Consider the following 144,179-nt stretch of genomic DNA (forward strand, 5'->3'; position numbering starts at 1 on the left):
AAGATCCCCTGGAGAAAGAAAGGCTGCCCACTCCAGTATTCTGGCCTGGAGAATTCCACAGATTGTATAGTCCATGGGTATAAAGAGTCAGACACAACTGAGTGACTTTCACTATTTGAATACACTATTTGAATAATAAGTGGAATCATATAATATTTGATCTTACGTGACTGACTTACAGTCACATCTGGTTGTAGTGCTGACCTATAGCAGAGTTTTTCCAAATGTGGTGAGAATAAAAAACTCAAGAGGAAGTGCTCTGGCTTGAACAACAATCATATAGGGCCTATGCCTGTGTTCACCTTTGTGATTTTCCTTTACATGACAAACACTTCTTTACAACCCCATACCAGCCAGTATGTGCACAAAAAGATAAAATGAGATAGACAGCCTGATTCTTCCAAGGATGCCAGCAAATGGAAATGAATAATAAAACCCAGGAATCTTACTGTCAATAAATATCTGAGAAATGCAGCACAAATAGAATAGTGCCCATCAACTGATGAACAGATAATTAAAATGTCCTACATAAACATAAAATAAGATAGATACCACAAAAGGGATGAATCTTGATCCTTGTACATGCTATAAGAGGGATGAACCTTGAAAATATTATAAGTGAAATAAGTCACCACAAAAGATCATATATATTATGTAAAATATCCAGAATAGGCAACTCAATGGAAATAGACATTTGCTTAGTGGTTATTACCCAGGGATGGGGAACAGAGGATACTTGAGAGATAAAATTGGGGCTAAAGGACATAACTACAGGGGTTAACAGTCAGCCGCCTGTTACTCTGGCTAAGCCACGAGCCAACATAGTCACATGGGAACCCTCAGCTAGTCCTTGCACTATTCCCAAGGTAAAAGGAGAATTTACTCCATAATTCTGAATAGCTTGCTTAAATTCCTTCAGTATTCTGAAGGGAATCTGTTTGTGTACAGCCTCATATACCCCATTAGGATTATTAGGATCTGTCCCTGGAACTATCCGTTCATGATTTGTCACTGGAAATGCCATAATAATAGCATCCAAGTCACCCTCCTGTCGAGTCCGACTAATACCTTTCTGGAGGGGTGACAGAACTTCTGCCTGTTGTAAGGAAGGAAAAGCTTAAGTCTCTCCAGCATTTAGCCAGGAGAGGGAGGAAGAGGAGGCAAAGGGAATTTTTCCTCCCCAAACAAAGGTGCAGAAGGAACTGTAGGGTTGTAAAAGGGTTGTAAAAGCTCCAATAGCCTGCCCTTACTTATTTTTGTTCCCCTGCTTTTAAAAGCTACCCTAAGAGGCATATGGGATTCCCTCAATGCAGGAGACCCCAGTTCGATTCCTGGGTTGGAAAGATCCCCTGGAGAAGGGATAGCTTATCCACTCCCGTATTCTTGGACTTCCCTTGTGGCTCAGCTGGTAGAGAATCCGCCTGCAATGTGGGACATGGGTACAATCCCCGGGTTTGGAAGATCTCCTGGAGAAGGGAAAGGCTCCAGTGTTCTGGCCTAGATAAGTCCATGGACTATACAGTCCACGGAGTCGCAAAGAGTCAGATACCACTGAGCAACTTCACTTTGTTTCTTTCTAGGAGGCATATATACAGCTAATATTTCAGTCTAGAAATCAAGTAAGATTCAGTTCAGTTCAGTTCAGTCATTCAGTCATGTCTGACTCTTTGCAACCCCATGGACTGCAGCATGCCAGGCTTCCCTATCCTTCAGCAACTCTCGGAGCTTACTCAAACTTATATCCATCAAGTCAGTGATGCCATCCAATCGTCTCATCCCATCGACCCCTTCTCCGCCTGCCTTCAATCTTTCTCTGTATATTTTGGGCTCCCCAGTATATTCTGAGATTTTTGTGTATGTCTGGCCGATATTCTTCCAAGGTTTGTGCAACAAAAACAAAAAGGGGGATCAGTTCAGTTCAGTCACTCAGTTGTGTCCGACTCTTTGTGACCCCATGAACCACTGCACGCCAGGCCTCCCTGTCCATCACCAACTCGCAGAGTCCACCCATGTCCATTGAGTCAGTGATGCTATCCAACCATCTCATCCTCTGTCGTCCCCTTCTCCTCCTGTCCTCAATCTTTCCCAGCATCAGGGTCTTTTCCAGTGAGTCAGCTCTTCACATCAGGTGGCCAAAGGATTGGAATTTCAGCTTCAATACCAGTCCTTCCAGTGAACACCCAGGACTGATCTTTAGGATGGGCTGGTTAGATCTCCCTGCTATCCAAGGGACTCTCAAGAGTATTCTCCAACACCACAGTTCAAAAGCATCAATTCTTCGGTGCTCAGCTTTCTTCATAGTCCAACTCCCACATCCATACGTGACCACTGGAAAAACCATAGCCTTGACCAGATGGACATTTGTTGACAAAGTAATGTCTCTGCTTTTTCATATGCTGTCTAGGTTGGTCATAACTTTTCTACCAAGGAGTAAGTGTCTTTTAATTTCATAGCTGCAATCACCATTTGCAGTGATTTTGGAGCCCCCCAAAATAAAGTCAGCCACTGTTTCCAGTGTTTTTCCCATCTATTTGCCATGAAGTGATGGGACCAGATGTCATGATCTTAGTTTTCTGAATGTTGAGCTTTAAGCCAACTTTTGCACTCTCCTCTTTCACTTTCATCAAGAGGCTCTTTAGTTCTTCTTTGCTTTCTGCCATAAGTGAGGTGTCATCTGCATCTCTGAGGTTATTGATAATCTCCTGGCAGTCTTGATTCCAGCTTGTGCTTCCCCCAGCCCAGCATTTCTCATGATATACTCTGCATATAAGTTAAATAAGCAGGGTGACAGTATTCAGCCTTGACATACTCCTTTTCCTATCTGGAACCAGTCTGTTGTTCCATGTCCAGTTCTAACTGTTGCTTCCTGACCTGCATACAGGTTTCTCAAAAGGCAGGTCTGGTGGTCTGGTATTCCCATCTCTTTCAGAATTTTCCACAGTTTGTTGTGATCCACCCAGTCAAAGGCTTTGGCATAGTCAATAAAGCAGAAATAGATGTTTTTCTGGAACTCTTGCTTTTTCGATGATCCAATGGATGTTGGCAGTTTGATCTTTGGTTCCTCTGGCTTTTCTAAAACCAGCTTGAACATCTGGAAGTTGACAGTTCACGTATTGTTGAAGCCTGGCTTGGAGAATTTTGAGCATTACTTTACTAGCATGTGAGATGAGTGCATTTGTGAGGTAGTTTGAGCATTCTTTGGGATTGCCTTTCTTAGGGATTGGAATGAAAACTACCTTTTCCAGTCCTGTGGTCACTGCTGAGTTTTCCAAATTTGCTGGCATATTGAGTGCAGCTCTTTCACAGCATCATCTTTCAGGATTTGACATAGCTCAACTGGAATTCCATCACCTCCACTAGCTTTGTTCATAGTGATACTTCCTAGAGCCCACTTGACTTCACATTCCAGGATGTCTGGCTCTAGGTGAGTGATCACACCATCTATGTTATCTGGGTCATGAAGATCTTTTTTGTACATTTCTTCTGTGTATTCTTGCCACCTCTTCTTAATATCTTCTGCTTCTGTTAGGTCCCTACCATTCCTGTCCTTTATTGAGTCCATCTTTGCATGAAATGTTCCCTTGGTATCTCTAATTTTCTTGAAGTGATCTCTAGTCTTTCCCATTCTGTTGTTTTCCTCTATTTCTTTGCATTGATTGCTTAGGAAGGCTTTCTCATCTCTCCTTGCTATTCTTATGCAGGGTTTAATAGCTGCCTGTTGCTCTGGCTAAGCCATGAGAAATCACTATAAGAAAATAATAAAAGTAAAATATAGCAATACAGCATAATCCAAATAAAAGTACATTGGGCTGATTAGTTCGGGTTGTCATGCCGTGCTAAGCTGAGGAAAAACATAGTGTGGACCTTGGAAAACCAGGTCAGAGCAAGTTCAGAACACTGCTTGTTCACACACTAAGATGTTTTCCCAAGGCATATGCTGGTCTGTGACCTCCAGCTAAGTGATAGCCCTTGTCCAAGAAAATAGCAAAGATAGTTTAAAGTAATCAATAAAATGGAAGATATGACCAGGAACAAAGGAGGCTGACTTCATTGTAACACAACAGATACTTTCTGCTTACCAAGACGCTAAATAAAAGTATTGTGGCTCCGAGGAAGAGGGCGCTTGACCTAAGAGGTCTTGAGTCCCCTAGTCCCATCTTTAAAACTTTAATTCTGTCTCTAGTTTATTTTTCCCAAACTGTGAATCAACCACTTTCGATCCCTACCTTCTATGCTGGCTACAACATGTGACATTTTTTTTGGAGTGATAAAATCTTCTAAAATTGCTGAAGTAATCATTGCACAACTAATAAATATTCATTCTATGCTCTAAATGGATAAGTTGCATAATATGTAAACTGTATCTCTAAAAGCTGTTACCAAAATCCTCTGCAGATTTCTGGTTCTTATTTCTAGAATCTCTGAAAAACAAACAAACAAACAAAAAAAACCCAGTAGGTTTGACATTGTAGCAATAGAAATCATCACATTTATAAAGGGGAAAATTGATTAAAAAAAAATGGGCAGATCTTCAGTAACTTATAGGAGAATTTTTAAAAGCAAACAAATAGATAATTGCTGTTTCAAATGCAGAAGAGAGAAAAAAATGAAGAAATAATGATTTAAAACATCAAATTAGACAAAATATATAAATAGACACAATATACAGACTCAAGAAATTGAAAAACTTCCCCACAGGCTAAATTCTAAGAAAACAATGCTCAGACACATCATAATCAAATTATATATATAAAAAAAGCCTGCCTCCTGAGAAACGTGTGTACAAGTCAGAAAGCAACAGCTAAAACTGGACATGAAACAATGGACTGGTTCCAAAATTGGTAAAGGAGTACATCAAGGCTATATATTGTCACCCTGCTTATTTAACTTCTATGCAGACTACATCATGTGAAATGCTGAGCTGGATGAATCACAGGCTGGAATCAAGATTGCCAGGAGAAATATCACCAACCTCACATACGTAGATGTTACTAGTCTAATGGCAGAAAGCAAAGACGAACAAAAGAGCCTCTTGATGAAGGTGAAAGAGGAGTGTGAAAAAGCTAGCTTAAAACTCAACAGTCCAAAAACTAAGATCATGGCATCTAATCCCATCACTTCATGGTAAATAGACAGGAAAAATGGAAACTGCTGCTGCTGCTAAGTCTTTTCAGTCGTGTCCAACTCTGTGCAACCCCATAGACGGCAGCCCACCTGGCTCCCCTGTCCCTGGGATTCTCCAAGCAAGAACACTGAATTGGGTTACCATTGCCTTCTCCAATGCATGAAAGTGAAAAGTGAAAGTGAAGTCGCTCAGTTGTGTCTGACTCTTAGCGACCCCATGGACTGCAGCCTACCAGGCTCCTCCATCCATGGGATTTTCCAGAGAGGAGTACTGGAGTGGAGTGCCATTGCCTTCTCCAAAATGGAAACAGTGGCAGGTTTTATTTTCTTGGGCTCAAACATCACAGTGGATGGTAATTGTAGCCATGAAGTTAGAAAAAATTTGCTCCTTGGAAGAAAAACTATGATAATCCTAGGCAGCATATTAAAAAGCAGAGACATCACTTTGCCAACAAAGATCCATATAGTCCAAGTTGTGGTTTTTCCAGTAGTCATGTATGGATATGAGAGTTGGACAAGAAAGAAGGCTGAGCACTGAAGAACTGATGCTTTCAAACTGTGTTGCTGGAGAAGACTCTTGAGAGTCCCTTAGACAGTAAGAAGATCAAACCAGTCAATCCTAAAGGAAATCAACTCTAAATATTCATTGGAAGAGCTGATACTGAAGCTGAAATTCCAATACTTTGGCCACCTGATGCAAAGAGCTGGCTTATTGGAAAAGACCCTGATTCTGGAAAGTTTGAGGACAGGAGGAAGAGGGGGTGACAGGATGAGATGGTTGGATGGCATTACCTACTCAATGGTCATGAGTTTGAGCAAACTCTGAGAGATGATGAAGGACAGAGAAGCCTGGTGTGCTGTAGTTCATGGGGTCACAAAGAGTTGGACACAACTTAGTGACTAAACAACAACAAAAATAAATTAAAAAAAAATGGAAATAGCTAGATTTAAAAAATGGCATTTTAGGTATAGGAGTCCAAATTACCAAATTATGGGAAACAATTTGTTTATGTATTTGCTTATCCATTAGAGTGGATACTTTTCAATTTGGGGATTGAGTCTTCAATTTCTCTGGAATTTCAGAAGGTAACACAAAGCCCAGCACAGGGTAAAAGAGTACATATGCTTATTTGAAGTATCCTGAGTAGTTTTCAAGATTTACCTAGCATTGCCACAATAATATAGCACTTTAAACAATAAGTATTATTTATAGAGAATCAATGTGATCAACTTTCTTTGTCCATGACCTATTTTAACCCTCTTAATTGTCATGCAAAGTGTCATTTGCATTTTATCAAGCTCCAGACCTGGAAAGTGTTCTAGTGCATACAATAATCAGTTAAGCAAAAATCTGTTTGCACACCTGTCTGACCCATGCTCATGTTCCAAGTGTGAAATCATTTTCTGCACCTAGCTGCCTTTCAAGTTCTTAATTTACTAACATTCTTGGATGGAGTTTAAGAAAAATGCACTCTTTTAGCATACCTTGGTTTAAGGTAACTCCTGTCAGTAATGTTTCAACAAACTTGAAATATATCTTGAAAATTGATGTGTTCTATTTAAAGCAGTTTTGATTTTGAAGTTTTAATGGTCCCAACAATGGGAGGATAAAGATCTATTGTTGGCTCTCCTGCCATATCACACCTAAGGCCAATAAGACAATTTTCTCTGAAGCATTGGAGCTCTCTGGATTTGTAAAGGAATCAAAAAAGAAAGTGAGAAAGTAGAATTGACAGCTACAGATAAGGTGCACATAACCTCTTTGAGACTGAGAGTTGTTCCCAAAATGCTTTGTTAATGAAAGTGACTGTTTTTTTAATTTTTTTAATTATATGTTTTTTCTTCATCTTTACTTGCAGGTGTCTCAAGAAGTTGATCAGTTCAATTGTGAATACCATATGCATCTTCATTCTCTAGATTTGGCATCAATTTCTTGGAAGCTGCTCATGTATCATTGATAAAAACAGCCTATTATATTCAGTGTGTGCCACTTTATAAGCAAAGGGTCTCAGGACTCTTTCTGCCCCAAAAAAGAGGTATGCCAAAACAGGCAAAGCATTCTAGGAGAAAGGCACATGGGAGCAAGAAGTTAGGACTCCATAAACCAGTTTGGATAGTACTGTTTTTAACTCTGAGATTTAAAAGGGCATGTTGATTTCATATTTTGTGGGGGAGGGCGGATTTGGAAAAAAAATATTGAAATTGGTTTTAGAAATACAACTAATCCACAGAAAAAGATAACTTTCACATTCCTATAATAGAATATTCTGATGCTGTCTATGTGGTGAGTTTACAGGCTTTACGAATAGCTAATAATTATCAGATGTAGAAAGCGATCTCGCCTTTTTCCTTGAAAGGAATGGCTATAACATACAATGTTTGCATTTTCTTGCCCATAAAATTTTATTCATAACGACATCTATTACAGAGGGTTGTAAGGTTAAGCAAGTTGGAAAATCTAAATGCTAGTTTAATTATCTGCTCAAAATACATAATACATGAAATAACATCAAGAAACCAATAACTTAATAAAATTCTTAAGATAGTAACAGTTATGAAAGGGCAAATGTCTCTAAAAAAAAGTCAGAAAACCAAATTGCACATTGTACAAAAGTCTCTCCAGATTGAATATCAGTCATTTTAATCCGGTGTCTTAAATTTCTCTAAACGCACACTTCAAATCTTCATTTGGGATAAAATTTAATATACACCAAAAATGCATTTTGTATTTTTCCCTTTTCAAATATTAAATTTATCTAAACTGAATATTTGAAGATATATAAAACAGCAAACTTCTTTCTCTTCTTTTGTACAATATTGATGGCAATTCACTCCATTAGAGAAGCATGAGAATTTCTTAAAAGTTAACAAATTGCATGTAGGTGACATTCGCACCTTTGCTACAGAATCTAAAGAATTTGTCTTGCAGTTTTGGGCAGTAGCTTTCATGTAAAATTCCTCAGTAATTGATACTTAGGACCTAGAAGTTTCCATATTCCTAAGGGCTTGACCTTCTCTTTATAAGTAAATATTTCTAAGTTTTAAATATTGGTTTGAATTTGCTGTTTGAATTTCTAAGGCCCAGTGTTATTCTCCCCCTACTATTTTGGGTGCTTTAACCAAAACATATCATTTTCTCTACCCTTGAGTTTTCCAATCCCTTGTGTCCTTCCCCAGTCTTAGCAACCTGGAAAATTTGGATTCCATCTGGGATTACATTCTCCACTATAACCCATTGTACTTAATACTACCTTCTTAATGGCAAAAAGTACTGTTTTTCATATTGTGTTTTATATGATTTTCTATGGACTATTAATGAAAAGAAGGGACCACATTTAAATTTTAAAAATATATGTATTTTTTCAATCATCCAAACCCTTCCATATATTAGGAACTCATGACAAAGATAGCTAATAACCTATAAAACATTCCTTTCTATTTAGCAGACTCCCAAGTTTTATCTTGGTCTATTAGTGCTAGAAATGAATGCTACATTTCCAATTTCTGTTAAACCTAGATGTGGTCCAGAAACCTTAAGTGTTGGGAAGGAATTCCAGGAAGGTTTTTTCAGAGAATCTGACTCAAATCAGAGGGACATTTTTACCAATCTCTTCTTTTCTTTTCTCTTTTTCCTTTATTAGACTGGAAATTCAGATGTGATACCAGAGATTCAGCAGCCATCTTGACCCTTAGAATGGATGCCTCATGGTAAGATGGTGAAGTAGGCTGTTAGATGAAAGAGACAGACTCAAGAGACTGCAAAGCTAAGGTAGGAGCCCAAAGAGGGCTATATTTGTTTTTTTAACATGAGAAATTGAATCTTTGAGTGATTAAACCATTTTTTTTTAATATTCTGTCACTCAGTCAAATGCAATCTAACAGAGCTAAATTTAAAAAAAAAGAAAAATGTTAAATGCAACATTCTTTATGTGTGCAAGATAAAGGAAAAAGGCATTTTGAAAGCAATAGCATTTAATTAAGTACATAATCTTCACCTGTTTGTTTGAAATGATAACAGAAAATTAACAAATCATCCATGAAAGTATTAACATGGTGGCCTTGTAATACATGTGTTTGTAATACATGTGTTGTCCTTTGACAGTGTTGATTCTGAATTTTTGGAAATGATCTCTTTTGGTTTTTAGAACACTTTCATCACCAGCAACAATGTACAATTGTATGACGTTTTCTTAGTGTTCCTCTTTGAATCCTGTTTCTTCATACCCCTTCAAATGCTACATAGTTCCTTAGGGTTTTCTCAATTTTTATACTGTTCCTGGCTGAGCTCCTCAACTGATAGAACATCAACTATTGATTTTATGGGTTTAAGGGTCAAGACCCAAGCCTGTATGTCTAATGAGCATCCTTTAGGAATTTCAAAATCACCACTGGTACAAAGATCTCACTTATTTCTACTTTCATTCTCTATCCCAGCCTCCTCAATCTGCTTCTTCTATAATATTCCTGAGCTTGATAATTTGTACCACTGTCCTTAACCTAAACTGGTATCTTAATCTCCAGTTTTTTCTTTCCCAATTATGACTAATCAATCATTAATTGCTACTTTGGAAATGAAGGCTGAATTCTTTACTTCCTCTCTATCTAATAGGCTTTTGAATTAGATTATTCATCCTGAAACAGCCTCATTACCAACTTCCTGCCACTTGTTTCTCCTTCTCATACCTCATTCTCCACTTATAGCTCATAGAACTACTGTCAATTATCTTTTAAAAGGCAAACAGATAAATTCTAAATATGCTCATGTTTACTGGCTGCTTATTGCCTACAAGCCAGTGTTCAGATTCTTTGTCTTGTCAGGGAAAGTCCATCATGAATTTTCTTCAGCAATAGATTATATGTCCCAGCCTAACTGAATTTCCTAAAATGCACTATGTCCTTTCACACTTTCTGGAACATTCTCCTGCCTCTGCCTAAAGGTTCTTTTTTTTTTTTTTCCTCCCTCTTCTTTGTCTGTTGTGCTCATTTTCATAATTCTAACTTCATATTAAAGGTTGTTTTCCCTACGGTGTCTTAATCAACTCTATGTTGTTGCTTATGTTGTTATCTGTGGGGCTCTAAACTCTAGGGCACCATTTAGAAATCTGTGGCATGTAGTTTATGAACTATGAATTTATGAATTTGTTTTCCATACTAAACTTGAGGTTTTAAGGATGTGGGCATTTTTGAAATATTATTTCTCATGTTTTCCTGAAATTTAAAAAAAACTGTGACCAACATATTAATTTAAAAAATAGAAAACTCTCTTTTTTCTACATGAGGAATAAAACAGAAATGTAGTCAGTCTTTAGATTTATAAGACAAGTCCTCAGCAATGGTGCAGAAGAATGTAAATTGTTCCTTAAAATAGATTTTAGAAGATTTTTGCTGGCCAACTCTTAACACATAAAGGACACATATTCATGAAGATGTGCTATAACTTTAGAGTGGACCTGCATTATCCATAGTCTTTATTAAAACAAAATTCATTCAGGTTATCTCAGTTTAATGCTTGCATGGCTAAGCCCACTGCTCTTAAAACAAATATGTCAGAGAAGATTGTACCTGTGGGTCAAATTTCTATGATTAACATGACATTTCACTGCCCGTGAAATTTAACTGGGTCTTTTTATCTTAGTTTCAAAGTTTGAAGAGGCTGATCTGTGAGTTTTACTTTTGTCTGCATTGATTGTATTGCTCCTGAAAAGATTACATTTTTAGCTTTGAAGTCTAGATCTTGATTTAGCCAAAGAAGAGGATGAGAGAAACTGCTTCAGTTGAGTTTTCATTTACAGAACAACCTGACCTGATTTTTGAAGCTGAGTGAGTGGAAAGGAAGTAATTTTCAATTCCTGTTAATACCATTTGGATAACCAGAGCACTATCTCCTTAAAAACTGAACCAATGAAACTTTCCAAAATTCTAGTAGCAATCATCCACAGTTACGTTTTCTATCATACCAAGTATCAGAGATAGCTTATAAGAAATCAATCAATAAATAAAAGCCAGACCATTAGTAAATCCTTATGCCCCTTCCTCAAATCATTCAGCTCCTCTGTAAAATATAATGATTTCCTCAACAACAATCCCTGCTATTTCCTCTCTAAGGAAAGTTTGCAACATCAAAATGAAATCAAGTAAGAAATCAAAATGGGCTGTAATGTTCTAGCAGATATGAAGTTAAACTTCTTCCTCAGCCTGATAATATGACTTCTTTCAAGGAAACACCAATTTTGCAAGTAGATAACTTAGGCCTGTAAAAGTAGCATTTATAACACAAGAATTGTCTCTGTTTCTCTTTTCATGAAAGATGCTACTATGAATCAACCCCCATACTCTACTAGCTGAGAAGCAGGACAAACATTTTCCTTAACAGTGATTTAAAATATTTTTATCGTGTAGTTCTTTCCCATAAATTGAAATATTGAAGATAAAATATTAATAGTAAATAAATAATGCTGATAAATATAATACATGACTTGCATTGTTCAGCTCCTATTACAGTGCTCAGTTATGAAAATATATCTTAATAAAATTTCATTTGTAGTCCCATAATAGTGTGTATAATGAATGCCAAAGCTATCTTGAGTTGTATGTTTTAAGAATCAACATTTTGGAAGCACATGTAGAGTTTTAATTTAGGAATCATGCTTATATATACAAGCATATAAGTGATAACCTTCAGCAAATGCCAAGAAATAGCAAAATATACATGATTATAATATCTTAATTTTATATTTTTTATTAATATAAATTTATACTTCTTGCCACTTTTAAGTATTTGTCCATGGAATTACATTTTGACTTATATCAATAGTGTGAGTCTTCTTAAGGAATAAAGCCTTACAAATTGATAGACAGAATAGATGAATGGATGATGGTCAGATTATATATAAAAATAGAACTCTAACCCATTAGCTTTAGCAGCCAGACCACAAAGCCAAATTATTATCTGCAGCAACCAGCCCAAGAAGACAGGCAGTAACCCCTGAAGCAGGTGGTCCCAAATGGCCAGGACTTGATGAATAACTGACAGTTTCCCTAATTTATGCTTCTACATCCAATGTAAGACCAACTGGAAAAAATCATATATACTCCCCTAAACAATTCCATGTATGATGTTCCAATTTTAGTTAGCTTTCCTTCAGCTTCTCATGCCAAAAACTTCCAATCAGGGCATGCCTAAATCCATCTCTCTTATTTTATCTACCATAAATCTTTCTGACTCCTCTGTCTTCCTTTGAGTCTCTGTCAAATGCAAGTAATGGTGTCTGACTTTCTTTCTATAGCAAGGTCATTTAGGTCATATTCATTTATTTGCATAAAATCATTGAAGTCTCATTTCCCACTTTACCAGTGTTAATAACAACTGTAATAAATTAATTGGTTATAATTTTCATAAATGATTTTAGTACTGTCTGTCTTTATAGTTTTGTATCATGTAGATATATTTGTGAGTATTATTTACTATGGCTTGGTATTTTTAAAAAATTCATTATAATGTAATTATTCTTCTTAATTTTTTCAATCTTTATTATATCTTACAAACTCTCCATATTAGTAAATGTAGCTGATTTAAACTAAATGTCTAGTGGACATTTAGATTTTTCCATTTTTTAAAATATTGTTAGTAATGCTTTGATGAATCATCTTGTAACATTTCTTCTTTTTTACATTTCTCATATAAGGGTTGATATCTAAGGTTATCTCCATAATGTTTAAAAATTACATATACATACAATGCCCCCAAATAAATGCAATCTTGACTTTTCTTTATTTTTTTGCTCTTTAGTCACTAAATCTAGGACATGTTTTTTCCAATGGTAGTATAGTTTCTAAAAACAAAACTAGAAAATGAACAAACGTGGCCCAGTACCTGTGCTAGTGCAGATGCCTACAGCAAGCTTCAGTCTTAAAAAAACAAAACACTTAAATATGCTTGACACATAACTGGCTGGTTGTCATCACCCTGCTTGGTTGCCATATCTCTTTTTTCTTAAGAGCTTTTCAGTTGTCAGGAGGCACTGATTTTCATCCAGTTTCAATACAGCTTCAACTCAATAAGGTAAAGGTTGGGAAAGATTACATCCATGCAAACAGGTTAAAAGATCACAGCATGTACTGCTCAAAACAAAGCAGTCCACAAGATTCCTGGGGACTTTGTAGGTCTTTGTATCTGGTTTTCCTTTGAGACAATAATACTGATACATGAAAAACTCTCTGTATCCCATTTTATCTAGTGAATATGAGCTTGCTTATAACAGAACTTATTTGTGATATTTTATCCAGTGAAAGATTTTAAAGGCTCCTACTCAGTCACACTTTAGTCCAGGATGACCAGGGTGATATACTGTAGAGAGCATTTTGGTTAAACATCATCCATATTTGCTAGAGAAGATGAGGGAGGGAAAAGTGGTAAAAAAGGGCCTGAAACTGTTTAAAATTCCCTTTATGGAAATACTGAAAATTAAATTAGCAAGCTTAGAAGCAAAGTTTCAGTCTCATTAAATGTAAAAATCTAGTTAATTTTTCTGCATTAGAAATATAAATCATATACTGCTGTAGTAATATTGATTAAAATAGCATTTTGGTTCTACCTTTTGCATATTTACACAGATATTTCTATCTAAACAGAAAGTAACATTTTTGGTTTTTGCATGCTTTTGCATGCAAAAACCAAAAATGTTACTTTAATCAATATTACTAAGGTATATAACATACATCAATATTTGTTTTAAGCAGAGAGTTTAGGCAAAAGTGTACATTACAGAATATTTTTATCACCCCGGAGAGTTTTCCTGTGTCCTTTGCTATCCCTCAAAGCCCACTTCATACTCTGCTCCCCCGCCAGTGGCCTCCCGTTGTTGTTCAGTCACTCAGTCGTGCCCAATTCTTTGTGACCCCATGGACTGCAGCACGCCAGGCTTCCCTGACCTTCACCATCTCCCGGAGCTTGCTCAAACTCACGTCCATTGGTCAGTGATGCCATCCAACCATCTCATCCTGTTACCCGCTTCTCTATCTGCAATTGCTAATTTGCTTTGTATCACCACAAATTAATTTCTCCAGTTCTGGTCTAACACACAAATGAAACTTTACAATATAGGCTCCACTGCATCTAGCGTCTATGAGTGTATTTTAGCAAATCAAACATGTTGTGCTTTTACAGTAGCTTGTTTCTTTTGGCTGCTGAGTTGTGTACTATTATATGGATATACCAGAAATTCTTTATAAAATTATTAGTCTGTGGACATTGAGTTGTTTCCAGTTTTGGGGTCAATATAAATAAAGGTGCTATGCTTAAGTATAAGAATTTCCATGAACATAGTTTTAATCTATTTTATTATCTTGAGTAAATACCCATGCGTTGAATTACTATGTAATGTGGTAATTGTATACTCAATTCTATGTGACACTGTCTGTTTTCTAAAGTAGTTGCACCATTTTATATTTTAAACAGCAGTGATGCAAATTCCAGTTGCTTCACAACATTCTTGACACTAGGTGATTTTAGTCTTTTTAATTTTAGCCAATATAGTAGGTGTTAGAGACTTTAACTCCCATTGCCCTAATTGTAATTGTGTTGAACATCTTTTCATGTACTTATTGACTTATATATCTCTTTTTGGAAGTATCTATCCAAAAATATTGATTAATTTACATATAGTAAAACGTAATTGCTTTGCTATAGTGTTCAATGAATTTTGACAAAGGCATACAGTTGTGTAATCAATACTAGAATCAATATGTAGAACAATTGAATCACTGTAAAAATACCCTCATTATATCCCTTGATTGTACTTTTGACCTATTTTAATTGGGTTGCTTCTTTCCAATTTCTGAGTGGTAGAAGATAAAGCATATATATATAAGCACATATGTGTGTGTGTGTATATATATATATATATATATTCAAACATACTGAAATAAATATTATTAATTCCTGGATTTTAATTTTTAATATTAGCATTATTAAGCAGAAATTAAAATTTTGATATTCAGTTTAACATTACTTTATCCTTTACAGTTTTCACCCTATTTAACAAATTAACCTGATTTTGCAAAAATAATATCCTGTGTTTTCTTTTTTTTTTCCCATTTATTTTTATTAGTTGGAGGCTAATTACTTTACAATATTGTAGTGGTTTTTGTCATACATTGACATGAATCAGCCATGGATTTACATGTGTTCCCCATCCCGTTCCCCCCTCCCACCTCCCTCTCCACCCGATCCCTCTGGGTCTTCCCAGTGCACCAGGCCCGAGCACTTGTCTCATGCATCCAACCTGGGCTGGTGATCTGTTTCACTATAGATAATATACATGTTTCGATGCTGTTCTCTCAAAACATCACACCCTCGCCTTCTCCCACAGAGTCCAAAAGTCTGTTCTGTACATCTGTGTCTCTTTTTCTGTTTTGCATATAAGGGTTATCGTTACCATCTTTCTAAATTCCATATATATGTGTTAGTATACTGTATCCTGTGTTTTCTAATAGAAGTTTTACAGCTTTAATTTAGTATACTCTTATATGATTTAAAATTTCTATGGGGAAGGGATCTACAAGAGATAATTTTGTTTTTTTTTTTTTAATTTCAAGTGAATATACAATTTGCATATCCATCTGAAATAAAGTTATATTTTTATTTGATATTTGTATTCAAATGGGCATATAAATATTGCCTTACTCCCAGTCACAGAGAGAAAACTTTCAGTGTTTTATCATTAAGTGCATATGTGTGTACTTGGCTGTGTCTGACTCTCAGTGGCCCCATGGACTGCAGCCACTAAGTGCCCTGTGCATAGAATTTTCCAGGCCAGAATACTGAAGTGGGTTGCCATTTCCTGCTTCATTATCATTAAGTAGATGTTCACTGTTTTTTTCTTGGTAGATGCCACTTGTTTTTCTAGTTTTCTGAGACTTTTTATCATAAATAACTTTATAATTTTGATAAATACTTTCTCCCCATCAATCAAAATTATCCTATGTTTTTTTTTATTACATATTCTGTTAATGTGTTAAATTGATTTGATTTTCTAATGTCAAGCTGACCTTTCATTGCTAAGATTAGTTCCACATGGTTGGGTTCAATTTGCTATTATTTTGCTAAGGATATTTTAATCTATATTTATGAATAAGTTAGTTTATAATTTTCTTTTCTTTAGTATCTTTGTCTGCTTTTGACATTTGAGTAATGCTGGCCTATTAAAATTAGAAAGTGTTCTCTCCACTTTTATTCTGAAAAATTTTTTGGTAGGATTAGTATTATCTTTTCTGAAAATGTTTAGCAGAAATTTCTAGTTAAGCTATGAGTTTGTAGTTAACTTTATGCCAAGGTCTTTCATTGTAACTCAATATCTTTAATATATTTATAGGCCATTAATATTTACATATATTCTTGAGTAAGTTTTAGTAATGGAGTCTTTCCAGAAATTTTTCTATTTTTTATAGGTTGTCAAATTTCAGTGAATTAGAACAAATATGTTAAATGAAAATTCTTTATATGTTTGGGTTTAAATATATCACCTTGGGTTTAAATATATATTCCTTGTTCCCAGTGTTCTTTGTTACTTATATTTTGTTTTCCTTGTTTCTTTTGACTGTTTTTTAATATTTTACATTATCATGAAATTGTTTTTAATATTCTCTGAATATTCTCTTGTTATCCTCATAATTTATGATGATGTTCTGACTTTAATCTTGATATGGTCATTTGGATCTTCTCTATTTTATTTTTCTTAGACTAGATAGATATATATCATGTTATTGATCTTATTAAAAACAGCTTTTAGTTTCATTGTTTTTTCTCTTTTGTCTACTATTTTAATGATTTCCATTTTAGTGTTATTATTTAATTTCTTCTACTAACTAACATTTTATTTGTTTTTCCTTTTCTAGTTTCACATGGAAGATACTTAGATGAAAGATTTAGACCTTTATGGTTCCCAATATAAATATTCTGAATTATAAATTTCCCTCTAATTAGTGTGTTACTTTCATCTTACAATTTTGATATTTTGTGTTTCAGTATTGTCCAATTCAGCATATTTTTTGGTATCCCTAATGATTTCTACTTTGATCCCTGGGCTTTCTTACAAGTGCTTATTCTGTCTCCAAATGTTTGAAGATTTTCCAGGTATTTTTTTGTTATAAATTATAATTTGATTCTATTTTGGTCTGACTTTGAGATTTGTTCCATGAACTAGTCTATGATATTTCCTGTGAATGTTACATGTTCATCTGAAAGAAATGCATATACTGCTTGAATAAATATGTTTGAATTTTCACATTATCCTTTGTATGAAATAGAATGATATTAGTTAAAAGATGCTGTGATAAAATTTTAGTTACAGCCTTTTGTAACTCTTCCATTTTTTGTACTACTACTATTATACCTTCTACTTCTACACATGGTATAAAACACATTATATTGTTCTTATTTTCACTTTAAACAGTTAGTCATATTTTAAGGCAAATAAAGATAAACTTGTCTTCTGTTTCTTATGTATTTACCTTTTCCATTTACCATTTCTTATGTATTTAGAATTTCTCATTCATATATAGGATCAGTTTTCATCTGCTATCATTTTATTTCGACTAGAAGAGCTCCTTTTAACATTTCTTGTAGTACAAGTCTGCTGGAGAAATTTTTTCTTTATTTTTCCCTTCAAAAGACCAATGAATCCTTTAGAGATTTGTTGAGTTTGTGTGGTATAGTTTTATCATTTAAAAATATTGTTCCATTGACTTTTGACTTATTTTGTTCCTAAGAAGTTTGCAATTATTATGTTTTTCTCTGTAAGGAATGTATCTTTAATTCCTCTCCCTATTTTTTCTCTTTATCATCAATTTTTATTCATTTGATCTGTTCTTTTTTCCTTTAACATTTTGGTCATTTTACTAGTGTCACGCGAGTGTATGTTCCTCGGTTCTTTGTCTCGTCACAACAAAAATTTGGAGTGACGGACATTAAAGCCCCTTGGCGGGTCACAGCTCTCAGAGGACAGACCGTGTTATAGCTCTCAGGTCTCGAATGGACCGTGTTATAGCTCTTAAATAAATCCGTGTTACAGCTCAGTGTTACAGGTCTATTTATTTAGATAATAGCAGGAAAATCCATCTTTGAGGCGTGAGGGCACGTCGATCCAGAGACGCGAAGAGAAGATCACCCCATCGCGCAGGGGAGAGAAAGGGAGCAAAAATGGGAGAAGAGGGCTTTGGCTCCTCTTTTTATATGTTTCCCTGTCCCTGGGCCTACCTTATGTAAATTGGGCCGGCCAGGAGTGTTGTTGGTCTTACCTGAGGTTCTCACTCCGTTCCTCGGACCTTCCTTTGTTCTATTTTCCCGGGCTTTCCCTTCTAGGTCTTTTAGCCACCGCCATTTTGGACTCTTTTTCCCTATTCTAACTACCTAACACTAGCATAATATGGTGATGTTATTATAACAATAGAATAAAAGTCTTCCTCCCATTAAAAAAAAACAAAAACTTCACAACATTATAGCATGACCTTGAATTCCTCAAAGAAAATGAATCTCCTTTTATCCTTTCTTAGAATTATCTACTACAGTGGCCATTTCACCAAGAATGAGAGAGTCAAGCCAGAAAATAGCTTTTTATTTTGGGGGATTTTATTTCTTTAACTATTCACAATTTGACTCTAATTAATGGCAATCACCAGGTGGATAACCTGTGTTTTTCACTGATTTCAAATGTATTCAGATCTCTGAAAATGCAAGAGATTTTCACTTTTAGGTTGGAAAAGAGAATTAACACTATTATTGCAATTTATGTATTTCAAAATGCTTAGCGAATTTTAAAGCCTCTGTTTATACAACACCAAATATAGGTAGTGTGATTTGAAAGGCCCCCGAAAAGCCACCTAAATGACAGTTTTAATAGTAGTAGCGTGTCACCTATATTGGATGTTATGACTCCCATATTTCTTATTCATGGTTCTTATTCATTATACATAATACCTGACATGTGCAATATGTATCTGCCCTCATTACTTTGGTTTAAATAAGTGGAAAACTGTTTCCTTCACAGTAAAACAGAGAAGAAATGCTGCCTTATCTATTAATGAATCATTCATTCTTAAGCAGTCCTTTGGGTTAAAAAAAAATTGGTGTCAACTAGTTGAAAACTGCCTAGATTGTCTTAGACTGAGAGGGAATTACATAGAATGAGAAAAGAATGCTAATTCAGAAAGAAGAATGTGAAAAATGTTGTATTTATTACTTTCCTTTTGCTGCTGCAACTCACAGTAGCTTAAAGCAACACCAATTTATTATCTTACAATTTTGGAGGTCAGAAGTCTGAAGGCTGAAGTCAGCATGTCAGCTGGTTGCTTCTGGAGGCTTTGAGAAGAGAATCTGATTTTTCCCTATTTCTAGCTTCTGGAGGATTCTGCATTCTCAGGTTCATAACCTCCTTCTGGCATCACACCAGTCTCTTGTGCGATCATCATATTTCCTATATCTCTTCTATAGTTAAATCTCCCTCTTCAATACTTTTATAAGGACATTGGTAGTTGTATTGAAGGCCCATCAGATAAGCAAGCTAAACTTCTGCAAAATCTTTAATTTAATCCTATCTGCAAAATCTCAATTGCCATGAAAATAAGATTCACAAGCTTTAAATTTTAGAACTTGGATAACTTTGGAGACCAATATTCAGTCTACCACAGTGTAGTTCTATCTTTGTCTAAATTGGGTAGGATTTTTCTCCCATAAAAAATTATTTATATAACATGACCTGAGATTATTTAGTAGTTAAAATAAGTCTAATCCCCAAAACACTTTTTAAAAATTTGTGCTATCTACAAAGAATAGTTAAGTCATGCTTTTTATAAAATTTGATCTTAACTTACCAAGTGGAACTGGCATGTTACCGACATGTCTCTTCTTGATACCTGATTAGCTGTCCTATTTTTCAGTGACCTTTCAAATTTAAACTAATCATGTTGGCCACCCTACTCCAGCATGATTTCATCCAACCGTAATTAGTTAATTACGTCTGCGAAGACCCTATTTCCAAATAAGATCACATTCTGAGGTAATGAGGGTTAGCACTTAATATACATATATGAAAGAAAGTGAAAGTGAAAGTTGCTCAGTCATGTCCAACTCTGCAACCCTATGAACTATACGGTTCATGGAATTCTCCAGACCAGAATGCTGGAGTGGATAGCCATTTCTTTCTCCAGGGGATCTTCCCGACCTGAGGGATTGAACTCAGGTCTCCCTCATTTTGGGCAGATTCTTTACCAGCTGAGCTGCCAGTGAAGACCTATATACATTACATTATTTTGGAGGGCACGTAATTCAATTGATAGCAGACTGTGAGGTGGAAAACCACTGACTTACACCAGAGTCTGTCTTTCATAAATGAAAGAATAGAGCCCAAGAAGGCTTGAGGAACTAATGAAGATCACCAGTGAATGATATAGCTCTAGCTGATTTAATAAATCAAGGCTCCTAATTCCCACCCCAGAGGTCTTTCTGAATTATTTGAATTGATTCTGTTTTGGATAATTAGGGTTAGGTCTGACATTTCCTGTCTGATTTCAGTTGGAGTGTACCCTGGATATGCATGTTTTAAACAAGCCTGAATTTAACATTATCTGACAAGACTCTCAGCCCAAGAGAATGCTTGTGAAATTGCTTCATAAAAGGAATCTTGGCAGCTCATCCCATCTCGATTGTAATTCCAAAGAAATTGCCCATCAATTTTATATATGTCCTTATTTGTGCCAAACAACTTTATCATGTCAGACACAGCAACAATGATTAATTTACTTATATTGCACTCAATAAGCCATCAGGGTAGTATCTCACCTTTTTTTTTTTCTCATCTACAGTATTTCTGGAGAGTGCCTACCTCACTAAAATTTTCCCAGGTTTAATAAAAATGTCTATTATAACAATAATTTAGCAGCTTAAAAGCAGCATTCTGAGAGTTATCAGAAACTTTGGCATAAAATTCAGAAAATAAGGATTTAAAATAATTTTTGTGTTACTGCATATTAATTTGAAATTTCAAGTAAGTGGCATCAACATTATTTAGATTCTTCCATCATCCTATGGCAGTCAGAAGGGCAACAGATTTATTTATATAAAGTTTATGTTGGTTTGTAATTTACACTGTTCAGTATGAAGCTAGTTTTTTACAGAACAACTGGGATTGTGTTGCCTGGAGCTACTACATACTTTTCATAGAAACAACATAAGCCTAAGCAAAATTAAAAAGCTTCAATTGGTGTTGAGGCCAAAATTTACCTTTTGACCCTCAATGTAGTTCTCTCCCCATACAGTGTTCATCACAAAGGAAACTGGAAACACGGAGAGTAGACAATACCTTGTGCTCAGTGTCATTGAGACCAAAGGATGCAGTGGGATTCATTCTCATTTAAGTATTTATTTATTCCTCTACAGTAACCAGATTTTTCTTGCCAAACTGTAAAATTAGATTTGATTCCTATCCCAAGTCAAATACTGGGGAATGTGAATCCTGGTAAAGCTGTATAACTCTTCATCATTACATTTAGGATGATCTTTAGGATAACCCATCTGAATCTACTTATACCAGTCATTGCAGAAACTCTGCATTGAATAAATATGCTTTCAGGTTTCTGTAGGATGTTGACTGTGTGCGGGTACTCAGTTGTGTCCAACTGTGTGATTCTATGGACTATAGCCTGCCAGGCCCCTCAGACCATGGGATTTTATAGGTAAGAACACTGGTGAGGTTGCTATTTCTTTCTCCAGGGGGTCTTCCTGACCCAGGGATTAAACCTGTATCTCCTATGTCTCCTGCATAGCAGGTGGATTCTTTACCACATAAGCCATCAGACTATTCATTTTTAAAAATGTAAATATTGCAGAGTAATAGTCTTCAAGTCCCAGTTTAAGAATAAGAATCTTTTAAAAAAGTTGATTACAAATGTTTTCTTAATATGTTGAACTCTGAAGTGTTGAAAATAATTAAATATTCAAAATCAAATTTTGATGAGGTTTAGTGATATTTTTAATATAGAAAATTGGCTTTTCTTGCAAATTGTTTGTAGTATTTTATGCTTAAGAATAATAATTTAACAAATAGCTGTTTTAATCAGAGAAGATAGAGAACTGGAGGAGAACAAAATTTGCCACCCCAAAATGTCTCTTGCATGCAGATTATTTTAAGCTGAAAACAATCAGACCCCAGAGAAAGACTCAAGGCAACACTTTGACGGTCCCTCTATCTGCCTAAAAGAACACAGACAAAAGACAGGGATGATCACTATCAGTTCAAGTTCAGTGGCTCAGTCATGTCCAACTCTTTTTGGCCCCATGGGCTGCAGCATGCCAGGCTTCCCTGTCCATCACCAACTCCCAGAGCTTGCTCACACTCATTTCCATCAAATCAGTGATGTCATCCAACCATCTTATCCTCTATTGTCTCCTTCTCCTCCTGCCTTCAATCTTTCCCAGCATCAGGGTCTTTTCAAATGAGTCAGTTCTTCACATCAGGTGGCCAAACTATTGGAGTTTCAGCTTCACCATCAGTCCTTCCAATGAATATTCAGGATTGATTTCCTTTAGGATGGGCTGGTTGGATCTCCTTGCACTCCAAGGGACTCTCCAATACCACAGTTCAAAAGCATCAATTCTTCGGTGATCAACTTTCCTTATGGTCCAACTTTCACATTCATACATGACTACTGGAAAAACCACAACTTTGACTAGATGAACCTTTGTTGGCAAAGTAATGTCTCTGCTTTTTAATATGCTGTCTAGCTTGTTCATAACTTTTCTTCCAAGGAGTGAGCGTCTTTTAATTTCATGGCTGCAGTCACCATCTGCAGTGATTTTGGAGCACCCAAAAATAAAGTCTGTTACTGTTTCCCCTTCTATGTGCCATGAAGTGATGGGACCAGATGCTATGATCTTAGTTTTTTGAATGTTGAGTTTTAATCCAACTTTTTTCTGGTGATCACCGTAGATAGCCCTAATATGAACTAGGTGTGTAGATAAGGATGAAACCAGCAAAGTCTCTTTGCTACAATTCATCTCTGTGCCCCATTGTCTCTGCATGGTCCAGCAAACATTTGTTTACCGCAGAGTTGCTTTTCCATCTTCATATGGCTTTCCTTTTTCCCCTTTGTAATCTTAAACCATTACCCCCAACATCTTTTGCCTTTAGCCAAAGATGGTTTTATGGTGATGGCTTCAGCCATTTTGGCAAGTTATCAGTTCCTCTGCGTCTCTCCCATGTAAACATATTATTAAACATCTGTTTGATTTTTTACTGTTAAGCTGTCTCATGTCATTTTAATTCTTAGATCACCAGAAGAACCTGAGAGGGTGGAGGAAATTTCCTTCCTCCTTGACAAAATGTTTCAACACAAATACCCTCAAGTCAACTATCATGAAAATAAATAGCATTTATTTAAAATAGTGTCTTGAATTTCTGAAATGTCTGAGATTATGAGAAAGATAACTTTTTTCATACCTAAACCACATCCTTTTCTCATTTTTTTTGTCAACAAGTAGAATTTTTCTTTTTCTCTTTTCTTCTTTTTTAAACTATCATAGAACAAGTAAGTGTGAATTTCAAGCTGAAAACTCTGCTTGCCAATAGAGAGCATTTGCAAAATATAACACAGTTGTTCATTTCCCTCTGAAAGACTTTGACTACCCTATGTTCTTTGGGAAATCTTTTTCTTACTGTTGCCCCTAAATGGGAAATAGCTAAGAAACCAGTAGAATTATTTCCCAAGGAAGTTCCTTTATATGGATAGCCTGTAGAAACTATAAAGCAAAGAATATCGCCCACCATTCCGTTCTACAAGAATTAAGTAATTAGTCCCTATAGTTATTGACCTCTAACACACCCTGAAAGGAATTCAAGACCAAGATAAGAATGAGGCTCTGGGAAAACAGGTATTACTCTCCCATAGATAGCTAGAAACATTTCAGGAGAAAATGTTTATGAACCTGGATTCTTCTGTCTTTCCAAACTCAGAACAGTAGTAAAATCACTGACTGAGATATCTCTTCCTTCTGATTAGCAGTAACCTACCAAGATGTGAGCTTGATTGTACATGCCCCTTTACTGGTCTCCTCACCCTGCAAACACACTGTTTTTTCGAGCAGCTCCCCTGTCTCCTGGACTACAGTCCTCAGCAAGTCCCTAGGGAAAAAATGGAAACTCACGGCTCTCACTTTGTGGGTATATTTTTCAGTCGACAGAGCAAAAGGGTGAATGCTGTATACAAGTTAAATGTGATTGAGTAGTATTCCCCAGATATTTTCTGAAAGATTTGAAACTGTGAAGAGACATAAAATCTGTTCAGAATCAGTTTCTTAAGAATATTTGGGAGTTAAATTTCCTTCCCAAACTCATTAATTTAAAATTTCCCCTGATTATTTTTGAGAAATGCAACTACTACACTGGAAAAGCAGAATAGATTTGTGGAGTGGGAAAACAGAGAATTTACTTTAAAAAAGTGTCTTGAGTATAACCTTGACTGAGTGAAGTCATATGAAAGGAGTTAACTCCTTAAGAACTGTCTAGTTGGTTTGTCTCTACAAACTCTGTGATAGAATCCAAGTTGCTTTTAGCCTAGATATTTGAACTGCCTCATTAATGTCTCATTAGACATTAAAAGGTCAGAATAAATGATCCCTTTATAATCATCTATCCCATCTGACCCCTGCTTCCAGTCTAGAAGTCATAGATCCATTCTCAATGCCATCATTGCAATAAGCATTTTGAGAGGTCACACTAGAATTGTTAAAAATATTCAATTTTCTCTCAGGAAAGTGTAGCTTATTTTTTTAAAAATAGCAAGGTGTGTTTAATTTTTTCTTCCCCAGTGTTATTTCAGGAAGCCTTATATTTTAGGAAATGTTTATATTCATTTCTTAAAAGTCCCTGCTACTTCTTCCAATATTAATGTAGATATGCTTGTTGGAGAGGATAGAGGTTTATTGACCTTGCTCTTATCACCTAAAACTCAGTCATATAAATGTGGCATTTGGCAAGGAGGACATAGAGTACACACAGGAACTGACAAGAAAATGAGAGAAAATAGGATTTAAAAAGAAGAAAACTTGTTCCTTCAAAACGAAATTCCCTTGAGGGTGTCGGAGCTGTATCAGATTGAGCAGTTGATTTCCTAAAAGCTATATTTTTGGTTTCATCTTAGCGTGGAGAAGAATACAGTCAAAAGTGGGTGTTATCCTATACAACTAGTGTACCGACTGATATTCTTTTGAGTGTAAGTATCAAAACCCACGTGAAATGATTAAAACTCATTTAGGGTTTCCCTGTTGATTCAGATGTTAAAGCATCTACCTGCAGTGCAGGAGACCCAAGTTGGGAAGATCCCCTGGAGAAGGGAATAGCTACCCACTCCAGTATTCTTGCCTGGAGAATGCCATGGACAGAGGAGCCCAGTGGGCTATAACCCATGGAATCGCAAAGATTTGGACATGACTGAGCTACTAACACACATGCAGAGAAATTTATTTAAACTTACAGAAAATGTCTCATTGAACCAAAACATAGAGATAAACCTAAGATTTATTTTACTTTAAATTTTTTTTTTTTTACTTAACAGTACATCCTGGAAGTCAGTCCATGTTAGATCAAGCGGATCCTTCTAGTTATTTTAATGACTGCATAAGTCTCAGCTGTGTGATACGCATTACAGTGTTTGTACCCAGTTTCCAGTGAGTGGGTATTGGTATTTTTCCAATATTTGTTTTTACATATAATGTCATCACACATACCTTGTGAACACATATTTTATAGTGTGGAGTATATATTTAGGATGAATTCAGAGCAGGAAAAGATAAGTTTGTTCTGATTGCTGTTTTGCCTAAAGTTTTCACTTTCATCTCAGGTTCAAAGAATCTGTTAACAAAATAAGCCACTCACTATTTACAAATAAATAATACAAATATTTATTAGATAATTATCGAGCTTACTTTCATTATACTAACTTTCAAAGAAGAGAAATAGAGCAGAGGATACATCACCAAATTGGGTTTTGACCAACATTCAGATTTAATCAGCACTGGGAAGTCCCGTGTCACAGTACATCTGGCGTCCCAGTTGGGAAAAAAGGTCCCAGGAAGTGTGTCCTCTGCATGGGTAAGACCTCAAAGATTGCAGTTCGGGCTTCCTGCTTATAATCCCAGGACACAAACTGATTTCATCATCAATCTGTGACCAAACTGCAGCTCTGGTTTCATGCTAATGCTTTTGATTTTGTCATGTAAAACTCTGAATGTTACTAAGCCTGGGGTTTGGTTGCCCAGGCCCCCTCTAGGGGCACCACATCTCAAGATTCCTCCTCCATCTTATCTAAGGTGCTGCGAGTTTTGCACTCACAGCAGGCAATTACTCACTGTCAACTCACCATCAAGGTAGTGTCTAGGTAGGTTAGAAGCAAGGTCAGAGGTCTACTCTGCTTGGTCTCTGAAGCCTAAACAGGACTATTTATTTAATTTCTCTAACAATTGTCAAGTCCCTTTCTTAAGTATAGTCCAATTTTGTACTTCCACGGGAATAAATTAGACTACTGCTTTCTTCATAGCCTTGTCAACAGAGTGGGTTGTTTAGCTTTACATATTTGACTAATTTCAAGAGAAATTTTTTTCTGCACATTTTATTATGAACAAAATTCTTCTCACATGTTATGATGGTAAATCTTATTTGGTGAACTGTCTTAACTATTTTGGGTGTCTGAGAGCCTACTTTTGTATAATAATTTTGGATTTCAGTCAGTGTTTATTTTTTTAAAAGCTCATTTTATGTTAGGTAAGTGATTATGCTAGCCTATTTTTCAAGTGGTATTTGTTGAAAATATTTTCCTTTCAATTTTTCCTTTTTTCTTATTACAAAAAGTTTTTTTTTTAAGTGGCTAAATTATCCATCTTCTCTTTTATGTCTTCTAAATTTTAACAAAATATTAAAATCACTTCCCTACCCAGGTTATAAATTAATATTGCTTTTGTTTTACATTTAAATGCATTTCTATACCTATGCCTATATCTATATCTATCTACACTGTGGTAAGAACACAACCTGAGGCATCCCATCCTAACAAAACTTTGAGTGTAATATACAGTGTTTTAAAGCATAGGTAGAATATTGTACATCACATCACTAGAGCTCACTCATCTTGCTTAACTGAAACTTTATGATTTATGGGAATAATCTTTGATGAGTAAATTTCCATTTCTGTCTCTCCCTAGCACATGGCAACCAGTCTTCCACTCTTTGACTCAATGAATTTGACTATTTTAGATAGTCCATATAAGTGGAATTATGCTTTACATTTGTATCACACCATTTGAAAATTGTTTATTACTAACAAGTTAATCGGAGAAGGCAATGGCATCCCACTCCAGTACTCTTGCCTGGAAAATCACATGGACGGAGGAGCCTGGTGGGCTGCAGTCCACGGGGTTGCTACCAGTTGGACATGACTGAGCGACTTCACTTTCACTTTTCACTTTCACGCATTGGAGAAGGAAATGGCAAACCACTCCAGTGTTCTTGCCTGGAGAATCCCAGGGATGGGGGAGCCTGGCGGGCTGCTGTCTATGGGGTTGCACAGAGTCAGACATGACTGAAGTGACTTAGCAGCAGCAGCTACAGCAACAAGTTAATAATTTAAGTTCAACTCCACTGGGCAATTCTTCTGGCCTTGTCTAGGAATACTGATGCATCTGCACCCAACTCCCTGTCCCTTGCAGGACATTTGGTCTTAGCTAAAAGACTAGAGATCTCTTTAAGAAAATTAGAGAATCAAGGGAAAATTTCATTCAAAGATGGTCACAATAAGGGACAGAAATGGTACAGACCTAACAGAAGCAGAGGGTATTGAGAAGAGGTGGCAAGAATATACAGAAAAACTATACAAAAAGAGATCTTCATGACCCAGACAACCATGATGCTGTAATCAAATCACTCACCTAGAGCCAGACATCCTGGAGTGTTAAGTCAAATGGGCCCTGGGAAACATCATTACGAACAAAGCTAGTAGAGGTAATGGAATTCCAGTTGAGCTATTTCAAATCCTAAAAGATAATGCTGTGAAAGTGCTGCAATCAATATGCCAGCAAATTTGGAAAACTCAGCAGTGGCTACAGGACTGCTACAGGCATTGACAAAGAAAGGCAATGCCAAATAATGTTCAAATTACCACACAATTGCACTCATCTCACATGCTAGCAAAGTAATGCTGAAAATTTTCCAAGCTAGACTTCAATAGTATGTGAAATGAGAAATTCCAGATGCTTAAGCTGGAGTTAGAAAAGGCAGAGGAACCAGAGATCAAATTGCTGACATCCGTTGGATCATAGAAAAAACAAGAAAATTGCAGAAAAACATCTACTTCTGCCTCATTGACTACACTAAAGACTTTGACTGTGTGGATCACAACAAACTGGAAAATTCTGAAAGAGATGGGAATACCAGACCACCTGACCTACCTTCTGATAAATCTGTATACCAGTCAGGAAGCTACAATATTGTAAAGTAATTAGCCTCCAACTAATAAAAATAAATGAAAAAAATAAATAAAGCAGAAAAAAAAAAGCAACAGTTAGAACTGGAAATGGAACAACAGACTGGTTCCAAATTGGGAAAGGAGTACGTCAAGGCTGTATATTGTCACCCGGCTCATTTAACTTCTTTGCAGACTACATCATGTGGAATGATGAATGTGGATGAAACCCTAGATAGAATCAAGATTACTGGGAGAAATATCAATAACCTCAGATATGCAGATGAGAGCACTCTTATGGCAAAAGTGAAGAGGAACTTAAGAGCCTCTTGATGAAAGTGAAAGAGGAGAGTGAAAAAGTTGGCTTAAAACTCAACATTCAAAAAACTAAGATCGTGGCATCTGGTTCCATCCCTTCATGGTAAATAGATGGGGAAATAGTGAAAAAAGTGAGAGCCTTTATTTTCTTGGGCTCCAAAATCACTGCAGATGGTTACTGTAGCCATGTAATCAAAAGAATCTTGCTCCTTGGAAGAAAAGCTATGACCAACATAGCATATTAAAAAGCAGAGACATTACTTTGCTGGGTCCGTCTAGTCAAAGCTATGGTTTTTCCAGTAGTCATGTATGGATGTGAGAGTTGGACCATAAAGAAAGTTGATTAAAATAGGACTGATTGCCATGGTGGGAGTATATATACTATGATAATCAACCCCTGATATAAATGAAGGCTGCCCCCCATCAAGGTAGTTTACCATACATTTTTATATCCTTCTAGATATTTATCTGCACAAGCATGTGCATACCAAAACTGTATCATAAATATACATCCTATCTTGCAACCTGCTGATTTTAGTCAATTATTTCCACCATTTCATTTAAATAAAATTTCAGATCATCAGCCATATTAAACATTTTTAATTGACATAAAATATCTCTATAACTGCTTATACCTAAAAACCATATGCTGTGTGAAAATTTTTGAAATCCTCCTGAAAAAGTTTTTGCTTATGATTTTTAAGATGTCAGACTCTAGAACAATACTACACTCTATACTAGTGCAGCAATATTTGGTTCATTGTTCTCTTCCAGACATTTTGAACTCCTGACTTAGGTTTAGTTTTTTTGTTTTTTTCTAATCTGAGAGAATATTGAATAGTGGTTAATGCCTGAGGATCTTGAAGCTAGAGTACAGTTCTGACATTCTCGAGCTGTGTGATGTTAGATGAGTTATATAATCCTGCTATTTCTCCTACAGTTACTTAATGTGTAAACTGGAAATGATAAATACCATCACTAATTGATCATAAAATGCACATTTTTTTCTCTCTCTTAGGTCTGTTATACCTCACAATCAGTGTAGTACCTTATTCATCAGCTTACTTTTCTTTTTTAGTGGCACATAGAAATGGTATATCTTAGGTCTTATAATCAATGTTACAGTGGTATCTTAGATTAAATAAGTTATAAAGTTACATACTTTCTAGAGTGTGTTATGTTTAAATAGAGAAAGAGAAAGAGAGGATGATGAGCTTAGACCATTGATTAGCTTTAAGTATTTTTGTTATTGATAATATTGCTGTGGGGATAAATGAGAGCTTTTAATAGAAATTTTCTCGTCTTCAATCTGTCATTAAGTTCTATTAAAAACAATTAACATTTTAAAAGAATTATTAAATCCAAATTTAATTTTTTGGAGAGAGATATACTATTCTCTTTTGAGTCATAAGGTGAACTGCTTTTAAAAATTAAATAGTTCTGTGGATTTCTAAAAGTTGTAGGAAAATGTTAGCAAAGACAAAACTCTTAGGAAAAAGAATACTTCTGAAGGTATTCTTACAATATCACTGAGGGATTCAGGCTCTAATTAGTATCACTAATGAAGATTTAAAGTGTAAACTGGACACTTAATGAAGGTGATAACTATATTTAGCTATAGGATATTTATAGCATTTGAAATGAAGTATGATTTTTAAATTTCAATACTGAGTCAATAATAAAATATCTTTCTGGCCATAACTTTAAGGATGGTTTATTAATCTTGAAAAACTCAATAACGATAAAATTATTTTTTCTAAATTGTAAAAAATATGTTGAGAATTGCAAGTTTGGTGAGCTAAAATAGTCAACCAATCTTTGGAAACTCATGAGACAGTATATAGAAAGTTAAGCTAGATCATTTTCTAGATTTTAAAATAAATGTGAATTTGATTTACAATCTGAAAAGAAGTTGATGCATTTTTTCCATTTAGACCATTATATGCCTATCTTGAAAATTATGGCTAACCCCACAGCAATCAGAGAAGAAAAGGAAATAGAAGGAATCCAGATTGGAAAAGAAGAAGTAAAACTGTATCATTGATTTTAAGACCTAATATACCATTTCTATGTGCCACTAAAAAAGAAAAAAAAAAAGCTGATGAATAAGCTACTATATTTTTTAAATTATTTTTTTAAATCGGAGACTAATTACTTTACAATATTTTAGTGGTTTTTGCCATACATCAACATGAATCAGCCATGGGTGCACATGTGTTCCCCATCCAGAACCCCCTTCCTCCTCCCTCCCTATCCCATCCCCCAGTGTCATCCCAGTGCACCAGCCCTGAGCACCCTGCCTCATGCATCAAACCTGGACCGGTGATCTGCTTCACATATGATAATATACATGCTTCAACGCTACCCTCTCAAATCATCCCACCCTCGCCTTCTCCCACAGAGTTCAAAAGACTGTGTTTTACATCTGTGTCTTTTTTGCTGTCTCGCATATAGGGTCACCATTACCATCTTTCTAAATTCCATATATATGCATTAATATACTGTATTGGGGTTTTTCTTTCTGACTTACTTCACTCTGTATAATAGGCTCCAGTTTCATCCACCTCATTAGAACTGATTCAAATGTGTTCTTTTTAATAGCTGAGTAATATTCCATTGTGTATATGCACAACTTTCTTATCCATTCATCTGCTGATGGACGTCTAGGTGGCTTTCATGCCCTATCTATTGTAAGCAGTGCTGTGATAAACATTGGGGTACATGTGTCTCTTTCAATTCTGGTTTCCTTGGTGTGTATGCCCAGCAGTGGGATTGCTGGGTCGTATGACAGTTCTATTCCCAGTTTTATAAGGAATCTCCACACTGCTCTCCATAGTAGCTGTATTAGTTTGCATTCCCACCAACAGTGCAAGAGGGTTCCCCTTTTTCCCCACCCTCTCCAGCATTTAATTTTTGTAGACTTTTTGATTCAATTATTCTGACCAGTGTGAGATGGTACCTCATTGTGGTTTTGATTTGCATTTCTCTGATAATGAGTGATGTTGAGCATGTTTTCATGTGTTTGTTAGCCATCTGTATGTCTTCTTTGGAGAAAAGTTCTTTGGCCCATTTGTTGATTGGGTCCTTTATTTTTCTGGAATTGAGCTGCAGGAGCTGCTTATATATTTTTGAGATTAATTCTTTGTCAGTTGCTTCGTTTGCTATTATTTTCTCCCATTCTGAAGGCAGTCTTTTCACCTTGCTTATAGTTTCCTTCATAGTACAAGAGCTTTTAAGTTTAATTAGTTCTCATTTGTTTATTTTTGCTTTTATTTCCATTATTCTGGGAGGTGGGTCATAGAGGATCCTGCTCTGATTTACATCAGAGAGTGTTTTGCCTATGTTTTCCTCTAGGAGTTTTATAGTTTCTGGTCTTACATTTAGATCTTTAATCCATTTTGAGTTGTGTTTTGTGTATGGTGTTAGAAAGTGTTCTAGCTTCATTCTTTTACAGGTGGTTGACCAGTTTTCCCAGCACCACTTGTTAAAGAGGTTGTGTTTTCTCCATTGTATATTCTTGCATCCTTTGTGAAAGATAAGGCATCTATAGGTACGTGGATTTATCTCTGGGCTTTCTATTCTGTTCCATTGATCTGTATTTCTGTCTTTGTGCCAGTACCATACTGTCTTGATGACTGTAGCTTTGTAGTATAGTCTGAAGTCTGGCAGGTTGATTCCTCCAGTTCCATTCTTCTTTCTCAAGATTGCTTTGGCTATTCGAGGTTTTCTGTATTTCCATACAAATTGTGAAATTATTTGTTCTAGTCTCTGAAAAATACTGTTGGTAGCTTGATATGGATTGTATTGAATCTATAGATTCCTTTGGGTGGTATACTCATTTTCAGTATATTGATTCTTCCAATCCATGAACATGGTATATTTCTCCATCTATTTGTGTCACCTTTGATTTCTTTCATCAGTGTTTTATAGTTGTCTATATATAGGTCTTTTGTTTCTTTAAGTAGATTTATTCCTAAATAACTTATTCTTTTTGTTGCAATGGTGAATGGAATTGTTTCCTTAATTTCTCGTTTTGTTTTCTCATTGTTAGTGTATAGGAATGCAAGGGATTTCTGTGTATTATTTGTATATCCTGCAACTTTACTATATTAATTGATTAGCTCTAGTATTTTCCTGGTGGCGTCTTTAAGGTTTTCTATGTAGAGGACTATGTCATCTGCAAATAGAGAGAGTTTTACTTCTTCTTTTCCAATCTGGATTCCTTTTATTTCTTTTTCTTCTCTGGTTGCTGTGGCTAAAACTTCCAAATCTATGTTGACTATAGTGGTGAGAGTGGGCCCCCTTGTCTTGTTCCTGACTTTAAGGGAAATGCTTTCAATTTTTCACAATTGAGGATAATGTTTGCTGTGGGTTTATCATATACGGCTTTTATTATGTTGAGGTATGTTCCTTCTATTCCTGCTTTTGGATGTTTTTTTTTATTATAAATGGATATTGAATTTTGTCAAAGGCTTTCTCTGCATCTATTGAGATAATCATATGGTTTTTATCTTTCAATTTGTTAAACTGGTGTATCACATTGACTGATTTGAGGATATTAAAGAATCCTTGCATCCGTGGAATAAAGCCCACTTGGTCATGATGTATGATCTTTTTAATACGTTGTTGGATTCTGTTTGCTAGACTTTTGTTAAGAAATTTTGGATCTATGTTCATCAGTGATATTTGCCTGTAGTTTTCTTTCTTTCTTTCTTTCTTTTTTTTTTTTTTTGTGGCATCTTTGTCTGGTTTTGGTATTAGGGTGATGGTGGCTTCATGGAATGAGTTTCGAAGTTTACCTTCCTCTGCAATTTTCTGAAAGATTTTGAGTAGGATAGGTATTAGCTCTTCTCTAAATTTTTGGTAGAATTCAGCTGTGAAGCTATCTTGTCCTGGACTTTTGTTTGCTGGAAGAATTCTGATTACAGTTTTGATTTCCATGCTTTTGATGGGTCTGTTAAGATTTTCTGCTTCTTCCTGGTTCAGTTTTGGAAAGTTATACTTTTCTAAAAATTTTTCCATTTCTTCCAAGTTGTCCATTTTATTGGCATATAGCTGCTGGTAGTAGTCTCTTATGATCCTTTGTTTTCTGTGTTGACTGTTGTGATTTCTCCATTTTCATTTCTAATTTTGTTGATTTGATTTTTCTCCTTTTTATTCTTGATGAGTCTGGCTAATGGTTTGTCTATTTTATTTATCTTCTCAAAGAACCAGCTTTTAGCTTTGTTGATTTTTGCTATGATCTTCTTTGTCTCTTTTTCAGTTATTTCTGCCCTAATTTTTATGATTTCTTTCCTTCTACTAACCCTGAGGTTCTTCATGTCTTCCTGTCTTCTATTTGCTTTAAATGTAGAGTTAGGTTATTTATTTGACGTTTCTCTTGTTTCTTGAGGTAAGCTTGTATTGCTATGAACCTTCCCCTTAGCACCACTTTTACTAAGTCCCATAGGTTTGGGGTTGTTGTGTTTTCATTTTCATTCATTTCTGTTCATATTTTGATTTCTATTTTGATTTCTTCTGTGAATTGTTGGTTATTCAGAAGTGTGTTGTTTAGCCTCCATATGTTTGTATTTTAATATTTTTTAAATTTTCCCCATGTAGTTGACATCTAAACTTACCACACTGTGATCAGAAAAGATGCTTGGAATGATTTCAATTTTTTTGAACTTACCAAGGCTAGATTTGTGGCCCAGGATGTGATCTATCCTGGAGAAGGTTCCATGTGCACTTGAGAAAAAGGTGAAATTGATTGTTTTGGGGTGAAATGTCCTACAGATATCAATTAGGTCTAACTGTTCCATTGTATAAGTTTGTGTTTCCTTGCTAATTTTCTGTTTAGTTGATCTATCCATAGGTGTGAGTGGGATATTAAAGTCACCCACTATTATTGTGTTACAGTTAATTTCCCCTTTCATACTTGTTAGCATTTGCCTTACATATTGTGGTGCTCCTATGTTGGGTGCATATATACTTATAATTGTTATATCTTCTTCTTGGATTGACCCTTTAATTATTATGTCGTGTCCTTCTTTGTCTCTTTTCATGGCCTTTATTTAAAAGTCTATTTTATATGATATGAGTATTGCTACTCCTGCTTTCTTTTGGTCTCCATTTATGTGAAATATCTTTTTCCAGCCCTTTACTTTCAGTCTGTATGTGTCCCTTGTTTAGAGGTGGGTCTCTTGTAGGCAGTATATATAGGGGTCTTGTTTTTGTATCCATTCAACCAGTCTTTGTCTTTTGGTTGGGGTATTCAACCCATTTACATTTAAGGTACTTATTGATAAATATGATCCCATTAATTTGATTAAAATGTGTCTTAGGATGTTTTGCCTTGGGTTTATCCTGTTTGGGACTCTCTGCATTTCATGCACTAGGGTGGCTATTTCCTTCCTTATTTTAGGGAAGTTTTCAACTATTATCTCCTCAAGTATTTTCTCATGGCCTTTCTTTTTTTCTTCTTCTGTGACTCCTATGATTTGAATGCTGGGACGTTTGACATTGTCCCAGAGGTCTCTGAGGTTGTCCTCATTTCTTTTAATTCTTTTTACTTTTTTGCTCTCTGCTTCATTTATTTCTACCATTCTATCTTCCACCTCACTTATCCTATCTTCTGCCTCAGTTATTCTACTGTTGGTGAGAGAGTCAATTCCTAGGCAGATTGGTAAGAAGTTCAGGATCCCCAAGGAGGAGAAAGGGGTCTGGGGCTCTTGAGGTGGAGATTGGGGGTCTGGAATTCTCAAGGAGGAGAAAAGGACATTTTTCCTCTACATTCTTTGTGTTGTGTTAGTCTCTCAGTTGTGTCTGACTCTTTGCGACCCCATGGACTGCAGCCAACCAGGCTCCTCTGTCCATGAAATTTTCCAGGCAAGGATACTGGAGTGGGTTGCCATTTCCTTCTCCAGGGGATCTTCACAACCCAGGGATCGAACCTGGGTCCCCTGCACTGCAGGCAGATCCTTTACCGACTGAGCTACAAGGGAAGCCCTACACTCCTTAGTCTTAGACAGTTAGACAACTTAGTTTAAACTAGGTACCAGGGAGTATATACAACAATGTATCTGGCTGGAGGACAGTTTGTCCTTCCTGAAAACCTTCTGACTAATCCTAATATCTTAGAATGTACATTATGGGAGTGAGTCTGGAGGATCTTTCTATTGTTAAATTCTAACCTTGTTATCATAAAATGTAAATTGTGGGAGTAGGTCTGGTAAAATTTTCACAAACTTGAGACATTCTTTTGATTCATTGTAATAACTAATTAAAAGGTGTATAACTCCATTGCTAACACTAACAAGGGGATACTATTTCTGCCCCCTTATGATGTCTATGTCAAAAGCTTTCTCTATCCCTTTTATACTTCAATAAAACTCTACTACACAAAAGCTCTGAGTGATCCAGCATCATCTCTGACCCTGGACTGAATTCTTCTCTTCTGGAGGCAATGAATCCTGGCGTCTTTTCGTGAGTCAGCAACAACTTTTCATCTTTTCCTTCCAGAGTGTTTTTGATCTCAGTTATTGCATTATTCATTATTGATTGACTCTTTTTTATTCCTTCTAGGTCCTTGTTAAACATTTCTCTCATCTTCTCAATCCTTGTCTCCAGACTATCTATAACTCCATTTTGTTTTCAGAATTTTGGATTATTTTTACTATCATTATTCTAAATTCTTTTTCAGGTAGACTCCCTATCTCCTCCTCTTTTGTTTTGTTTGGTGGGCATTTATCATGTTCCTTAACCTGCTGAATATTTCTCTGCCTTTTCATCTTGTTTAGGTTGCTGTGTTTGGGGTGGACTTTCTGTATGCTGGAAGTTTGTGGTTCCTCTTACTGTGGAGGTTCCTCCCTGTGGGTGGGGTTGGATGAGTGACTTGTCAAGGTTACCTGGTTAGGGAAGCTTGCATCAGTGTCTTGGTGGGTGGAGCTGGATCTCTTCTCTCTGGAGTGCAATGAAGTGTCCAGTAGTGAGTTTTGAGGTGTCTATGGGTTTGGTGTGACTTTGGGCAGCCTGGAAATTAATGCTCGTGTTATGCTCCTGCATTGCTGGAGAATTAGCATGGTATGTCTTGCTCTGGAACTTGTTGGCTCTTGGGTGGAGCTTGGTTTCAGTGTAGGTATGGAAGCCTTTGGATGAGCTCTTGTCGATTAATGTTTCCTGGAGTCAGGAGTTTTCTGGTGTTCTCAAGTTTTGGATTTAAGCCTCCTGCCTCTGGTTTTCAGTCTTATTCCTACAGTATCCTCAAGAATTCTCCACCCATACCACACAAGTGATAAAACATCTAGGTTAATGGAGAAAAGACTCTCCACAGTGAGGGACACCCAGAGAGGTTCGCAGAGTTACATGGAGAAGAGGGATGAGGGAGATAGAGGTGACCAGGAGGAGAAGAGGGGCAATCAAAAGGGGAGAGAGCAATCTAGCCAGTAAGCAATTCCCTATGTGCTCTCCACAGTCTGGAACACCCAGAGGGGTTCACAGAATTACATAGGGGAGAGAAGAGGGAGGAAGGAGATAGAGGTGACCAGGAGAAGAAGAGGGGAGTCAGAAGGAGAGAGACAGATCTAGCCAGTAATCAGTTCCCTAAGTGTTATCCACAGCCTGGAAAACCAAAAGAGATTCAACAGCATTTGGTAGAGAAGAGAAGGGAGAGGGAGGAGATAGAGGTGACCTGGGGGAGAAAAATGAGAGTCAGAAGGGGGAGAGGGCAATCAAGCCAGTAATCACACTCCTAAGTAAAAATGGGTACTGAAGACTGGATTCTTAAAGGTACAAAATTGATGACAAATTCCCAAAAGCAAAGATTAAAAATCTAGAATAGAGGTTAGACTCTCAAAAATACAATATTAAAGAAACAAAACAAAATCACAAAAATTATAAAAAAAATATATGAAATTTGCTTTAAAAATAGCATCTTTTTTTTGCAAGGTAATAGTACGTTATAAAAATGAAAATCAAAGCAGTACAAAAGGGCTTAAAAATTAAAAAAAAATTAAAAATGATAATAGTAAAATATATCTAGGAATTTCTTGGAGCTGTTGCAGGCAGTGTGGGGTCACTTCAGTTTCAGATAGTTCCTTGTTCCAACTTATACTTCTTCTTGAGGTCTATAAGCCCCTTCCAATGTAGTCAGTGCTAACTCCAGGGTTTTAATCTGTTGCATCTGTCACTTCCCAAGCGCTTCCCTCTGTTTATTTTGGGTTCTTCTGTTTCCAAGTTTCTTCATTGTGTAATTTCAGCCCTGACACAAGGGGGTGGAGTTGGTCACTTATTTAGGCCCCTTGTTCAGTTGTGCTGTGGGGAGGGAGGAACACTGCAAGCAAATATCACTGGCATGTATGGGGAGTGCTCACAGTGTCTGGGCCACACTGGGTTTGCCCCCATTCACAGCATGTGTGCTTTCCTGGTCTACACTGCTCAAGTTCCAGGTTGCTCTGCAGGGCAACTGTCTAAGGCGGGCCCTGAGTTGCATGCACTTCCCAGGTCTAAGCTGCTCAGGTTCAAGTCCTCGAGTACTCCACAAAGGCACAGACTCAGTTGGGCCTGCGTTTTGTGTCCTTCCCAGGTCCGAGCAGCTCAGGTGACCAGGTGCTTGGTGAGCACACTCTCCCATGTGGGGCCGTGTGTCTTATCACCTCCCTGGTCCCAGCTACTCAGTGTCCCGGGTGCACAGCGAGAGTGCCATTTCAGGTGTGCCGTGCATCTCCTCTAGGGAGCTGATCTCTGGCTGTGGCCCTCCTGATGGGTGTCAACCATCCAGGATCCCAGGAAGACTTGGTTAACAACTGGGAGCCTGCTTGCAGTTTGGTAGAGGGTGCCATCTCTGGGGCCAAGATTGCCCCTCACCTTCTGACTCTGGCTGTCGCCCTCCTGCTTCTCTGCCTCCGGCAGGGGATGGGCCAGTCCATAGCCGGCTGGCTCTCCTCTGGTGTTTGCTCAATCCTTTGTTCTGTGAGTGGACCTGGCAGCACCATAAGTTAGAGCTTTTTGCAGGAAAGTTCTCTCTCTCTCTCTCTTTCTTTCTTTCTTTTTTTTTCTCTCTGGCTATCCCACAGTTTGGGTTGCTGTCTCACGTTAGCTCCCTCAGATTGCCCTCAGGGCATTCAGGCCCTGTCCTTATCCTAAGCAATGCAGACCACGCCTCCCTGTTTAGCCCCTGCTTGCTGGTGGCAGACGCTCATGTCTGGGCTACTTATCTGTTGGGAGTTGTGTTTAGGTACATCATCTGTGGGTTTTATTTATTTATTTTTTCCTCCAGGTTATGTTGCCCTCTGAGATTCCAAAGCTCCCCACAGGTCCGTTGGTGAGAGGGTTTTCTGGTGTTTGAAAACTTCTCCTCCGTAATGACTCCCTCCCCAAGACAGGTCTCCATCCCTAACTCTTTCACCTCTCTTTTAATCTTTTATATTTTTTCCACTCCTTTCAAAGACAATGGGCTGCCTTTCTGGGTGCCTGGTGTCCTCCAAGAGCGTTCAGAAGTTGTTTTGTGGAACTTGCTCAGCCTTCAAATGATCTTTTGATGAGTTTGTGGGGGAGAAAGTGGTCTCCCCGTCCTATTCCTCTGCCATCTTCACAAAAGGTCTTAAGCTACTACATTGATTGTGAGGTATAACACAGACATTATATAGAGAGAAAAATGTGCATTTTATGGTCATATAGTGATGGTATTTATCATTTCCATTTTACACATTAAATAACTCTCACTGTTTGCAGATGACATGATCCTCTACATAGAAAACTCTAAAGACACCACCAGAAAATTACTAGAGCTAATCAATAAATATAGTAAAGTTGCAGGATATAAAATTAATACACAGAAATCCCTTGCATTCCTATACACTAACAATGAGAAAGCAGAAAGAGAAATTAAGGAACTAATCCCATTGACCATTTTGACAAAAAGAATAAAATACCTAGGAATAAATGTACCTAAAGAAACAAAAGACCTATATATAGACAACTATAAAACACTGATGAAAGAAATCAAAGGTGACACAAATAGATGGAGATATACCATGTTCATGGATCAGAAGAATCAATATACTGAAAATGAGTATACCACCCAAAGCAATCTATAGATTCAATGCAATCCATATCAAGCTACCAACGGTATTCTTCACAGAACTAGAACAAATGATTTCACAATTTGTATGGAAATAAAGAAAACCTCGAATAGCCAAAGCAATCTTGAGAAAGAAGAATGGAACTGGAGGAATCAACCTGCCGGACTTCAGACTATACTGCAAAGCTACAGTCATCAAGACAGTATGGTACTGGCACAAAGACAGAAATGTAGATCAATGGAACAAAATAGAAAGCCCAGAGATAAATCCACGTACCTATGGATGCCTTATCTTTCACGAATGAGGCACGAATAAACAATGGAGAAAAGACAACCTCTTTAGCAAGTGGTGCTGGGAAAACTGGTCAACCACCTGTAAAAGAATGAAGCTAGAACACTTTCTAACACCATACACAAAACACAACTCAAAATGGATTAAAGATCTAAATGTAAGACCAGAAACTATAAAACTCCTAGAGGAAAACATAGGCAAAACACTCTCTGATGTAAATCAGAGCAGGATCCTCTATGACCCACCTCCCAGAATAATGGAAATAAAAGCAAAAATAAACAAATGGGACATAATTAAACTTAAAGGCTCTTGCACAACGAAGGAAACTATAAGCAAGATGAAAAGACTGCCTTCAGAATGGGAGAAAATAATAGCAAACGAAGCAACTGACAAAGAATTAATCTCAAAAATATATAAGCAGCTCCTGCAGCTCAATTCCAGAAAAATAAAGGACCCAATCAACAAATGGGCCAAAGAACTTTTCTCCAAAGAAGACATACAGATGACTAACAAACACATGAAAACATGCTCAACATCACTCATTATCAGAGAAATGCAAATCAAAACCACAATGAGGTACCATCTCACACTGGTCAGAATAATTGAATCAAAAAGTCTACAAAAATTAAATGCTGGAGAGGGTGGGGAAAAAGGGGAACCCTCTTGCACTGTTGGTGGGAATGCAAACTAATACAGCTACTATGGAGAGCAGTGTGGAGATTCCTTATAAAACTGGGAATAGAACTGTCATACGACCCAGCAATCCCACTGCTGGGCATACACACCAAGGAAACCAGAATTGAAAGAGACACATGTACCCCAATGTTTATCACAGCACTGCTTACAATAGATAGGGCATGAAAGCCACCTAGACGTCCATCAGCAGATGAATGGATAAGAAAGTTGTGGTGCATATACACAATGGAATATTACTCAGCTATTAAAAAGAACACATTTGAATCAGTTCTAATGAGGTGGATGAAACTGGAGCCTATTACACAGAGTGAAGTAAGTCAGAAAGAAAAACCCCAATACAGTATATTAATGCATATATATGGAATTTAGAAAGATGGTAATGGTGACCCTATATGCGAGACAGCAAAAAAGACACAGATATAAAGAACAGACCTGTGGACTCTGTGGGAGAAGGCGAGGATGGGATGATTTGAGAGAATAACATTGAAACATGTATATTACCGTTTGTGAAATCGTTGACCAGTCCAAGTTCAATGCATGAAACAGGGCACTCAAAGCTGGTGCACTAGTACAACCAAGAAGGATGGGATGGAGAAGGAAGTGGGTGGGGGAGCTTCCAAATGGGGGACACATGTATACCTGTGGCTGATTCATGTTAATGTATGGCAAAAACCACTAAAATATTGTAAAGTAATTAGCCTCCAATTAAAATAAATTAATTAATTATAAAATATTATGGCTAACCCAAATTAATCAGTTGTTTAAGTAAGAAAAAAAAAAGTATAATCAAATTAGTACCTGGAATCATGTTAGGCAAAATAGAAAGAAGATTAGATTCACTTAGAGGATTGACTTATCTCAAGTGTTTGGCCTCTGGACAGGTCTCCCCTTACTGTAATTATTATCTTTAAAAATGGAATCTAATTTTCCCAAATGATTTTAATGGTAAAATGATTTCGGTTGCAATGGTAAATAATAGATTTGAAGATCCAAAGTATATAAATGAATCTATGACAAATCATTTACTAACAATGAGTTTTATGGAGCAGCTTCAAAATTAGAAAAAAGCAAAACAAAACTGTCAAGTGAATTGCAGTAAAATCCATGACCTTTCAGAAATTCCTGGACTCACTGACCCTCCTGGACTCAGCACCTCCTGAGTGTCAGCACTTAATGCACTCACAAGGTAAGGTCACTGAAAATGGAAAAGCACATTCAATTGCACATGTCCTCATGCCAATTTATAAATTCATTGACTTTCTCTTTAGGAAAATTAAGAATAAAGAAAAAATATCAAAGGTCAACTAAATGAAAGAAAAAGAAAAATAGAGACTAATGTTACTTTCTATATTAATATCTGAATGGATGCAACAAAAGAAAAGAAATCAAAAGGAAAATTTGTTTTCCTTTGATTGGCCAGGGATTTCACTTAAACAATGAATCATCACACTACAGTGTGTGTTAATATTTCTATCACTGCTATTTCTTCCTCATTGATCTTTTACTAATTTGGAATGGCATCTCAAGAATACTTCAAAAACAGGCAATTGGAAGGCAATTCTGATGCAGTGCTTTTATTTTACATGCTTTATATACATGAAGTAATAAAAGTACATGAAATGCAATTACCTTCACAGACTCATAATAACTTTTAGCTGTAAAGGCAGAAGGAATACATGACTTCTAAATTCAAGTTCACTGGTATTTTTGCTGTGTGATTTTTGCCATCTGTGGATACAAATTACACTCTTTAGCTTGAAGATATTTCCACTCAGTTATAAAACTTCAAACTTCTTGGAAGAGGCAATACCTAGAAATGTTTTAAAAACCAAGTCCAGAAAAAATTGTCTCAAAAAGATTGATGTCGTTTCTTTTTATCATAAAATTCAATCATACTGAACATCAGACTTCTCATCCAGACTAAAAGAGGTTACTTTGAAGACCTTATTCAAGTATAAATTTTAGGATTCATGTCTTCTGGAATCTAATAAAGATGTCATGAATGCTTGTGAACATGACTTTATCATACATGTCCTATCCATATACCTTTTGGCAAACAAAGTTTAATCCTTCCTGTGTGTGCACTCAGACAAGAAAATAAAGATTCCCTACAACAGTCTGTGAAACAACTCTATCACTATACAGTTTGTCCACTCAACATATACTATATAGTTTGATTCAGTTGTTTCCAAGTTCCAAAGTCTCTATAGTAAGATAATATTGTTAGCAAAATATATATGTTTAATTCTCCTTCAAGATATTTAACCATCTGAAACCTAATATTTTTTCCTTGAAAATCAAGAAAATAATCATGTAGTGAACACCTTTTTTGAGACAAGAATCCTTCTCCAAGACTCTGCTTTGAAGCCTCAAGGCTTACAGAAAATGTCAACTTGTCTCTGGACCTTCTTCATGTAAACTCCAGCTCTGTGGGATAATCTTAGCCTATCAAGTCTGTGAAAAGCACAAAAGTTGGAGCAGAGTGTGTAGGGGAAATACAATTAAAAACAAAATTGTTTGTCATACCAAAAAAATCTCTGCAAAAAGTATCAGAGGATGAAAACAGTTTTATTTTTGAATAATCATTAAACAAAAATGTGAAACTCATTACAGGTAAAAGACAAAAAGAAATTTTATCACTTCATATAGTCAGGCTGATACAGCTCACTGTATACCGTTTTCAAAATAAACAGTAGTTATTCATCAAGTAAGAGGTCTTGACAGCATCATTTGTCACACATAGTTCATCCTAAATTCACCTGATAATTAGGGTACTTGTGTTTGCCACTTGTGTTTGCTAGTTACTTTTATCCAAAGAAAACATACATTTCTTATATCTCTGAAAGGAGGTAGGTTTGTAGCCAGCGGGTCAGCTGAATTAGGTTCATATTCTCCCACAGAAACTGGTGGATAGGGGCACTGTCTTCCTTGGTTACATTTTTAAAGAAATGTTTTCCAGTTCCTTGAGGAAAGGCTTATAAAGTTGACAAGATGTTATCCAGCTTTTAAAAAGATATGCAGATATTTCAAAGGGACAGAGAAGGAATACACAGTTACAAGTTTCTTAAGGCAATCCTCTAAAAACAGGATGTGAGAAGAGTTTCTTCCTGTTTTTTTACACTGGAAAATTTTTTAATTTGTATTTGTACTTAAAATAAGGAGAAATTATTGTAGATATTAATAAATATCTTTTATATAATAATTTCTTTATTTTGTTGAATTGTATCTTTTGAACCTAATCTGAAAGATGTTTGACTTAATGTTATACATATAGCATATTTGAAACAAATTTAATTATTCTGTTTTAGTATTTGTTATCACAGCTTCATTTGTTATCTACATTTAGCTTTATAAATTCTACCCTCTTTTGGTAGTATTTGCATGTGTCTGCATATGTTTAAAAGACTTAAAATCTTTGTGTGCTTCATAAGCACAACAGGGGCTCAAACTCCTGGTTCTATGTTCAATCATCTGAACATGATTGGTGCAGAGAATTTCCTGACTTTAATAGTGGACTTGATTGATGGTTATTATAAAATAAATAAATAGACCAATTATTTACAAGTGCTGGTAAATAATATGGAACTCTAACACCACAATAGCATTTTCTCTTGAAACACATATTGCCATTATGTTATGAGACTTATTTTCTATTGTGGATTTAAAACATAATCCAAAGAGAATGTCAAAGTAATTTTATTATTTATTTTAAAAAGGACTTTGAACAATAACATTAAAACTGGAATGAGAGAAAAAATTCTGATCAAAGTCAAAGAAGCATATCCATTTGTGTAAATCCTTAAAATATTTCTTAAAATAAAACGAATTGGCATGTTAGCAAGGAGATAATTAGATAAGTTTCCCTTGTAGCTTAGTTGATAAAGAATCTGCCTGCAGTGCAGGAGACTCGGGTTCGATCCCTGGGTTGGGAAGATCCCCTGGAGAAGGAAATGGCAACCCACTCCGGTATCCTTGCCTGGAAAATCTCATGGACAGAAGAGCCTGGTGGGCTGCAGTCCATGGAGTCGCAAGCAGTCGGGCATGACTGACCGACTAACATTTATTTACTTACTTAACAATCCTAAATCCATAATCATATTTTTGGAAGAAAGAGAAACGATTAATCCTTTAAAAGCAGCTAGGCTTTAGGTCATATCTGAAAAATTATGAATAAAATAGTGTCCACGGAGGAAAAACCTTGGCAAGAGGCAGCCAGAAAATTGAAGGAAAAGGAAGAGAGAGAAAGAAACATACCATTTTTCAGCAGCAGCGATAGCAGCAGTATTTTGTGCTATTCATACGGTACAGTTTAAGAGTATAGTTCATAAATTTTGACAAACCCAAACTCTTATGTCATCCAGAAATCTATCAAGATATGGAATGTTTTTATAGCTCAAAAAAAAGTAACCTCCTACCCTTTCACACTCTTGGAAGCAACCAGATTTCTATCACCATAGATTAGCTTTGTCCGTTCTAGAACTTTATATAAATGTATCATACCGTATGTACTTTTCTGTACTTTGGTTTTTGGCTTCAGCATCATATCTGTGATAGTACCATGATATATTTTATTGCTTATCAATATTCTATGAATTTACTCCTCTTTATTCCATTCATTGTTGAGTAGTATATCATTATTCGAACATATGACAACGTGTTAATACATTTTTCAGCTGATGGACTCTTTCCAGTTTGAGTCTATGAGGAATAGGACTGCTCTGAAGATTTTTACATAAGTCTTGGGTAGACTATACTTGAATTTGATTTTCTAGCTTAAAATCTAGTAATGAAATGGTTGCATCATCAGTATAGAGTAGGCATACATTTAAATTTATGAGTCACTGGCAAGCTGTTTTCCCAATGATCACTACCATGTGCATTCTCAGAAGTAATGTATGAAAGTTCCCTTTGTTTCATATTGTTGTCAGCATTTGGTCCTATCATATTTATATTTTAGAAGTTCTATTGTACATGTAATGAGTATATAAATGATATCTCTTTGTAGTTTAAATTGGCCTTCATGCCTAAAAATGTCAATCAAGCCTTTTGTCAGATGTATGTATTGAAAATATTTCTCCCAGTCTGTATCTTGCCTATTTATTTTCTTAACAGTGTTTGAATTTCAATGAAGTCAAATTTATCAATAAAATTTTATGAATATTCCTTTCTTTATCCTGTTGAAAAACAACAGCAACAACAACTCTACCTACTCTAGTTATTTTTCCCTAAACTTTTTATAGTCTTCACTTTTACTTTTAAGTCCGTGAGCTTCATCAAATTAATCTCATCTCATGATGTAAGATAGGGGTAGATCTTTTCTGACTCATGGCTTTTGTCAATTACTGAGAGAATATGTTGAGATGTACCACTATTACGGTGACTTTGTCTAATTCTCCCTTTAGTTCTTTCAGTTTTGCATAATGTAATTTAATCTTTTGTTATTAGGATTGTGCACATTTAGTGGAGATATAGCTTCTTGACTAATTGTCCTTTAATCATGTCTTTATAACAATTCTTTTTGCTTTAAAATATAAATTATTTACTATTCTTTTATACTTTAGAATTCACATAATTCCCAACTTTTATTGTCACACATTTTATTTCAATATATGATATAAGCCCTATAATATATTGTTACTGTTTTGCTGTAAATAAGTATCTTTTAAATAAAGAAGAAATAAATCTATTTATTTGTAAATCTACTACCAATTTGTAAATTAACCAATTTATTTGTTATTTTTAGTGTTCTTTGCATCATGTAGGCTTATATTTCCATTGGGTATAAAATCCCATCAACCTTAATGATATTCTTCAATATTTCTTAGAGAGAGAGCCAGGCTTCTGGCAATAACTTCTCTTGGCTGTTGTTTCATTTTATTTTATTTTTTTTTTGTTGTTGTTGTTGTTTCATTTTAAATCCTTTATTTCGCCTCCATTTTTTCAAAGATTGTTTTACTAGATATGGATTTTTAATTGATATGATGTGTTTCATCTTTCAGCACCTTAAATGTGTCATTGCATTTCTTTGTGGTTCGAGTTGTTTCTGATGAAAAGTTAGTGGTTATTCTTGTCCACTGCTTTTCTATATATATGTAAATTTAAATCTATAGAACATTTCATTTTGTCTTATTTCTTTTTTTTTGTGGAGGGAGGAAATGTTGGGTTTTATTTTTTATTTTTTCATTTATTTTTATTAGTTGGAGGCGAATTACTTTACAATATTGTAGTGGTTATTTTGTCTTATTTCTTTTATAATTTTCTCTTTATGTTTGGTTTTCCACAATTGTCTATGATATGCCTGCTTATATTTGCTGTGTGTTTATCCTACTTGGGATTTGTTTAATATATTAAATATTTGGGTTGACATTCCTCATCAAACTTAGAAATTTAGTTTGTTGTTTTTTTTTTTTCCCCTAGCCCTAACCTCTTTTCATTCAGAGGATTCTAATTATTTATAAAGTGAAAGTGTTAGTTGCTCAGTCATGTGCAACTCTTTGCAAGCCCATGGACTGCATCCCACCAGGCTCCACTGTCCGTGTAATTCTCCAGGCTAGAATACTGGAGTGGGTAGCCCTTCCCTTCTTCAGAGGATCCTCCTGACCCAGGGATCAGACCCAGGTCTCCTTCACTGCAGGCAGATTCTTTACCATCTGAGCCACCACAGAAGCCCTCCAGTTATGTATATCTTGCTACTAAATATTTTCTACAAGTCAGTAAGGCTATGTTGATTTCTTTAAAATATCTTTCCTCTTGATTTTATAAGTAGGATTGTCTCTCTTTCCCTGCACTTTACTCAGGTTGTCACCGTACAATCTGACTGTAGAATAATCCAGGGAATTCTTAATTTCAAATATTTTATTTATGCATTTATAATTTTTCTTTTCTTTTGTTATGCTTTCATTTTTCTCCTAAGAGTCTCTATGTTTTCAGTGATTTATGTCCATTTGAATTTCTTCTATGTATTTATAGTTATTGCATAAATCCTTTCCCTATTACAACATTTGTGCTATCTTTGGGTCTCCTTCAAATCAACTTCAGTCTCAAAATCAACCCAACTGACTGTCAGAACTCCAACTCTCCTAGTATTGTGAACCTCTATAGTTGCAACAATTCTATTTGTGCTCACAACTACAGACATTTGGTCAGTTAAGTTAGCTAACATTTGACCAAAAAGTCAAAGGGACCTAAAGGACCTTGTCTAGAACTCTTTCTCTGTGAATGCACCTTCATTCTAATACCTTTATCTCAGCATGAACTCTGACGTCTTCTTCCTCCCAACTAGTGAAACCACTGCTGTTTATTTGTGCTATACTTCTACTTCACTAAAGTTTAGAAACTCCCCCAGGTAGAAAATTGGGGGTAAATGTGTAGCTCTTCTAATGTATTTCACTTCTCTGACTGATCCAAGCACTATGTGATAAGTTGCCCAGTGCCTGCAAAGTTTTGCTTTTTTTTTTTTTTTTTAATTTTTTTTTTTTTTTATTTCAACTACAGAGGGCAGGTCTTTATTCCCAATCCCGATCCCCCCTCCCACCTCCCTCTCCACCCGATTCCTCTGGGTCTTCCCAGTGCACCAGGCCAGAGCACTTGTCTCATGCATCCCACCTGGGCTGGTGATCTGTTTCACCATAGATAGTATACATGCTGTTCTTTTGAAATATCCCACCCTCACATTCTCCCACAAAGTTCAAAAGTCTGTTCTGTATTTCTGTGTCTCTTTTTCTGTTTTGCATATAGGGTTATCGTTATCACCTTTCTAAATTCCATATATATGTGTTAGTATGCTGTAATGTTCTTTATCTTTCTGGCTTACTTCACTCTGTATAATGGGCTCCAGCTTCATCCATCTCATTAGGACTGGTTCAAATGAATTCTTTTTAATGGCTGAGTAATATTCCATGGTGTATATGTACCACAGCTTCCTTATCCATTCATCTGCTGATGGGCATCTAGGTTGTTTCCATGTCCTGGCTATTATAAACAGTGCTGCGATGAACATTGGGGTGCACGTGTCTCTTTCAGATCTGGTTTCCTCAGTGTGTATGCCCAGAAGTGGGATTGCTGGGTCATATGGCAGTTCTATTTCCAGTTTTTTAAGAAATCTCCACACTGTTTTCCATAGCGGCTGTACTAGTTTGCATTCCCACCAACAGTGTAAGAGGGTTCCCTTTTCTCCACACCCTCTCCAGCATTTATTGCTTGTAGACTTTTGGATAGCAGCCATCCTGACTGGCGTGTAATGGTACCTCATTGTGGTTTCGATTTGCATTTCTCTGATAATGAGTGGTGTTGAGCATCTTTTCATGTGTTTGTTAGCCATCTGTATGTCTTCTTTGGAGAAATGTCTGTTTAGTTCTTTGGCCCATTTTTTGATTGGGTCATTTATTTTTCTGGAATTGAGCTGCAGGAGTTGCTTGTATATTTTTGAGATTAATCCTTTGTCTGTTTCTTCATTTGCTATTATTTTCTCCCAATCTGAGGGCTGTCTTTTCACCTTGCTTATAGTATCCTTTGTAGTGCAAAAGCTTTTAAGTTTCATTAGGTCCCATTTGTTTAGTTTTGCTTTTATTTCCAATATTCTGGGAGGTGGGTCATAGAGGATCTTGCTGTGATTTATGTCGGAGAGTGTTTTGCCTATGTTCTCCTCTAGGAGTTTTATAGTTTCTGGTCTTACATTTAGATCTTTAATCCATTTTGAGTTTATTTTTGTGTATGGTGTTAGAAAGTGTTCTAGTTTCATTCTTTTGCAAGCGGTTGACCAGTTATCCCAGCACCACTTGTTAAAGAGGTTGTCTTTTTTCCATTGTATATCCTTGCCTCCTTTGTCAAAGATAAGGTGTCCATAGGTTCGTGGATTTATCTCTGGGCTTTCTATTCTGTTCCATTGATCTATATTTCTGTCTTTGTGCCAGTACCATACTGTCTAGATGACTGTGGCTTTGTAGTAGAGTCTGAAGTCAGGCAGGTTGATTCCTCCCGTTCCATTCTTCTTTCTCAAGATTATTTTGGCTATTCGAGGTTTTCTGTATTTCCATACAAATTGTGAAATTCTTTGGTCTAGTTCTGTGAAAAATACCATTGGTAGCTTGATAGGGATTGCATTGAATCTATAGACTGCTTTGGGTAGAATAGCCATTTTGACAATATTGATTCTTCCAATCCAGGAACACGGTATGTTTCTCCATCTGTTTTTGTCCTCTTTGATTTCTTTCATCAGTGTTTTATAGTTTTCTATGTATAGGTCCTTTGTTTCTTTAGGTAGATATACTCCTAAGTATTTTATTCTTTTTGTTGCAATGGTGAATGGTATTGTTTCCTTAATTTCTCTTTCTGTTTTTTCATTGTTAGTATATAGGAATGCAAGGGATTTCTGTGTGTTAATTTTATATCCTGCAACTTTACTATATTCATTGATTAGCTCTAGTAATTTTCTGGTAGAGTCTTTAGGGTCTTCTATATAGAGGATCATGTCATCTGCAAACAGTGAGAGTTTTACTACTTCTTTTCCTATCTGGATTCCTTTTACTTCTTTGTCTGCTCTGATTGCTGTGGCCAGAACTTCCAACACTATGTTGAATAGTAGTGGTGAGAGTGGGCACCCTTGTCTTGTTCCTGATTTCAGGGGAAATGCCTTCAATTTTTCACCATTGAGGGTGATGCTTGCTGTGGGTTTGTCATATATAGCTTTTATTATGTTGAGGTATGTTCCTTCTATTCCTGCTTTTTGGAGAGTTTTAATCATAAATGAGTGTTGAATTTTGTCAAAGGCTTTCTCTGCATCTATTGAGATAATCATATGGTTTTTATCTTTCAATTTGTTAATGTGGTGTATTACATTGATTGATTTGCAGATATTAAAGAATCCTTGCATTCCTGGGATAAAGCCCACTTGGTCATGGTGTATGATTTTTTTAATATGTTGTTGGATTCTGTTTGCTAGAATTTTGTTAAGGATTTTTGCATCTATGTTCATCAGTGATATTGGCCTGTAGTTTTCTTTTTTTGTGGCATCTTTGTCTGGTTTTGGAATTAGGGTGATGGTGGCCTCATAGAATGAGTTTGGAAGCTTACCTTCATCTGCAATTTTCTGGAAGAGTTTGAGTAAGATAGGTGTTAGCTCTTCTCTAAATTTTTGGTAGAATTCAGCTGTGAAGCCATCTGGACCTGGGCTTTTGTTTGCTGGAAGATTTTTGATGACAGTTTCGATTTCCTTGCTTGTGATGGGTCTGTTAAGATCTTCTATTTCTTCCTGGTTCAGTTTTGGAAAGTTATACTTTTCTAAGAATTTGTCCATTTCATCCAAGTTGTCCATTTTATTGGCATAGAGCTGCTGGTAGTAGTCTCTTATGATCCTTTGTATTTCAGTGTTGTCTGTTGTGATCTCTCCATTTTCATTTCTAATTTTGTTAATTTGGTTTTTCTCTCTTTGTTTCTTAATGAGTCTTGCTAATGGTTTGCCAATTTTGTTTATTTTTTCAAAAAACCAGCTTTTAGCTTTGTTGATTTTTGCTATGGTCTCTTTAGTTTCTTTTGCATTTATTTCTGCCCTGATTTTTAAGATTTCTTTCCTTCTGCTAACCCTGGGGTTCTTCATTTCTTCCTTCTCTAATTGCTTTAGGTGTAGAGTTAGGTTATTCATTTGGTTTTTTTCTTGTTTCTTGATGTAAGCCTGTAATGCTATGAACCTTCCCCTTAGCACTGCTTTTACAGTGTCCCATAGGTTTTGGGTTGTTGTGTTTTCATTTTCATTCATTTCTATACATATTTTGATTTCTTTTTTGATTTCTTCTATGATTTGTTGGTTATTCAGAAGCGTGTTATTTAGCCTCCATATGTTTGAATTTTTAACAATTTTTTTCCTGTAATTGAGATCTAATCTTACTGCACTGTGGTCAGAAAAGATGACTGGAATGATTTCAATTTTTTTTGAATTTTCCAAGACCAGATTTATGGCCCAGGATGTGATCTATTCTGGAGAATGTTCCGTGTGCACTTGAGAAAAAGGTGAAGTTGATTGTTTTGGGGTGAAATGTCCTATAGATATCAATTAGGTCTAGCTGGTCCATTGTGTCATTTAAGGTTTGTGTTTCCTTGTTAATTTTCTGTTTAGTTGATCTATCCATAGTTGTGAGTGGGGTATTAAAGTCTCCCACTATTATTGTGTTACTATTAATTTCCTCTTTCATACTCGTTAGCGTTTGCCGTACATATTGTGGTGCTCCTATGTTGGGTGCATATATATTTATAATTGTTATATCTTCTTCTTTGATTGATCCTTTGATCATTATGTAGTGTCCTTCTTTGTCTCTTTTCACATCCTTTATTTGAAAGTCTATTTTATCTGATATGAGTATTGCGACTCCTGCTTTCTTTTGGTCTCCGTTTGCATGAAATATGTTTTTCCAGCCCTTCACTTTTAGTCTGTATGTGTCTCTTGTTTTGAGGTGGGTCTCTTGTAGACAGCATATATAGGGGTCTTGTTTTTGTATCCATTCAGCCAATCTTTGTCTTTTGGTTGGGGCATTCAACCCATTTACATTTAGGGTAATTATTGATAGGTGTGGTCCCGTTGCCATTTACTTTGTTGTTTTGGGTTCACGTTTATACAACCTTTCTGTATTTCCTGTCTAGAGAAGATCCTTTAGCATTTGTTGAAGAGCTGGTTTGGTGGTGCTGAATTCTCTCAGCTTTTGCTTATCTGTAAAGCTTTTGAATTCTCCTTCATATCTGAATGAGATCCTTGCTGGATACAGTAATCTAGGTTGTAGGTTATTCTCTTTCATTACTTTCAGTACGTCCTGCCATTCCCTTCTGGCCTGGAGGGTTTCTATTGATAGATCAGCTGTTATCCTTATGGGAATCCCTTTGTGTGTTATTTGTTGTTTCTCCCTTGCTGCTTTTAATATTTGTTCTTTGTGTTTGATCTTTGTTAATTTGATTAATATGTGTCTTGGGGTGTTTCGCCTTGGGTTTATCCTGTTTGGGACTCTCTGGGTTTCTTGGATTTGGGTGGCTATTTCCTTCCCCATTTTAGGGAAGTTTTCAGCTATTATCTCCTCGAGTATTTTCTCATGGCCTTTCTTTTTGTCTTCTTCTTCTGGAACTCCTATGATTCGAATGTTGGGGCGTTTCACAGTGTCCCAGAGGTCCCTGAGGTTGTCCTCATTTCTTTTGATCCTTTTTTCTTTTTTCCTCTCTGCTTCATTTATTTCCACCATTTTATCTTCTACCTCACTTATCCTATCTTCTGCCTCCGTTATTCTACTCTTGGTTCCCTCCAAAGTGTTTTTGATCTCATTCATTGCATTATTCATTTTTAATTGACTCTTTTTTATTTCTTCTAGGTCTTTATTAAACAGTTCTTGAATCTTTTCAATCTTTGTTTCCAGGCTATTTATCTGTAACTCCATTTTGTTTTCAAGATTTTGGATCATTTTTATTATCATTATTCTAAATTCTTTTTCAGGTAGATTCCCTATCTCCTCCTCTTTTGTTTGACTTGGTGGGCATTTTTCATGTTCCTTTACCTGTTGGGTATTTCTTTGCCTTTTCATCTTGTTTAGATTGCTGTATCTGGAGTGGGCTTTCTGTATTCTGGAGGTCTGTGGTTCCTTTTTATTGTGGAGGATTAACCCAGTGGGTGGGGTTAGACAATTGGCTTGTCAAGATTTCCTGGTTAGGGGAGCTTGCGTCAGTGTTCTGGTGCGTGGAACTTGATTTCTTCTCTTTGGAGAGCAATGGAGTGCCCAGTAATGAGTTTTGAGATGGGTCTATGTGTTAGGTGTGTCCTTGGGCAGCCTGTATGTTGATGTTCAGGGCTATGTTCCTGCGTTGCTGGGGAATTTGCGTGGTATGTCTTGCTCTAAAACTTATTGGCTCTTGGGTGGTGGTTGGTTTCAGTGTAGGTATGGAGGCTTTTGGACGGTCACTTATTACTTAAAGTTCCATGTAGTCAGGAGTTTTCTGGTGTTCTTAGGTTTTGGGCTTAAGTCTCCTGCCTCTGGATTTCAGTTTTATTCTTCCTGTAGTCTCAGGACTTCTCCAACTGTACAGCCCTGATAAGAAAACTTCTAGGTTATTGGCTAAAAGATTCTCCCCCGTTAGGGACACCCAGAGAGGTTCACAGAGTTACATGAAGAAGAGGAGAGGGAGGAGGGAGATAGAGATGAACAGGAGGAGAAAAAGGGGGACTCAAGAGGAGAGAGACAGATCTACGCAGCTGTCTGTTCCCAGAGTGTTCTCCGTAGCCCAGTCACCTACAAGGATTCACAGAATTGGATTGGGAAGAGAAGGGGAAAGGAGGAAATAGAGGTGTTCTGAGGTAGAAAACAGAGTCAAGATTGGGAGAGAATAATCTTCGGTTTAAAAATAGGGCTTCTCTTCTTTTTTTTTTTTGTAAGGTTATAGTGTATTGAAAATGAAAATTAAGGAGTAGTAGAGGAGTACTAGAGGACTTTAAAAGAAATAAGAGAAAAAGAAAAATAGAAAATAGAAGAGAAAAAGGAAAGAAAAAAAAAGAAAGAAAGAAAAAGAAGAAAAAAAAAAAAGAAAAAAAAAAAAAGGAAAGAAAAAAAAATTTTTTTTTTTCCCCCCTAATTAAAAAATCGTAAAAGTCTGTGGAAATGAAAGTTAAGGAGTAATGGGGGAGTAATAGGGGATTTTAAAGGAAAATAAAAGAGAAGAAAGAAAAAAGAAAAAAAACAAAAAAAGAAAAAAAAAAAATAGAGAGAAAAAAGTAAAATTACATCTAGGAGTTTCTCTGGAGCTGTTGCGGTCAGTGTGGGTTCGGCTCAGTTTCAGATAGCTCCTCGTTCCAGCTTACGCTTCTCGATATCTACAGGCCCCTCCGGTGTAGTCAGCGTTTCCTAGAGGGATTTTAATCTGTTGCACCAGTCCCTTCTGAAGCGGTTCCCTTTGTTTATTTGGCTTCTGTTTGCCGGTCTCTTCAGAGCCTCATTTCCGCCCTGACACATGCAGGCGGAGGTGGACTCTCACCCAGGTAGCTAGCTCCGTCGCTCTGCGGGGCAGGGAGGGGCTTGCGCTGCAGGGAGTGGCTGGCGCCGTGGGGACAGGCCTGCGCCGCGGGGATGGGCTGGGGCTGCCGGGAGGGGCTGACGCTGCTTTCTCCGTCTGTGCTGCTCAGGCTCCCGGCTGTTCTATATGGAGCGCGCCCCGCGCTGCGCGAGGCTCCAGCCCTGGGTGTTCCACAAAAGCGCGGAAGGAAAAGCTGCGCCTTCTCTCTGTGCCTTCCCCGTCAGAGCGGTCCAGGCAGCCAGGGGCTTGGTGGGCGCACTCTACCCAGGTGTGGCGCGCCCACCCCCTTCCGCGGACCCAGTCTCAGTTTCCGCTGGCGCCAGTCGGGCGCGCGCGCCTTCCGCCCTCCGCGTCCCCAGCCCCAGTCCCCGCCCGCGCCGGTCGGGTGCCTGCGCCCTGTGTCTCGCGGTGACCTTCCCCTCCCCCCTGCCTCCTGCCTCCTGCCTCCTGCGGGGCTGGGCCAGTCCGCAGCCTGTGAGCTCCTCTCTGGACCCTCTCGGTCTCTTTGTTCTGCGAGCGGCCGGCAGTGTGTTCGGGCCGGTTAATTTACTCTCTCTCTTTTGGTCTCCCACAGTTCAAGTTGGCAACTCACAGAAGTTCCCTCCGATTGTCCTCAGGGCACTTGGCCCGGACCCTACCCCAAGCAATGCCGCCTAGGAGCTCCCGGGACGGATCTCCGTCCTTAGCTCTTTTGTCTCACTTTTTGTCTTTTATATTTTGTCCTACCTCCTTTCGAAGACAATGGGCTGCTTCTCTGGGCGCCCGATGACCTCAGCTAGCGATCCGAAGTTGTTTTGCAAAGTTTGCTCTGCGTTCAGTTATTCTTTTGATGAATTTGTAGGAGAGAAAGTGGTCTCCCCGTCCTACTCCTCCGCCATCTTGGCTCCTCCCCCCAAAGTTTTGCTTTATATTTCTTGTCCCGTTTAAGATTTTTCTATAGCATGAGGGTAAATATGATGCTCCTTACTCCATTATGGAGAAACTGGAATTCTACATAACCTCTTTTAAACATTTATTATATAAAGATATTTTCCAGTGTTTTGTAGATTACTTCATTTCCTATTCTCCCCTAAATGTATATTACAGATTGCTTTCTCATTTTATAGTTGAAACATTTTGAGTGTCTCTAGGCTTAAACTATCTAAGATAATAAGAGGTAATGTGGTTAATAGGTTTTGGGTTGAATTTTAAATTAAGATGTCTATTGGAATATAGAATCTATTTGTTTTAACATTTACACTAGCAATTTGAGAATGTTCTGTGGCAAATTATTTGCTTAATAAATTCTTCAACGGTGCCTGATAGACTTGTTTTGACCCTTTCTCTCCCTCTTCTCCTTCTGGGACCTCTATATTCCAAATATTGGTATGCTTGATATTATCCTAGAGGGCTCTTAAACTGTTACCATTTTTTAAATTTGTTTTTCCTTTTTCTGTTCTGATTGGATGCTCTCCATCATTCCATCTTTCAGATCTCTTATGCATTCTTTTATATCACCGGGTCTTCTATTAACTCCTTCTAGTGTGTTTTCCATTTCAATTATTGTATTCATTAGTTCTGATTGTTTCTGTTTCGTATTTTCTGTTTCCTTGTTACCATTCTCACTGTGTTCATCTATTCTTTTCCTTAACTCCATTAGCATTCTTACTACTTATGCTTGATTTCTTTATCTGGTAACTGTTTATTTCTGTTTCATTATTTATTTTTCAGGGTTCTTCTGTTATTCTTTCAATTGAGACTGATTCTTCTCCCTTCTCATTTTGCATAACTTTTGCTGTTTCTATGAAATTAATGAAATGATTACCTATTGTGGACTTCAAGTGGTGTCCCCGTGTGGGAGCATCCCTGCATAGTCTTCATGTGCCCAGGGCTTTGCTGGGAGAGCTGTATAATCTCCCTTTTCCTCTGCGTCTTCTCCCTGGGCACAGGTCCCAACCTGATTACTTCTCTTCACTTCCTCCCCAATTCTCTGTGGATCTTTCTTAAAGTCATGGTTGTACAGGGGTCTTTCTGCCAGTTTCTAAGTAGTTTTCAGTGAGAGTTGTTCCATATGTACATGTAATTTTTATGTATTCGTGGGAGGAAGTGAGGTCCATGCCATTTTGAACTTCTGTGTTTCTCCACAAGGTATTTTAATGCTGAAGCTTATTATCTTATAAACATTTGAAACTCCATAAAATTCAGAATATTTTTGTTTTCCTGTTGTAATTCTATGGTTACTTTGTAAAGTAAAAGCTGAAATAGTTTTTATCTTGCAGGGAAGCAGAAAGCTCAGGTCAGCATTAGCAAATGGGCAAAACAATCGGATATTTCTAGTCATATACTATGACTAATGAGTAGGTAAAGAGAGGAGCTTGTCTGCCAACTTTCTCTTTGCTGGAGGAGGAAAAACTTAAACACCTTGGGCGGTCAAATTATTCATTATTGTTTGTCATACATGGTGAATTCCAGAATCTGTCAGATTCCAAAATTCGTACTTTCAAGTGAGGTTTTGATTAACTTAGACCTTGGTAGATCAATACATTTGCAAGTCTTAAAAATATCATTAAACTAGTTTCATTAAGACTTACAAATATTTTGCAACTCAGTTTGAAAAGAAATCAAACCTATGTCTCATTAATGAAAAAAACCTCACCTTGTTTGTATTTTGATGAAGTAACATGAAACATTTCCCTCCTGTGGTCTTGAGTTTGAAGTTTCATCCTTCATGTTTCAATCAAGAGCCAGCCCTGAAATGGACCTACAAGCTGCACCTGATGTTTCTGCCTCAAAAATTGTTCTTTGGATATGGTGACTTCATTAAGTGATGAAAGGGGATCTGTCTGCTTTCATTTCTATTTGTCCATCATTATGGTGCATGTAGGAAAATAAGAAAGTTCAATAGATGTGGGATAAAAGTTATATTCAAGAAGATGCTGAAGATGATAAGATTTTGGCTGGAGTTTGAAATACATGCAATTCAAAGGAGGAATTTTAATAGTATATCCTTTCATATGGGGCTTCCCTGGTGGTTCAGATAGTAGCATGTATATGTGTGTGTGTATGTATGTGTGTGTGTGTGTGTGCATGTATGCATATGCATGGGCATGTACATATGAGAGAGAGAGACAGAGAGGTTGAGAGAGAGAAACTGTTAGTTAAAACATGTTTCCCTGATTAGATGAGAATCCTGAAAATATAAGAAATTGAGTCTCATTTACTATTATGTTATAAAAATTTACAGATTAACAGAGATCTAATAGATGATAAATAATCTGATGCAACCCTAGTAAATAAATTATCCAAGAGCTGTGAAATGTAATTAAATTTACATTCACCTTTCCATTTATATGAGGAAATTATTTTTAAATATCAGTTAGTAGTATTCTCCACCAGCTTCTGTTTAACTATGAATAGTGTTTGAGTAAACCACGTCTAGTCTTGGATGAGACACGGCTAATTTTTCCAGTTAAAGCAAGAACAGGTGTCATGACTCTTTGGTTATGTTTGTCTCTATGCATTCTATGGTGAGATATTTTTGCTTTATCAGTAGCTCCGGTAATTCTGGAAGGCTGTTGACATCACACCTCCCTCATCTCCAATTCTTTTCAACTGTGTGTCTAATTGTTGCCCAATTTTAAATTTTTGAGCAGTATACCTTTGTGCAGATGCCCCATAATGTACTTGTCCATTCACTTGTTAATGAGCATTTGCCCCAGTTTTGTTTTTTGTCTGTTTGTGCATAAAATTGCTATGACCATTTACATATCAGTCTTTTGTGGTACACATGTATCCACTTCTCTTCTGTACACAGCTGGAAATGAATTCTCCAGAAACTCACTCAGAGTCTGGAATATTGTAATTGACTAATAAGCCTTGCTGAATGAACAAATGAATGAATGGGCACATGACTACACAAAAAAAATAGGTAGTTGCTAGATTTTGGAGGTACATGAGTAACAGGTTCATGAATCAGGAAGATGTGACATCTATAACAAAAGTATTAAACCACGTAATGAAGTTCTCATTTTATAAACTATTTTCACTATTACTGTGTGTTTAGTTGCTCAGCTGTGTCTGATTCTGCAACCTCTTGGACTGTAGCCCTCCAGGTTCCTCTGTCCATGAGGATTCTACAGGCAAGATTACTGGAGTGGGTTTCCATGCCCTCCTCCAGGGATCTTCCCAAACCGGGAAATGACCCGGGGTCTCCTCCATTGCAGGCAGATTCTTTACCACCTGAGCTACCAGGGAAACTCTCCATAGAAGCCTAATGGATGTCAATTCTTCAGCCCAGAGTTTTAGTCATGTGAAGATGTGACCGTTAACAATACAGGGCTACCATTACAGTCTTTCCTGATGGCATCTATTTATTGTTGTTTATTTGTTAAAATTTAATATTCTTAGATGTGCTGACTTCTTAGATGGTTCAAAGCCTGGCCACCTAAATTCTGAAACATGGTCCATCTCAAATTTCCATCATTCTCCACCAAAAAGACATGGAGTTTTTCAATTATTTGATTACAAATATCAATCCTGTTTCTCATGGCTAGTGATATGATGTTCCATCCCCACATTTTGGCTCTGCTGTAAGAAAAGATTTTTTAATTCAAAATACAATAGTGATTTGTAAGGCTGATGATCACTATTAGGAAAATGCTAATGATATCTGTGTAAATATCCTAAGTCAAAGAAAAAATAAGAAAGAGTATCCCTGAGAAACCATTCCCTTGTACAAGCATACACCATTTTACTGTGCTTCACATTATTGCTTTTTTAGATACTGCTTTTTTTTTTTTAATTGAAGGCTTTTGGCAGCCTGTGTCTAGCCAGTGTCTTAACTGCCATTTTCTCCAACAACATTTCATTTGCTCACTCTGTTTTTGCATCACATTTGGTGACCTGTGCAGTATTTCAGACTTTTTCATTGTTGTTATATTTGTTATCATGATCTGTGATCTTTGATATTGCTGATATTACAACTTGCTGAAGGCTGCAATGATGGTTAGCACTCAGCGCAATAAGGCATTTTTTATTTAGGTATGTGCCCTTTTTAAGACATGCCATTGCACAGGTAATAGAGGATTGTATATTAAACATAACTTTCATACGTACTGGGAAACCAAAAAAAAAAAAAATGATGTAGCTCTCATTATTACAATGTTCACTTTATTGTGGTGGTTTAGAACTGCACAAGCAGTATATCCAATGTATCCCCGTGAATTCCTTAGAAAGACTTGAGAATGATCTCAGAATTTCTGTAACAGAGAATATTTAGGAGACTCTTTGTAATGCATCAAAAAGGAGTAAGTTTTTAATTTCACCAAAGGAGATGTTTGGCTTAACTAATGCAAATACCTATCAGAAGCAGAAGATATTAAGAAGAGGTGGGAAAAAATACACAGAACTATACAAAAAAGATGTTCATGACCCAGATAACAACAATGGTGTGATCACTCACCTAGAGTCAGACATCCAAGAATGCAAAGTCAAATGGGCCTTAGGAAACATCACTACGAACAGAGCTAGTGAAGGTGATGGAATTTCAGTTGAATTCAAATTCTATTTCAAATCATAAAAGATGATGCTGTGAAAGTGCTGCACTCAGTATGCCAGCAAATTTGGAAAACTCAGCAGTGGCCACAGGACTGGAAAAGGTCAGTTTTCATTCCAATCCCAAAGAAAGGAGATGACAAAGAATGTTCAAATTACTGCACAATTGCACTCATCTCACATGCTAGCAAAATAATGCTCAAAATTCTCCAAGCCAGGCTAAAACAGTGCATGAACCATCAACTTCCAGTTGTTCAAGCTAGATTTAGAAAAGGCAGAGGAACCAAAGGTTAAATTGCCAACATCTGCTGGATCATCAAAAAAACAAGAGAGTTCCAGAAAATCATATATTTCTGCTTTGTTGACTATGCCAAAGCCTTTGACTGTGTGAATCACAATAAACTGTGGAAAATTCTTCAAGAGATGGGAATACCATACCACCTGACCTGCCTCCTGAGAAATCTGTATGCATGTGAAAAACCAACAGTTAGACCTGGATGTGGAAGAGCAGACTGGCTCCAAAATGGGAAAGGAGTACATCAAGGCTCTATATTGTCACCTTGCTTATTTAACTTATATGCACAATACATCATGCAAATGTTGGGCTAGATGAAGCACAATTTGGAATTGATATTGCCAGGAGAAATATCAATAACCTCAGGTATGCAGATGAAATCACCCTTATGGCAGAAAGCGAAGAAGATCTAAAGGGCCTATTGAAAGTGAAGAGGAGAGTGAAAATGTTGGCTTAAAACTCAACATTCAGAAAACTAAGATCATGGCATCTGGTCCCATCACTTAATGGCAAATAGATGGGGAAATAATGGAAAGAGTGATATAATTTATTTTATTGGGATTCAAAATCACTGCAGATGGTGACTGCCGCCAAGAAATTAAAAGACACTTTCTCCTTGGAAGAAAAGCTATGACCAATCTACACAGCATATTAAAAAGCAGAGACATTGCTTTGCCGACAAAAGTCTGTCTAGTCAAATCTATGGTTTTCCAGTGGTCATGTATAGATGTGTTCAGTTCAGTTCAGTTCAGTCGCCCAATCATGTCCAACTCTGCAACCCCATGTGCTGCAGCACTCCAGGTCTCCCTGTCCATCACCAACGCCCGGAGTTTACTAGAACTCATGTCTATTGAGTCCGTGATACAATCCAACCATCTCATCCTCTGTCGTCCCCTTCTCCTCCTGCCTTCAATCGTTACCAGCATCAGAGTCTTTTCAAATGAGTCAATTCTTTGCATCAGGTGGCCAAAGTATTGGTGTTTCAGTTTCAGCATCAGTCCTTCCAATGAATATCCAGGCCTGATCATTTAGGATGGACTGGTTGGATCTCCTTGCAGTCCAAGGGACTCTCAAGAGTCTTCTCCAACACCACAGTTCAAAAGCATCAATACTTCAGCACTCAGCTTTCTTTATGGTCCAGCTCTCTCATCCATACACAACTAGTGGAAAAAACATAGCTTTGACTGTACGGACCTTTATTAGCAAAGTAATGTCTCTGCTTGTGAATATGCTGTCTAGGTTTGTCATAGCTTTTCTTCTAAGGAGCAAGTCTTTTAAACATAAGTTATAAGTGGGATCTTATGATTTCTCTAACTTGATTAACCAGATATAGATGTTATATTGTTACAATAGAACAGTTTTATGGTCTTCAAGATTAATAAAAGAGTATGTGTCTGTGAAATAAAAGTGCAAAGAGTTGAGTCTGTCTGTTGAAAGCAAGAACATGGAAAAAGACCTTGGCCATGTGAACTGGGTTTTATATTTTTTTCCAAATTGGAAATGTTTAAAAAACACCTACTTTTTGTACACAATTACTGGGCTTATATAAGAAACAGAAAGTCAAAAAACTGAAAGACAAAGCATCTCTGTGAATGCAAAGAAAATTGTACACTAAGTTAAATGAAAAATAAATAATAAAACTCACTTCTTGAGTGCCTCTACTTTGTTCTTAAGATAACTTTAGTTTGTTTATTAACACTTGCTCAACATTCAGCAAATTCTCTTTAGTCTCCTTTGTTACAAGAATATCTGATAATTCTTTATATTATATTCACTAATGGCTGTGATTACAAAATTAAGTTTTACAAATGAAAGATAATAAAGCAAGTGACTAAAGAGGATATTATAAGTAGAATCATAGACCAAATTTTGGAAAGATTTCAGGTAGCCACCAGTTATTTAGCTTATCAGTTTTGTACATGTATTTTTATTTAAAAAAAAAAAGAAAGAACTGGCCAAAAAAAAAATGTTTCAAGGCAACTGATTTTGATTGATATACATGGAGAGATTGCTTGTCTCCTATCTTGAATCAAATGTATATGAATGAAGAAATATTACTTCTGTTGCCACAACTTTTTTTCATATTTAAAGTTAAATAAATTTATCTGTTAAAATCCATTAGAATATAATTTCCTTCTGTACAGGCATGCTTTCTTATTTGACAGTTTATCACAAATACTGTGAGTTCATTTTTTAATGTGAATGGATATGAAGGAATTGGAAAAAACAGTTTGGTTCAAACTCATCACATTTTAACAATACATTAGATTTTCTTTGGTTGTGCTTGTTATAAAATAACAATACAACTGTTTTCTTTTTTGTTGTTATTTCCTACATGTGCCTGTGTTTCTTAGGAAAAGAAAGTAATATAGTGTCAGTAGTATAAGTCTCTGAACTTCCTGGAAAATTGCTTATTTGTGAATTGATGGTTTTAAATTTAAAAAGAGAGATTGCCTTCTCAATAGTGTAGACTTTAGAAAGTGGTATTAACTCTTTCTGTTTATATTTACAGCCAGGAAATATAAGAAAACTGAAAACTATGTTTCTATGATAGTTATGTTTCTAGTTCTTACTTAGATGCAAGGAACACAATTTCCCTCCTTATTTTCTGGCTGTAGAGACCACTCCCCTCCTGTGTGAAATAAGGTTCTAGTTCTTGATGGAAGAGTCATGATCCAATATAATATATGTAGGCATGGAAGAGGAGAGACTGAGGGAAATGGAGAAAATTGGGGATGAAATGGAAATAATGGAAAACAATCAGTGTCTCTCAGCTCTTACTCTCTTCTAATCACAAAATGTTAGGTGAGAAATAAACATTTTCTTAATGCACTTTTTATAGAGTATTTCATGAAATAATAACTAACACAGTCTGATATCTGAGCATTTTCTTGCGAATAAAGAAGATTTTAAGATGCATAAAAAGCTAAGAGAATTAATGTAAATTCAAACAGAACACATAGGATGCAAACCCAGATCATATGATGTGATATTATCCTCTGCAATGCTGTTAGATTATGTTAGTTGAAAGTTAAATTAGAGTTTATAATCAAACCCCATACCCACCAGAGATGCTCAGAGGGCTCCTTGTTCACACCAGGAGATCCCACAAAGATTGAGCCAGACCTGGCTTTGAGTGTTTCAGTGTCTCCCGCAGAGGTATGGGTCAGCAGTGGCCCGCTGCAGGGGCAGGGGCTCTGGGTACAGGAGACCTGGGTGTGGCATAAGCCCTCTAGGAGAAGGTCACCATTAACCTCACCATAGAGCCACTGAGCAGATGACCCACAAACTGCAGAACAACTATACCAAAGAAATTTTCACACTGTTAAGAAACTTCTAGGATCCACAACAGATTTCCCAACCTGGAGATCTGGCAAAGGGACTGAGAACCCCCCGGGAAATTTGACTTTAGAGGCCAGTGGGATTAGATTACAGAACTTACACAGGACTAGGGAATCAGACTCATGGAGGGCAAAAGAAAAACTTTTTGTGCACCAGGACCCAGGAGAAAGGAGCAGTGATCCCACAAAAGACTGACCCAGACTTGCCTGTGAGTGTCCAGGAGTCTCCAGCTGAGGTGTAGGGTTGGCGGTGGCCTGCTACAGGGTCGGGGGCACCGAGTGCAGCAGTGCATGCATGGGACCTTTAGAAAGAGGTCACCATCATCTTCATTACCTCCACCAGAGTTTGGTCTCAGGTTAAAAAACAGAGAGGGAACACAGCCCCACCCATCAACAGAAAACTGCATCAAACGTTTACTGAGCATAGCCTTGCCCATTAGAACAAGACCCAGTTTCCCCCACAGTCAGTTTCTCCCATCAGGAAGCTTCCATAATCCTTTTATCCTTATCCCTCAGAGGGCAGTCAAAATTAAAACCACAATCACAGAAAACTAATCAAACTGATCACAGGAAACACAGCCTTGTTTAACTCAATGAAACTATGAGCTATGCCAGGTAGGGCCAACCCAAGATGGGCAGGTCATGGTGGAGAGTTATGACAAAACGTGATCCACTGGAGAAGGGAATGGCAAAGCACTTCAGTATTCTTGCCTTGAAAACCCCATGAACAGTATGAAAATGCAAAAAGATAGGGCACTGAAAGATGAACTCCCCAGGTCATTAGGTGCCCAATATGCTACTGGAGATCAGTGGAGAAATAACTCCAGAAAGAATGAAGAGACAGAGCCAAAGCAAAAACAACATTCAGTTGTGGATGTGATTGGTGATGGAAGTAAAGTCCGATGCTGTAAACAGCAATATTGCATAGGAACCTGGAATGTTAGGTCCATGAATCAAGGTAAATTGGAAGTGGTCAAACAGGAGATGACAAGGGTGAATATTGACATTTTAGGAATCAGTGAACTAAAATGGGCTGGAAAGGGCGGATTTAACTCAGATGACCATTATATCTACTACCGTGGGCAAGAATCCCTTAGAAGAAATAGAGTAGCCATCATAGTTAACAAAAGAGTCCGAAAGCAGTCCTTGGGTGCAGCCTCAAAAACAGCAGAATGAGCTCTCTGTGTTTCCAAGCCAAACCATTAAATATCACAGTAATCCAAGTCTACAGCCCAACAGGAACACTGAGGAAGCTGAAGTTGAATGGTTCTATGAAGAGCTACAACACCTTCTAAAACTAACACTCGAAAAAGATGCTACTTTCAATATAGGGGACTGGAATGCAAAAGTAGGAAGTCAAGAGATATATGGAATAACAAATAAATTTGGCCTTGGAGTAACAAATGAAGCAGGGCAAAGGCTAACAGAGGTTTGCCAAGAGAACACACTGATCATAGAAAATATTCTATTCCAACAACACAAGAGAAGACTACACATGGACATCACCAGATGGTCAATACCGAAATCAGATTGATTATATTCTTTGCAGCCAAAGATGTAGAAGCTCTATACAGTCAGCAAAAACAAAACCAGGAGCTGACTGTGGCTCAGATCATGAACGCTTTATTGCAAAATTCAGACTTAAATTGAAGAAAGTAGGGAAAACCACTAGATGATTCAGATATGACCTAAATCAAATCCCTTACAATTATACAATGGAAGTGACAAATACAGTCAAGGGATTAGATCTGATAGAGTTCTTGAAGAACTATGGCAGTGGTTCATGGCATTGTACAGGAGGCAGTGATCAAGACCATTCCCAAGAAAAAGAAATGCAAAAAGGTAAAATGGTTGTCCGAGGAGGCCTTTCAAATAGCTGAGAAAAGGAGAAGTGAAAGGCAAAGGAGAAAAGGAAAGATATACACATTTGAGTGCAGAGGTCCAAAGAATACAAGGAGAGATAAGAAAGCCTTCTTCAGTGATCAATGTAAAGAAATAGAGAAAAGCAATAGAACTGGAAAGACTAGAAATCTCTTCAAGAAAATTAGAAATACCAAGGGAACATTTCATGCAAAGATGGGCAAAATAAAGGACAGAAATGGTATAGACCTAAAAGAGGCAGAAGATATTAAGAAGAGGTGGCAAGAATACACAGAAGAAATGTACAAAAAAGATCTTCATGACCCAGATAACATAGATGGTGTGATCACTCACCTAGAGCCAGACATCCTGGAATGTGAAGTCAGATGGGCTTTAGGAAGCATCACCATGAACAAAGCTAGTGGAGGTGATGGAATCCCAGCTGAGCTATTTCAAATCCTAAAAGATAAAGCTGTGAAAGTGCTGCACTCAATATGCCAGCAAATTTGGAAAACTCAGCAGTGGCCATAGGACTGGAAAAGGTCAATTTTCATTCCAATCCCAAAGAAAGGCAATGCCATAGAATGTTCTAATTATAGCACAGTTGCACTCATCTCAGACACTAGCAAAGTCATGCTCAAAATTCTCCAAGCCAGGCTTCAATGGTACAGGAACCGTGAACTTCCAGATATTCAAGCTGGATTTAGAAAAGGCAGAGGAACCAGAGATCAAATTGCCAACATCCACTGGATCATCAAAAACAAGAGAGCTCCAGAAAAACATCTACTTCTGCTTTATTGACTATGCCAAAGCCTTTGACTGTGTGGATCACAACAAACTGTGGGAAATTCTTCAAGAAATGGGAGTACCATACCATATTACCTGCCTCCTGGTAAATCTGTATGCAGGTCAAGAAGCAACATTTAGAAGTGGACATGGAACAACAGAGTTGTTCCAGATTGAGAAAGGAGTATATTGTCACCCTGCTCATTTAACTTATATGCAGAGTATATCACGCGAAATGCTGGGCTGGATGAAGCACAGGCTGGAATCAAGATTGCCAGGAGAAATATCAATAACCTCATGTATGCAGATGACAGCACTGTTATGGCAGAAAGTGAAGAAAAACGAAAGAGCCTATTGATGAAAGTGAAAGAGGAGAGTGAAAAAGTTGGCTTAAAACTCAACATTCAGAAAACTAAGATCATGGCATCTGGTCCCATCACTTCATGGCAAATAGATGGGGAACAATTGAAACAGTGCACAACTTTATCTTTGGGGGCTTCAAAATCACTACAGGCAGTGACTGCAGCTATGAAATTAAAAGATACTTGTTCCTTGGAAGAAAAGCTGTGAACAACTTAGACAGCGTATTAAAATGCAGAGACATTACTTTGGCAACAAAGTTCCACATCGTCAAAGCTATTGTTTTTCCAGTAGTCACGTGTAATGTAAGAGTTGGACTTTAAAGAAAGCTGAATGCCAAAGAATTGATGCCTTTGAACTGTGGTTTTGGAGAAGACTTTTGAGAATCCCTTGGACTGAAAGGAGATCCAACCAGTCCATGCTAAAGGAGATCAGTCCTGGATATTCATTGGAAGGACTGATGCTGAAGTTGAAACTCCAATCCTTTGGCCACCTGATGTGAAGAACTGACTCATTTGAAAAGACCCTGATGCTGAGAAAGATTGAAGGCAGGAGGAGTTGGTGACGACAGAGGATGAGATTGTTGGATGGTATCACTGACTTGATGTACATGAGATTGAGCAAGTTTTGAGAGTTGGTGAAGGACAGGGAAGCCTGGCGTGCTGCAGTCAATGGGGTAGCAAAGAGTCAGATACGACTGAGTGACTGAACTGAGCTGATAATGGGATAAATACTAGTAATTCAGATTTTGTGCATTCAAGGGTTCACCTGGTTTCCTTTCAAGTAATCCTTTCTCCTTCAATATGAAATATGATTAAAAACATGAATAATTTCCAGATCTATTCACCTCTTTAAGAAATCAACAGTCCCTATTTTGGGGAACAGTATTGGACAAAACATTAAACAACAGTAAAAATTCAAAGGGCAATTCAATAAAACAGCACAATATTTGACAACAAAAATATAATTAATGGTGAAATTTGTTGGTTAGAAGAACATTAATTAAGAGATTTCAGAGGTTACTATTGTTTCTGGTTAGTGAATTAAGAGAAACCTGTTTGGACAGGATGGTATATAAATAAAATGTACCTTAAGCTAGAACTCTCCTATACTGCTATGTCAGAGAAAAAGAAGGGTGAGTGTGCGCTTTATAAAGTGATGGCCTGGTTTTGCTCAGAAGCAGTGAAGTACTAGGTGTTTGTGATAGAGTGAATATGCACAAGTTCATTTAGTCTACAAGGAACTGAGTTCTGGAGGGCTCTAATGCAAGGAAGTATCTTTTGTGCATTTATTTAATAGTTAATACTGTTTCAAATTGCTGAGAAATATCTTCCTGAAGCTATTTACCATACAATAACACAGTTACAAATGAGAATACTTTATGGACTTGGGAAGGTGTGGACATTTTATTTGCTTTTTATTTTTTTACTGAGATACAATTGACATATAGCATTGTATTAGTTTCAGATGTACAATATAATGATTTGATATTTATATATATGTTGTGAAATGATGACCACAATAAGTCCAGTTAATGTTCATCACCATATACAGTTGCAATATTTTTCTTGTGATGAGAACTTTTAAGATCTCCTCTCTTAGCAACTTTCAAATATGCATTATCATATTAACTGTAGTCACCATGTTGTAAGACCCAGGTTCGATCTCTGGGTTGGGAAGATTCTCTGGGGAAGAGAATAGCAACTCACTCCAGTATTCTTGCCTGGAGAATCCCATGGACAGAGAAGCCTGGTGGGCTACAGCCCTTGGTGTTGCAGAGTTGAACACAGTTGAGCAGTAAACACTGCTACTACTACCATGCTGTATGTTACATCCATGACCTACTTTTTTATAGCTGAAAGTTTGTACTGTTTAAAACCCTTCACTTATTTCTCACAGCTACCAGTCTGTTCTCTGTATTAGTGATCTTTGTTGTTGCTTTAGCTGCGTTGCTTCACTTATAGATTCCACATATAAGTGAGGTCAGTGATATTTGTCTTTCTCTGTCTGACTTATTTAACTTAGCTTAATGCCCTCAAGTTTCATCCAAGTTGTGAAAAAAGGCAAGATTTCCTTTTTTATAATGGCTTAAAAATAGTTTAATATACATATATATATACACACACATATCACATAAAATACAGATTTCGTATGTTGATTTTGTATCCTGCAACTTACTGAATTGGTTTATTAGTTCTAACAATATTTTGGTGGACATTTTATTTTTAAAGTAAACTCATATTGAAATATAACATATGTACAAAAAGTCTACAAATCATAAGTTCAATGTATATAATTTTTTACAGAGTGAAAACATCTATGTAAGCAGCACCTAGACCAAAATCAAATCTTACAGGCAGCACAGAAAATTCTAACGCATTTCCAAGTGCTTAGAAAAATGTAATCACTCCTGGAACTTCTCTTACTATAGAATAGTTTCTCAATTTCTGACTCTTATAAAATGAAATCATACAATATATGCCCTTCTGTATCTGATATTGGTCTTCCCTCATAGCTTATGTGGTAAAGAGTCCGCCTGCAATGCAGGAGATCCCGGTTTGATTCCTGGGTCAGGAATATCCTCTACAGAAGGGATAGGTTACTCACTCCAGTATTCTTGGGCTTCCCGTGTGGCTCAGCTGGTAAAGAATCTGTCTGCAATGTGGGACACATGGGTTCGATTTCTGGGTTGGGAAGATGCCCCAGAGAAAGGAAAAGCTACCCACTTTTGTATTCTGGCCTGGAGAATGCTTTGGGTTGCAAAGAGTCGGACACGACTTAGTGGCTTTCACTTTCACTTTCATCTGATATTTGTTTTACTCAAGAACACTGTTGTACGTAGAAAAAAAAAGCTCTGTAATTTTATTACTGAATAGTGTTCAATATATTACTATGACACAATTTAATTTTCTTTGCTACTTTAATGGAGGCTACAAAATTTTCTATCAACATCCTTATACATGTATTTGAGTGCATCCATGAACATATTTCATTTGGGTGTATTTGCAGAGATGAAATTGTTCAGTCACAAAATAACATATGTTTAGCTTTATTATATATTGCCAAATAGATTTCCAAAGTGGTGGCACCTATTTACATATCTCCAAAGAGTCTATGAGAGTATAAATTTTTCTATTTTCTTTATACCATTTGAAAACATCATTCTTTTGCATTTTTTATATTCTAGTGGTTGTGTAGTGATATCTCATTGAAGTTTTAATTCACACTGTAATAATGAATAATGAAGTTGAGCACCTTTTCATATCTTTCTTGGCCTTTTAGAATTTTAAAATTCCATTAAATACTTTTGCCAACTTTCTGAATTGGGTATTTGATTTACATTGATTTGTGAGAATTTGTTTGTATTATTTTAGTTCTTTAAAGACAAATATATTACAAAAATTTTCTCTCACCTTATAGCTGGCCTTTTATATTGATGAGGTAACTTTTATTGAAGAAAAAAAAGTTTCACTTTGAGTGAAATTCAATTTATTGTTCTTTTTTCTTAATGACTGCTTTTGTTTGCTGTTCAAGAAATATTTACTTACTCTGAGATAATATAGTTTCCTGTATTTTCTTCTAAAAAGTTCATTTTTACCTTTAACATGTAAGATCACAATCTAGTTGTAATTAATTTTTGTGTGTGATGTGAGGTATTTTTTTCTGTATTGATATCCAGTTATCCCAGATTCATTTCTGAAAAAAAAGAAAATCTCTTTCCCATTCTAATTCATTGTCACTTTGTCAAAATTAAGTCTTTTTATATATATTTATTACTTATATATATCTTCAGTTCAGTTCAGTTGCTCAGTCATGTCTGACTCTTTGCAACCCCATGGACTGCAGCACACGAGGCTTCCCTGACATCTAGCATCACCAACTCCCAGAGTTTACTCAAAACTCCTGTCCATTGAGTCGGTGATGCCATCCAACCATCTCATCCTCTGTTGTCCCATTCTCCTCCCACCTTCAGTCTTACCCAACATTAGGGTCTTTTCAAATGAGTCAGTTCTTCGCATTAGGTGGCCAAAGTATTGGAGTTTCAACTTCAGCATCAGTCCTCCCAATGAATATTCAGGGCCGATCCCCTTTAGGATGGACTGGTTGGATCTCCTGGCAGTCCAAGGGACTCTCAAGAGTCTTCAACACCACAGTTCAAAAGCATTAATTCTTCGACACTCAGCTTTCTTTTTAGTCCAACTCTCACATCCATACATGACTACTGGAAAAACCATAGCTTTGACTAGATGCACCTTTGTTGGCAAAGTAATGTCTCTACTTTTTAATATACTGCCTAGGCTGGTAATAACTTTTCTTCCAAGGAGCAAGCATATTTTCATTTCACAGCTTCAGTCACCATCTGCAATGATTCTGGAGTCCAAAAAAGTAGTCTTTCACTGTTTCCATTGTTTCCCCATCTATTTGCCATGAACTGATGGGACCAGATGCCATGATCTTAGTTTCCTGAATGTCGCGCTTTAAGCCAACTTTTTCACTCTCCACTTTCACTTTCATCAACAGGCTCTTTAGTTCTTCTGCCATAACATAAGGATGGTGTCATCTGTATATCTGAGGTTATTGATATTTCTCCCAGCAATCTTGATTCCAGCTTGTTCTTCATCCAGCCCGGCATTTCTCATGATGTACTCTGCATATAAGTTAACTAAGCAGGGTGACACTATGCAGCCTTGACATATTCCTTTCCCGATTTGGAACTAGTCTGTTGTTCCATGTCCAATTCTAACTGTTGCTCTTGACCTGCATACAGATTTCTCAGGAAGCAGGTAAGGTGGTTTGGTGTTCCCATTTCTTTAAGAATTTCCCACAGTTTCTTGTGATCGACACAGTCAAAGGCTTTGGCATAGTCAATAAAGCAGAAATAGATGTTTTTCTGGAACTCTCTTGCTTTTTTGATGATCCAGCAGATGTTGGCAATTTGATCTCTGGTTCCTCGCCTTTTCTAAAACCAACTTGGACATCTGGAAGTTCACAGTTCACATATTGCTGATACCTGGCTTGGAGAATTTTAAGCATTACTTTGCTAGTATATGCGATGAATGCAATTGTGCAGTAGTTTGAGCATTCTTTGGCATTGCCTTTCTTTGGGATTGAATGAAAACTGACCTTTTCCAGTCCTGTGGCCACTGCTGAGTTTTCCAAATTTGCTGGCATATTGAGTGCAGCACTTTCACAGCATCATCTTTTAGGATTTGAAATAGCTCGACTGGAATTCCATCACCTCCACTAGCTTTGTTCATAGTGGTGCTTACAATACCATTTAGAATAACTTTAAACGTTATGAAGTGCAAAGCCACACTGAAATACTATTTCAAATTCATTAGGTCTTAAAACAAATAAAAACGTCAAATGTCGGTGAGAATGTGAAAAAATTAAAGCGCTAAAAGCTCTTACAATTGCTGGTTAGAGAGTAAAGTGTAATTGCTTAAATCTCATTTTCAAAATTTTGTTGCTATTTTATAGTCAATTGCTGCTGCTGCTGCTGCTGCTAAGTTGCTTCAGTCGTGTCCGACTCTGTGCGACTCCATAGACGGCAGCCCACCAGGCTCCCCCGTCCCTGGGATTCTCCAGGCAAGAACACTGGAGTGGGTTGCCATTTCCTTCTCCAATGCATGAAAGTGAAAAGTGAAAGTGAAGTCCCTCAGTCGTGTCCAACTCTTAGCGATCCTATGGACCGCAGCCTACCAGGCTCCTCCCTCCGTGGGATTTTCCAGGTAAGAGTACTGGAGTGGGGTGCCATTGCCTTCTCCGTTATAGTGAAATAGGTTGATATATTTTTGTATATTGACATTGTATCCCACAATCCCCTTCGTGGATCACAGCCTTGTCTTGGTGGAAGGGCTTGCCTAATTCAAGGAAGCTCTGAGCCATGCTATTCAAGGCCACCCAAGACGGACACATCTCCACATAGTGGAGATTTCTAACAAAATGTGGACTGCAAGGAGATAAAACCAGGCAATCCTAAAATAAATCAACTCTGAATGTTCATTGGACGGACTAAAGCTGAAGCGCCAATATTTTGGCCACCTGATGTGAAGAGTTGATTCACTGTAGAAAACCCTTATGCTGGGAAAGATGGGAGGCAAAAGGAGAAGAGGGCAGCACAGGATGAAATGTTAGATAGCATACACTGACCCAATGGACATGAATGTGAGCAAACTGGGAGATTGTGAAAGTCAGGGAAGCCTGTCGTGCTGCAGTCCACGGAGTCACAGTCAGACACAGCTTAGCAACTGAACAACATCCCACAATATCACCCAATTGTCTTAATTATTATGTTATTTCTCTAGATACCTTGAGATTTTTAATGTACAATCTCACATCATCTGCAAATAATGATGGGTTTATATTTTGCTTTTACTCCACATTCATTTTATCAAACAAGATTTCTTCACTAGAAAACTGCAACATTTGATACATCATCTAGAAAAAAAAAATGCTTTACAATTTATTTTCCCCTTTCATTGTGTATGTATCAGGGTGATAGAATTTCATTTAAAAAAATTTTTAAATGAAGAGGAAAAGAGTAGTTGGTATGAAAAAATATGTCTTAGGAATGCCTGAGGGAATAACCCAATGCATAGTTCTTTGTGTCCTTAGAAGACAGGACAATAGATGTCAGAACAATCTGAGGTTTTCTTCCTGAGATCAGGGCTTCAGGGGAATTGAAGGCTTCCCCTCCAGGAAGATCTGATGAAGACAGATCAGGACCACGGGCAGCACAGGGCTAAAAGAGCAACAGTCCAAATACCTGAAAGCTGTACTCAGAGGCTGTGGGCTGTGTTTGCTTCTTGAAAGAAACTCACCTCATTTATTCTCCTGAATCAGAGCCTGTCAGAAAAAAACCTTGCACAGATATTATAAGGAGAGACAAAACCATTGGAAATACTTTTAGGTATGGGTTTTGCCTCAGAGGTTTCATAAATCCAGAGAAAAATATTGATCAAACATGCAAATTTGTTATAACCTGTTTTTATTGTTAGAAGCAAGAGGTCATATCTTTAAGCAACAACCCTGAATATTCCATTAAATTATCATGGCTTTTACAGAAAAGAGGTTTGCACTCAGTAAAGGAGAGCAGCTATAAATACAAGTAGACAGTAGACAAACAGACACTATATCCCGTTCACAGAGATGTGCTTTTCTTTTTATACCTACTGATAACAAATACCTACAAGAAGTGGTGTATTGTTTGGAGATGTCATTCACCTTCACTGTTCAGAGGAAGAGGACATAAAATTCCACTATGTGCAGGACATCTAAGAGGCCATGACTATTTTTTCTGACTTTAGATATGTTAGATTAAAACTTATGAGTATTCACTTTTTAAAAATTATCTCTCGCCATATTCACTTTATTCAACAATAATAACACCTCAAATTATATGTACTTATTTGAGCAGTTGTCACAATGAATAATATCTGTATCTATGCTTAAGACAAATACAAGTTGTTTGCTTATAATTCTGTAACTTGGACTGAAATCAACTGGGTGGTACTCTCTGGTCTTGTCTGAGGTCTCTCTTATAGCTATTGTCATCTGATAGTTTGACTGGGGCTGGGTGGTCCAAGACAGTCTCTATCACATGTCTGATTGTTATCTACATCTACTATCTGGGATGTCTCATCCTCCTCCATTTGGTCTGTCCAGTCTACTAGTATATACGATGGTAGCAGCAATCTGGGAAGGTAAATACCATTGCTCAAGCACTTAACAAGTCTCCTCTTACCTCATGTTTGCTGATTTGCCATTGGCTAACCCAAATCACATGTCCAAACCCTTAGTTTTGAAGTGTGGTGTGGATACTGGGAAGTATAATTCATTGGAGGCCATTGATTTAACAATCTACAATAAATAAATTCATGTCATATTTTTCTCATTTATTCTCTTGGTTTCATGTATCTTTTAATAATTTTTGGAAAAAAGAATAGATTTAAGGAAGAAAAAAAAAAGTATATAGAGTTCCCGTAGACTTTTCAGTCAGTTCCCCTAAAGTTGACATCTTATATACCCATTTGTGCTAAGTTGGTTCAGTTGTGTCCAGTTCTCTGTGACCCTATGGACCATAGCCTGTCAGGCTCCTCTGTCCATGAGATAATCCAGGCAGTAATACTGGAGTGGGTTGCCATGCCCTCTTCCAAGGGATCTTCCCAACCCAGGGATCAAACCTTTATCTCTTGTCTCCTGGCATAGTACAATTGAAAAAAAAAAAAAACAATAGTTAATAATTAGTGCAATATTATTAACTAAAATGCAGTCATTATTCTGGATTCATTAATTTTCCTACTAACATCTTTTGTCTCTTTCTGGATCCAACCAAGGATTCTTAGTTTTCTCCAATCATGACAGTTTCTTAATCTTTCCTTGTCTATCATGACCTTGAAACTTTTGAAGAGGACTCGTCAGTTATTTTGGAGAAGGCAATGGCACCCCACTCCAGTACTCTTGCCTGAAAAATCCCATGGATGGAGGAGCCTGGTAGGCTACAGTCCCTGGGGTCACTAAGAGTCAGACATGACTGAGCGACTTCATTTTCACTTTTCACTTTCATGCACTGAAGAAGGAAATGGCAACTCACTCCAGTGTTCTTGCCTGAGAATCCCAGGGATGGGGTAGCCTGGTGGGCTGCCGTCTATGGGGTCGCACAGAGTCGGACACAACTGAAGCGACTTAGCAGCAGCAGCAGTCAGTTATTATGAGAAATGTCTCCTAATCTTGATTTGTCTGATTCTTTTTCATGATTGAATTAAACATGTGCGTTTTCAGCAACTGATCACAGAAGTGAAACTGTGCCCTTCTCAGTGTATGTTAGGTAGTATAGGATGTCAATAAGTAATGATGTGCTTGTAATACTAAACTTACTCACTTGGTTGAGGTGATGTCGTCCAGGTTTCTGAAAATATGTATCTTTTCCTAAACAGAGCTTTGAAATCAACTAGTTTTCCAGGAAAAGGAAGACAGCTTAGGGAAAAAACAAACAAACAAACACACTGTTAACCCTCTCCTTTTCAACTTCTTAGTGTAGTTTCACAAAATACAGTGTAATATAACTCAGTTTTCTCAAATATTTTTGTATTTTACCTAGAAATATTGTCTTACAATACTTTTTATGTTTTACTATTAATAATGGATTGTCCCTCATCTTAAATTTCAATAAATTTTCTCCCAAACATCTCTAAGATTTTCTGTAATTAGTTTCTTCTCTGTGTATTTTTACACATCAGTTAAGATACTACCAGAGTTCATTCAGTTAAGTAATGCAAGATATTTACTGATGAGAGACATACATCTACAGTTTAGTGGCATGACAGACCCTTTAACACTCTCAGATGGCAGCTCATCAAAATGACTTTTTTTTTTTTTGATAGTTTGTGTTTCAGCGTGTCTGCCTTGCAAGCGAAGACATTGATTTTCATTTTTATTCTGAACTACATTCAAGCATATTTTTGTATTAAAACCTCGGCCTTTAGAAATAGTGTCAGACAAAAAAAAAAAAAAAGAAATAGTGTCAGACATGTTAACTGACCATTTATAATAAAATTATATTGTAAGCCCAGGGTTTCTTTCCTGTAATGTAACCTACTGTATGTGCAGGAATCATTTGGCCCTCTTTGCATTTTCCAGTAAGAAGCTGAGCCCAGGGAAATGGCAAAAGAGAGAAACTAATATACCTGACAGGTCTATCGTTGTGAACAATAAAATCCTTTGTCTCTGATCCAGGAATATCATGGCTTCTAGTAGGGTAAGATCTCAGAGTCTGCACAGGTCTTTTTACCTGCCTGTCACTTTCTTTCTTTTGTATCTCTGGCACCCTTTTAAACTGAAATATAACATAAATAGAAGACATTAGTATTAGATGAATGTGCCAAACTGTGGGGAATACTGCTTAAAATAAATGAGTGGTGTATTTAAAAAATGGAGATGAAGCATTTGGATTCATGGGAAAAAAGATGCTTGAAAATATGTATTTGCACCCACAATGCAATAAAAACTCAGCTGCCTCCCAATGAAATTGTTAGTTTATTCTCTATGAGATTATATAGCGATTTTATTTTGATTAATTATTTTAATTCTCCAAATAATGTTAGAGTAAATGCTAATAAACAAATGTAAGTAATATAAAATTTGGAACCAGGAAGAGTTATAGAACTACTTTATTCTTTCTCAAGCCAGCTTACCCCTTGAGCATTCAACATTCCTCATGATAGTGTTTCCTATTGCATGAAAATTGGTAGGAGTGAAAATTGTAGGTGAATACACATAATTTTAGTTAACACTTTTAACACAGTTGGGGTCATGCTTTATATAATTGCTTGCTCTTGGTAATGTAACAAGCATTTGGATAATCTTTAATATTAGTGTATTTGGAGCTACCTCATTCTTATACTTCATAATTGCTGCTAACTTATTGCTCAATGTGTTTAACTATGTATAAGCATTTTATTTTCACTCCCCCATTGGCGATACTATGAATATCTCTTTACATATGCCTTTATGCATATGTGTTGGGAAATTTTCTATAAATGTTTTTGCTGCATAAATGGTATATAGTTTTTAATTTTTATGGATGCTTCTAAGTGATTTTTCAAAGAAAAATGTATCAGTTTATACTCTTGCAAACAATGGTTTAGATTATCTATTATCCTTCTTTCTTACCCACAGAGGATAATAACAAGCCCTTCATTCACTTTAATGGGTGAAAATCTTTTAGGTGAACAGTGTATATTTAACAGTTTTAACTTATGTGTCTCTAATTACTAGTGAGATTCAGTTCAGTTCAGTTGCTCAGTCGTGGCCGACTCTTTAAGACCCCTGGACTGCAGCATGCCAGGCCTCCCTGTCCATCACCATCTCCTGGAGTTTACTAAACTCATGTCCATTGAGTTGGTGATGCCATCCAACCATCTCATCCTCTGTCATCCCCTTCTCCTCCTGCCTTCAATCTTTCCCAGCATCAGAGTCTTTTCAAATGAGTCAGTTCTTTGTGTCAGGTGGCCAAAGTATTGCAGTTTCAGCTTCAACATCAGTCCTCCCAATGAATATTCAGGACTGATCTCCTTTAGGATGAACTGGTTGGATCTCCTTGCAGTCCAAGGGACTCTCAAGAGTCTTTTCCAACACCCCAGTTCAAAAACATCAATTCTTTGACACTCAGCTTTCTTTATAGTCCAACTCTCACATCCATACATGACTACTGGAAAAACCGTAGCCTTGTAAAGTAATGTCTCTGCTTTTTAATATGGTGTCTGGGTTGGTCATAACTTTCATAATATGCTTTCACATTTTCATAACTTTCATAATATAACTTTCGTAACTTTCACAATATGCTGTCTAGGTTGGTCATAACTTTCCTTCTAAGGAGTAAGTGTCTTTTAATTCCATAGCTGCAGTCACCATCTGCAGTGATTTTGGAGCCCCCCAAAATAAAGTCTGTCACTGTTTCCACTGTTTCCCCATCTATTTGCCATGAAGTAATAGGACCGGATGCCATGATCTTAGTTTTCTGAATATTGAGCTTTAAGCCAACTTTTTCACTCTCCTCTTTCACTTTCGTCAAGAGGCTCTTTAGTTCTTCTTCACTTTCTGCCATAAGGGAAGTGAGATTACTCATCTTTTAATATGGTTATTGGCCTTTTAATTTATTTTCTCTTTTATGTAATGTCATTTGTCTTCCTTGCTTATTATTCTTTTCTTTATTCTATATTCTCCCTTTCCCAAATGAAGTAATTAACATATGAACACATTCTATTTGTAAATTGTTGTACTGAACAAAAGAGGGAAGCTTCTCTTTAGTTCCAGCTCCTCCCCAAATATGTGGACAACTGCTCTGCTTTCCACATTTAGGCTTTATCAACTGATGTGCATCTTTTTGCAGTGTTTTGTGTTAATTTTCCTCTCTGTGAATGTGCTCAATCATGTCCAACTCTTTGCAGCCCCGTGGACTGTAGCCCACAGGCTCCTCTGTCCATGGGATTTTCCAGGCAAGAATACTAGAGTGGGTTGCCATTTCCTTCTCCAGGAGATCTTCCTAACCCAGGGATCAAACCCACATCTCCTGCATTGGCAGGCAGATTCTTTACCACTGATCCACCTGGGAATCATTAATTTCCCTGCATATACATGTATTCATATGTATACACATAAGCAGACACATTAATGCATTTGATAATGAGATGATACCCTTTCATTATTTTGCAATGATTTTGCATTTGATCTCTTCAATTGGTTTTACTGACCCAATATAAAATTTAATGTTACTTGCCAAATACTCTATTAACTAATGTTTATATGTCTCTCAACTTTTCACTACTGTGAACAATGCCAAAATAATAATCTTTGATCATGTATTTACATGCAGACATATAAGTATTCCTAAATAATAAAATCCTAGCACTAGAATTCCTTGTACAAAGATATTGATATTCTAAAATTTGATTATATGTAACAATAGTTTTTTTCAAATAGTTATGATTATTTTAATTAAATTTTGCCTTACTATAATGATAAGAATAACCAGTATATTAAGTAGTAAAGTAGTGCTACTGAGTGCCTTTACTGGTGTCTGATTTTAAAGGTATACTGTGTTATTTTCCAGTAAAATGTGAGAGTGTTAGTTGCTCAGTTGTGTCTGACTCTTTAGGACCCCATGGACTGTAACCTGCCGGCCTTCTCTGTCCATAGGATTTCCCAGGCAAGAATACTGGTGTGGGTTGCTATTTCCTTCTCCAGTTTTCTAATAAGAGTAGTTATTATTCTAAGTTGTTTTTCTAGATATAATTTTACTGGTTTAAGGAAGTCTCATTATTTGCCTAGAAGTTTTGTCCCAAATTAAAATTGACATTTATTAAATGAGTTTTGCACATCTATTTAGATGGCGATTTGGGCTTCCCTGATTGCTCAGCAGGTAAAGAAACTGCCTGCAATGCAGGAGACACAGGAGATGCAGGTTCGATCCCTGGGTCAGGAAAATCCATTGGGGAAGGAAATGGCAACCAACTCCCCTATTCTTGCTGGAAAAATTCCACCGACAGAGGAGCCTGGAAGGCTACAGTCCATGGGGTCGCAGAGTCGGTCGTGACTGATGCACACATGCATGCATAGCTTTTATTTGTAGTTTTGCTAATATGAAACTATTCTTGAATTTCTCAGAAAAATTCAACTTGATCTGGGTTTGTTTTTTATACAGTGCCATATTTTTGTTTAGCATTTTCCATTTGTTTATATGCCTGAGATTGATATGCAACTTTATCTTAATTTAGTCACTGGTTTTAGTATAAACTTTATTCTGATATCATCAAATTAGTTGAAAAGCACTTACTGTTCTTCTAATATCTGAACATTTTATGTGATTTTGTGATGATCTCTTCTTTGGAAAATTTAGTAGAATTCCACTGTAAGACTATACAAATAAAACAACATATAAAAGCAAATTGTTTGATGTTAAAATATAAAACACAGGTGAGGGAACAAGTGAAATACACCAAACAAGTTTTGTTTTTTTTTAAGTTATTATAAAGGGCTTATGAGTTGCTTTAAAATTGGGGGAGAGTATATTCTTTAAAATTGGATATAAGGTTTAAAGTCATACATTCCTGGAGTCAGACTCCAGCTTTCTCTGTGACTTATTATGTTATTTAGCTTCTAAGTCTTGGTTTTCCAATGTGTAAAATAATATCACAGTTAAGGTCTTTGTAGAAGTAAAATGCAATAAACAATAAAACCTCTGTCACAGTTTTGGGCACTTAGGATGAACTCCAGTAAATGCTAGGCTTTTGCTTCTTTTCTGTTTTTCTTTTTTTTGCTTTACAGGAGTCTGAATTAATGTTTGTTTGGGCTCAGAAGGTGCTGATGGTGATTTCTGAGAGACAATTACTGTGTGTCAGGACTGTGTTAGGTCATTTGAATTGTTCATCCAAGGTTTCTTTTGAACACATGAAAAAGTGGAAACACACTTGTTACCAACATGGCATCTTGTGATTCAGAGATCTGCATTTCAAAATTAAAGGGGTGACTGGGTCAGAGGTTATTGCTTAGCCTGTAGACCTGTTATAGTCCAACCTTACAATTTTAGAGTTTGCATTGACAATATTGTGAACTTTTGTATTCCATGTGGAGGTCATGATGAACCCTCTATAAGCATTCTTTGCTGGAATCAATTTTGACATCCATATTGGCTCAAAACAAGGCCTTCAGCAATGAGACTGCATTAGTACGGTCATTTATATAAATAGAACAGCTTCTCATATCAATTCTGCCCGTAGCACAAAAGGAACAGAAATCTTAAAAAAATTCATCAGGACCAAAGAAAAAGGAGTATTTCAGAATGTCTTCTTATGAGTCCAAATGTAGTCAGTCCTATTTAAATGGGCATTTGTTGAATGTCTTCTCTGCTTTTCAATTCAAGTAAGAAGAATGTACATTATTGCAAATAAAAGGCCACCTTGGAAGAGTATACCATCCAAATTTCAATTCTGTCATACTCTTAATTAATTCTTCAGTAGTATTTAAAAATGCATTTGGTTTTATTTTGCATTATATATAATTATATTATGTATTATATTAATATATCATATTTTTTACTCCAGAAACTCTATTTGATTCATTACCAAAAGTTTCTTGTCATCTTTAATCGTTTCTCATTGGTTGGTCATCTTTTCTTTCCTTTGTTGTTTCTTCAAAGATACTTAAGGTGATTTTTATGTTTTATATATGGAAGTTATTATATCTGAAATACTCTTCCTCATAATTGTTGATTACCTCTTGCATTTTGTAATTCTTTTTTAGTTCATGTTTTATTAAATCTATTTATAGGAGCCCTGGTAGCTCAGCCAGGAAAGAGACTGCCTGCAATACAGAAGTCCTAGGTTTGATCTCTGGGCTGGGAACATCTGGAGAAAGAAATGGGAATCTGCTGTAGTATTCTTGCCTGAGAAATCTCAATGACAAAGGAGGCTGGCAGGTTACAGTCCACGGAGTCAGATTTAACTTAGAGACTAAACTAGCTAGCTAAGGAGTCTGAGTTGAAGGGACTTCCTACAGAGAGGTTCTGTGTTTGTTTCTGTTAAGAGTTAGGGGGCATATTTGTTTCATACTTGGGATTTTATCTTTTTATTATTTTTGTCTGTTATTAATTTTATCATTGGTTCTTTCTTATAACTACATCTTCATAAATATACTTTTCAGTGGCTGTTTAACATTCATAATGTGAGTATAACAATTAAATTAAGAATTCTCTTCTAGTTGAACATTTTGATTATTTTCACTGTTATAAATAATTTCACAATAGATGCCTTTATTTATGAGGTTTTATTTAGAGATGTTTCTTTGTGTTGGATGTAAAATTACTGGGGAAAAAATAATGAAGCGTTCTCAAGTCCTTGACTGTCAAATTGCTATTCAGAAGAGATATAGCAAATTGCAGTCTTTCAAGCAGTGTATCAAAATACCCATCTCAGCCCACCTTTACTCTGATTCTCTGATACCTAATTTGTAGCAAAATAGGGCATCTCATTATGTTTTAATTTTTATTTGTTTATTTCTAGTGATGAGTATTTTCACATTTGGTATCCATTATGTACTTCATTTTTTCTTTTGCTGGAGAATTCTTGTCAACTGTTATCTTATTTAACTTTATTTTTTATTTGTTTATTTATTAACCTAATCTTTTCTTAAATCTTTATGAAAAATTCAAGGAAAACCAGTTTAAGAATTTGAGGAAACCCTGGGGCTCCTTTACTTGATCAGAGCACACTATGCTCCTTATAAGTTTAGGCTTTGGGGATATTAGTTTGTATTATACATATTTAGGTTTATGTAGGTGAGAAGCTATATGCCTAAATCAACATATACCCAGTGGTTGAATTATAGGCTAATTTTTCCAGTGAAAATATGTTGCAATTGAATTAGTATTCCAATTTTATGATAGCTAAACCCAACTTTGTTAAATTATGTAAATTGCCTATCAATTGCTCTAAAATAGATATGATAATAAATTATCCTTTTTACGTATGCATATTTTTACGTTTTAGACACTATTCTCCCCAATTCAGGAGCAAGAAGAATAACAAGATAACTGGTTTCCATCTCTATAATTGTACATGCTGTCTAATGTTTAATAAACCAGTTTAATAGGTTATGAGATACATTGGCATATAACACGTAAACATGCAAATATTATACTGGTCTATTAATTGCACATGTGTTGTGCTTACATGCATGTTTGTGTATATGTATTTATTGACATATACTGGCATATAAAATATATCCCTATGTAAATGTGATAGCATGTAAACAAATCAGTTCAGTTCAGTCATTCAGTTGTGTCCAGTTATTTGTGACCTGATAGACTACAGCACACAGGCTTCCCTGTCCATCATCAGCTCCCAGAGCTTGCTCAAATTCATGTCCATCTAGTTGGTCATGCCATCCAACCATCTCATCCTCTGTCATCCCCTTCTCCTCCTGCCCTCAATCTTTCCCAGCATCAGGGACTTTTCCAATGAGTCAGTTCTTCCCTACAGGTGGCCAAAGTATGGGAGCTTCATCTTCAGCATCAGTCCTTCCAATGAATATTCAAGACTGATTTCCATTAGGATAGGCTGGTTTGATTTCCTTGCAGTCCAAGGGACTCTCAAAAATCTTCTCCAGTGCCACAGTTCAAAAGCATCAATTATCTGGAGTTCAGCTCTATTTATGGTCCATCATTCACATCCGTACATGACTACTGGAAAAACCATAGCTTTGACTATATGGAATTTGTTTGCAAAGTAATGTCTCTGCCTTTTAATATGCTGTCTAGATTGGTTATGGCTTTTCTTCCAAGGAGCAAGTGTCCTTTAATTTCATGGCTGCAGTCACCACCTGCAGTTATTTTGAAGCCCAAGAAAATAAATTATCTCACTCTTACCATGATTTGCCCATCTACTTGCCATGAAGCGATGGGAACAGATGCCATGATCTTAGTTTTCTGAATGTTGAGCTTTAAGCCAACTTTTTCACTCTCCTCTTTCACTTTCATCAAAAGGCTCTTTAGTTCTTCTTCACTTTCTGCTGTAAGGGTGGTGTCATCTGCATACCTAAGGTTATTGATATTTCTCCCAGCAATCTTGATTCCAGTTTGTGCTTCATCCATCCAGCATTTTGCATGATCTATTCTGAATATAAGTTAAATAAGAAGTGTAACAATAAATAGCCTCAACATACTCCTTTTCCGATTTGGAACCAGTCTGTTGTTCCATGTCCAGTTCTAACTGTTGCTTCTTGACCTGCATACAGATTTCCCAGGAGGCAGGTAAGATGGTCTGGTATTCCCATCTCTTGAAGAATTTTCCATAGTTTGTTGTGAACCACACATCAAAGGCTTTGGTGTAGTCAATAAAGCAGAAGTAGATGTTTTTTCTGGAACTCTTGCTTTTTTGATGATCCAGCAGATGTTAACAATTTAATCCCTGGTTCCTCTGCCTTTTCTAAATCCAACTTGAACATCTGGAAGTTCATGGTTCACATACTGTTGAAGCCTGGCTTGGAGAATTTTGAGATTACTTTGCTAGCATGTGAGATGAGTGCCATTGTGTGGTAGTTTGAGCAATCTTTGGCTTTTCCTTTCTTTGGAATTGGAATGAAAACTGACCTTTTCCAGTCCTATGGCCACCTCTGAGTTTTCCAAATTTGCTCGCATATTGAGTACAGCACTTTAACAGCATCATCTTTTAGGTTTTGAAATAGCCCAGCTGGAATTCCATCACCTCCACTAGCTTTATTCATGGTAATGCCTCCTAAGGCCCACTTGACTTTGCATTCCAGGAGTCTGGTTCTAGGTGAGTGATCACACCATCATGGTTATCTGGGTTAATATATATATATATATATATATATATATATATATATATATATATATATTTCTTTTGTATTCTCGCCACCAATTCTTAATATCTTCTGCTTCTGTTAGATTCATTCCATTTCTGTCCTTTATTGTGTCCATCTTTAATGAAATGTTCCTTTGGTATCTCTAATTTTCTTGAAAATATCTCTAGTCTTTCCCATTGTATTGTTTTCCTCTATTTCTTTGCATTGATCACTGAGGAAGGCTTTCTTATCTCTCCTTGCTATTCTTTGGAACTCTGCATTCAGATGGATATATCTTTCCTTTTTTCCTTTGCATTTTGCTTCTCTTCTTTTCTCAGCTCTTCATAAGGTGTCCTCAGACAACCATTTTGCTTTTTTGAATTTCTTTTTCTTGGGGATGTTTTTGATCACCACCTCCTGTACAGTATCACAAACCTCTGCCATAGTTCTTCTAGGACTCTGTGTATCAGATCTAATCACTTGAATTTATTTGTCACTTCCACTGTATAATCGTAAGGGACTTGATTTAGGTCATACCTGAATGCTCTAGGGGTTTTCCCTACCTTCTTCAATTTAAGTCTGAATTTTTCAGTAAAGCATTCATGATCTGAGCCACAGTCATCTCCTGGTTTTGTTTTTGCTGACTGTATAGAGCTTCTCCATCTTTGGCTGCAAAGAATATAATCAGTCTCATTTCTGTATTGGCCATGTAAACATATGTGTGTGCATATCAATATTTTTGATAGGAAGTTACCTGTTATTTTTTTTTTTTGTCTCAGAATTTCAGATATCCTAAATGCTTGGTTTTAAGTGTTAAATTATCTACTTACAGCATGGTATCCAGTTGTCAAATTAGTTTTATAGCACGTAGCTTATCTCATCATTTTGGGTCATTTCTGGATCAAAGATGGGTCAGGAGAGGGTTAGAGAGAATTTATATAATAAGTGTTGCAGACTTTCCCTCTCTCTTCAACCAAGCCAAAGCAGAGGACTTCAGAGAACCACCCTAAATTTGAACCAGTCCTAATGAGATGGATGAAGCTGGAGCCCATTATACAGAGTGAAGTAAGCCAGAAAGATAAAGAACATTACAGCATACTAACACATATATATGGAATTTAGAAAGGTGATAACGATAACCCTATATGCAAAACAGAAAAAGAGACACAGAAATACAGAACAGACTTTTGAACTTTGTGGGAGAATGTGAGGGTGGGATATTTCAAAAGAACAGCATGTATACTATCTATGGTGAAACAGATCACCAGCCCAGGTGGGATGCATGAGACAAGTGCTCGGGCCTGGTGCACTGGGAAGACCCAGAGGAATCGGGTGGAGAGGGAGGTGGGAGGGGGGATCGGGATTGGGAATACATGTAAATCCATGGCTGATTCATATCAATGTATGACAAAACCCACTGGAAAAAAAAAATAATAAAATCTGCAAGTAGAAAAAAAAAAAAAATTTTGACTGATGTCACTAGAGTTTGAGAGCCGTAGGGGATATACCTGATTCAGTGTTCAAAAAGTCTAAAGGCAAGGCATGGCTAGTGCAGCATCTGTTGGCAGAGTAGTGATAGGATGAAAGTATATATCATATTATTTTCACTAAGAGAGGAAGCCAGAATCAGTCTCTCATGGGCTAGAGGTGGCTCCATTAGTGGAGCCATGGTTTGTCATCTTGGGAGGGACACACCCAAGCAGGTACTTACTGGCGTGTCTGAGTGTCAAAGGCTAGGGGCCAAGCAAAACCATAACTGATTTTCTGGAGGAATTTTTAGAACACTTAAGAGACCTAAAAGTTGAAGTCCCAATTTGAAAAATCTCAGAGGGGAAAGAAAAGTTTTCATTTACTATCTTTCCACATGAATGGGCATCAGTGTCCATGAAAATCCTGGCAGTGAAGTAAGATGAAGTCTCTCAAAATAATAGCCTGCTAATACAGTGACTAGACTCCCCTGAAATCAATCAGTCTGAACTGCTTGTCTGTGGGGAGAGTCTTTGCCTGTAGAGTTTTTTTAAATCATCAAAGTGGGAAAAGGCAAATAAATTAAAGAACAAAATCAGAAATGGAAAAAAGAAATAGTGAGCAGCATTTATCCTTAATCTTAATTGATATGTCTTACCATATAACCACTAATCCATGCCCTGTTCTTCTCTCTCTCTCTCACTGTCTCTCTCTGTCTCCCTCCCTCTTTATCCACTCTGTTCCTACTCTTTTACACAGAGTCAAGTCAAAAACACACTTTGTTTAGGACACATCATGACCTTCAATTTCTGAAAGCCCCCTCTGTTAAATTTTACAACATTGGGGCATCGGAATCTTTTCACATATTTATTGATTTATAGCCTGATTTCCATGAGATCAGAAAATATATTCTGTATGAATTCAAAACTGTGAAATGTGTTGCCACTGCTTTATGCTTCAGCAGTGTATGATTAAGTAGTTGGTTAAAAGACCAGATGATGAAACCACAAAGTATGTAGGGAGTTGACTTCCTGTAGGTACATGTTTGACCAGTTGGAGATAGGAAAGAGCTAGTGCATGCATCCCTCACCCTCTTCCTTTTTCTGATGAGCTATTCCAACTTACACTCCATATGAAACTTCATATGGTGGCCCAGAGTGTGAAAGTACCAGGTTTAGCCCTTTCATATTTATGTGAGACAATGACCAGTGCAGAAATGCACCACTTTGGGTTTGCTTCCCACCTTTACCCACCTTATTACTCTTCCTTCTTTCTGCAGCATTGAAATTGCACTTTCCATTAAGAAGTCAGTGTGTAAGTTTTGATTCAGGCTGTTTTCTTGGATGCTTGAGCTAAGACAATTAGAAGTGTTTCTAGAAAACAGACTCTCAGGCTGAGATTTTGGGATCCTATTATCTACACCTATGAGAACAACAGGGACTCTGATGCCCTGATAAATGGGGTGGTAATCTGGCATTCAGTAATATCATAATTTCTTAAGCTTTCACAAGTGGTTGACTCAAATGAGGCAGAGATGGAAGGCAAGTTTTAGAGGGATCACACTTATTAGAATGGCTAAAGTTTGGAACACTGACAACATCAAATACTGCAGTGAATGTGTAACAACAGGAACTCTTTACTCATTGCTAGCAAGAATGCAAAATGATACAGCCATTTTTGAGGACAGTTTTGTCCAATATTTCAATTTTCTGAGGGGAAAAAAGCACAATACATGTGTATATATGGCCTGTGGAATATAAATTATGGAAGAGTTAAATGGTCCTACGTTTTGCATTTCAAACTCATTGCACAATATAAAGATGATTAGAAAAATTCAACCCCAAATTTGAATGTTTAATTTTTCTTTATTTTAAATGACAATAAATATCAAATAAAACTCTTGATAAATAGAGAGCTAAACTGCAGTTGAAAGGAAAAAGTCATGTATTTTAGTATTTTTGGTGACACTTCCCCCCTACTTTTTGAATAAGGAGCCTTGCATTTTCATTTTCTTCAGGACATTGCAAATTATGCAGCTAGTCCTAATCATATGTGTATCTGTACTGTATATATGTGCTCTTATTAAAAGGTAAGAATTTTTGCAGCCCCTCCGCCCCAAGCCAATTAATGCCTCCTTAGGGATACTGTCACACCCATTGAAAATGCATGCTCTATTGCTTCCACCAATATCTGCAGACATTTGCCAGAATCTAAAAACAGTTTGAGGACTGTTTGATATGGGGTCTGATCTGACACTGACATCAGAGCCATGAAATGCCTTTTTTTGTCCTATGAGTTAAGCAGGAACTTATGGAGGGTAAGTAGATATACCTACATGGCCAGCATGTGTTTGATTCCTGCACTTAGCTACCTCACCCCCCACCCCTTGCCATCCCTCACATTGCACTGAGATTACACACTGCAGTAATGTTAGAACCTAAGTTTTGCCCCTAGCTCTGATTTGTAGTGAACTCTATTATATTAATATGTTACTCGGTTTCTTGTTTGTCTTCCTTAGCGCTTGAGATTTCACTGGTGACACATTATTTTCCATCATCACCTCATATTTCCTTGCCATTTTCAGTTTTCATGACCAATTATATATATGTTACCTCAGGGAAAGTGATGAACGCTATGACCTAGCTTCCCTTCCTGATGTTTAAGAAATGGATGACAGGAAATCTCCAGGTAAGTGATACAGACTGTATTTTATTTCAAGCCATGGAATATGTAGAAAAACAAATTCCCAGGCATAACCCAGCTTTCCTGCATTTGTTATAGTGATGCTAGGATCCAGGGATGCCTTGATATTTCCTTGTCAACCTGGCTGTCTGGTCTGGCATGGCTGCTTTCTTAACTTTTAATTAGGTAATGAAGGCTGACTGCTGAAGAACTGATGCTGTTGGAAGGTTGTGTTGGAGAAGACTCTTGAGAGTCCCTTGGACTGCAAGGAGATCAAACCAGTCAATCCTAAAGGAAATCAGCCCTGAATATTCATCAGAAGGACTGATGCTGAAGCTGAAACTCCAATACTTTGGCCACCTGATGTGAAGAGCTGACTCATTAGAAAAGACCCTGAAGCTAGGAAAGATTGAAGGCAGGAGAAAAGGGGACAACAGAGGATGAGATGGTTGGATGGCATCACCGACTCAATGGCCATGAGTTTGAGCAAGCTCCAGGAGATGGTGAAGGACAGGGAATCCTGGCGTGTTGCAGTCCATGGGGCCACAAAGAGTTAGATACGACTGAGCTAATGAACAACAAAAGGGCAATGCAGTAGACAATGTGGAATAAAATATGGGAAAGTAAAGGAAAGTGTTTGCGTCTCCTTTGCCATAAGTAATATTTTCTCATTTTCTAAGAGGCTGTTTTCTTCCACACATTCTGCTTCCTACAGGGATTCTCCTTCTACTGCTTTTAAAATTTAAATTGTCATAAGGTTCTAAAATACCAGAGACTTCTTACCTCTGTGGACTCACCAGGATTGGGTTATATAGGAAAACTTATACTAGTTTTTCAAAATGAAAAGTCATTGAATTTTAAATTTATAAATATCAAAGCAAAGGGGCAGTGCAGGTTAATTTATAATGCTATGCTCAGTTTATTTTTCATTTGAAGTTTTGCTTTAAAAAAGGATTTATGTTAAAATGAGCTTACTTTTGGATTTAGTTTTGTAATCAGATGCTTCATGGTTTATCATTTAACTGTTGTCATGACATTATAATACAATTTAATATCAACTAAAGGAATTGAGGAACTCTCAGAAAGTTAATACCTGTTCTTTCAATATAATTTTGTGGCAGAGAGTTGAATGCCAGAGGTTAAGCACAATTCCATTTCAATATAAAATAACTAATTAAAAAGTAATATTAATTGTGTGATAACAAAAACCAAGAGCAGAAAACCAAAGCATATGTATCTCTTTTTAAAAATGCTTTAAATTTCAGTATTAATATGTGCTATTGTTGCCAAAACCAGGTCCAACTGCTTGCTGCTCAAAGGCCATTAAGGGGCCGGGTTGGTGGAAAGGAGAGTTCGGTGTATTTTGGATGCCAGCAACTGGGAGAGATGGTGGACAGACACCTGTCCAAATGTGACCCCCTTCCCCCACTGATAGTGGGCAAGAGCTTTTACAGGTTGAAGAAGAGGGCTACATGCAGAAAGAGTCATTTGACAGTCATCTTGACATTGGTCATTGGTGGTCTGATCAGTTTCATCTTGAGTACAATTAATCTTCAGTTCTAGGATTGGTTTGCTTCCATTTCCTGAGGCCTGTTCTCAGAGTTATGGCAGCTTATGTCATGCTTACACAGTGTAGTCATCATGTAGTTAACTTTTCTACCTGGGGTTTCAATATCTGTAAGACATCACACAGGTTATGGCTCAGAATATTATCTATGGCCCTTGAGAAGAAATTAAAGGTCCTTGACTATGTTTAGTGGCTACATTATTATCACTTGGTCTCTTTTGACTGTTCTCCTTTCTTTCTGCATTTTCCCACTTCTCCGATTAAACTTATTCTTTGGCTAAAGTTTTTCCACAAACATAAAGGAGGCTGAGGACATGAATGGCAAAGGCCATAGGGTCCTGCTCAGTTTCATTAAAAATTCATTGCATAGAGAGAAGCTATAATAAATCAAAGCAATATTCATTTATAATCAGTTCTGTTCAGTCACTCAGCCATTATCATACTCTTTGTGACCCCATGGACTGCAGCATGCCAGGCTTTCCTGTCCTTCACCATCTTCTAGAGCTTGCTCAAACTCATGTCCATTGACTCAGTGATGCCATCCACCCATCTCATCCTCTGTTGTCCCCTTCTCCTCCTGTCTTCAATCTTTCCCAGCATTAGGATCTTTTCCAACGAGTCAGTTCTTCACATCAGGTGGCCAAAGTATTGGAGTTTCAGCCTCATCATCAGTTCTTTCAATGAATATTCAGGAATATTCATTTATAATAACAAGAGTTAAACTTTAAAAACTATGCTTCAAAGAAAAGCTGTTATGATAAATAAGTAAATATGAAGTATTAGCTATGGAATGTTTCAGACACCTTGTTTAAAAATGTCTTTATTACAAATCTTTTTTTTTTTTCAGAAGTATAAAGCATATGCAGGAATTACACATTTTAAGATTAACATTTGTGAAAATAAATAAGGGAAACCTCACTTAAAATAAAACAAGAAACGCTGACGAGGGAATGATCATGCACTACCAGAGCCAAGCAGGAGGAAGAACTTCTCCTTGTCTAGCAACAGCCCAGACAATGACAAGCTGTCATCACCCTGGCATTCTTTGAAACAGCCCCTTCCAGTTTTTTCTTTCCTCTGTAAAAGCAAACCTCTCTTCTAGATCTTTAGGACTTGCCTATGGTTTAGGATAGTTTGCTTGACCCAAATTGTAAACCTCTGCTATTCTCAACTAAACTCATTTTGCTGGTAAAATAATTGGCTCTTCTGTTTTCTAAAGATTTCATATCCTTGCAGACTCTCAGTGTAATTTCTATCAGGCAAAATCTTAGAGAATATTTTAAACTTATAAACATATATAATCATAATATAATTACAAAGTTATTGTGGTTATTATAGTATTCAAAAAGTTCTATTCAAGAAGTTCTAAATTAACTTCTCTATGCTTTTTAGTAAGGCATTTCTAAATATTTACAGTTATCACAAGTAAGGGAAATATTTCCATTACCAACTATCATGTTATATTGATTAGAAATTAAATTTTCATTTTACTACTACTTTACAGAGCAAATTGGGAAGACAAGTCAGATTTGAAAAATTCACTGAATTTCAATGAAAAATCCACAAGGATTTTGGCGTATTCTTGATTTTGTGTTTCTACATTTAACATGTGTAGTGGATATTGGCTTTATGAAGTGCTGAGCCATCAAGATGTGTAGATAAATAGCACCAATTCTAGTTAACTGATAATTGGTTAACTTATTTTTAATACCTTATACTGTCTTTAAAATAGTGAGCAGAGGTTTCTTAAATGGCTATTGGTGTTAAGGTCATTTGTGAAAACTATTCCATCTGTGAGAAGATAATATGAATATATAAACAACGTCAGTCCAAAAATTATACTTAACTATAATTTCATCTATAGTGTATTCCTTTTTCAAATTGCTCTGATTAAGAGCCTCTAACAAATGAACAAAAATAAATTTAATATTACCTGCATTTAGAATATGTTCATAAGAGGTGAATGTGCAGTTAATAGTTTCAGAGAACTTGGCATTACTAACTTACCTGTGCCAACCTTAAGGTCATCAATCCTCTGCTTGTACTTTGTTGCTTTTTCATTAAATTCACATCAACTAATTATACCATTAGATTGATACAGCCCTGTTATTGTTATTTTAACTGCTAAGTCATGCCTGACTCTTGCAACCACATGGACTGTAGAGGTTCTGTCCATATACATCACTTTAAAATTTTCAGATATGAGAGTATTCAGGATATTAGAATAACTGTGTCAAGCATTAAAAGCATGGAGCCAGGATAATTCTTTTTCTTTTATTTTCAATGAATATAAACTATTTAATTCAAGTTGAATATAATAAATAAACAACAGTTTTGTACAATTTCCATTTATGTTTAGAAAGTTCTTAGTGTTTTGGAGCACCTCATTATTCCTGGTAATTATACAGTTACATGACTTCACCAGTGCCTTCTATATCAGGCTTTTCCTAACACTCTTTAGCCCATTTGTGTTTTTTGTTTGTGTTTTAGTTTAATTTAATTTTTAATGAATTTTTATTGGAGCATAGTTGATTTATAATATTGTGTTAGTTTATGCTGTATAGAAAGGTAAATCAGCCATGCAAATACATATATCCACTCTCTTCTAGACATTCCCATATTACTCATTGTTGTTGTTATTCAGTAGCCAAGTCACACTGGACTCTTCACGACCCCATGGGCTGCAGCATGCCAGGCTTCTCTGCCCCTCACCATCTCCTGGAGTTTGCCCAAGTTCTTGTCTATTGAATTGGTGATGCCATCTAAGCATCTCATCCTCTGTTGTTCTCTTCTTCTGCCTTCAATCTTTCCCAGCATCAGGGTGTTTTCCAATAAGTCAGCTGTTGGCATCAGGTGGCCAAAGTATTGGAGCTTCAGCATCAATCCTTCCAAAGAGTATTCATGGTTGATTTCCTTTAGGATTGACTGGTTTGATCTCCTTGTTTTCCAAGGGACTCTCAAGAGTCTTCTCTAGCATCACAGTTTGAAAGCATCAATTCTCTGGTTCTTTGCTTTCTTTCCTGTCCAGCTCTCACATATATACATGACTACTGGAAAGACCATAGCCTTCACTATATGGACCTTTGTTGGCAAAACGATGTCTTTACTATTTAACACACTGTCTAGGTTTGTCATACCCTTGCTGTCATTGCCAATTACAAGCAATCATCTTCTAATTTTGTGGCTGCAATCACCATCTGCAATAATTTTAGAGCCCAAGAAGAAGAAATCTGTCACGGCTTTCATGTTTTTCATTTCAATTTGCCAAGTCGTGATGGGACCAGGGGCCATAATCTTGGTTTAGTTTTTGTTTTAATGTTGAGTTTTAAGCTGACATTTTCACCCTCCTTCTTCACCCTCATCAAGAGAGGCTCTCTAGTTCCTCTTTGCTTTCTGTCATTAGAGTGATATCATCTGGATATCTGAGGTTGTTGATATTTCTCCTGGCAGTCTTGATTCCATCTTGTAACCCATCCAGCCTTGCATTTTGCATGATGTGCTCTGCATATAATTTAAATAACCAGGGTGACAATATACAGCCCTGACGTACTCCTTTTCCGATATGGAACCAATCTGTTGTTCCATGTCCAGTTCTAGCTGTTGCTTTTTGATCTGCATACAGATTTCTCAGGAGGCAGGTCAGGTGATCTGGTATTTCCATCTCTAAGAGTTTTCCACAGTTTGCTATGATCTACACAGTCAGAGACTTTAGCATAGACAATGAAACAAAGGTAGAAATTTTTCTGGAATTCCCTTGCTTTCTCTATGATCCAGCCAATGTTGGCAATTTGATCTCTGGTTTCTCTCCTTCTTCTAAACCCAGCTTGAACATCTGGAAGTTCTCTGTTCATGTAATGCTGAAGACTAGCTTGGAGGATTTTGAGCAAAACCTTACTAGCATGGGAGATGAATGCGATTGTCTGGTGGTTTGAACATTCTTTGGTACTGCCCTTCTTGGGAATTAGGGTGAGGATTGACCTTTTCTAGTCCTGTGCCCACTGCTGGGTTTTCCAAATTTGCTGAGATATTGAGTGCAGCACTTTAATAGCATCATCCTTTAGGATTTAAATAGCTCAGCTGGAGCGCCATCACCTCCACTAGCTTTGTTCGTAGTAATGCTTCCTAAGGTCCACTTGACTTCACACTCCAGATGTCTGGCTTTAGGTAAGTGACCACACCATCGTGCTTATCTGGGTCATTAAGAGTTTTGTTTTGTTTTGTTTTTTTTTAACAATTCTTCTGTGTATTCTTGCCACCTCTTCTTAATGTCTTTTGATTTTGTTAGGTCCTTGCCATTTTTGTCTTTTATTTTGCTTATCTTTGCGTGAAATATTCCCTTGGTATCTCCAGATTTCTTAAAGAGATCTCTAATCTTTCCCATTCTATTGCTTTCCTCTATTTCTTTGCATTGTTCACTTAAGGAGGTTTTCTTATCTCTCCTTGATATTCTCTGGAACTCTGTGTTCAGTTGGGTACATCTCTCCCTTCCTCCTTTACTTTTCCCTTCTCTTCTTTTTCTCAGCTATTTGTAAGGCCTCCTCAGACAACCATTTTGTCTTCTTGCATTTCTTTTTCTTGGGGATGGTTTTGATCACCACCTCCTGTACATTGTCAAAAACCTCTGTCCATAGTTCTTCAGGCACTCTGTCTATCAGATCTAGTCCCTTGAATCTATTTGTCACCTCTACTGTATAATCATAAGGGGTTTGATTTAGGTTATACCTGAATGGCCAGCGTTCCTTTTCCTGTTTCCTTCAATTTGAGCCTGACTTTTTCAATAAGGAGCTGATGGTCAGCTCCATGTCTAGTTTTTGCTGACTGTATACAGCTCTCCATCTTTGGCTATGAAGAATGTAATCAGTCTGTTTTCGGTATTGACCATCTGGTGATATCCATGTGTAGAGTCATCCCCTGTGTTGTTGAAAAATGGTGTTTGCTCTGACCAAGTTGGCAGAATTCTGATAGCCTTTGCTCTGCTTCATTTTGTACTCCAAGGCCAAATTTGCCCATTATTCCAGGTATCTCTTGACTTCCTACTTTTGCATTCCAATCCCCTATAATGAATAAGATATCTTTTTTGGTGTTAGTTCTAGGAGGTCTTCTAGGTCTTCACAGAACTGATCAGCTTCTTTGGCATCAGTGGTTAGGGCATAGATTTGGATTACTGTCATGTTGTATGTTTTGCCTTGGAATGAACCAAGATCATTCTGTCATTTTTAAGTTTGCACTCAAGTACTGCATTTCAGAATCTTTTGTTGATTATGGGGGCCACTCCAATTCTCTATGGGATTCTTGCCTACAGTAGTAGATATAATAGTCATCTGAATTAAATTAACCCATTCCCATCCACTTTAGTTCACTGATTCCTAAGATGTCGATGTTTTTCTTGCCACCTCCTGCTTGACTATGTCCAGTTTACCTTGATTCATGGACCTAACATTCCAGGTTCCTATGCAATATTGTTCTTTACAGCATCAGATTTTACTTTCATCACCAGACACATCTACAACTGAGCATTGTTTCTGCTTTGACCTAGCTGCTTCATTCTTCCTGGAACTATTAGTAATTGTTCTCCGCTCTTCCCCAGTAGCATATTGGATACCTTCTTACCTGGGGGGATCATTTTTTGGTGTCATATCTTTTTGCCCTTTTATACAGTTCATGGGATTTTCACAGCCAGTACACTGGAGTGTTTTGCCATTCCTGCCTCCAGTGGATCACATTTTGTCAGAGCTCTGTAATATGACCCATCCATCTTGCATGGCCCTACACGGGCATGGCTCATAGCTTCATGGAGTTACATAAGCCCTTTTGCCAGGACAAGGCAGATATCCATGAAGGGGATATAGCTCATTACAGAGCACTAAATAGAGTTCTCTCTGTTATACAGTAGGTTATTTGGTATCTTTTATATATCATAGTGTATATATATATCAATCACAATCTCCCAATTTATCCCTCATCTTTTTCAACTGAAAAAATACCATTTTTTTCCTTTTATTTTCATTAGTTGGAGGCTAATTACTTTACAATATTGTAATGGTTTGTTTTTTAAAGTAAATTTCTTTTTGAAATGAATCATAAGCTATGGCACCATTAAAAACTGATATCCAAGAGGATATCTAAATAAAATAAGGAAAGTCACTTTAGAAAGGCTTTTATTATTATTATAAGATTTATATTTCACATTATTCTGAAGCTTGTTTTTTCTCATTAACAATAACCTTTTTCCATATATGCCATATTTTTCTATTTATGACAGCAACTTAATATATCTCCTTAATCTACAAATGAATCATATTTGAAATATCTTCTATTTTAAAAATATTACACTTGGTATTCAGTTTGCAATCATTAACACACTTGTTGTCTCCCATTTTTGTATTTCTGTGTAATAAATTCCTTGAAGGAGAACATTAATAGTAATTTGTTATGGCTGCTGTAACAAGGAACGGCAGAGTTGGTAACTGACACAGAAGAAATGTATTTCTCACAATTCTGGAAGTCACACATCCAAGGTCAAGGTCAAGGTCAAAGTCAGGCTGGTTTCTTCCCACCCTTGCTCCTTGGCTTGCACATAGCCATCTTTTCCTTGTGTCTTCACATGGTCTTCGTTCTGTGTAGGTCTGTGTCCTGATCCCGTTGTCTGATAACTGAACCAGTTATATTGCATTAGGGTCCATCCTAATGACGTCATTTTAACTTGTTTATTTCTTTAAAGACCCTATCTTGAAACACAAGCTAAGGCACCAGAGCTCAGGATTCTAATGTACAAATTGGGGCAGGGAACACATTTCAGTCTGTAACAATCTTGGTCAAATGCTTTGTACAACTGATTATTTGCTAAATTTTGTTGGTCAAATTTCAAAAATATGACACACATTTTTTTCCAACCAGAAAGTTTTACTCTCTCTCATCTCTGCTTTTTAAATAGTCATTTCTTTTATTTTTATGCTAATTGAACATTTGAATTTTTATCTGTTATTGAGTGAAGGAGATGAAACCTTCTAGTGGTAATGCAAAGACACAGGATATCATTGGTCGCCTCTAGTTACTGCATTAGAAATACTACCTTGGTGGTGTGTTCAGGGACGATTGCATTGTGGAGAAATCTGAAATGAAAAGAATCTGGTTTCATATCAGTTGTCACCATCCATGTTTTACATAATGATGGACTGAGAGAGGTGGTGGCAGTTGGAATGTCAAGGAAAAGGCTAATGTAAAAGGCAACAGAGAGGGAGAGCAGTACTGCCCGGATAGACTACATGAAAATGACAATTTTCTCTTCTGAAACACACTTTGGAACACATGATCTTGTGTTTTCATAGAGCCCAGGGATTCTGATCACTATTTATAAATTATTTAACTTGATATTCTAACTTGGATTTATAATCTTGCTAGTTAAGAGAACTAAGAAGAAGGCATCACTGATATTCAGGGGAAAGTAAATTAGCAAGTGTGTGACATATCAGGCAAAAGTGATAAACCTCTTGGGAATGTGGGTAGAGACTGGGAAGTTGTTGTATAGTGTTTGCTTCAGAGTGGCATTATATTTTTTCAAAAATAGAAAGCAAGAATATTATCAAGAATAATAAAGGAACTGTAAAACAGAGTGGAGAAATCAGAACTCTGCTCTTCTTTTTCACTTTTACTCCTCTTTTTTTTTATATTTTATTTTTATTGAAGTATAGTTGATTTACAATGTTGTGTTAGTTTCCAGTGTACAACAAGGTAAGTCACTTATTCACACATGTATTGTGAATTGTGTGTGAAAGTCACTCAGTCGTGTCCAACTCTTTGTGACCCCATGGGCTATACAGTCCATGGAATTCTCCAGGCCAGAACACTGGAGTGGGTAGCCATTCCCTTCTCCAGGGGATCTTCCCATCTCAGGGATTGAACCAAGGTCTCCCACATTGCGGGTGGATTCTTTACCAGCTGAGCCACCAGGGAAGCCCATGAATACTGGAGTGGGTAGCATTTCCCTTCTCCAGGGGATCTTCCTGACCCAGGAATAGAACTGGCGTCTCCTGCATGCAGGAGGATTCTTTACCAGCTGAGCTACCAGGGAAGCCCTCATATATGTATATCCACTCTTTTTCAGATTCTTTTCCCATATAAGCCATTGCAGAATATTGAGTAGAGTTTCCTGTGCTATAGTGTGTCCTTATTAGTTATTTATTTTATAGACGGTAGTCTGTACATGTCAATCCCAATCTCTCAATGTATCCCTCCCCTCAGTCCCCGGTACCTGTAAGTTTCTTCATGAAATATTTAGAATGTGTCACAAAAGATAACTTTTATTATTAATACTATTGTAATTGGCATTGCCATTTTCTCTCACTGTGATATATACAGCCTGTTTCTATAAATGTCATATATGTTGTTTCAGAGAAGATTACCTACCGTAAGTCACTGTGCACTCTAGCCCTGATCACAGAGCTTTGTGCATGTTTATCTTGGAAATGATTTTCTTGGAAGTACTATATTTAGGCTAGCTGTAGACACACAAGGTATTTAGAATTCAGGAGAATGTAGGAGAAAGCCCTGCAGCTAAGAACCCAATACAACTGGAGACATTATTTTCAAAAAGTAAATGTCCATCCTGAAATGAATTGTAAACTATGGCAGTGCTAACCGTAATGACTGTTCACTCACTCCAGTAGTCCTTGCTTGATGCTACTGAAACATTTTTACTTACTTTGGTGAGAAAAGGTGCATCACTTTGAATGCTGGATCTCCTCTGAATTATATCACTCCCCAATTGATTGACAGTCATTATAGTTTTAGTGGGTGTAACTGAAGATAGCAAATATTTTAATACTGAAATATTAATATTAATATAAATTTCCAGGGGTGTTCATACATCAAAGAAAGTAATCCTGAAAGCTCATATATTTAGTGTCAGGGAAATCTGAAAATATTATGGTAACTTCTTTCAGTTCTGTGACTTTGAAACTTTTCCATAAATGTGATGAAATGGAGCCCACGGGTGAGGTGAGTGTGAGTGTGTGTGTGTGTGTGCACACACATGCACATGGACATATATATTTTATGTATATATATAATATGTAGGGGAGTTCTAATTATTTCAAGAAACAGTAAGTAATTAATTAAAAAGAATAATAATAGGAATTTTATTAATTGAAAGTAATTTTCCACACTAATTCTCAATTAATGCTGATATTAATTTAGACTAAAGAAGAACTAAATCCTTCACAGCCATGCTCTTCTTGAGTAAACAAGTACAAGTCATCTGGTATCATATGAACTGATTTAAAATAATGACAGGATAGGAAAGAAAATAGTAATCAGCAGTCATTTCCCTATGAAAATTAATTATAAATTATTTGATATCAATGTACATGAGAGTGAGAATGTAAAAATATGATTTCTAATGTAAAAAAGAGAGAAAACGAATCCGCAAAACATATCCCTTAAAATAGATTAGAACCCAGTTTCAGTTTCAAAACTCGACCCATTTGGATTCCTTGGAGCACAACACTGGTGAATATCTCCTTCTTCAGATTATTTTAAAATAGAAATCATCTAATATCAATTCCCCTTTTGTCAACAGATTATATCACTTAATCTTTTCTGATCTTCCCCATCACTTTCTCCCAAAGAACGCTAATATAATTCCCACTGAAATATAAAATCAGCAGGAAAAAGAATGCAATCATCTCCAAAAAAAGCACTTGCCAGGCTTTTTCTCCATACTGCATTCTTTGAAAAGAAATGCAGATGGTGCTAGAAATTTTATATTTTAAAGTGGTTATATTTAAAACTTTAAAAAAACCCTGTTCCTCTTTTGACCACTTAGGACCAAATTTCTCAATAAATTACACTGAAAAAAACAAAATAGTTTGCAAAATTAAAGAAAGGGAGAACCTACAAAACCTATATTCTGTGTTTTATAAACAAATATTTCTCAATAATAGGAAAAAATCAATAGGAAATGAGGATGATACACCACATAAATATTTCTCTCCTTACTGCCCTGTACCACACATAATGAATTTTGGAAATTTGAACAACACTCTTAATAGCTAAGCAGATCTTTCAGTATGTGATATCTTCTATGTGTGAGCTTGATTAAAATAATTTTTATCTCAAAGCAAAGAAACCCAATGCTATTAGTAGGTAGCTAATTGGACTGCAAGGAGATCCAACCAGTCCATCCTAAAGGAGATCAGTCCTGGGTGTTCATTGGAAGGACTGATGCTGAAGCTGAAACTCTAATACTTTGGCCACCTCATACGAAGAGTTGACTCATTGGAAAAGACCCTGATGCTGGGAGGGATTGGAGGCAGGAGGAGAAGGGGACGGCAGAGGATGAGATGGCTGCATGGCATCACTGACTCGATGGACATGAGTTTGAGTAAACTCCGGGAGTTGGTGATGGACAGGGAGGCCTGGCTGCTGCGATTCATGGGGTCGCAAAGAGTCGGACACGACTGAGCGACTGAATTGAACTGAACTGAACTGAACTGAAATTGATTTTGAAACACTGAAAATTGTTCAGTGAGAAAAACAGATTTCAGTTTGCGAAATGCTATACTAGGTAGATTATTTTGAAAAGGGGACAGAGAGCACAGACTTATTATACATCCAGGCAGTGTATTTTTATGAAGAGCATTGATAGATATTTTGAATTTAAGTAGTAGTAGTACATTCAAGACATAATGGCAACTACTTCATGCTGTTAAACAATAGACAATAAGCATAACAAAACATCTCTTAGATCACATTTGATTATAATATTAAAATTAAACAGACAATAAAGAAAAATTAACAACAATTTTTGATAGAAAAATGGTGTCTAAATCACTTTTTTACTGTATTAAGTTGTATAATACCTCAATTTGCAAACAGTATTTTCAATGCATTCCTTATAGAGTTTCTGTTAGTACTAAGTACCAAAACCTGAAAGCATTCATAGTGAGGAGCTCTGTAGTCATGCTGTCCAGCAAAACCAGAGAAAATCAGTAAAAATAAAATCCTAACCATTAAAATATCTGGAAATGGTCTGAGGGCATACAGCAAAAATGTGAACATTTATTTAAGAAAATCTAAAACTTTTTGAGAACAATTATGTCTGTGACTGTGGAACCAAGACTTAACTCTGTCTCTCTTCTCTCTAAGATCAGTGAGATGGAAACTCCAACTCCTGACCGGAACAGCCAGAAATGCAAGGCCCCTTTACCACCTATAGCTCCTAGTTAGAGGGCTATTTTCCGAGGAGAAGCTGGGTGTCAAAAGTTCTCCTTCTGCCCCCAGCTACTTGTTTTTGAGTTTAAATTCAGAAATGTGCAATAGTGAGCTTGGGAGTGCTTTCTCCCACCTGGCCCACACTCATGAGATGAAAGTTCTACCTTGGGCATGACTGCACTGAAGATACTAGGGTCTTGTTCTTTCTGGCCTTGATGTGCGGAGCAGAAATTCCACATCAGGAGTGGGAAGCCAAAGGAGGCCTGGGGCTGTTGCCCTCCCACTCAAACAAAATGTTCTCTTACTCAATTGGGGGTCATTTGGAGAGAAGTGCACTGTTGTCCCACTCCCAGCAGTAAAGACATGGCCCACAGTTTTTGCACAGGGAAGAAGCTGGAGATATTACAGAGAGTTGTTGATCTCTTTTCGAAAGAAGTGACTTAATTTGCCACAGAGTTTGGAGAGGTTTAACTCACAGGTGAGATGGATTCATTGAATCATCAAAGATATAAGCTAAACTGTTGCAGGCTTATTTGCAAAAGACAAATGAGGAAAGAGACATCAAGGAGGAATTTTTCTGATTGAAGAAAAATATCAAACACTAACCATAGGGCTATCTCTTTAAAGGAGTCCAGGTTTGATTGTATCAGTCTGTGAGCAAGTTATGTATTACATCATTGTTGTAAGTTAGACAACCAACCAATAATTTGTGGGGCTTAACAGATGGCTACAGATAAGGAAAGAGTCTTGCTGAAGGCAGTGTTACCCAAGTGACTATGGGCATAACCAAGGGTGCATTCTCTTGAAACACAATATCAAAGGTCTCATACTGTAGGGAGAAATAGACTCCACCAAAGTAACTCCAAAATCACTGTGGACTGTGACTGCTGTCATGAAATTAAAAGATGCTTGCTCCTTGGAAGGAAAGCTATGAAAACCTAGATAGTATATTAAGAAACAGAGACTTCACTTTGCCCAAAAAGGTCCATATAGTCAAAGATATGGTTTTTCCAGTAGTCATGTATGAGTGTGAGGTTTGATCCATAAAGAAGACTGAGAGCCAAAGAATCGATGCTTTCAAATTGTGGTGCTGGAGAAGATTCTTGAGAGTCCCTTGGACAGCAAGCAGACCAAATCAGTCAATCCTAAAGGAAATTAACCCTGAAAAAATTCACTGGAAGAACTGATGCTGAAGCTCCAATACTTTGGCCATCTGATGTGAAAAGCTGACTTGTCGGAAAAGACCCTGATGCTTGGAAAGATTGAAGACAAAAGGAGACATGGGCAGCAGAGGATGAGATGATTAGATGGCGTCACCAACTCAATGGACATGAATCTCAGCAAACTCCGGAAGGTAGTGGAGGACAAAGGAGAGGGTGTGTTGCAGTTCATGGGGTCCCGAAGAGTCAGACACAACTTAGCAACTGAACAACAACAATAAAGTAATCCAACTAGTCAGCTGGATTCATTCTGGAAATTGATCATCTGGTTTTAAAATTATATAGAATTACTGAGCAACTGAACAACAAGAATGAGATACCTGGAATAGTCAAAATAATCTTGAACAAAATTGGGAAACTCGCGTTTGCCTATTTCAAAGCCTACTGCAAAGAAATGTAAATCACAACAATGATACGTTCTAATGTGGAACTGGCATAAAAATAGCCTTTAAGTAAAAGCAAAAGTGTTAGTCACTCAGTCCTGTCTGACTCTTTGCTACCCCATGGGATGTAGCCCGACAGGCTCCTCTGTCAATGGGATTTTTCCAGGCAAGAATACCAGAGTGGGTTGCCACTTCCTTCTCCAGGGGATCTTCCCATCCCAGGGATCAAACCTGGGAAAAAGAAACTTAAAAATCAATGAAATAGAATTGGGAGCTGAGAAGTAAGTATATGTCTATGAATCTAACATAATTCAATGGGGAAAGAAATCTTTTTAAAAATAATAATGGGACAATTGCATAACCACATGCCAAAGAATGAAATTAGATCCTTTTACCTCAAACTATATACAAAAATTAACTCAGTGTATATCAGAAACCCAAATGTGAGAATTTAAACTATACTTTTCTTACAAGAAAACATAAGATAAATTTTTGAGCTTACATAAGCAGTTAGTTCTTAAAGATGAACAAAAAATAGAGATGTTTGTACTTTATCAAAATTAAAAACTTTTCTGATTCAGTCAACACTATTATGAAAATTAAAAGGCCACCAATGCAGTGGGAGAAAATATTTGCAAATCAGATACCTGATAAAGCACTTGTACTTTGAATATGTAAACAACTCTTACAACTAATTTAAAAAAATTACAATCTAAACATAAAGAATCTGAATAGATATCTCTCATAATGCCCATATATAAGACACTGAGCATATGAAGAGGTGTTCGATATCATTAGTAAACAGAGAAGTGCAAATCAAATTAACAATAAGATACCATTTCACACTCATCAGGATAACTAAAATTCAAATGATAAATACTAGTGAGGATGTAGAGAAACTGGAAAACTTCATCAGTGTTGGTTGAAATATAAAATTGTGCAACAAATTTGGAAACATTCTGGAAGATCCTCAAATGATTAAAGATAAAATTACCAAATGATCCAACAATTCCAGTGCTTTGCATATATCCAGGAGAAAAAGTTCAGTTCAGTTCAGTCACACAGTTGTGTCTAACTCTTTGCGACCCCATGGACTACAGCATGCCAGGCCTCCCTGTCCAGCACCAACTGGAGCCTACTCAAACTCATATCCATCATGTCAGTGATGCCATCCAACCATCTCATCCTCTGTCGTCCTCTTCTCCCGTCTTCAATCTTTACCAGCATCAGGGTCTTTTCAAATGAGTCAGTTCCTCCCATCAGGTGGCCAAAGTATTGGAGTTTCAGCTTCAACATCAGTCCTTCCAATGAACACCCAGGACTGACCTCCTTTAGGATGGACTGGTGGGATCTCCTTGCAGTCCAAGGGACTCTCAAGAGTCTTCTCCAACACCACATTTCAAAAGCATCAATGCTTTGGTGCTCAGCTTACATTATAGTCCAGCTCTCACATCCATACATGACCACTGGAAAAACCATAGCCTTGACTAGGTGGACCTTTGTTGGCAAAGTATTGTCTCTGCTTTTTAATATGCTGTCTAGGTTGATCATAACTTTCGTTCCAAGGAGTAAGTATCTTTTAATTTCATTGCTGCAATCACCATCTACAGTGATTTTGGAGCCCAGAAAAATAAAGTCAGCCACTATTTCCACTGTTTCCCCATCTATTTGCCATGAAGTGATAGGACTGGATGCCATGATCTTACTTTTCTGAATGTTGAGCTTTAAACCAACTTTTTAACTCTCCTCTTTCACTTTCATCAAGAGTCCCTTTAGTTCTTCTTCACTTTCTGCCATAAGGGTGGTGTCATCTGCATATCTGAGGTTATTGTTCTTTCTCCTGGCAATCTTGATTCCAGCTTGTGCTTCCTCCAGCCCAGCGTCTCTCATGATGTACTCTGCATAGAAGTTAAATAAGCAGGGTGACAATATACAGCCTGACGTACTCCTTTTCCTATTTAGAACCAGTCTGTTGCTCCATGTCCAGTTCTAGCTGTTGCTTCCTGACCTGCATACAGCTTTCTCAAAAGGCATATCAGGTGGTCTGGTGTTCCCATCTCTTTCAGAATTTTCCACAGTTTATTGTGATCCACACAGTCAAAGGCTTTGGCATAGTCAATAAAGCAGAAATAGATGTTTTTCTGACACTCTCTTCCTTTCTCGATGATCCAGAGGATTATTGGCAATTTGATCTCTGGTTCCTCTGCCTTTTCTAAAATGAGCTTGAACATCTGGAAGTTCACAGTTCACGTATTGCTGAAACCTGGCTTGGAGAATTTTGAGCACTACTTTACTAGCGTGTGAAATGAGTGCAATTGTGTGGTAGTTTGAACATTCTTTGGCATTGCCTTTCTTTGGGATTGGAATGAAAACTGACCTTTTCCAGTCCTGTGGCCACTTCTGAGTTTTCCAAATTTGCTGACATATTGAGTGCAGCACTTTCACAGCATTATCTTTCAGGATTTGAAATAGCTCAACTGGAATTCCATTACATTCACTAGCTTTTTTCATAGTGATGCTTTCTTTTTTTTTTTTTTTTTTTTTTTTTTTTTTTTTTTTTTTTTTTTCCAGTGGGTTTTGTCATACATTGATATGAATCAGCCATGGATTTACATGTATTCCCAATCCCGATCCCCCCTCCCACCTCCCTCTCCACCCGATTCCTCTGGGTCTTCCCAGTGCACCAGGCTGGAGCACTTGTCTCATGCATCCCACCTGGGCTGGTGATCTGTTTCACCATAGATAGTATAACTGTTGGTGGGAATGCAAACTAGTACAGCCGCTATGGAAAACAGTGTGGAGATTTCTTAAAAAACTGGAAATAGAACTGCCATATGACCCAGCAATCCCACTTCTGGGCATACACACTGAGGAAACCAGATCTGAAAGAGACACGTGCACCCCAATGTTCATCGTAGTGATGCTTTCTAAGGCCCACTTGACTTCACATTCCAGGATGTCTGGCTCTAAGTGAGTGATCACACCATCATTGTTATCTGGGTCATTAAGATCTTTTTTGTACAGTTCTGTGTATTCTTGCCACCCCTTCTTAGTATCTTCTTCTTCTGTTAGGTCCCTACCACTTCTGTCCTTTATTGAGCCCATCTTTGCATGAAATGTTCCCTTGGTATCTCTAATTTTCTTGAAGTGATCTCTAGGCTTTCCCATTCTGTTGTTTTCCTCTATTTCTTTGCATTGATCCCTGAGGAAGGCTTTCTTATCTCTCCTGGCTATTCTTTAGAACTCTGCATTCAAATGGGTATATCTTTCCTTTTCTCCTTTGCTTTTCACTTCTCTTCTTTTCACAGCAATTTGTAAGGCCTCCTTAAACAGCCGTTTTGCTTTTTTGCATTTCTTTTTCTTGGGGATGGTCTTGATTTCTGTCTCCTTACAATGACACAGACCTCTGTCCATAGTTCATCAAGTGCTCTGTCTACCAGATCTAGTCCCTTAAATCTGGTTCTCACTTCCATTGTATAGTCATAAGGGATTTGATTTAGGTCATACCTGAATGGTCTAGTGGTTTTCCCCACTTTCTTCAATTTCAGTCTGAATTTGGCAATAATGAGTTTATGATCTGGGCCACAGTCAGCTCCTGGTCTTGTTTTTGCTGACTGTAGAGAGCTTCTCCACCTTTGGTTGCAAAGAATATATCAGTCTGATTTTAGTGTTGACCCTCTGGTGATGCCCATGTGTAGAGTCTTCTCTTGTGTTGTTGGAAGAGGGTGTTTGCTATGACCAGTGTGTTCTCTTGGCAGAACTCTATTAGCCTTTGCCCTGCTTCATTCTGTTCTCCAAGGCCAAATTTGCCTGTTACTGCAGGTATTTCTTGACTTCCTACTTTTGCATTCCAGTCCCCTATAATGAAAAGGACATCTTTTTGGGGTGTGGCGGCTGCGATAGCTCAGGAGCCCGCTGAGCAGAGCTACGCAAAGGTCAGGCATGGCGGCAGAGAGCGACTACCCCGCATCCAAGGTAAGGAACTGTGGCTGCGCTTTGCTGGAGCGGCCGTGAAGAGATTCCCCACGTCCAACGTAAGAGAAACCCAAGTAAGATGGTAAGCACTGAGAGAGGGCTTAAGAGGGCAGACAGACTGAAACCACAGTCACAGACAAGTAGCCAATCTGATCACATGGACCACAGCCCTGTCTAACTCAATGAAACTAAGCCATGCCGTGTGGGGCCACCCAAGACGGCCGGGTCATGGTGGAGAGGTCTGACAGAATGTGGTCCACTGGAGAAGGGAATGGCAAACCACTTCAGTATTCTTGCCTTGAGAACCCCATGAACAGTATGAAAAGGCGAAAAGATAGGACACTGAAAGATGAACTCCCCAGGTTGGTAGATGCCCAATATGCTACTGGAGATCAGTGGAGAAGTAACTCCAGAAAGAATGAAGGGATGGAGCCAAAGCAAAAACAACACCCAGCTGTGGATGTGACTGGTGATAGAAGTAAGGTCCAATGCTGTAAAGGGAAATATTGCATATGAACCTGGAATGTTAGGTCCATGAATCAAGGCAACTTAGACGTGGTCAAACAGGAGATGACAAAAGTGAACGTCGACATTCTAGGAATCAGCGAACTAAGATGGACTGGAATGCGTGAATTTAACTTAGATGACCATTACATCTACTATTCTGGGCAAGAATCCCTTAGAAGAAATGGAGTAGCCATCATAGGCAACAAAAGAGTCTGAAATGCAGTACTTGTAAATAGTAGTACATATTTATTAAACTGAAATACCCTACTTTACCATCCTCTGTCCCAATTTTAAATTGAGAAATTGAGAAGTTGAGCAACTTGCCTGAGGTTGACCAGCTAGTGAACAGCAAAACTGGCTGGCTGATTGAATAAAGAGTCCTTAAATGGTAGTTATAAAGCTGTATCACTTCTGGACATGAAGATAGCATCATTTTCTATTTCTATAATGCAAGATAATATCCATGGCAAAATTATGTTTCCTGTTTGAAGATCAGAAATTATATTTGAAGGAAAGCCTCCATCATGGAAAGAAAACAGGCTGTTGCTAGCAGATTAAGAAGTGTTGCACAAAAACATGTTAGGTTGTTTCCATGAATGACAAAATTCAAGAAGTGAAAAGGATCACAATCATATATCTTAAGCATTTTGTATCTCACATGTATACATGGAAATTAACAAATATTACTGCTTTTAACTCACATATATATATGGAAATAACATATATTACTGCTTTTAACTTTACTGCTCATGTTCCAAGTTAGCATGCCTTCAAGCTCTTCTTTAATGAAAGCTATGCACCTTTTCGTTAGAAATAAATTATCTGAAAAATGATATAGGAGATACAGATACGTAAAACTGTGAAGGATAGTAAAGTTACAGAACATAAGGAAAATTAGAAAGCAAAACAGAAGTGCTTGAGACACATATTTCTTTCTGTGTCTCTTTTGGCAGAATGAGAATTAAAAGATTTTCTAAGTTTGATATCATAGCAATTAATGATTACATTTGGTATATACATTAACAGTATGACTTCTTTTTAAAGATAACAGCTGATTCTTTTGCAACAATTTTTTCACTTATGGGACTATTTATCAAAATATGAAGTAAATAAAAATTACATCATTATTTTAGCGAGGGATATTATCTCTTAGAAGACTAATCTTAAGCAAGGACAATGAGACTTGAAGGATGTATTTTTTAAGATGTGCTTGGAAAAATTATTTAATATATGTTATTTAAAATTCTGACTATATTTCAGCCTGGTTTGTCAAACTAATATATGCTTTTTCTAGAAAATGAATGTTTTTCTAAAAATGAATGTATTTCTGTGTAAAGCTTCTCATCTAAAATTGTATTAGAAAAGAAAAAAATGAAAATAATATCTATGCTAAATATACTATTTAGCATCAAGTAGATGTTAATGATTTGAGAGGCTCCTTAATATAATTGACTTTCTTATTTAAATGCAGTTCTGTATTTTTATTTCTAAGACATACATAATGTTAAATTGCTCCAAATTTTTGTTGTTTTTCATTGTAAATATATAATTACATACATTTCAGAATATTTGTATAATAAAGTAATTATTATAAGGGCTTGAATAGAGCATTCAAATGGAATAGACTATACATAAAAGCATAAGCAGACTTTAAAATTCTGCTTCATTAATAACAGCTTACTGTGATAGGCAATACTTTGTGGTCAATTATGACTGGGGATGATTCCTTCCATTAACCAAAGATAGATATATACAAAGAGAAGAAAGTATGGAAGGGAAACATTTTGAATATATTGATTTATAGATGTCTATGAAACATAAAGGTGGAATGGTTCAGTAGGTTAAGGAAAATATAGGTCTGTAACTTAAGGGTGTAGTTTGATAAAGGGGTAGATTTGAGATTAGCCACCATGTGGAAATTGAAGTGTAGGTTGTCTCTTTTCCAGGTTTTGTAATTTTCAAAGTGAGTCCTGCATAAAACACAGGAGAGCAAAAGAGTGGAGCCTCCTGCACTGAATAATTACCAGTGGAAGCTAGTAATATCTTAAAACTGGCAGGAAGAAAATGGGCTCGTAAAAAGAGATGGCTATTAGACTGAGGAAAAGGGATAGATAAGGGAATCAAGGGGCTCAGTACCTTGGAAGAGTAGCTATATTAAATACACAGAAAGGAAAGTTAGGACAGGCTCTTTCACACTGTGAGGTTAGTTAATCTAGATGATGCTAAGGTTCAAGTTGTGCCATGCTACCCCCATATATATTGAAGAAAGGATATCAAGGATCTTAGAGTCTAAGATGTTGGAAACACTGTCTGATTGGGACATACATAACAATAAAGTGTAGACATTAGGGTGTAGAGGGAGATTTTGAATTAGAAATCAGTTTGAATGAATTGAAGTCAGTAATGAAAATGAGGAGGCTTCTTCTTTGCTGGCACTGATTTTCCCTTTGTAGTATAGTCTGAAGTCAGGAAGGTTGATTCCTTCAGCTCCATTCTTTCCTAAGATTGCTTAGGCTATTCAGGGTTTTTTGCCTTTACATACAAATTGTGAAATTTGGGGCCTGAGACTTTATTTCAAAAATATGTTGAACAGGTAGAAAAGGAGAGATGAATAAGGAAAAATACTACTTTAGATAGCAAACCTCATTTGAATCACTATGTTATTTCTTAACATCAGTTAATCATGACAATTTTAACCAGTATATAATTCACCAGAAGTAAGTGCAAGAGATATTCCACCTTATTTTCTTCACATAACTATCCAGTTCATCATATAGATGTTGACACAATATTAGACTTCAAAGATACATTGGGAGTTGTTGTGATTCTCAGCCATTGTATGTGTGAGTGAGGTTGATAGATGAGAAAAGGAGGAAAGAAGAGATGTCCCAATATATTTTATAAATGCTCAAAAATGAGGAAGAGAATTTGAGTCACCCTCCAGAGGAAGTAGAATGCCATTTATCTTCAGTTTATCCCATCTACCAACATTCACTTCAATTGGCCAAATATACAGACATGTCAGTCAACTGTCATCAACATTGTTAAATTGTTTTGTTACTTTGCATCGATGAGGTAATTCTTCATCTTGAAAATCTTAGTTTGATTTCTGCATTAGTAAACACTGGTACTGTACCATTTTGTAGGGGGATACACACACACATACATAGTCCTCTATTCAAATGACTTTTCAATGAAACAAAAAACTCCAGTTCCATCTCAGGTTTGGCTAGTCTCTTAAAATTTGTTGTACTGAAATAAAACCTGAAAAAGACTATATAAAACAATCACTGGACAATGGCATAATTTCTAGAGTATCTAATAAACGAAATGCCTAAACTTATGTTGAAAAGCTGTCAAGATAATTTAAAACTTTAGTTGTAAGTCAGGATCCAGAGTTCTGTTTATAAATATGTGGAGAGAACACTGCTTGTTTTCTTCTATCAAACAGGAGAAATAAAAACCATTTGGAAAGCTTTTTGCTAAGGCAAGTGCTATAGACAACATAAAAGAACAGCTATACTTACAGTGACCCTGTGAGATCTTTCTAGGTCTGTAATTCCCTCTCAAGCAACCCCAAGACCTAGGATGTATATATTAATATTATGATGTCAGTAGTGTCAGCATGATAAGGACAAAAAAGGTTGATTCGGTTGGTTATCATCTGTGATTTACATACAGAGACAGCCACCCAGAGCAATTATACTGTTTTGAGACAATCTGCTCTTCAACAGTTTTAACCAGATTTACTAGACATAAACATTCCATTTGTCACACTGTGTCAAATAATACTTTAAAATCATGATTCCAATGATTAAGATATTACCTCCACCTCGTAATTTTCAAAGTGATATGTTAGTAAATATAAGGCAGAAAAGAAAAATAAATGTGTTTATCATGTAAATGGACAACTGGTTTTTTAAATGCTTTGTTTAATATTTTGGAACATAAATGAGCTCATAACTATCTGAAAACCTTGATTTGTTCTCTTTCCAAAATATTTTCTCCTGGTATGATTTCTTAGCTAGGTTTAGCATTTTTTATTTTCCCCCACATACTAAAAGCTGAAAGTGACCATTTTTCTAGTGAATCATTATTTTGAAGTGAGACTGAGCATTTATGTTAGTGAAGAGGAAACAAAAATTGGATAATGTTTCAGGTTTGATACTTTTTGAATTTGCTTTTCCACTCAAGTGAACTAAATTGGCAGGTGGGAAAAAATCTATCTAAAACATTTTATAAAATAAAAGCATTTCTGAGAGTAGCTATTAGAAATATTTGGTGCTAAAGGGAATCATCTTTCAGTATTGTTTACTGAGTACTTAGGACATGTGTTATGGTATAAGCCTGTAAAAATTAGTTTTTAAAGAAGCTCTCTAAGAGTTTGCAATCTAAAAGGGAAAGTAGTCAACATTGATAGAGTACTTAGTCTATGGCAGGCACCAGTTTAAGCACTTTATAAATATTAATATGTTTAATCATTGTAAGAACCTAAGATACAAGTATTATTAGTTACATTTTAGAAATAAGGACAAGGAGGTACAGATAGTTTGAGTGACTTGCTCAAGGACACCAACTGTGTTAACATTTAGCCAGCCAGTGAGGTTACTGCAAGACTTTGAGAGAGCTAAAATACATAGCATAATTTTTTCACCTTTCTGAATTGGAAACAAAGTGAGAAAGAGATGTTAGAGTCAAATGGCCAAAACTTAACCTGTTACTTATAATGCCTGTGGTAAAGAACTGGAGCATTAAATTTGTTTGCCAAAGATTATCTGCCAAAATTTTGCTTGTTTGCCAAAAATTTTAACCCTAAATTGGACACACTGTCCCTGGCAGTGGTTTAAAAATCAATGATTTCCAGGGTCATCTGCCTAAAAAATGTGTCATAAAAGAGCAGAACAGAACATAGGTTCTTTGCAGGAAGGTAGATTAGATAGAAGAAAAAAGAACAAAAAGAAAAAAGAGAGAGGGCACACATGCTACCATCTTCCAGTATTAGTTTCTTATTTTTCTAAAGGGAAAGTGAAAGTCACTCAGTCATGTCCAACTCTTTGAGACCCCATGGACTGTAACCTGCCAGGTTTCTCTGTCCATGGCATTCTCCAGGCAAGAATACTGGAGTAGGTAGCCATTCCCTTCTCCAGGGGATCTTCCTGACCCAGGGATCAAATCTGGGTCTCTCGTGTTGCAGGCAGAATTTTTTTTTTTTACCATCTGAGCCACCAGGGAAGCCCTATTTCTGTAAAAATCACCACAAATTTATTAGATTAACACATTACCTATTTGTTATCTTACAGTTCTGGAGTTCAGAGTTCCTAGAATCAAGGTATTGGTAAGGCTGTGTTCTTTGTGGAGGCTCTAGGGAGAATATGTGTCCTTGCACTTACTAGCTTCTACAGGCCACATGCATGCTTTAGCTCATGGCCCTCTTCCTTCATCTTCAGAAATTCATCATTCCACCCTCTACCACTTTTGTCATGTTGTGTTCTGCCTCTTTGATACATCTTGCATGCCTTTTATGAGGACCTTTGTGATTTATATTGAACTAACTAGGATCATCCAGGATGGTCTTCCAATCTCAAGATTCTTAATTACATCTCAACATGTATGTCAAGTGCCTCTTGACATATAAGGCAACACACTCATAGTTTCCAGGGACTATGTTCGGAAGAAATTGTTACATCTAACATATCTCCTCAATTTCACCACTGGGAAGGAGTAAATAAAAGAGAAAAAAGAGTAAAAATTGTGACCCTAGTGTGGCTTTTTTCAGATGGCATCATAATATTAGGAAAAAGAGACTCTGTCCCTGGTCAGCATTTGATAGTGTGTGGCTCCTTTCTCAGTGGATTTAACCAGTAATGTCATCCTTAATCAAAGCTAGTATTGTTTCTCTCAGAACAGGAAATCATGAGTAGCTTTTACTTTATTAACCAGTTTCCCATTGCCAGCTAAGTTGCTTTATGTACCTTTTGGGGACCATTTACATATTCCATATTAAAAGTGAGCTATTGAAGTTTTCAGGTATTATAATTGAATTGTGTATTCACCCTTATTAATTCTGTGAGGTTTTGCTTCATACATTTTTGTTTTCTATTAAGTGCACATATGCCCATGATAACTATACTTTCATGATGGATTGACCCTTTTCACATTATATAATATTTTGTTTGTCTCTCTCTAGTAACAATAGTTACAATTTGCTGAATGCTTATTATGTTCCAGACACAATTCTAAGCAAGTATTATTTGTTGTTCATGTACAATTGCATTGTATTGAAACTATTAAACAGATTCTGTTTTTTCATTAATTTCTTTTTTTAGGTTTATTTCCCATATTAATGCCTGTTTAGCTTTATTTTATTTTTTATTCTTTCCCAATTATTTTTATTAGTTGGAGGCTAATTACTTTACAATATTGTAGTGGTTTTTGCCATACATTGACATGAATCAGCCATGGATTTACATGTGTTTCCCATCCTGAACCCCCCTCCTACCTCCCTCCCCATCCCATCCCTCTGGGTCTTCCCAGTGCACCAGACCTGAGCACTTGTCTCATGCATCCAACCTGGACTGGCGATCTGTTTCACACTTGATAATATACATGTTTCGATGCTGTTCTCTCAGATCATCCCACCCTCGCCTTCTCCCATAGAGTCCAAAAGTGTGTTCTATACATCTGTGTCTCTTTTTCTGTCTTGCATATAGGGTTATTGTTACCATCTTTCTAAATTCCATATATATGCATTAGTATACTGTATTGGTGTTTTTCTTTCTGGCTTACTTCACTCTGTATAATGGGCTCCAGTTTCATCCACCTTATTAGAACTGATTCAAATGAATTTTTTTAATGGCTGAGTAATATTCCATTGTGTATATGTACCACAGCTTTCTTATCCATTCATCTGCTGATGGGCATCTAGGTTGCTTCCATGTCCTGGCTATTATAAACAGTGGTGTGATGAACATTGATTTCTTATAGAAAAATAACTTTCAGTGGCGTTTTTATTCTTTGAGTATTGAGGGCAATATTTAATGTTTCCTTGTGCTGAAGTATTTTTCATATGCCTCATTTTGGACTATTTAGTGTATTTATTTACTGATTGTTGAACAATCTGGTGTCTATCCCAGACCCATGTTTTCTATCAAGAATTAGGCTTCTCTTAAGCCTTGGTCACTGTTATCTAGCATATTTGCATTAGTCCCCATTCACCCTAAAATACAGGAAATGTAATGATAAGAAGCATTTCAAAACCATTTCTATAAAAAATACTTCAACTAGAGTATTTTTGCTTGTTCAGCAAAGCTCTTTTCTGATAGATTTGATCACTAAAAAACTGCCCAGATTGCACAAACAAGATCTACATTTCCCATCAAGTACTATTATCAGTTGTATTTCTTATATTCTTTCTGAATGATGAAACTTTAAGAATCAGCATCTCATGTCCCTCATTCCCTTAAAATATGAGTAACATCAGAAATCTACATTTAATTTCTTATGTGTATGTGTGTGCACACATGCATATTGCAGTCTAAAGGTGAATACTGATGTAGAGATTTTGATGGATGACAAATGGGTGAGAGTAGAGAAAATTATATTATTCTTATTGAATTAAAATGAAGGAAAGGGATGGTTGTTCAGTTCTCTGATGATTCTACGACTATAAGCTGGGAGACTCAGGTAGCGGAAACTAAGTTTCCCAGAAGGCTTTTTCAATTTTGACAATTCTGAATTACCTCAGGAGCAAAATAAATGTTTCCCTCTAATTGTGATTTTAAATTCAGTTCCATGCATCTACTACTTGGTGAACTATTCGCTAATAGTTACTTTCAGGTTGATTTTTTTTCCCAAAAATCTTTTGCAATTTTGTCTTGGTCTGTCCTTTATAGTTACCTTTTCCTGTTTCTTTTTATTTGAATGTTATTTCTTTGTCGGTTCGTCACCTATTTTCCATCAAGATGACCTTCTTTTAAAAAAAAATTAGAAACTTTTTACATATTAGCTCTTTGTGATATGGGTTGCACTTTTTTTTAAATTGGAGAATAATTGCTTTACAATGTTGTGCTGATTTCTGCTGTTCAACAGCCTGAATCAGTTCTAAGTATCCATATGACTCCTCCCTCTAGAGCCTCCCTCACACACCCGATCCCACCCCTCTAGGTTTGCACAGAGCACCAAGTCAAACTCCTTGTGTTATACAGCTCCTTTCTATTAGATACGCGTTTTATACATAGTAGTGTATGCGTCAGTGCTGATCTTTCAATTCCTCCCACCCTCTCCTCTCTTCACTGTGTTCACAAGTCTGTTCTGTATGTCTGTGTCTCTATTGCTGCCCTGCAGAAAGGTTTATCAGTATCATTTTTATAGATTATATATATATATACACATTCATATACGATATTTTTTTTTTCTCTTTCTGACTTACTTCACTCTGTTTAACAGGCTCTAGGTTTATCTACCTCACTACAACGGACTGAAATTGATTGTGTTTATGGCTGAATAATATTCCATTGTATATATGTACCAACTTCTTTATCCATTCATCTGTTGATAGATATGTAGGTTACATCCATGTCCTGGCTATTGTAAATAGTGCTGCTATGAACACTGGGGTACAGGGGTCTTTTAAATTATAGTTTTCTGAGGGTATATGCCTAGTCCCACTTATTAGAACACTTCGTAACACCAGGCTGTGCGGTGCTTAGTCCCTCAATCATGTCCGACTCTTTGCAGCCCCATAGACTGTAGCCCACCAGGCTCCTCTGTCCATGGGGATTCTCCAGGCAAGAATACTGGAGTGGGTTGCCATGCCTTCCTCCAGGGGATCTTCCCAACCCAAGGATCGAATCCAGGTCTCCTGCATTACAGGTGAACTCTTTGCCATCTGAGCCACCAGGGAAGCCCATGAATACTGGAATGAGTAGCCTTCTCCAGGGGATCTTCCTGACCCAGGAATTGAACTGGAGTCTCCTGCATTGCAAGTGGATTCTTTACCAACTTAGCTACCAGGGAAGCCCTCCTAACACCATACACAAATATAAAATCAAAATGGATTAAAGACTTAAGTGTAAAGCCAAATACTATAAAACTCATAGAGGAAAATGTAGGCACAACATTCTCTGACATAAATCTCAGCAGGATCCTCTTTCACCCATCTCCTGGAGTAATAGATATAAAAACAGAAGAAAACAAATGGGACCTAATTAAACTTAAAAGCTTTTCACAGCAAAGGAAACTATAAATAAATTGAAAAGGCAGCCCTCAGAATGGGAGAGAATAATTGTAAATGTAGCAACTAACAAAGGATTAATTTCCAAAGTATACAAGCAGCTCATGTAGCTCAGTATCAGGAAAACAAACAACCCAATCAAAAAATGGGTGGAAGACCTAAATAGACATTTCTCCAAACTGGCTAATAAACACCTGAAAAGATGCTCAACATCATTCATTGTTAGAGAAATGCAAGTCAAAACTACAAGGAAGCTTCACCTGGCACAGGTCAGAATGGCCATCATGAAGAAATCTACAAACAATACGTGCTAGGGAGGGTGTGGGGAAGAGGGAACCCTCTTGTACTGTTGATAAGAATATAAATTAATACAGCCACTGTGGAGAACAATATGGAGACTCCTTAAAAAACTAGGCATAAAACTACCCTGGTGGTGGGGGTGGTGGCTTAGGTGCTAAATCGTGTCTGACTCTTGCCACCATAGGACTGTAGCCCGCCAGGCTTCTCTGTCCATGGGATTTCTCAGGCAAGAATACTGGAGTGAGTTGCCATTTCTTTCTCCAGGGGATCGTCATAACGCAGGGATCAAACCAGGGTCTCCTGCACTGCAGGTAGATTCTTTACCAACTGAGCCACCACGGAAGCCCAAAACTACCATATCACCCAGCAATTACACTACTGGTCATATACGTTTTGTAGTGATTTTTGTGAACAGGTTTGTGAAGCATTTTATTTGTCACCTTTTTTTAAGATTCCAAAATTATTAATTTCCATGCTTAATGTTACATTTAATTTTATTACTTTCTCTGATAATAGATATATAAACTATATATGATTTATATAAAGTTAATATAAATTAATTTTATTTTATACATTTAGAGCAGAGAGAAAAAAATTATAAATACACTTATAACTCATAATTCAGTTCTTTTGGCAACTAAATAGAGTATATAATTTTAAATAAAGTAGGTCAAATTTATTAGGAAATTACTGTCTGTTTTACCTAGACTAAGAAACCCTAAATCATCTTTTTGTATTTCTCAATGTTCTTTATTTTTAAAAAAGAGTGATTCTTTTCATCGTACTGCAGTATGCTGCTCTCTATTATGTATTATTTTTTGTGTCGCAGAACAATAGAGCAACATTTGTCAGCAAACATTCATATGCCTGCTTCTGCCTCTGTCTTCTTTTCAGTACTAAAATCATCCAGAGAAAATAGACTCGAGGGGGAAAGTAAACAAATTATAGAGGAACGACACAATTCCTCAGTGCAGGTTGGCAGCATGGATTCTACATGCCAGGCTTATTACAGTCTGGTGAGAAATTATAGAGGAGCCATTAAGCCTTGTCAAGGGTAGCATGAGCAGCATGTAAGAGGTTGATACTCAGCCCAGACAAATTGAACTTACTATTTTATTTAAAAATAACATTGATCATAGCAAAAGTAGATTTTCAGAGGGTTAATATATAGGATTGTCACTTTATTTTGCTGAATTTGAATATATACCATCTACCCTATACTGGGCAAGAACAAAAACAAAGCAAAACAAAACAAAAAAATGAAAGAATCTAGATTACAGCTCATAAGCGCTGGATCTGAGTCCCAGATCTTATATTACTAAGGAAAATAGATGGGCAATGTAATCCTTCTTGATATCCAGATCTCTGTGTTTAATAAATAAAATATGGATGCCATATCATTGTGAAGATGAAAAATGAGACAATATACAGAAAACTCCCAGATGATAAGGGAAATAAAGACCAAAGTACTGTTTGAGTTCCATCATGGGTGTGGAGCTATTGGCAGGGAAAACATGCAAGAATGAATATGAATATGGGCAAATCACACAGTGCTGTTGGAAGAAAGTAGCCATTTAAAGTCATTTGGATTTATTTAAATTATAGGTAATATTAATAGAAATGCAGCAAATAAATTTGGGAAAGAACACTGGTCTAGGTCATGAGTGCCCTTGAATGTTAGACTAAATAATATTGATTTCATTCCATGGAAAATGAGAAATGGAAAGCTATTCTGAAGAAAATAGAAAGTGAAAAACTGGTATGATAAATAGGTTAAAATGACCCCAAAAAGTTTGGGGGGTGAAAAGGTTATGTTTGAGGCAAGGAAATTTCAAGTTATCTTATAGTACAAGTGGGAACGGAGGCTTGAGAAAAATACTGTTTGGAACTCAACTAGGATAATCATATTCAAAATTATTAGGTCAGTGCCAAGAATATCACATATATAATTCAATCTTATCTTCATGACAAGTCTAAGACAAGAGCTGTGGCTCTATTTCAAGGAGAGATAACTGAAACCAAAGACCACGCAGCTGGGGACTCAGGGGAGCAGAGATTTGAACCATATTGTCTCTCTCCAAGGCTGGTACTCAGCAGTTGTGCTATTTTAGAACCCCATCACTCATAGGGTAGCATGTGAAAGGCAGAATTTTGACATCATAACAGAAGTGTTCCAGCCTCAGTGACTGAGAAAATGCAGATGACAATTGCAGAAAAAATGATATGGTAAAATAAAGGGAGACAAAGTGAGTCTGGTTTTGACATTTTAAGCTTTAGTCCTTTTGGATTATAAAAGTGGTGATGTCCAGCAAACAGATGGAAATGAAGGATGAACTAGGGAAGGATATGGAGAGACATGCTTTAGAGTTTTCCAAAAGGGGATGATGGACGATTCCAGGAAAGGGCTTGACAAGAGACGGTGAATACGGAAAATGCAGGCCAAGGGCAGGTCCCTGTGAAAAATCAGGAAGGGAACTGTAATTTCAGCACAGAACATAAGTATAATTTCATATCAGAGAATTTAAAGATCTTCCAGAGTAGCAATTCTCTCTTGCTTGGAGAAGCCACTGCACTGCTGGGCACCGTAAGCCTGTAAATCAATTAAACTCGAATTACAAAGTCAAACGGCATCTGTTCCCATCATGACATAAAACCCACTAAGATGAAGAATCTCTGACAGGAATAAGTTAAATTTTTTATAAGTTGCTGTTCCAGTGAGCTGTTTTTCTTCACATAGTTTCAATAACATCCAAGCAGACCTGGGGCTTGGAAGTGTCCTTAGAGATCACCTGGTCTAACATCCTTATTTTGAAAATGAAAAATCTAAGGCTTAGAGAAGGGACCCCAGGTCACGAAGCTAGCTTTTCCATAAATGGGTTCATTTATATTTACACTCACTAAATGTTTGGGGACCAAGCAACCTGTATTTCATGATTATACTTCCCTGAGAGTATTATTAAGAAGTACTTTATATAATGTGTGAGCACACAGTTTATTGAGACTTTAATTTGTGTACATTTTTCTCTCCCTTTGTAAAGAATGAAGCTGTCATTTTGGTTTGTTTGTTATTTTCCCCCAAGGACATCTTCATTGCAGGGATGAAAGCAGAGATTGCCTACAAACAAATGACTTTCATGTCTTTTAAGAATATTTTGAGAGAAAGAGGAAATGAAGCCTTGTAGGGGAAAAAATGACGAGGAGGTGAGAGTGAGAGAAAGAGGCATTAAATTATCTGCTGCCCCCTTCTCTTTTTGCTTTCAATCTTTCCCAGCATCAGGGTCTTTTCCAAAAAATAATCTCTTTTCATAAGGTGTCCAAAGTATTGGAGTTTCAGCTTCAACAACAGACCTTCCATTAAATATACAGGGTTATTTCCTTTATGATTGACTGGTTTGGTCTTTTTGCAGTTCAAGGGACTCTCAAGTCTTCTCCAGCACCATGATTTGAAAGCATCCATTCTTCATTTCTCAACCATTCTTATATTTTACAGTTCTTCATTTTACCAAAGTTCTTCTCTGCTCTTTTCTTCAGATACCTCACCCTCTATACTTGTTATTCCATAATCTAGGAATAGAAGTTATCTTTCTAAATCTCATGTTTTTCTTCAAAAGAATTCTAAAGTACAGTAGTATTCATCAGGAATGACATAGAGTCTGAAAAAAATGTGTTTGTAGCACTATTCCTTTTGTTTTTGACGGAACTCTAATTTTATTTTAAATAATTTTAATTTTAACAATCTTTTATGAAATGTATTAATAGCATTAATATTCTTCCCAAATATTCAGGGAAATTTATATTTTAGGAAAGTAAAACATGTACGGTGGTAACAAATAGCCATACCCAGAATTGCAAGCACATCTGTTTAGGAAGAACAGGATAGCAGTCAAGATACATACAAGTCAGTTCCTGTAAGGTGTCAAAGCAGCAATGTAACCAACTTCCTCCGAGTTAGGTAAGCTGAATTAATAGATATACATAATAAATGGTATCAGTTTGGAAGAAAAATAAAATACTTTTAAAAGTCTCTAAAAAGACATTTTTGCAAAGAAGATGGGGCCAAACTAGATTTGAAAATTAATATGTTACACCAAGGACGTACAAGAATGCTGAGTTTATCTTGGCACATTTAAGAGTGATTAACTTTTGTTGGACTGGTTAGAATAAATGAGTAATTGAGGCAAAACTGATTATATTTGAATACACTTTATTCTTAGGGATTAAATCCGTGGCAGAAAATTTGAAAATCATTCAATACTGTATAGCATGGGTCTTAACATAGGGTGCTATAGGGGATCTTTTAAAAACTATAAATCCCTGGGCCTGAACTCTAAACCAGTTAAACCAAAGGCTCTGGAGATGGGATCCAGAATGGGTATTTTTAAAATTCCGCAGGTCTTTCTCACATGTAGCCAGGTTGAATGCTACTCATCTTGGGATATTGAATGGGGGATGAGGGTTGGTTCACAGGCAGAATAATAGCCCTCAAAGATGTTCACAAACTAACTCTCAGAGCCAATGAATATGTTACCTTATATGGCAAAAGGGACTTTACAGGTATAGTAAAGTAAAGGCTTTTGAGATGGGCAGATTATCCTGGATTATCTAAGTGAGCCCAGTATAATCCAAGGGCCCTTTTAAGAGGGAGGCATGTCAGAGTCTTCCCCGGTGGCTCAGACAGTAAAGAATCTGCCTCCAGTGGAGAGACAGGGTTCGATCCCTGGGTCAGGAAGATCCTCTGGAGAAGGGAGTGTCAGCCCACTCCAGTATTCTTGCCTGGAGAATCCCCATGGACAGAGGAGCCTGGTGGGCTACAGTCTATGGGGTCGCAAAGAGTTGAACACAACTGAGCAACCGACACTTTTTCAGTGTCAGAGCCAGATATGTGGCCATGGAAGCAGAAGTTGGGATGATGCAGGGCTGTGAGTCAAGGAATACACGTGGCCTCTAGAAAAGGAAAAGAAACAGATTCTCCTCTAGAGCCTCCAGAAGCAATATTTTTCTGTTGACTCATTGTGTCTCTTTTGACTGCAATAAGCGGTTTGCAAGATCTTAGTTCCCCGACCAGGGATTGAACCCATGCTTCCGGCAGTGAAAGCACAGAGTCCTAACCACTGGACCAAAAGTTAGAACTGACTAACCTATTCCCATCTGCTGACTCATTGCAGACTTTTGTAAAAAAAAAAAAAAAAAAGTATAAATTTGTGTAGCTATAAGCAACTAGGTTTGTAGAATTTGTTGTAAGTAGTGAAAGAAAACTAGTACAGGTGGCTGCTTAAAATAGTGACCACCTAAATGATCATGCTCACGGTAAGAGAAAAATCAAGATGAACAATTGTTGCCACCTTGGGTCTGTTGTATCACAGGTGATATACCACCTTCTCTTTTTGGATAGAGCAGAGGATTATAAATTTAAAGGTTGGGGGACAACTCTGTAATAATGTGTTTAAGTTATTTCTGTGTAATACAAATGGGTATTTGCAGGAAGAGTGTAGCTAAATGGTCATTTCGACTTCTTGTGCTTTTTAGTCATTTTCTTTGCTGTATTAGGACTTGTTTAATTCATTGTGAGTATTTATGGAATGAGAAAGCTTCCCCCATGATGGAAAGCAAACATCTCCTCACCTTGCTCACAGCAGGTTTTGAGAAGCTGGGTTTTTAGGGGGTGATCCTTCTTTGACTTAAAATAAAAGCAGAGCTAGTTCTCAGTTGTTAGTAATGACATTGAACTCCACATACAGCACCAGGAGGACTGTGGACAGAATGAAGAGCAGAAAGATTTTGTGTACAGACCGGTGAAGATGTAGGAAAAAATATATAATGGAGAAAAGACAAACAAGATAAAGAAACTCAAAGTTCACTAACCAAGCTATTGGTCCAAAAGATGGGGCTGTTGCATAGGAAATAGCATATGTATTGCCTGTAGAAGGACCATATCTAGGTTTCTAGGAACTTGAGCAACCTTTATTAATAGATTCATCTGGTTGTGTTATGTACAAGGCCTTCGTGTACCTCAATTTTTGTGTTTTCTAGTGAGGTATTAGTCTTAATGCTGGCCAGTATTCTGAACTAATAGTTTCTGAAGATCTCTAAAATGTTCTCAAGTGTGGGAGCACTGGTAAACTAGAGAGGTTTTGAATTTGAATTAGAGGATTTTTTTACCTTTTAGTAGGGATTAAACAGAGTGTGCTAGGTATAGAAATATAATAGATACAGATGTTGGTATAGACATATTTATTTATAACTTTATCTAGGTCTAGATCTATATTTATGCTAAAATATATAATCTACATGATTTATATTAAAATGAATATAAATTTAAAATTTTATTAAAAGTCTTGTGTAGGTGGCATAGTCTTTCTCCAGAATCCTTAGTCTATATTGTTATTGCTATATTGAGCATTGTTACAAACTCCACGTGATATTGTTTCCTACCACATGCATTACTTATGCTTAGAATCTACTGTGTCCTATGAATCCCATTCAGCATTGCAAGTTTTTCATATCACTAGGTGTATATGATTTAACAGTGGAATATGGTAGCAGGCATAGACTATATTATCCCTACAAACCAAGTAAACCTATCGACCTATCAGGGGTTGAACTTCCTTCTTTGTGTTGGGATAAAATGAGATGAAATGATCTGTCCTATACTTTAGATATGATGTTCCAACATGTTCCAGACCACCAGTTCCTACAGATTCAGTGATAGCAAACCTATGAATCATAGGGCTTCTTTTCAACCTCCTGGGTCACACATGCCTTACCAAGCTTTCCTTTGTCCTTACATTTTATGCTTATACAGGTTTATCATCATGACGTCTTCAACATTGTGAACACCTTTGATGTTCTATAGGAAGCATATATGGTTTGGGTTTCTTTTGACCATATTATAACAGAGGGTGGGAAAGTGAGCAAAGCTTTGCTGCAAAACCAAAACTGAATAGTGATGTCCATCCCAAATGAATATTTTTTTTTAATTATCTTTTAAATATTTATTTATTTGGCTGCATCAGGTCTTAGCTATGGCATGTGAGCTTTTCATTTTGGCATGCAGCCTTCTCTCCAGTTGTGGTGCTCAGGCTTACTTGCCACTTGCCATGTGGGATCTTAGTTCCCCATCCAGGGATGGGACTCATGTCCCCTACACTGGAAGGAAGATTCTTAACCACTGGACCACCAAGGAAATCCCCCCAAATGAATGTGAACTGTTTCTGTTCTTCCTTGCTGATAGGGATGGAAAAGAACATGTTTGGGTGATAAATGGCCAAATACTATCTACATAAAATGATGTCAATCTTCTCTAGCTAAGATGTTATCTCTCCCATAGCAGGTTTAATTAGGGCTGCTTCTTGGTTGAGTCTTTAGTAGTATACATTATTTTCCAGGCTCAGTTTGGTTTACTGGGCCAGCCAAGTGAACTAAATGCAGATATTTTGGAGACTCCACCTCTGCCTCCTTGATGTCTTTAAAATAGTACAAATACCACAGAAACCACCTAGACCCCACTTTTTCAGAACTTACCATCCCCATTCTTATCATGAGACCAGTTCTCAACATCTTCGCATGAATCCTAGCTTACAATTAGACTGTAGGCTCTAACACTGACGGCTCTCTCACCAGCATATTTTTTATTACTTTGTTAAAGTTCTGGCCCTCCTGCAGAACATATTATTCTAGTATTTTCCCCAGCCTTACATCATGCAACCACTCTGGCATTCTCCTTGCTCTGAACCATTTGTTCTTTGACTATCATTTGCTATAGCCATCCTTTCACTTATTCAGGGTCACCATTTTCTCCAAGTTTCTATGAGATATCCTAGAAAATATTTGAACCATTTCCTTCAGTCTTTCTTTGAATATTTTCTCCCAGATTATTTTCCAAAAAGCAAATCCCCTGTGTCAATATACTCTCCCTTATAAAACTGCATATTCTCTCTGAGTTTAGTTCCATATATATTTTCCAAGTTCCTCTCAACACTGTTTAGCTTGGGGCTGAAGATTCTTGGGATATAGTCCCTTTCTCCCTCTGCAATCCCATCACTTCCAAGGCCAGATTATGGTGGCCAGTAATTCTAGCTGTTGACCTATTTCCTAAGAGGAGATGTAGAAGGGCACATGTCTTGGAGGAGGGAGGTTTTCTTCAAGACAGATGAGAACACTAACAGCTAACAGAGAGAAGTGGGTGAGTTTGAGGAATCCAAAGAATTCAGAGGAGTCTGGGGAATCGAGAGCATGAATACAGATGATCCCATATATCAGGATCCCATTTTTTCCCCAATCAGAGCTCTAAACTTGGCGCATCAGATATGTCTAGGTTAACCTTTCCAGGAGCCAGGCTACTTTTTACCATTAGGTCCTGGGTTTTCTCTGTCCTTGGTATCTGGGATTAAGGGCTATTGTATGCAGTCAAGGAGCCCCTCTAGCTTTCACAGTTTGCTTCTCACTGACAGTTAATAAATCCCAGACCTTCATGTACTTTCTTCAGTGTCATAACCCCTAACAATAGTTATTCAACTCCATTATCTTTATAAATACTGTATATCTCATATTTCTCAAACATCTGCTATATATATTATACCTGCTAGTAAGTGTACAGCTACCAGTTCACTAAATAAAGTTTTTAACAATTTTACTGATACAGAAGCTTTCCAAGTTCCATCTACCACCAGGAATTTGGATACTCGTTGTGGGCTGACTAGCAAGTGATTCAGTCCATCTGCTTTACTAGATAAAACTGTTCCAGGTCAAGTTACCCATGAAGCAGACACTAAGGAGATTTTTTTCCTATAGGAGGTTCAGTGGGCAGTACTGTTATAATTAACACCTGAAGGAAATGGAACAGATCAGGTGTTGGCAGAGGGAGAACTTGGGCTCTGCCTAACCTCCTTCAAGCTCTGGCATGGATATTCAGAGTTGAGCTGACTCTTAAATCCTTGTGTTAACCAGTTACTGGGTTCAGGCTGTGCCTGGTATGAGAATATGATCTTGAACAAGGGGGCTTTCTTGAGCTGAGGGCAATTTCCAAAGGATTGACAGTTGAAGATAATTTGAGAGCAGCAGTCCCCAAGCCTGGGTTCAACTATCCTTCAGTCCTGAAGGGGAGGGATATCTAAGTAACGTGGCTCAGGATCCACAGCACACTGCTGGAGGCAATTAAATTGAAAACCACCATCATAAAGCTGTGTCTGTTTGTAAACATGTGATTTCAGAATAAGAAACCAAAAATACATGATCCTTGTCACAAGAGAACTGTTGCCATAGCAATAAAACACAAATATGCTACCATACTATCAGCTCTCAAATGATAAAAGTCCACTTGTGAAATGATTACCTAGGAGAAATAAATTGGAATGATTTTCAGTTACCTTACAGTTTTTTCATGACTAAGACTTATCAGAAGCTGACGTTGGAAGGAAAACTACAATTACAAATGTATAGGGAAGTCATTCACCATAAACACTCAGAAGTATACTTTTGTTTCCTACAGTTGCAGTTATTACCTTCATAATCCTCATTCCTAGTCATCTACCCTCTGGAGGTAGGTATATAAAGTTTAAAATGAACTTAAACTATCCATTAAACTTGGCATGCAGTGCCATACAAAATGCTTCAGTAAATGGAATTTGCTAAAATGTGTTAACACCTGAGCATTATAAGAAAAAATTGATAATGGCATTGTTAGTTAATGACCATCACTTCAAACAAAATATAACAGTTCCTGAACTCCAGTTATATATTTATGTTGGGGTAGATTCATCCACCAGAAAATTTATATTCTGTTTTCCTTAGAAGAATGTTTACAAGACTATATTCTCCTCTGTATAAAGTTTAAAAGGCAATAAAAATCTCAGTTGCACTAATAAGGGTAAGAAACAGTATTTCTAATCTCTCCTTAAAAGAACAGTGTCCATATATATCAGAATGCATTTTTCACATATTAAGTGAGTATTTCACTCAAGTAGAGATATTATGATTACAGTCTTCTAACTTTCTTTTACTCATTTGAAATCTGTAGCCTGACATTGGGTATAATAAACAGGTATAATTTTCTTTGTTATAAATTCATAGTTTGGATGGTATTTTATATACATCAGCTACAAAGTCCATTAACACCCTCTAATAGGTGGAAACACATCTCAACCCTAACTGCAGTTAGCAGCATTTGGACAGTTTATTGTTTGCTTTTAATGCAGATGCACAGACCACACATCCTAAATGATTCTCATTCATTTGGTCTGGGGTGGCCTGGGCATCACATTTCTCCTAGCGTGGAGAAGCACTTTAATATGGTATTTAGGTTACCCTTATAAAGTGAACATTTAACTTCAAGCCTCAAATATCTCTTGTATCCCCAAAGTCTGATTGTCTAGTATTGTTTAAAGTCCCAGTATATAGTATAGCAAAACTGCAGATTAACTGCTGCAAATCATTCACTCCGACTTTCTTTGCATTTCTCAACTTGTTCCTAAACCTTGAACTTCAGAGTAAACTTTGAGATGGAGATTAATTCACAGAAGAAATATCAAGACAAGAAAAATGGGTTAGCTTCTGAAAAATGTTCAATTCATCTGTATGTAATACAGAGAATATAATTTGGGTCTAGAAATTGACATGGTACATAGTTATAGAAAACCCACAATTTGCTATGTTTAAAGATCCCAGTCCTCAGGGATTATCATTTCAATATTACTTTGGACATATGCCACTTAGAATCCATAAAGAAAATTTTAATTCACATTCAATTGTAAGGTGTTAGCTTTATCAAAAACTTTCAAAATAAATAGTTGATTTACTATTTAAAAAGACATCAGAGGTGATTTAGTGCAACTTCAGACTCAATTCTCATCTTAAATCTTGTTCTGAGAACCAAATTCATTATTCCCTCTTCTCTCCTATATGCCAGTCAAAGAAATAAAACAAGGAATACTTAATTTCTAACTTTAAACAAATATGTTTGGTTTGTGTTGTCCCATCCCTTCTTGTTCTCTTAAATCCACTTAGTGTGACAACTTGACACAACTACTGTCTTTATTGATAAAGTACATATCACCCTGGGCAAACTTGTAGATTTAAAAAATGTTCTTGTCATAGGAAAATTTATCCCTCATTTTCTAACTGTTTGTTCAGTCATATTTTATTATTTCATTTTCAAAAGCTGCGGTTGCTAAAATTGATGAGCTGTACTAATACCCACCACATGAGCATCCTATTTCTTCAACCAAAAATCCATCATCTTATGAGGAGAGTCAAGGTCTAGGGTTCAGTGAATATAGTCTTTTTCACTCAGACATGGGCAAGGAAATGAGATGTGGAGGCCAGTAGGGGTAGAGTGTCTTTTTGACTTATTCTCAAGTTTCCAGACCAGCTTTTTCTAGTTGTTCAGAAACCAGAGTAATAGAAAAGGGCAAAATGATGAAGAGTAAGTCTTCATTTTATCAGAGAATATAAGCTTCTTCTTGAGACAGTGCTTCTCAAACATGAACATGTATGTAAATCCCCAGGCATCTTGTTGAAATGTGGAACTTTTGATAGGTTAAAAATGGTACCCGTGAGTTTATATTTCTAACATGATTCTAAGGTTTGCTGGTCCTTAGAATTACTCAGTACAGGACATCTGAATATAGTCTTTGTGCAAATTGCCTCTTCAGCCCACCTTTGACCCACGTACTTTCCCAAGACTAGTAGTCAAATGAAACAAAAGGAAGCATTGGACATTTAGGATTTGATTATTTATTCTCTTGCACTGTAAGTGTGTATAAGAATCTGCTGATCATCGTTAGTTAAGCACCTCATTACCTTTGGTTAGAGAAGAAAAAATATTCTCTTCAAATTTCACTATGCTTCTCTACCTAGGTTATGCAGACCTCTTGTTATTAAAATATCATATTTGTAAGGAAATTTCAAAGCATGGCCTACTAATGATCTAGTGTTAAAAATACTGTCTTAGCCACTGAAACAGCTATATTCAGAGTTGAAGTAAGAATTTTGTCCATGTGTAAAGAAATGGAGTAAGTGACAATAAGGTAATAGGTTCTGTTACTAGTGGAGCAAACTAACTGCTTTTTAAAAAAATTAACCTTGAACCTTATCCTCATTCAGTAGTTAATGGAATTGAGAGATTAAATATTTCATATATTATTTATAACATTAATAGAAAAATAAAATAATTTCTTCTTGGCTTTATCCCTTGCATAGGTTTAACTCTCTGCTTTTATCACTTGGAGATTCCATTAAGTCTGAGGAAGAGACTGTCATAGAATCTAATTAGTAGAAACATTTATAGAATGCTTCATATGACCAGGCAGGCACAGTTTTAAGTATTAGCTCAGTGAATCTTCATGAGATTCATAACATTAGTTTAATTTCCATTTTAAAGATATTAAAATTGAACAATTTAGAACTGATCCCCTGTTATATAGCTGGAAAGTGTCAGCCAAGCAACCACTCTGTGTTTCTGGCTTGTTAGTTATATGGGTGCAAGGTATGATTTCAGAGGCCAGGAATGCTCCTCTGACCGATTCCTTCAATAGAAATCAAAGCTGCAGATACTTTGAACTTGTTGTCTCATTCATTTTCTTTATCAAATTTAGCACAAATTACCAAAAATTACTTACCTGTTTTGGTTCAGAAAAGTAACAACCTTGTATAAACTCAACCATTCATCTCTCCAGTCTCTACACCCATGTTGCTAAGTCCTAGAGGAAAAGATCAATTGTTTGTCCAGAAGTCATAGCACATTCATTATTGCTGACCTTAGTTGTATGCTCATATTTCCTTAGAAACCTTTCCCTTCAATTACTAATTTATATTATTGCCACCCCTTTCAGCCTTTTACCCCACCCTCTTCCCACTCTCAGCAAATGTCCATAACTCTTTTCTTCTTAATGACTGTTGAGTCCATTAAGGTGTAAAGCCTTTTAAATACTCTCACTTCACAAACATCCCTGTACATTTCCATCCAGTCAACCATTCTTTGCTTAGTTTTGGTTTCCTTGGAAATAATGCCCCTCCTTCCATCCCAAACTTACCTTGAACCTCTGCTATAGATCACAGCCCAACACTCTCCTTTCTCTGTCTCCATTGATCTCTTTTCTCTGCAGCTTATGTGCCTTCTGTGCTCAAAATATTAAAAAATAAAGAAACAAAAACACTATGCTCAATCTTGTTACTCTTTGTACATAGGGCTCTATCTCACCCCTCACCACCATCAAAAATATTTCAAAGAATATATACTTGGTATTTATCTTTATATCTTCATCCTTGTTTTCTCCTCAGTCTTTCTATTTATTGATTTTATAGTCTTCAGAATCACTAACAATGTCCCACTAAAGTTTAATGTCATTGGCCAACTTTTATCTCATTTAATTTCTTAAGCTTTTGGCATTATTGCTACTTCTTTATATTTTAAATTAACTCCTCCTTTCTTTTCTCAGATAGCTCTCTACTTCTTATTTTTTTCCTGGTAAGAATGTGGGGTGGTACAATTGGGAAAGTAAAGAAAAATGTTGAGGATGTGACAATATCATATGTTATTTTGATATAGTTCTATGGAATATGAACACATGTGGGCCCAGTGGAGTCAACCATCCGTTTTAGTTTTCATTATAAGCTATTGCTCCAACATCATTCTGTAAATAATAGAAAATGATGTCAAACACCCTATTCTAAATCCCCCTGTTCCTGAAACTATAGTAAATACTCAATCCTTGAGAAATGGACCCAGTGAAAAATAACAAGAAAGATGAAAAATTTATCTTTGGCAAAAAACCATTCAAATGGGTTTAGTCCCATGTGAAATTTTCTGTGTAGCACCTCCACATGCAGTTAGCTAAAGCCAAAGGCATTAGTGTGGAACCTAGGAGTACCTTGCCAGGAGATATTTTTCCAATTCATGATGGAAAACGATAGGAATGCTTTCCAGAATTTTACATGTTCCTAAAGTTACCTGTCACTTGAAGAAGCCAATTTGATAGGTTAAATATCTATTTCTGAAGGCTTCAAATTGTTCAGTAATTTTTTGTAAACCTTCCTAATCTTGCTTGGAAAAGTTTCAAGATGGCGGAGTAGAAGGACGTGCACTCATCTTCTCCAAATCAGGAAAGGGATGTGTCAAGGCTGCATACTGTCACCCTGCTTATTTAATTTATATGTAGAGTACATCATGTAAAATGCTGGGCTAGATGAAGCACAAATTGGAATCATAATTGCCGGGAGAAATATCAATAACCTCAGATATGCAGATGACACCACACTTACTGCAGAAAGAGAAAAAGAACTAAAGAGCCCCTTGATGAAAGTGAAAGAGGAGAGTAAAAATGTTGGTTTAAAACTCAACATTCAGAAAACTAAGATCATGGCATCCAGTCCCATCACTTCATGACAAATAGATGGGGAAACAATGGAAACAGTGACATACTTTATTTTTGGGGCTCCAAAATCACTGCAGTTGGTGACTGCAGCCATGAAATTAAAAGACACTTGCTTCTTGAAAGGAAAAACCTAGACAGCATATTAAAAAGCAGAGACATTACTTTGCCAACAAAGGTTCATCTAGTCAAAGCTATGGTTTTTCCAGTAGTCATGTATGGATGTGAGAGTTGGACTATTAAGAAAGCTGAGTGCCGAAGAATTGATGCTTTTGAACTGTGGTGTTGGAGAAGACTCTTGAGAGTCCCTTGGATTGCAAGGAGATCCAACCAGTCCATCCTAAAGGAAATAAGTCCTGGATAATCATTGGAACAGATGCTGAAACTGAAACTCCAATCCTTTGGCCACCTGATGTGAAGAACTGACTCATTTGAAAAGACCCTGATGCTGGGAAAGATTGAAGGCAAGAGGAGAAGGGACCAACAGGATGAGATGGTTGGATGGCATCACTGACTTGATGGATATGAGTTTGAGCAAGCTCCAGGAGTTGGTGAAGAATAGGGAAGCCTGGCGTGCTGCAGTCCTTGGGGTCACAAAGAGTCAGACATGACTGAATGACTGAACTGAACTGAACTGAATCTTAGTTGATTTCTTGGCTTAATTCTCTGCCTCAGCTTTCTCTTCAGAAAAATGAGGAAAACATACATAGTGTGTGCTTCAAAGGCAGTTGTGAAGAATAACTATGTAAATCTATTGTATGTGTTTATTACTATTATTATTTTGTACTTTTTTGTTTCTGTCAACTTTGAGTAGCACAGCCATAAAAACCCACTGAGGAACATAAACTTTCTCTTACCTATTAAATTGATTCATTTAATGCACAATCACAAACAAACAAATAAACAAACATCTTGAATCTTCCAAATGATGAGAGACTAGGAATCTCAAATCACCTTAGATTTCTCATGACTTGAGAGCATGTAGGAAGGCTACCTAATAGCATTGTTGTGGAGACTAAATGATAAATTATGTGATGCACTCAGTGTACAGAGTTGGTTCCTTGTTTTGATTATAATAATTACATAAGAATAATCATCATTTATTATGAGATTCTGTTTTATTCTGTTTACATTAACAACAGTTAGTAGTGGTGATGATGGGAGCAATAATAACTGAAAGAGTAGTTTATTTTATTGCTCTACTCTATCAGATTTAGAGAAGAAAGTCAATTCAGTCTGGCCAGTGCCTTTCTCATGTGCCTGTATGTTTTTATGTTGTTGTTGAGCCCTACTCTTCTTTTTAAGATGCTAGCCCATGATCTTAGTGTTTATAATGTTGAATTTCAAGCCAGCCTTTTCACTCTCCTCTCTCACCCTCATCAAGAGATTCATTAGTTCTTCTTCACCTTCTGCCATTGGAGTGATATCATCTGCATATGTGAAGTGGTTGGTGTTTCTCCCAGCAATCTTGATTCCAGCTTGTGATTCTTCCACTATGGCATTTTGCATGATGTACTCTGCCTATAAGTTAAATAAGCAGGGTGACAATATGCAGCCTTGATGCACTTTTTTCCCAATTTGAATTAGTCAGTTGTTCCATGTCCAATTCTAGCTGTTTCTTCTTGACCTGCATACAGCTTTCTTAGGAGGCAGGTAAGGTGATCTGGTACTCTCATCTCTTTAAGAATTTTCCATGATTTTTTGTGATCCACACAGTCAAAGGCTTTATTGTAGTCAATGAAGCAGAAGTAGATATTTTTTTCTGGAATTTTCTTGCTCTGTTATTCAATGGATGCTGTCAATTTGAACTCTGGTTCCTCTGCCTTTTCTAAACCCAGCTTGTACATCTGAAAGTTCTCAGCTTACATACTAGTGAAATCTAGTTTGAAAGATTTGGGGCATAACCCTGCTAGTGTGTGAAAGAACACAGTTGTACAGTAGTTGGAACCTTCTCTGACAGTGTCCTTAAAATTTGCTATTTAAAATTTTAATACTTAAAAAAAAATTACCTTGTAGAGCTTCTAGCCTTGCTCTTGCTGTCTTGGTGAATATATATTTCCTTTCTCTCACTTTATGGAACAGTATAGGTGTGTGTGTGTGTGAGAGAGAGAGAGAGAGGGGGAGAGAGAGAGAGAGAGAGATTGGAGTGGAGAAATAGATTTTGAGGGTTAAATGTGCAATGCTACAGAGAAGGAATAGCTTAATACCATTTAGTAATACCAAATAATTAGCAAAGACTTAGAAGAAGCAGCCCTTCTTTCCACTTTTTCAAGATTCATGTGTGGTACTTCGATTTCTTGCAGGTATCTACATTTGTGTTACTTCTCTGAAGTCAAGTCAAAACGTCTTTTAAAATAGTTATGACTTTAATTTTACTAATATTCATAGAGTGACAACTAGGAGCAATATAGCTTCCATAAATAATTTCCTTTGAGGTACTTTGGAGAGTTTACTGCTATAGACTTTTAAAAGTGGACAGAAAGGAGTATTAGATGGGGAAATTCATTTTCTTTTGAGCAGCATAACTTTTCCCTAATGTGAGGTGTTTATCTACTCTGGAGCCAGGACATATACAAAGTATTCACCCTGTGTAATAGTGATTGAGTTTTTCCTGCCAACAAGAGCAAGAAAAGTTCATGCATTTCTAATTCCTTCCAATCATGCAGCATGGAATTATGTGGGGTAGTTAAATGGCACCCTGCCTGATTTTATCCCCTATATTTCCTTTCCAGAATTGCTTAAACATTAATACTTATTACATAAAACATACACAAAAGAAATTACTATTCAAATCTTACAAATGTCTTTAAAAATATTAATGTCTTAGAATAAACGCCATATTACATAATGGGATTTATTTCCTAGGTAGTTCTATGGTTATTTTTAGATTTTGTCTCCTTTTAATTGAAATAGTTGGAAGAAAAACTATGACCAAACTAGACAGCATATTAAAAAGCAGAGACATTGCTTTGCCAACGAAGATCCATCAAATCAAGGCTATGGTTTTTCCAGTAGTCATGTGTGGATGTGAGAGTTGGACTGTGAAGAAAGTTGAGTGCCAAAGAATTGATACTTTTAAAATGTGGTGTTGGAGAAGACTCTTGAGAGCCCCTTGGACTGCAAGGAGATCCAACCAGTCCATCCTAAAGGAGATCAGTCCTGAATGTTCATTGGAAGGACTGATATTGAAGCTGAAACTCCTATCCTTTGGCCACCTGATGTGAAGAGCTGACTCATTTGAAAAGACCCTGATGCTGGGAAAGATTGAAGGTGAGAGAGGAGGGGACGACAGAGGATGAGATGGTTGGATGGCATCACTGACTCAATGGGCATAAGTTTGAATAAACTCCGGGAGTTGGTGATGGACAGGGAGGCCTGGCGTACTGCAGCCCATGGGGTTACAAAGAGTCAGACATGTCTGAGCAACTGAACTGAAACAAACTGAATTGAAGTATATGTTAGTTTTCTTATTCCCAATCTTTGATAATCACCTTTTACACTTGCCTGATGTTTAAATTTTATAAAACACTTCTACTCAGTTATCTTCATATCATTACACCATTTCTACACTACACTGTTCAGAATTTATATCAAGGTAGCAATGTCCTGTTTGTCTTTCAAGTCAGTTTTGGAGGATTTTGAGGGCTTTGGAGATACAACCTACAATATTGTTAGTTCTTTACCAAGTACACTTAATAGGGAGAATAATTTTCTTTTTACTCTTCCGTTTTATTCATTAATAAAAAGTTGGAAGCTAAGATAATTACCACATTATATTAAAGCTTATGCTGAAGCATTAGTATATGTTTCCCAGAGTATGTAAGTATGATATGTGGACCACAAGTCTTGAGAGATTATTTCTAATGGTTCTATGTTGCTTTCCTCTTCTTTCTTTTTTGTCTTTCTTCCTCTTTTGTGAATATTTCATATCTTCCTCTAAACTCATTATCATTACTAAATAACAGATTGACTGAATTTGCTTATCACAGCATTTCCAAACATATGTGTCCACAGAACTTTGTACTTTCTCATGATTCTCTTAAGATACCACAGAATTGGTCTTCCCAAACACAGTGTATATGTCTCATGCAAAACACTGGGCTAAGCCCTAAGTGTTCCAAAAATGCTTATAGAAAATGGATAAATGTGCAATTAAAAGGATACCATTAAAAAGATGCATTTAAAAATATCTAACGAAAAATAAATACCTAGTATTAACCAAGAGACATATCCATATTCAGCATGGAGGTGTGTTGGTGAGCACTGAGAATAGAAGGATCAGAACATCTGGAGCCCTCCCCACATATCCATCTGGAAAATCGTGTTTTACTTTTTTTCAATTTTATTTCTGCTTCCATTATTTGAGCCACCTGGGGTCTCTATGCCATTGTCTGGACCTCCTGAGAGTTATGAACCATACATCATCTCCTTTAGGAAAATGAGAACTCACTGGGTCCAGGACAACAATTCTGTGATTCTTTCAATACTTCTCTTCTTGAACTCTCTGAGCATATAAAGATATTTTGATTCAAACATGTTTCATTACATAATCTCATTTTCTAACTATAGCTCTTTTTAAAATGTTTATTTACTGACAATAAAAATAATCTGCCGAAATGGGAGGAGAAAAGTAATGGTTGTTCAGCACTAGCTTACACCAAGCATTACTCTAGACACTTTTTGTTTTTAAAGATTTATTTGTTTATTTATTTTGGCTGCACTGGGTCTTCATTGCTGCGCATAGGTTGTCTCTAGTTGCGCCGAGTAGGGGCTACTCTGTAGTTGTGAGGCCCAAGCTCCTCACTGTGGGGGCTCCTCTTGTTGCGGAGCACGGCCTCTAGGTGCACAGGCTGCAGTAGTTGTGATGGATGGTCTCATCTGTTGTGGCCCTTGGGCTTAGTTACTCTGCAGCTTGTGGGATCTTTTGGGAGCAGGGATCAGTCAAACCTGTGTCCCTGGCATTTGCAGGTGGATTCTTAACCACTGAACCAGCAGGGAAGCCCTACACTAGAAACTTTAAGCTCTTTCCTTTATTCTAAAATTTGGGTATTACTTAATAAGTATGCAGTTAGTTAATACTGCATATATGAGAGGGAAATAATTTTCTGCATATAAGAAATAAAAAGCTTAAAACACTTCATACCTGTAATACAATGCCTATAATAAGGAAAATGACCATCATTCAATTATTATTATATTTCAACCTATGGCTTAAAATTTTGTAAAGGATAACCTATTTTTCAGTTATAGCCAAAGTTGTATTTTCAAGTGTTTTTCAGTTGGGCTACCAGTAACTTCATTAAGATAAGATATTTTCCTGGTTAATTTTAACTTGAGTCATTAGAGATTTTATATTGTATATTCCTGAACACACTGTAGACAGACAATAGGAAATTAATAACCTGAATTATTGCAACTTTACATACGTTCCAACTAGTATGATACATACTGACCAGTTAATTAATATCCTTTTATATAAAGGCATCACATTTATATATTTATAATACATTTTATGGAATATATTTTATTATATAAGATAAACGAAGATATCATTTTCCAAGTAAATTGATGGATGGTCAATTCTGCTGGGAAATCCTAGGGGCACAAACCTCAGAGTTTTCTGAATTAAGATGTAAAGAGGTAGGGTCTTTAACATACAATACCTTCGTCAGGAGGCTGTTTACAGAGAGCATTCAGTTCAGTTCAGTTCAGTTCAGTTGCTCAGTCGAGTCCGACTCTTTGCGACCCCATGCACTGCAACACGCCAGGCCTCCCTGTCCATCACCAACTCCCAGAGTTTACCCAAACTCATGTCCATTGAGTCAGTGATGCCATCCAACCATCTCATCCTCTGTCATCCCCTTCTCTTCCTGCCCTCAATCTTTCCCAGCATCGGGGTCTTTTCAAATAGTCAACTCCGCATCAGGTGGCCAAAGGATTGGAGTTTCAGCTTCAACATCAGTCCTTCCAATGAACATTCAGGACTGATCTCCTTTAGGATGGACTGGTGGGATCTCCTTGCATTCTAAGGGACTCTCAAGAGTCTTCTCCAGCACCAAGTTCAAAAGCATCAATTCTTCAGTGTTCAGCTTTCTTCATAGTCCAACTCTCACATCCACACATGACTACTGGAAAAACTATAGCCTTGACTAGATGGACTTTGTTGGCAAAGTAATGTCTCTGCTTTTTAATATGCTGTCTAGGTTGGTCATAACTTTCCTTCCAAGGAGTAAGCATCTTTTAATTTCATGGCTGCAGTTACCATCTGCAGTGATTTTGGAGCCCCCCAAAATAAAGTCAGCCACTATTTGCCCATCTATTTGCCATGAAGTGATGGGAACAGATGCCATGATCGTAGTTTTCTGAATGTTGAGCTTTAAGCCAACTTTTTCACTCTGCTCTTTCACTTTCATCAAGAGGCTCTTTAGTCCTTCTTCACTTTCTGCCATAAGGGTGGTGTCATCTGCATATTTGAGGTGATGGGATTTCAGTTGAGCTATTTCAAATTCTAAAAGAGGATGCTGTGAAAGTGCTGCACTCAATATGCCAGCAAATTTGGAAAACTCAGTAGTGGCCAAATTGCTGAGGGACTGGAAAAGGTTAGTTTTCATTCCAATCCCAAAGAAAGGCAATCCCAAAGAATGCTCAAACTACTGCACAATTTCACTCATCTCGCACACTAGCAAAGCAATGCTCAAAATTCTCCAAGCCAGGCTTCAGCAATACGTTAACCATGAACTTCCAGATGTTCAAGCTGGTTTTAGAAAAGACAGAGGAACCAGAGATTAAATTGGCAACATCTGCTGGATCATCGAAAAAGCAAGAGAGTTCCAGAAAAACATCTATTTCTGCTTTATTGACTATGTCAAAGCCTTTGGCCCTGTGGGCAACAACAAACTGTGGAAAATTCTGAAAGAGATGGGAGTACCAGACCACCTGACCTGCCTCTTGAGAAAGCTGTATGCAGGTCAGGAAGCAACAGTTAGAACTGGACATGGAACAACAGACTGGTTCCAAGTAGGAAAAGGAGTACGTCAAGGCTGTATATTGTCACCCTGCTTATTTAACTTATATGCAGAGTACATCATGAGAAACGCTGGGCTAGATGAAGCACAAGCTGGAATTAAGATTGCTGGGAGAAATATTAATAGCCTCAGAGAGCATTAGTTCTCTGGTAATTCTAACCTGCCACCCGTGTATGCAGAACTAATCCCTGGGTCTAAGAAAGTTATTTGACAAGAGGCAGGTGCTAGATGTTGGAAGATGTGCTAGAATTTGGGGTGGCATGAAGGGAGCTGGTAAGCCCTCAGAGGACATGGTAAGATGTTGACAGGAAGCTATGATGTCTTCTAGAGGAAACATTGGTTTCAAATTGAGAAATAAATGAAAGGCAGTATTATGTAGTGAATAAATGCATGGTTACTAGAGCTGATAGACCAAAAGTCAAATCCAAACTCTGAATATCCTGGCAGGCTAATCTTGGGAAAATGGTTTAGTTTCTCTTAGTCTAGGCTTCCTTCTCTATAGAATGGAAATGGGGCACTTACCTTAAAGTTTGTTAAAAAAAAAAAAAAAAAAGAATTACTAAGATGTGTTTACAACAGTATCTAGTGATCAATAAATAATAAATATTAATGCACACAAAAGTTAGTTTGGTGTTTAAACTATTCTATTTATCAACCTTATTCTAGTGCAACAAATTTCCTCTAAATCACCTTTCTCGGGCAACTGTTCAATCTGAACTTGAACCCTTCTAGTTACAGCACATATGCAGCCTAAAAGTTTGTCTTTTCTAGTTTGGGGCAGCACTAATGACTAACATGTTCTTTTTGATGTTGGAATTGGAATTACTTCACTAATAATAATCTAGCCTCATAGATTATATTAAGATAAATTGTTTCATTAATCAATAGCCTCAGACCCACTTCCACATGTTTCTGCAGGACCTGTGGCATGAGAACATATGGAGGATCACATGCCCTTTGTCTGAAAACTATAATGCAATGGCACAGTTGATACACAAAATATTTTGTTATGAAAAATATGTCTACATAATGGAAAATGGAAATGTATGTATTATGATACTATTTTTAGTGTACTGAAAGCAAAATGTAAACTACTAATACAAGCAAACTTAATTTCATATGCTTCTCTGGATATCTAATTATTGATGGCTCGGTGGTGTTTGGATGATTAATAAATTAAGATGGACATAATTCATAAAATATAATGTTTATTCAATGCAGTCTTAGTCTTCATTTTATCAACATAATTAACTGTTCTTATAAACAATTTTAATGTATTTGTTTCTTTCTTGACAGTAATACCGCATTAGACAACTTTAAAAACATTCAAGTGATCTTTAGATCATTTATTGAAATAGAAGTGTATTATTACGTTTTTGTACTAGAGCTCAAAGAACAGATATTGCAGTCTTTTTTAATGTCCATTTTATTGAGGTAGACTTAAAGAGTCGGACACGACTGAGCAACTGAACTGAATTGAACTGAACTTGCAAAAAGTGATACACTTTTTAAGAGTATGCTTGATAAGTTTGACAAATGTAAAGTCATGGAACCACCAAGAAGATGAAGTTATTTGATGGCTCTAAGACGTTCTCTCATGTTTATCTGCCCGCAACCCCCAAAGGTTCTTATTATTATGAAAGTGAAAAGTGACGTTGCTCAGTCATGTCCAACTCTTGGCGACTCCATGGACTGCAGCCTACCAGGCTCCTCTGTCCATGGGATTTTCCAGGTAAGAGTACTGGAGTGGGTTGCCATTTCCTTCTCCATGGGATCTTCCCAACCCAGCGATCGAACCCAGGTCTCCCACATTGTAGGCAGATGATTTACCATCTTAGCCACCAGGGAAGTTATTAAGTTCTTAGTTATTATAGTTCTTAGTTATTTTATGATCCAACATGGAAAACTGTAACCTATTGAGACAGTGGTCAGTGGAACTGGCAATAAAATTCTTAAATTAAATGTTAGGTTTAAAAAGGAATTATAGATTTTAAATAATATGCTCAAACATTGTGATGGGATAGCAAATAGTATAACATCATCATCATAGAAAATATTGAAAAGCATTTAAATTTCATCTTACAAATTGCTTATCTTAGTTTGCCATTTTTACCATCTCTTCAAGCAGTATATAGTTTTATAGATTATTGCTTGCATTCTTCTTTTGAAATTTTAATACTAGGATATTATGAAGAAAATGAAAATAGCAGTATGGTGCCCAATTTGTTCCAGTTTTTCCTCATATACTTTGATCTATAATTGCCAGAAAAGATTATTCTCTATAGAAATCAGTGTTGAGATTATTTGTACATTAATCTTATTCTTCATAGTCATGGGTATGGTGTTTATTTCCTTGTTCTAATTATCTTGCTTTTATTGGAATGTTATGTATGTTGCATTTTTTCCCACTCAGTCTGATAACTTTTTTTGCTAAGCTTTTAATGATATTATTAAAAGTAAATTAGGATTACACCAAATAATGTGAATAGTGCAAATTTAAACTTTAGTTTCTGCCAAAGATAATGAGTCACTTTTTGATGATAATTCTTGTTTAATTTTTTTTCTATTGAATCTCATATCTTGTCTAAAATAAATCTAATTGTTTTATTTTGATGATTATCTCTGGAACCGCAGTTTGGAAAAAGAAGTGAGCAAAACAAAACAAAAAATATTTAACCAGCCAAAGTTACTTCATTCTGTAAGACTTTATTGCATTCTTTCTATTGGAGAAGGATTTACAGGTTAAAATTTTTCTGCTTTTACCTGTGTTTCCACAGCTGAAATTCTCATTTTTAGTTCAAAGCAGTGATCTATAAAGGAGAAGGCATGGCAACCCACTCCAGTGTTCTTGCCTGGAGAATCCCAAGGACAGAGGAGCCTGGCAGGCTACAATACAGTCCGTAGGGTCGCAAAGAGTCAGACAAGACTGAAGTAACTTAACGCGCACACACAGTGATCTGCAAAGGGGTTGGTAACAAAATCTAAACCATGGACATGAGTTTGAGCAAACTTTGGGAGATGGTGAAGGACAGGGAAGCCGGGCTGCAGTCATGGGGTTGCAAATAGTCAGACACAGCTGAGCTACTGAACAACAACAGAGTGACCCACAATGGGGTCGGTAACACATTCTAAACCTTCAGAACCTTTAGCCACAGTTGGCTTTTGTTTTGAAAGTATAGGGCAAGACTATGGTGAAGAATTTCCTAGAGACCTGAAGCAGACAGTTACAAAACAAATGTGTGGGTTATGGGTTGAACTGTGCCAGCACTGCATGCCAGATTCTGAGTGACAGGGGTGCCTGTGTCTTCTCTAGTATTTGTGTGTGTGATGTGCAGGGCCTCCTAACTCACATGGCTCAATTCAGGAGAAATTCCTTGAATGGGTCTAAGGATGATCTAATCTAGCTTCCTTATGACAGACCTTTAGTTTTGATGATGACTATTAACGTCTTTGATTTTCATAGCTGAAAATTGATAGCTGTTGAAAATGCTTGCTTTACACCATGACCTAGAATTTTCAGTAAGTAAATAAACCACCATAAGTCTTCAGTCTTCGCACAAAATTTAGGAAAACTTTCCTTTTGTTTCCTCTTCCCTCCACTTCCTCTTAAATGTATCCTAAGAATGTTCCTTTTTATTTGGTGTGACTTAGCAGTTCACTGTTGCTAGCACATTCGTCCAGAGGCTTTATCTTTCAGAAGAGGAGGATCTGTAGAAAGGGTCTTACAGCTCTACGGCCAAGCTCAGATGTATCCCTGGAGATGGTGAGGCCAGCCTGGTGGCTCCTTCCCCACATCAGCCTGGAGCTCACACATTTGGCTGCACCCAGGGCAGGCAGTAGGCTCCCCTCAACAGCGGGATGGCAGCAGAGATGTGAAGTGAATGGCACCACTCTCTCAGCTCACAGACATGGCAAGCCCATCTGATTGACAGGGAAGTAAATGGTCCTCCACAGTTATTCTCTTATTAGTATGTATCTGTGTTGTAAACTTGCCTCTTATTACATGTAGATGAGCCATCACATGGAGCTCCTTCTTGAACCCTTTTCTACCTGGTTACTATTCTTAGCCAACTTCCAGTTCCTTCCTGCCCTTCATACAGCTTCTTTTTTTTTTAATTTTCCTAATCATTGGTAGTGCTCCTTCCTATTTATACACAGAGAAATACATATCTAAACTTTATAGATAGAAATACAACTAAATAGGAAAAAGCATAACCCTTGAATACTGTTTTCTTATTTGACATATGTTCTAGATACAACCACATTCTGATTCTCCTCTTCTCTATAGTCTTAAGGTTTTGACATCTGTTCTTTAAAATGTGGTTGCCAGAGCAATAGCAACTTTAGACAGTGAAATTCAATGTAAATTGGGAGATAAATTCTCCCCCATTTCTTGATGCTGTATGTCTGTTTTTGCACTCTCCAAACAAGTTAGTTTCATGGAGGTAGCAATCCTATGTTGTTGCTACTGTTAAATTTGCACTAAAAAACTCACAGAACTTTTTTCCTTTCCATAAAAATTGTTATTGAAATAGATTTGTCATTGAAGTTTTGGGTGTGATTAAACACAAGACTGGGAGCTGACTGTGGCTCAGATCATGAACTCCTTATTGCCAAATTCAGACTGAAATTCAAGAAAGTGAAGAAAACCATTCAGGTATGGCCTAAATCAAATCCCTTAGGGCTATACAGTGGAAGTGAGAAATAGATTAAAGTGACTAGATTTGACAAACAGAGTGTCTGAGGAAATATGGATGGAGGTTCGTGACATTGTACAGGAGACAGGACTCAAGACCATCCCCAAGAAAAATAAATGCAAAAAAGCAAAATGGCTGTTTAAGGAGGCCTTACAAATAGCTGTGAAGAGAAGGGAAGCAAAAGCAAAGGAGAAAAGGGAAGATATACGCATCTGAATGCAGAGTTCCAAAGAATAGCAAGGAGAGATAAGAAAGCCTTCCTCAGTGATCAATTCAAAGAAAAGAGGAAAACAATAGAATGGGACAGACTAGAGATCTCTTCAATGTAATTAGAGATACCAAGGGAACATTTCATGCAAAGATGGGCTCAATAAAGAACAGAAGTGGTAGGGACCTAATAGAAGCAGAAGATATTAAGAAGAGGTGACAAGAATACACAGAAGAACTATACAAAAAAGATCTTCACGACCCAGATAATCACGATGG

The sequence above is a fragment of the Cervus elaphus genome, chromosome 11, assembly GCF_910594005.1.
Source record: "Cervus elaphus chromosome 11, mCerEla1.1, whole genome shotgun sequence".
Taxonomy (NCBI): Eukaryota; Metazoa; Chordata; class Mammalia; order Artiodactyla; family Cervidae; genus Cervus; species Cervus elaphus.